Source organism: Canis lupus, chromosome 8 (genome assembly GCF_003254725.2).
Source record: "Canis lupus dingo isolate Sandy chromosome 8, ASM325472v2, whole genome shotgun sequence".
Classification (NCBI taxonomy): Eukaryota; Metazoa; Chordata; class Mammalia; order Carnivora; family Canidae; genus Canis; species Canis lupus.
The window spans coordinates 17,526,107-17,670,285 of NC_064250.1; the positions used below are offsets into that span (position 1 = coordinate 17,526,107).

The window sequence follows — 144,179 nt, forward strand, 5'->3', positions numbered from 1 at the left end:
ACGGTGTGGCCTCGGGCACTAACTACTTGCCCGTGAGATGCAGGGGTGCCATTATCCATCATAGGCAAGGAGTGTCTATGAGGCTGTGGGAGAAGAATGTCCCAGGTGTCCAAGGAGCAGGTAGGAAGCCTAGATGTGAAGTCCAGGATGTAGCTGGTTGACTGTGAGAGGCTTGGGGCCGAAGGGGCGGGAGGAGGGCTCCCTGCAGACTTCCAATTGCTTTTAAATAAATCAGGTCTTTCTGTCTGTTGGTGGCTGATCTGTGCTCCCGGGTGGCTAAACAAGCAGGACGGTTAAGTGTGGGAGACTACAAATTAGAGCTTTGTCATTATTTTTGAAATACTGTAATGAAAAAAAATTACTTGAATTTGAAATTAATTCACATTATCAGAAATCTCAACTTTACATTTACCACGTTTAGAGCTTTTTGTACTTTTTTTTTTTATTTGAGAGAGAGAGTGAGCAAGCAAGCAAGCCAGGGGAGGAGCAGAGGGAAAGAGAGAAGAGGCTTCCTTACTGAGCCAGCAAGCTGCACGCAGGGCCCTGGGATCATGACCTGAGCCAAAGTCAAGTCAGATGCTTAATCGACTGAGCCACCCAGATTCCCCTAGAGCTGTTAGATTTAAGTATAATTTCAGCAGCATACATTTTTGAATGGTTGTGAAAAAAAAAGTTTGCAAATTACCTATTTGTAGAGTGTTTCTCATTGGTGGCAATATTAAAAGTTTGGAGAGGTTATCAGTTAAAACAAGATTTTATTTGAAAGTTCTATACAAAAAAAAAAAAAAAAAGAAAGTTCTATACAAATTTAGTATTTCCCCCAATCCTCTGCAATTTTGTCTCATCAATTATATAATAAACAAAACAATGATGTTTCCCCTGCAGTTTTTTCCGGTTTACACTAGTATGCTGTACAATATTTTCTGTATGTGTCAGGACATGATAAAGGTTGGGAAGCACTGATACAATGTAGTTTGATGCTTGCATATTATTCACCCCTGCTTGTGTGTTACTCCCTTAGCACCACTTTATGTTACTGACTTCATAAAGATCCCATCTGATGCATGCCACAAGCCCCCAGCCAGTTAGTTTCTGAATCTGTGCATTTAGCCATAAGCACACTGTCCTTCCCCAAGACCCAACCCCACTAACTCCATACGTCTTTATTCCTAGGGTGGTAGGGGAAATGGGGAAATGTTTTTAGCTATGTAAAACTCATACAGTTTAGTAAGCTATGTGTTGAAGGGTTTTTATTTAATACAGTTATTCAAAGATGATCTTGTAGAGATTTCTGAGCTGTTAGGCCAACATTTAAATCTTTTAGTGAAGAATCAGTTTTAGATAACCAAGTCCAATCTCTAATGTTGCAGATGAGGAACCTGAATGTCAAGGGAGAGTTGGCTTCTGAAAGATTAGAGTCAGAGCTTAGAGTCTACTAAAACAGATGCTGAGCCTCCCCGTTTAGAGCTTTACTGTACCAACCTTCATTTATATGCTTGTCATATACGTTAATAGACTTTCTTTTTTCATACATTTTGGGTACTATTTTTGTATTTTAAGTACATAAACATGTTGATTCACTCAAAAGACTGAGATATGCTCAGGAAACAAGGAAGCAGTAGGTTTAATGACAACTGCTTGTGAACAGATTATTCCAAGATGAGGCAGTGTCTGGAAGAAGAGTCAGTGTCTGGAATGATTAAGGAAAAATAAATGAAGGAATAGAGCCATTTTCTATCTCATAAATGACAGCTGTTTGTCTCAACAACCAAGAATAGAGATTACAAAGCCAAACTAAAGCAAAATAGGGGTTCATGAACTGTTTAATACTGGTATAGTGAAGTATTTTTATATCTAGTATAGGAATTGTAAAAAGTTCTCATAGTCTATAAATTGTGTTCTACACTGTATCAATCATGTTCTAAATACATAATGCACTTGGGGTTTGTGCTAACCAGTGTACCTTTTGCTTTTAAGCTTGTATTTTGCCAAAGTTAGTTAAAATTAAAACCCTTCAAACTATTTAACCTAAGACTTAAAACAAGATTTATTTGTTTGAGAGAGAGATAGAGTGAGCGAGTGAACAGGGGGAGGGGAAGAGGGAGAGAGAAGTGTGAGTGTGGAGCCTGACTCAGGGCTCGATCTCATGACCCTGAGATCACAACGTGAGCTGAAACCAAGAGTCGGATGTTTAACTGACTGTGCCACCCAGGCGCCCCTAACCTAAGACTTTCTATGAAATATCCCAAACTGAAGATTTGCCGCACCAGACTACAATAGTAGCTAACATGATTACACATGATACAAGGATTTTTACAGTTTTTAACACTAAAAGTTTTCATGCTTTGTATACAATAAAATATATTACAATGATCACTTTTTAATGCTTTATTCATTGATTAAAAGAATATACATTTAACATAAACCATACAACATCAGTCATCAGGTCAAACATTCAGCTGGTTTCCTTACAGTTTCTGTCAGGATTTATTTTATCTGATCACATTTATAAGATAAAATCTCACCACATCTGGCATTTACACACACTGTGCCAGTGGATTCACACTACTGATGTACATATAAAATCCTCATGGTATGTGCTCACTGGAGACAAAACAGTGCACACCTGTCAAAAGGTCATTTTAATATAAGATGGTAAAACCATTTGTAAAATACATATAAACTTTTTCCATAAATAGAATCATATCTGGACATCTGTTGCATAAATTGTGTTTCCAAAGCTTACAATAGAGCAGCCAGGTCTCAGCACTGCTGGGCACCCACGTTGGCTACTTACTTTATTATTGCAGACTGTCCTTTAACATTAAATGCACAACATTCGTACCACTTAAAACTGGGGTCAGGTGGAAGTCTCACAGAGACCACGTCTGTACCGCGGTTGCCCTGAAACAGTTAAGTCGGCTTTTAAAGCCTCTCAGATATAACAAGGTTTTAAAACATACTTCATGGAATGTTCTTCATGTATCATAGCAGCTCATACCTGTGATAGAACAAGCTTTCAGTTTTTCCTTTCTTTCCTTTACATTCACTATTCACAGTGAAACAGGTGCATGGTTTTTTTTTCTTTTTTTTTGTTTTGTTTTTTCAGAGTTCTGAGGTTGCTGACTGAGCCACAGCACAGCTGTGTACCACAGGTCGAAATTCGACCTTAAATATTACAATCTAGCAGTATCTGGCTGGCCAGAGTGGGCCGGCCCCTGCCAGCATGTGGGCACTTCTTCAGTTAAGTCTATTCTTTGGCAGCTGACACGCGCGCTGACAGAGAAAAATCCAGTGACTTGTTGCTAGGAATTTCACGACTAATGTTTGTTTGCAAGCATGTGTGTTTACAACTGTTTTTTGATTTTCTTTTAAGGAGGTTTACCCTGGAATATAGTTTCTTCCTCCACTATTTGAAATCTGGGCTAAAAAGCTAACTTGAATGTATAATGTAATTGATAAATAAAATTATGTCAGATATAGTTTTAAAAAAGTCTAATAATTTGAATATTCATGTTTATGTAAATGTATTTTTTTTAAAAAGGATTAAGCAGTGTTCTAACCTAGTACTATACAAAATTCAGAATGGTAATTGGTGATATCAACTATTATATATGTAATGAAAGTAAAAGTCTTGGCTTTTCTGTTAACGAGAACTCATTTGGGATCATACTATCCTCCCTTCTTCCATTTCAATTAAAAATTAATGAAATGCTATCAGGATGCATGAATGCGGTGCATTGCATACAAATCCACCAGGCTATGGATATATATCTATATGTATAAAAATATTTTGGCTCCTGAGCTCTGAACTCTGACACACAAAGAATAAAAACATCAAAAGGCAGAGTAACTCAGTGAAAAATAAAGTTAGCCAGCAACCTCAGACAACCTTCGGTTGTATATCCTTAAGGTATGATAACAAGTCCATTAACCGTGAAAGCCCTACACATTGTCACTTTGAACTTCTAAACCAATACCCGACTACGTTCTTTGATCAAGAAGTAGAATACACATATATAATTCTATAAAGCTAATACTGATTAAACACAGCACAAAGGGATTAATTCACACTACTGGAAAAAAAAAAACATAATAGGACCCTACTTGCATATGTAACCACAGGAATTGTACATTTAAAAAAAAAGCTAAATGTCTTCGCTGAAGCTTTGCATCTCTCTGTAAAAATGACGATTTGGTTCAGTGAAGACACTGAGTGATTCGATGTCCATGACCGCGTGCCAAGGTTGACCCAGGCCCAGGGATACCTGCTCAATTAGGTTATGCACTGGATCCACATCCTGGTCGGCCAGTTCACCTTGGTCAAAATCAATGCTTTCTTCAGTGACTTCAAGTACTTTTAGATCAGAGCCACGAAGACGAGCAATGGCAATGAGGTTGTGCGCCCACACTGTGTAACCTTCAAAATAAAGAGAAGACAAGCACTGTCATTCCCTTGCTTTTTTATTTTGTCCATTTGATAAGTTAGTCTTTTCCACAAGCTTATATTTCACTTAACACTTTGGTCCTTTTCCTTTAAAATTATACTGAGATTGGAAAAGGAAGTATGATTGTTTAGCTCAGAAAACGAAAACAAAAATGAAGTTTGATATTGTTTCTTACAATATCACTGTGGGTGGTGAATTGGTAGGTGCTGTAATCCTTTTCTGGTATCAGTGCATTTAGTAAGACTGAAGCCATTTAAAGTAAAACTTTGTAGCTTTGGATATTGCTGTATCATAAAAACACATTTTTATTTCATATATATGTATCCATTAACAAAACATAGGAAACTTATTTTTAGTTAGTAAAAAATCCTCTCTACCACAATGTTACACAGTCCAAAGTTAAGAAGTGACACTTTAAACTGCTGATTGCCAACAGAAAATATGTAAGGTATAATTATTCTGGAAAGGAATAAAGGGGGGTACAGGGGCTTTAGCTGTATCCAACATCTTATTTCTTAAAAGAAAAAAAAACAAGCTTATATTGGCTGAAATTAACCTTTAAATAACCTGACATTTCTTTATCCTGTAAAAAAAATCTCTATTTTATTACCTTCAGTATTGATCTATCTTTGCTGCTACCTCTGATGACTGGCCAAATTACAATGCAAATCTTGAAAAGCAAGACACACACTTTCCTGCACTGATTCAGGCTAAAAAATTAATTTCAAAAATAAGGAAACCAGCTAATAAAGAGAGCTTAAGACACTCATATAGTCTATCTTGCATTCTGTAAATGTCTTACATATTCTAGGAATGGAAGCAAAATGTTCTTCTAACTTGTCAGAATAGTTAATATTAAGACGAAAAGGTACCAGTAAGAAAAAAAGCATACACCCAATCAATGGAAGCATTGTTTAAAAATATATTATACAAATTAATATGCTAATATCTAGAATCTAGAAGATGAGGCAGCAAGAAAAATCCTACTTTCTCTTCCTTCTGTATTGTGTGTGTGTTTTTTTTGTAAGATTTATTTATTTATTCATGAGAGACACAGACTATGGTAGAGGGAGAAGCAGGCTTCTTGCAGGGAGCCCGATGCAGGACTTGATCCCAGATTCTGGGATCATGACCCTAGCTGAAGGCAGGTGCCCAACTGTGGAGCCACCCAGGTGTCCCTTCTGTATTGTGTTTTAAGAGATCTCGTGATTAGAGGAAGAAATACATCTACTGCAAGTACATACATATATTTTCTTAGATAGATAAATTAATTTTAAATGCCATTCTCATGAAATACCATCAATCACATGGTGGAAGCCAGAAGCCAGAGCAGAACACTTAAGAGTAGAAATATGACTTTCTATTTTAAGTGGTATATCTTATTAACATCAAAAAGTATAAAAACAAAAAAAAAAAAAAAAAAAAAAAGTATAAAAACCTGCATTTCAACTTGTTATGAGATTACTCACCACTATAAATGTTAGTGCTATCTTTTTTACTGGTTTATAATGTTTTAGATGTAAAATAAATAACAAATTGAACTGAACAAAAATCACCTACCATGAATTGCCAGAAGAGAGAGCTTTGTGCACCTCCATGCTAGTAAAACCAATGGATCTTCATTTCGGTTGTCACTAAGATCTGGAAAACCAGATGTGTCAATCACATCATTCATTAATATAAAATGAGTGAGGAACTTATCATACTGCCTGGATATAAGATCAACAATAGCTCCCGAAACACAAGTGATGTAGCTGTCAAAATGAATCCTCTCTAGTGGTATACTGGGTTTAAGAATCTTTAACATATCTTCACTCTTGATATCAAAGGCCATTATGTAGACCCGAAGGCCGGTGCTCTTTCGTGCCAAGGCTTTCCAATGTTCATCGTTTGGCATGTTGTCCAGAGACTTGTGCATCACGGAAACATTGTGGACCAGGAGAGACAGTCGCTGCAAAGGCACATGGTTGCTATCGGTTAAGACTCTTGCCATTTCAGCTGTGAAGTCACAGAAATCCAGGGCAAGTGAGCGCAGATTCACAAATCGCTCCAGTTCGACTGTGGTGATAAGGGTGCTGTTACCAGGAATATTGTTGTCCAGCAAGCTCAGGTGCTCCATGGTGTTGGCAATAGAGTTTGAGAGAGATGACAGTGATGTTGGGGTTACTATTTCCAGCATAAACCCACAGGACAGCCATTTCAGTTGCCTACTATTACTCAGTATTTCTTCAAACAGTTGCTGAATTCTGTAAGGAAAACACATGCCACAATGATCCCATTAACATTTAGCACTAATCTTTTAGCACTGACTTTTGAAACTAGGCAATGAAATGGCATACAAATGCTGAGATCCATGTTCTCTCAGTTAATTTCAATCCAGCCCACAAGTAATATTATCATATATACCATTAAAATTCACATTAAAATATAATGAATAAACTGTATTAAACACAGAAAAATGTGTTCTTCACCCAAGGAAAGCAGCATTTGCACCATTATGGTAGAAAAAAATTGATGATATACAGTTTATATTACAGTGAAGGTAAGTAGAGAAATTACAGTTTTAAATAGCAATAATTACCCAGCAAATTCTTTGATTCGTCTTAAAGATTTATCATGTGGCATAGCATATTTCATAGTTAAAACATTTCCAATTTACAGGACATAGATTCTTTTTAGAAAAAAATTACTCTTCTGATTGTATCTTACAATTTCTCAGAAAAATTATTAATATAAGCCCCCTTCCACTAACTATAAAACTTACTGTTTAATTTTTTTGCCATCGGGATCCACCTTGTTGAGGTATGTATTTGACAAACTTCCTTGCTGTTGTAGAACACTTATGTCTCCAAAAAGGCTAAACTTCTGGAGGTTCCTACAAGAAAAGTAATTTAAAATGACTGTCTAACTAAATAATATATAAAAATATAAATATTAAAAATAGAAATGTAGAAGGGGGTATCTAGAAAAGTTTCTACCTTATAACTCACTTAGAATCCAATTCAGTACTTTCAGATTGCTTTTTACATACAATGAAAAGCAACATAATACAGGAGAAATAGCAAAAGCTTTACAGAATGAGGACTGAGGTATAAAGCTTAGTTCAGGAACTCAGTATTTTAATGACCATGGAAAAATGTTCATGCATTCTCTGATTTTATTTAGCTGTCTGTATTCTCTTGCATGTAACTGAACTTCTTTGAGATAGTTGTTCTGAATTGTCAGGCAATTTCCTTGAGGTTGGTTACTGGAGCTTTATTAGTTTCCTTTGGTGGTTCCATGTTTGCCTGATTTTTAATGATGTATGTAGCCTTGAATTGGTGTCTGCATTTGGAGGAACAAATACCTCTTCTGATTTTTATAGACAGGTTTCTGTAGGTAAAGATCTCCTCCTATTGGGTCTCTAGACTGATGAGATTGCCTCCAGGACCACAGTCAAGTTGGGCTGAAGCCAGGTCACAAGCTGCTGCTGGGCCCACACTGGGGTCTATGATGTGTAGACCCCATTACCAGACACCTGGACAGGTGTGGATCCTGTCCGGTCTCTTGGTGGACAGGACTGCCTCTGAGTCCTTGGTCAGTAGAGCTGATGCTGGGACAAAGGTCTGCTATTAGGCCCGCAGACAGCTGGCGTGTTACTAGGTGTGTGGGCAGGGGTAGTTCCTGCCAGGGCTCTGGGAGGGCTCCTGTTCTGCCATGGGATGGGCCTCAGGGACGGTAGGAGTGCCCAGGATTGCAGCAGAGAGGGGCTAGAACTGAGTGTTAGGATTGTTTCAGGGTCCACAGCTGGAACCAGATGCTGCAGGCCTGTCTCCGGGTGCACTGACAGGTATGCCATCTGCCGGGTTTCTAGATGTTGCATCAACCATGGCTGAGTGAGGACGGAGTTGGTTCACAGGGCTGCTTCAGGATCCAGTTAGACCAATGTTGGCAGGTCTGCCCTGGGGCACAAATAGGTGTCTCCCAACAGGTTCCTGTGCAAATAGGAATGCTCTTGAATCACACTTGTATACAAAACTGAATTTTGTATTCCCTTGATTAAAAATTCCTAAGGGATCACACCCCTAACTGGCTACAAGAAAAAGGCAAATGGCTTGATAAAATGAGGTCCTTCAAAATATGGTTCAAAAAAGCTACTCTGGGGCTACTTACTAATTTTTAAATGTAGTATCTTTCCCTCTCCTGGTCTGCCTGGTAAACCTCTATTCAGCTTTCTATATCTGAATGCCACATATTCTATTAAAGCCTTTTCTGAGGCAATCCTCTCAGCCTCTGAAGATTTAGCCATTCCATGGGACTTTGTAAAATGCTTTTATTAAACTGTAATATGCTTTACTATGATTTGTTATCTCTCTCATGAGAGAGGTAAACTGTTTCTTATAAGTACCTAGAAATACTTTTTGACACAAAATAGGTTCAATGAGTATTTGCTAAACAAATGAATATTTGGGAAGGTAAGTTCAAGAGTTACCTAAATATAGAAATAGTAATCAAGACCATAATATAAATGAGAACAATAGGAAATAGATACATAAGGGGAGGGGGCCTGGGATAGATTTTGGAAAGATAATCACATCATATGGAGAACTATTTTAAGGGTAATGTTTTTAATCAATTAAAAAAATAAGTTTCCTTCTAGATAGATCTTCTATGTAAAGGGAAATTAAAGATTAGGGGTATTGACAGCTATTCCAAATAATTATGTCCTTCATTACTTTGTTTTTCCTATCAGGAGTTCTTTTATGAAATAGAGAACTAAATCTGCCTTAAAATAAAAGGTTAGCACAACAAAGGGCTTAGAACACTTCTTCATATATTTCCATAGAATAGCAAGGCAATAATACCAGGTGAGTCAGAAAATATTTCACTGTATCTACTACCAAAATGACCCTATAAAAGTATTTAAATTTATTATTTATAAAAAGAGATACTGATAAAACATCTTTTCACAAATAAAAAGACTTTTTATTTGTGTTCCCAGGAGAGATGGGAACAAACCTGAATTATTAATATCATACTAGTAATATTCTTTCTGTCATATTCTAAATCTGCATTACTGAGGAATGTAGCTACTAAATACTTGAAATGTGGCTAGTCAGAACTGAGATGTGCTCTAAGTATAAAAATACATTTAGACAGTACAATAAATATACAATCTCGTTAAGTGTTTTATATTGATCACATATTGAAAAAATAATATTTATTTGGATATATTAGGTTAAAAATATTAAAACTAATTTCATCTTTTTAAAAACTTTTTAATATAGCTACTAGAAAAATTCAAAATACATGTATGGCCTATATTTTTATTGAATAGTGTTGTTCTAAAGAATATAATGTGCATATTTTAGTTTTCTGGCTAGCTTCATTTAAAAACATACTGTCGTCAGCAGAAATATAATTAAGGATATACAGCTAATACTACTGCTTTTATGGTTAAAATATTTAGTAGAAGGCCCACACCATTTTTCAGCTTGCTTTCTGACTAAATGTAACAATATGAACTTTAAGAATCAGTGACTAATTTTTAACTATAAAAAGTTAGGAATTGATTTCAGAAAATGTTATCCATAATTAAAAAAAAGTCCTACAACCCAAGTACATCTTAATTATAAAGCTAATGTATGTTGCACATACATTGCTGAAAACCTACATGATCTTCCTTCATTTTTCCCATTAACTCAAATACAAACCAAATTCATCAACTTTAAAAAAAGTACAAATGATCAAAAGGACAACCATTTTGAATCAATGGAGCAAATAAGCTCACCTTTTTTCACCGTGATTTCATTTCTGACTTTCCATTTACTGTAACTCACTTATCTTGAAGACATCATATTTAACCTTCACTGTCTGTATGTATCTCAGACCTGGAAAAATGCAGGCTTCCAGCTATGACTGATTCAAAAGCAAGTTCTCCCATAGAAGAGAAACAGGAATGGAGAGATACATAGGCAGGGGAAATGAAATTAACCATGGATTATACATTTCCTCTAAATGGCAAGTTTTCTCCACTTATTTACTATAATTAGGCCCATAGAATTTAAGATGACTATGCTGGTGTTTATTTTTTATTTTTCCCAAACATTTCAATCTACATCACTGGTGTCAAGGTCTGGGTGTTCCTTTTTTTCCGGCATTTGGTGGTCTCTGCGACAATGGAGAGAGAGAGAGAGATCACCCATGTTCTCCAAGACAGATAATCTATCCTCTCTTTTGTTCTCTAATCTCCTCTTTTTCTACTCCTTCAATCCAGTTAGTCCAAAAACTTCCTTAAGAATTATCAGAGACTACTACTTACCAAGGTGCCACAAGTGGAACTGGGAGTTCATTTAATGAATTGTGGTTTTAATTTTGCTGTACTATATGTGGTAAATAAAGAAGATGTCCTAGTGATGGAATATAAAAGTTCTCATAGATTAAAAAAAAAAACAAAAGCAGAAAAATTGTCTTTCACAATCATGGCTAATAAGCCAAGACTATTAACAAAAAATTTTGATATTTTGGCAATTCTTGGCATAATGGTAACTATATATCCGTCATAGTTATTAGCACTTAAAAGTAGAATTTAATAAAACATTGCCCCAATTAATGTTTCACAGCTGTTTAGATATACTCAATCTAAAACCAAAGTTTTTTCATCTGTTTTCCTTTGCAATTGTGACTAAGATATTCTTGCAATGTCATTTTCCTAAGCACTTAAATTTTATTGACAAGCAGCACTGAATTTCTTCAGCTACTCAGCAATCTAAAATTCCTAATGATAATTAGACCACAACTCAGTGCTTCTGTATGTGATCAAATAATCTAGATATTACCCAAAAATGAACTTCACAATTCCCATTACAGAATTGTATATGAAAGATTTTGTCCATTCCCATATCACACTTATCCCTCCCCAATCCAATAGCTTTCTCTAGCTGGAATCTATTTACCAGGTAATGTTCATTGCCAAGCTCACAGCATTAAGTAATGATGCTCAAAAATATTAAATATTATATTTTCTTGGCACAAATCATTTAAATATTTATAATTCTTTTTCATATACTATACACACTGGTCTGAATGAAATAGTGTCACTTAGACAATCAACATAAACCACATTATCATCAGCAAGAATAATATTATTCATGTTTTTAAAGGGTTGCTCTGGAGAAATAAAGTTGGTGTTGAAAGAGCATTGCATGAGAAAATAAGTGTCCAAAATGCAAAATCCACTGACTACAGTTTTTTTGTGTGAAATAAAATAGTTTTTATTTAAAAAGACAAAAACCTATCACATTAGCAACACCTAATTTTTTCTAAACATGATGATACTTTAGTTATCTGCAATCTTACCCACAAAAGTAGGTAAGAGGTCAAGCAAAATTAAGTACATTTATGTGAGGACTAACACCTAATTTATTTTGGGCCTAGAGTGCTGTTTGTCAATTTTGTTGGTAAGCTTTCATATTCTAAAAGAACTTTTCTATCAGAAATGCCACATTTCAATCAATCCAACTCACAGCTGTCAACCTCCACCACCACAACAAAAATGTTATAAAGAATTTCCCAGTCTAGGTGGAAGTAAAAACGCTTTACTTTAGAAATTTTATTATACTCAAAAAATCCTAGCCATATATTTTCTCTACAAAAATGTTAGATTGTCTACTGTCTCTTCTCAGTTAACCCCTCAAAGAAAATAAGGCCTCTTAAATTAGGTACTTAAGGTGGTTTTTATGTTGTTGTTTTGGTATTGTTCACATTAGCTCACAGGGTAATCTTAATTTAGGATTTTTAGGAGACAGCTTACTTTTGTATTTTCAGGCTGTATTTTTTGATAAAATCTACATAAATGCCTAGATAAAAATCTAAGCAAATGGGCAAAATAATTTACTTTTTGAATTCTTTCATAGATAACGTGGTATATATGATTTACTTAAAAATGGAAGTCTTAAGTATTTTTTCTCTTTTCAAGAGATTTTATTCATTTATTTGTGAGATTGAGAGCCAAGCATGATTGTAAGCGCACAAGCAGGGGGAGCAGCAGAGGGAGTGGGAGAAGCACACTCCCGTGCTGAGCAGGGAGCCCAATGTGGGTAGTATTTTCTTTCTTTCTTTTTTTCGGGGGGTGGTATTTTCTATTTTTGAGAAAACCATTTTATTTACTGAAGTATAATAAATGTACACTGTTATATGAGTTCCAGGTATACATTAAAATGATTCAACATTTCTATATATTACTTAGTATGCTCATCTCAGTAAGTGTATTCTTAATCTCCTTTATCTATTTCAACCCATCCCCCTTACCCACTTCCCCTCTGGCAACCACCAGTTTTCTCTATTTAAGGTCTGGGTTTTTTTGGTTTTGGTTTGTCTTTTTTACTGTGTTCTTTTGTTGTTTCTTAAATTATACATATTGGTGAAATCATGTGGTATGTGTCTTTCTCTGACTTATTTCACTTAGCATCAGACCCTCTAGCTCCTTCCATATTGTTACAAATGGCTCTCATTCTTTTTTATGGCTGAGTGTGTGTGTGTGTGTGTGTGTGTGTGTGTCACTTCTTTATCCATTCATCTATTAATGGGGCACTTGAGTTGCTTACATGTCTTGGTTATTGAAAATAATGCGGCAATAAACACAGGAGCACATGTGTCTTTTTGAATTTGTCTTTTCATTTTCTTTTTCTTTTTCATTTTCTTTGGATAAATACCCACTGTTGGAATTACTGGATCATAATATGGTAATTCTATTTTTAACTTTTTAAAGGAACTTCCATGCAACATTACACAAAGGTTCCTTTTTTTTCCACATGCTCACCAACACTTGTTATTTCTTGTCCTTTTGGATCTAGCCATTCTGACAGAGGTAAGGTGATTATCTCATTGTGGTTTTGATTTGCATTTCCCTAAGGATTAGTGATGTTCAGCATCTTTTCAGGTGTCTATTAGCCACTTACATGTCTTCTTTGGAAAAATGTCTATTCAGGTCTTCTGCCCATTTTTCAATTAAATTATTTGGGGGCTTTTTTGGTGTTGAGTTGAATAAGTTTTTATATTTTGAATATTAACCCTTTATCAGATGTAGCATTTGAGAACCTTCTTCCATTCAGTAGGTTGCCTTTTTGTTTTGTTGATGGTTTCTTTCACTGTGCAAGAGTTGTTGTTGTTTTTTTTTCTTTTGTAGTCCCAATAGTTTATCTTTTGTTTCCCTTGCCCGAGAAAATGTATCTTGAAAAATATTTCTATGGCTGATGTCAAAGAAACTACTGCCTTTGTTTTCGTCTAGAAATTTTATGGTTTCAGGTCTTATACTTAGGCCTTTAATCCATTTTGAGTTTATTTTTGTGTATGGTGTAAGTAAGTGGTCCTATTTCATTCTTTTGTATGCAGCTGTCCAGCTTTCCCAGCACCACTTGAAGAGACTATCTTTTCCCCATTGCATACATATTCTTGTCCTGCTTTGCTGAAGATTAACTGACCATAAAATCATGGGCTTATTTCTGGGTTCTTTGTCCTGTTCCATTGATCTTTGTGTCTATTTTTGTGGCAACAGCATACTGTTTGGATTATTATGGCTTTGTAGTATATCTTGAGTTCTGGGATTGTGATACTTCCAGCTTTGTTATTCTTTCTCAAGATTGCTTTGGTTATTCGGGATCTTTTGTAATTCCATACGAATTTTACTATTATTTGTTCTAGTTCTGTGAAAAATATTGTTGGTGTTTTGGTACGGGTTGCATTAAATCTGTAGATTGCTTTGAATAGCATGAATATTTTAACAGTATTGGCTATTTTCTTTTTAATAAAGAGTCTTCTTGGCGTCTGATTAGGAGCCCTTTGCATATGAAAATATTTATAAATGCAAAGAAGTACAACTGAAGTTAAGGGTCATTTGTTTCAGACTCAAGTTGGTAAATGGATGGAAAACTCGTAATTTAAACATGTAAAACATAATTTTTTTATCTATTAATAGTACAGTCATAATTAAATCCTGGCATTTTAAAATCTGATCTTTTTTCTTCAAACAAAACCAACTAATTCTCATATTATAGACTAATGCACAAAGTGTCTGCAATATAAACAATTTTAGGGCTAATAATCCTTTGGGTTATGGAGTTTACTTCTCTGAAACCTAACTGTCAGAAGATGCTTCACTGATATAGTCATCTTTTAGAGCAGAATGTTAAACATATATACATATCTTTTAAAATTTATTTTTAGAGCAATTTTAGATTCATAGCAATATTGATGAGAAAGTACACTTCCCACATACCTTTTATCCCCACACATGTATAACCTCCCCTATTATCAATATCACTCACCAGAATGTACATTTTTTAGGAAGGATGAACCTAATCTGACAAATCATAATCACCCAAAGTTCATAGTCTACCTAGGGCTCCCTCCTGGTGTACATTCTATAGGTTTGGACAAATGTGTAGTGACATATATCCATCATGATGATATTGTATATAATTTTTTCATTGTTCTAAAAATCCTCTGTGCTCTGCCTATTCATCTTTTCTTCTACCTACTCCTGGCAACCACCGATCTTTTTATTGCCTTCACAGTTTTGCCTTTTCCAGAATATCACATAGTTGGAATCATAGCTTTTTCAGATTGCCTTCTTTACTTAGTAATATGCACTTAAGGTTTCTCTACGTCTTTTCATGGCTTAGTAGCTCAATTTGTTTTAGTGCTAAATAATAATTCCACTGCCTAGATGTACTAAAGTTAATTTATACATTCACCAACTGAAGGACATCTTGGTTGTTTCCAATGTTTGGCAATTATGAATAAAATTGCTATAACCATCTGTGAGCAGGTTTTTGTGGACATATGATTTCAACTCCTTTTAGTAAATACTAAGTAGGATGATTACTGGATCGTATGGTAAGAGTATGTTTAGTTTGGTAAGAAACTGCCAACTCTTTTTTTCATAACGGTCATACCATTTTGCATTTCTTCTAGTAAAAAGAGTTCCTGTTGTTCCACATCTTTGCCAGTATTTGGTATTGCCAGTATTCTGGATTTGTACCGTTGTAGTGCATGACAGGGGTTTGATGATGTAAATAATGAACAAGATATAATATTAGAGGAAAAAGGTACAAAATCACACATAGATTATTATTCCAGTTTTGCAAAAGATACATCATGTTTGCCAGTGATCTCTGGTGAATTTTTTCTTTTCCTTGTATTTTCAAATATTGTTTTGTAGATATATGCTACTAGGGTATTCACAAGAAATTTGTTTTGAATATAGGTGACACACATTACATTAGGTTCAGGTGTACAACTTAGTGATTTGAAAAGTTTATACATTATGCTATGTTCACCACCTACCTTCTATTCCATTACATCGCTATTACAATATCCTTGACTGTATTCCTTATGCTCCACTTTTTACCCTTATGACTTACTCATTCCATAAATGGAGACCTGTATCTCCTTTTCCCATTCACCCAATTTGCCTAATCCCTTTCCCTCTGGCAGCCATCAGTTTGTTGCGTCTATTTACAGTTCTGATTTAGCCTTTTGTTTCTTTATGCACTTCTTTTAGATTCCATTTATGAGTAGAATCATATGCCATTTCTCTTTCTCAGGCTGACTTCAGTTAGTATAATACCCTTAGGTTCATCCATGTTGTCTCAAATGGCATGATCTCATTCTTTTTTATGACTGTGTAATACTACATTGTGTGTGTGTGTTATCGCATTTTCCTTATCCATTTGTCTACTGGACACTTCTGTTGTTTCCATTTCTTGGCTATTGTAAATAACACTGCAATAAACATGGGAACATATGTCTACATATATCTATAGGCCTTTAGATATATATACATCTATCTACATATCTTCTCTAGGTATATAACCAATAGTGGAATTATTTGGTTATATGGTATTTCTATTTTTAATATTTTGAGGAACTGCTACACTGTTTTCCACAGTGGCTGTACCAATTTAAATTCCCGTCAACTGTGCTAGAGGGTTCCTTTTTCTCCAAATCCTTGCCAACACTTGTTCTTGTCTTTTTGATTTTAGTCATTCTAACAGTTTGATTTGCATTCCCCTAATGATTAGTGATGTTGAACATCTTTTCATGTGTCGGCTATCTGCATTGTCTTTGGAAGAATGTCTATTCAAGTCCTCTGCCCATTTTTTAATTGGATTGTTTTTTCTGGTATTGATTGTATTAAGTTCTTTATATATATTTTGGATACTAACCCCTTATCAGATACATCATTTAGAAATACCTTCTCCCATTCTGTAGATTGTCTTTTTGTTTTCTTGATGTTTGCTGTACAGAAGCTTCTTATTTTTTTATTTTTATTTTTATTTTTATTTTTTGTACAGAAGCTTTTTAGTTTGATATAGCCCCAATAGTTTATTTTTGCCTTTATTCTCGTGCCTTAGGAGACATATCTAGAAAAATGTTGCTATGGCTGAAGCCAGGAAAATTACTGCTTGTATTCTCTTCTAGAATTTTTATAGTTTTAGGTCTCATATTTAGGTCTTTAATTCATTTTGAGTTTATTTTGTGTATGGTGTAAGAAAGTAGTGTAGTTTCATATTTTTGCATGTAGCTGACCAGTTTTCCCAACATTGTTTGTTGAAAAGACTATCTTTTTCTCATTGGGTATTCTTTCCTGCTTTGTTGAAGATTAATGGAGCATATAATTATGGGTTTACTTATAGATTTTCTATTTTGTTCTATTGATCTAAGTGTCTATTTTTGTACCAGTACCATACTGTTCTACTGCAGCTTTGTATATAACTTGAAGTCTGGAATTATGATACCTGTAACTTAGTTATTCTTTCTCAGGATTGCTTTGACTATTCAGGGTCTCCTATGGTTTGATACAAATTTTAGTATTATTCTAGTTCTGTGAAAAATACTGTTGGTGTTTTGATAGGGATTGCATTAACTCTGAAGATTGCTCTGGGTAATATGAACATGTTGACAATATTAATTCTTCCAATCCATGAGCTTGGAATATCTTTCCAGTTCTTTGAATCTTCTTTAATTTCTTTCATCAGTGTTTATATTATAGTTTTTAGGGTACAGGTGTTTCACTTCTTTGGTTAAGTTTATTCCTATGTATTTTATTTTTTTGCTGTGACTGTAAATGGTATATATACTGTAATGGTATGTGTGTGTGCGTGTATATATATATATATATGTATGTATATGTATATATATACACACACATATCTTTCTGCAACTTCATTGTTAGTGTAGAAAAATGCTACCAATTTCTGGGTATTGATTTTAAATCCTGCCACTTTACTCCATTCATTTATTACTCCTAGTAATCTTTTGGTGGAATCTTTGGGATTTTCTATGTATAGTATCATGTTGTCTGCAAGTAGTGACAGTTTAACTTGATCTTTACCAATATGGATATCTTAATGCTTTTTCTTGTCTGATTGCTTTGGCTAGGATTTTTAGTACTCTTTTGAAGAACAGTGGTGAGAGTGGACACCCTTATCTTGTTTCTGACCTAGAAAGCTCTCAGTTTTTCACCACCAAGGATGATGCCAATTGTGGGTTTTTCACATATGGCCTTTTTAAATGTTGAGGTATGTCCCCTCTAACACAATTTTGTTGAAAGATGGATGCTGAATCTTGTCAAATGCTTTTTCTGCATCTACTGAAATGATACGACTTTTATCCTTCATTTTGTGCTGTGGTGTATGATGGATGCTTGATTTGCGAATACTGAACTATCCTTGCATCCCAGGAATAAATCCCACCTGAATGTGGTGAATGATCTTTTAAATGTATTTTGTATGCACTTTGCTAATATTTTGCTGAGGATATTTGCACATAGGTTCATCAGGGATACTGGCCTGTAGTTTTCTTTTTCTGTGGTGTCTGTTTGGGTTTGGTATCAGAGTAATGTTTCATAGAATGCATTTGCAAGTTTTCTTTCCTCTTCTATTTTCTTGAAATAGTTTGAGAATAGGTATTAACTCATTTTTCAATGTCTGGTAGAATTCATCTGTGAATCCACGTGGTCCTGGACTTTTATTCTTTGGTTGTTTTGGAATACTGATTAAATTTAATTACTTGTAATTGGTCTGTTAAAATTAAATTTTTTTTTCTGGTTCAGTTTTGGAAGATTAAATGTTTCTAGGAATTTATCCATTTCTTTTAGGCTGACCAATTTGTTGGCATATAATTGTTTACAGTATTCACTTATAATCCTTTGTATTTCTGTGGTATGGGTTGTTAACTTTTCCTCTTGCATTTATTTCTTTCTCTCATTTCTGATTTTGTGTTCTCTCTCTCTCTCTTAAAAGATTTTATTTATTTGACAGAGAGAGAGAGTGAGCACAAGCAGGGGGAGTGGCAGGCAGAGGGAGAGGGAGAGGGAGCCCAATGCATAGAGAGCTCCTGCAGGGAGCATAATGCAGGGCTGGATCCCAAGGTCCTGGGATCATGACATGAGCCAAAGGCAGATGCTTAGCCAACTGAGCCACCTAGGTGGCCCTCTCTTTCTTTCTTAATGGTTAAAGGTTTGTTAATCATGTTTATCTTTGCAAAGAACTCTTGGTTTTATTAAATTTTTTTTTTTTTGGTCTCTATGTCATTTACTTCTGCCCTGATCTTTATTATTTCCTTTCTTCTACTCATCCTGGGTTTTGTTCTTCTCTTTCTAGTTCCTTTAGGCCTAATACTGATTATTTGAGTTTCTTGTTTCTTATTCCTTAGGCCTGTATTGCTATATATTTCCCTCTTAGAACTGCTTTTGATGTGTCCCAGAGATTTTGGATCATTGTGTTTTCATTTGTCATCACGTAATTTTTTATTTCTTTGATTGCTTCATTGACCTATTGGTTGTTTAGTGTCATGTTGTTTCATCTCCACGTGTTTGTAGTTTTCCCTGTTTTTTTTTTTCCTTGCGATTCATTTCTAGGTTTACATTGATGTGTGGGAAAAAAAGTATGGTATGATTTCAATTTTCTTAAATTTATTGAGGTTTGTTTTATGGCCTAATATGTGATCTGTTTTGGAGAATGTTCCATTTACACCTGAAAAGAATGTGTATTCTGTTGTTTTTGGATGGAATATTCTGTATGTATCTGTTATAACCAGCTGGTCCAATATGTCATTTAAAGACATTGCTTCCTTATAGGGGTTCCTAGGTGGTGCAGTTGGTTACGCATCCAACCCCTGATTTCAGCTCAGGTTGTGATCTCAGAGTTGTGAGATCAAACTCCATGTCAGGCTCTGCATTCAGCATGGAGTCTGCTTGAGATTCTCTCTCATGGGGTACCTGGATGGCTCAGTCAGTTAAGCATCTGCCTTTGGCTCAGGTCATGATCCTAGAGTCCTGGGATCAAGCCCCGCATCAGGCTGTCTTCTCAGTGAGGAATCTGTTTTCCTTCTGCCCTGCACCCTGCTCATTCTCTCTCTCTCTCAAAAAAAAAAAAAATCTTAAAAAAGATTTTCTCCTTCTTCCGCTCATGAATGTTCTCTCTCTAAAATACATAAACTTTTAAAACAAATCAAAACAAAAACAAAGACATTGTTTCCTTACTGATTTTCTGTCTGAATTATCCATCCATTGATATAAGTAGAGTATTAATGTCCTCTACTGTAACTGTATTACCATCAATTTCTCTATGTCCATTAATATTTGCTTTATGTATTTAGGTGCTCCAGTATCAGGTGGGCACAGATATTTACAGTTATATCTTCTTGATGGACTGACTCCATTAGTATTATGTAATGCCCTTCTTTGTTACAGTCTGTTTAAAAGTCCATTTTGTCTGATAGAAGTATTACAATCCCAGCTTTTTTTTTTTTTAAAAACTTTCTTTTACATAGTGTATGTTTCCTGTCCCTTCACTTTTAGTCTGTAGGCATCATTAAGTCTGAGATGAGTCTCTTACAGGTAGCATATATATGGGTCTTACTTTTTTAATCTACTCTTTTGATCAGAGCATTAGGCCATTTACATTTAAAGTAATTATTGATAGGTACGTACTTATTGCTATTTGAAAATTTTGTTTGTTGGTTGTTTTTGTAGTTCTTCTTTGTTCCTTTCTTCTTCTCTTGCTCTGTGATCAATTAGTATCTACAGTGTTTTATTTGGCTTTATTTCTCTTTTCTTTTGGTGTATCTATCACGGGTTTTGGGTTTGTGGTTACCATGAGGTTCATATATGTCACCCAAAGTATATAGCAGTCCATATTAATTTGATGGTCCTTAAATTCAAATACATTCTTTAGAAAAAAATTTTTTTTTCTTTTTCTCCTTCTTTTCCCTTTTTAGTCCCTTCTCCACTTTTGTGTATATGTTGTTGTATTTTACATGTTTTTATTCGTTTTTCTTATGTTTAATTATGGCCATTTCCTTTCCACTTATAGGAATCCCTTTAACATTTCTTGTAAGGCTGTGTTAGTGGTGATAAACTCCTTTATCTTTTCTTTTTTGGGAAACTATCTCTCCTTCAAATCTGCATGGTAACCTTGCCAGGTAGAGTATTCTTAGTTGTAGGTTTTTCCTTTCAGCACTTGCCACTTTCTTCTGGTTTGCAAAATTTCTGCTGAAAAATCAGCTGACAGTCTTACAGGTTTTCCATGTAGGTAACTTTTTGTTTCACTCTAGCTGGTTTTAAGATTCTCTATCTTTAACCTTTGACATTTTAATTATTACGTGCTATTATTATGACCTCTTTGGGTTCATCTTGTTTGGAACTCTCTGCTTCTTGGACTTAGATGTCTATTTCCCTCTCTATGTTAGGGGAGTTTTCAGTTATTATTTCTTCAAATAAGTTTTCTGCACTTTTCTCTGAAAACCCTATAATGTGAACATTTTTCACTTGATTTTAAGAGATCTCTTAATCTATCCTCATTTAAAAAAATGTTTTTACTGCTCAGCTTGTGTGCTTTCTATTATCCCATCATCCAGATTGCTGATATGTTCTTCTGCAACCTCTAAACTACTACTGATTCCCTCTAGTGTGTTTTTCACTTGTTCTTGTACTAACTCTTATTGAATTAAAATGATCTTTCAAGTATTTTCTTTTTATTGAAGGTCTCACTGAGTTCTTCCATTCTTTTTTCTCACCTATTGAATATCTTTATGACCATTATTTTAAGTTCTTTATTGGGCACACTGCTTCTCTGTTTCATTTAGTTCTTTTTCTGAGGTCTTGTTCTTTCTTTGGGAGCACAATCTTCTGTGTCCCTATTTTGCTTGACTTTCTGTGTTTGTTTCTATGAATTAGGTGAAACAGCTACACCTCCTAAAGCTGGAGTAGTGGCCTTCTGTAGGGTGTCCCATATGCAGAATGTGTGTGCTTGGTGATTTTTGTGGCTGGGCAGAGCTGTAGCTGAATATGCCAGTAAGTCTTTTAAACCATGTCACATCTCTCTGTCTCTCTTGTCGTTCTCTTGCCATTTATCATTGGTTGTTCAGTACCTGTTCAGTCAGCCCTTAGATCTTTTTCAGGAGAACTGTTCTGTTAATAGATGCAATTTGGTGTGTTCCATAGAGAAGGTAAGTTCAAAGTCTTCCTACATTGCCATTTCAACCAGAACTCAGAAAAGAAATTTAAACTAGCTGTACATAGCTTTCACCTTTATAAGAACTTTATTCATGGTAAAATCACTAAAAAAAAAAAAAAACCCTAACAACCTGTACACTAGTAAAATTTAACAAGTTAATATAAGGAGAATCTCTGGAATATTTGTTTTAGTTCCCACTATACCATATTAATTTTTAATACAATATTTAAAAATACCCCAGCAATGTTAGAAACATGCCACTGAGGGCAATTTAAAAAATTCTTCCTATTTGCAAAAATGAAATGGTAATAATCTTGTTACTGTAGAACTAATAATACAAATTTTCCTTACAGATGTAATCACAGACATACTTTTAAAGCTAGAATGATTTGTGGAATCATCCAATTCAATAATTTCTTTGAAATCAAGAAATTGAAGTAACTTGTTTAAGACTGCAATACTAGTTAGGGCAGAGCTAGGAAGAGGACCTGGGTTCTGACTCCCATTTCATGTTGTTTCTTATAATTAAACCATGTCCTTGAATACAGTGGTCTTGATGAAAGTTATTGGAAGAATCCTAAGTGGCATATTTTAGAGTAGAATCTGATGGACATTTGTGGAAACAAGTTTTTGGATACTTATTGTTCCATTCAAAATGAGAAATTTTTAATTGATACGGAAAACAATAATTCACTTTTAAATTTAGCAAAACAGAAAACAAACCCTGCTGACAACTCAGTGACAGCTTTCAAATATGTTGTGTTGAAATTAGACTATAGATCATATGGTGAAGCCATATTCCTGCACAATGTCTATAGCATGCACTTGCTCAAAAGCCTGTAATAAAAACATACTGGGAAAGCATTACAGTTAGTTTCAAAGTGTTCTTTCATCTTAATTCTTCAACTTAGTTTAGCTCTATTCCTAGGGTAATATTAATAGGATACAACCTACTTACTATTACTAGTCCCTCTGCAACACATCTTCCATGTGTTGTGAGAGCACAAAACCATAAAGAGTGTTTGATGATCAATCTTCTGAAACATGCAAAAGGCCATACTATTGCCAAAAGAGAATGAATTTCTTCAACCTGTCTGCATTCTTTTTTAATCCTATTACAAAAATCCATCAGTTTTAGATCTAGAGGTATCAGATCATTAAGTACTTACAACTTAGGAACTGAGCCTACAGACTTCTCTCCTACTCTTTGTTCAATTATTAAAATATGTACCGTGTGTCAACGATGTGAAAAGTTAGGGCAAGTAAGCTTCTTATGTCCATGAATTTTAGTCTTCTGGCAAAGAAATAAAGATTTTAAAAGGACTCATTTTAGAAAAGTTGGATGAGAATAAGGAATTATTAATAACTTTGTTAATGTATTAATAGCCTTGTGTTCATATAAAAAAACCCACAGTTTTCAGAGCTTTCTACTAAAGTGTGTAGTGTAAAATGACTTTGATATCTTGGACTTGTTTTAAAATACGTCAGTAAAGATAAAAGAAAAAAATGTGGCAAAATCCTTAAATTACTGAATCTGGGTGATAGGTTGGTTCATTGTGTCTATTTTTTGTGTGTGTTAGAAAATTTCATTAAAAAAAATTAGAAAACCAGGCAGTCATTTCTCTGTATGACTGGCAAGTTCACTAACTATTCTGTAGTTCAGTTTCAGCATCTGTAAAAGTAGGAATAATAATGGTATCTACCCTTATAATACTGCTGTTTCTCTGAGAAAACTAGTTTTGCATTTTAGGGGTTGTTAAGGACACATCTCATGAGCTTTCTGCAGTGCTGGCAATACAACTGGACCTTACCCAGTCCCATGACTGTTGTGGTGACTCTAATTGGAGTTTGGTATCAGGAGGGTGTTAGGTTTGAGAGGTGGGCCTAAGCTATGGAAGGTCAAAGTCTTTTGCTTCAGGTGACTACCCTTCTTCTTTGTCGAACCAAAACTGTCCTTTTGATGTTCCTAAGAGTGAGATTTTGATTCTTTTTTGAAGTAACTAGCAACATTTGAGTAAATGCTCAATTCTGCCCTTGTTTGCTCCCCTTTTCATTGTCCACTGAAGAGATGTCATAGAAGAGTACACATGATGAATGTCTGGGTAGGAAAACAGATTTATCTGGGCCTGTGGTTACAGGTGATTAGACCAGTGATTTGGGGCAAAGAATTCTTGTGAAGAGTACTAACTGCTTCTTCCTTTCCACTTAGTCCTAGCATCTTGAGCCCATAACTCACACGAGGGCCAGACTCAAGTAAATTCAAGGAAGTAATGGGTTTATATGAAGCAGGCAGTGAGGTAGGAGACAAGAGGGAAAGGAAAATCCCAAGTGACTGTAGTAAGGAAGACTAGAAGTTTCTGGGGCAATCTAACAGGCTAATCCATAAGGCCTATATGAACAGGGCACTGTTTGAAAGTACTTTGTGGAAGAAGGAGCTAAATAGCAAAGATAAGCCATATTTTCAGAAAATAAACTATTCAAACCCTAGGTATTTTCTCTCTTTTTTTTAAAAAGTATAAATCATTAACAAAAGGAAAACAAAATGAATAAAAATAGCCAATGGAAAAATATTTTGATATACTGAAGGAGTAATTAAAAGGGCATTATAATATCAAATAAACAAGTCTAATTTTTAATACTTACATTCTACTTCTGGAAGATCTCCAGATAAAAATACAGAATCAAACTACTCACTACTTCCATTGCTCCCACACTGGTCCATAGCACCATCATCTCTTGCCTGGATTACTACAAAGGCCTCCTGACCCAGCCTGTTGCTTCTACCCATCTTGTTACAAACTATTTCCAACACAGCATCTGAAATATTCCTTTTTCTTGTTTCAGTGTACAAAATAGATCCAATTTCTCTATACATCATTCTATGCTCACCACAATTGTAGCTATTATGTGTTGTCATACAGTACTATTACAGTATCATTGACTATATTCCCTCTGCTGTGCCTTTTATTCTCATGACTTTTTCATTCCATAACAGGAAGCTTGTATCTCCTATCCCTTTTTACCCACTTCGCCCATCCTCCCATCCCTCTTCTCTGTGGCAACCACCACTTTCTTCTGTTAGTGTTCTTTTTGAAATATTAGATCATGTCACTCCTCGGTTCAAAACTTTTTCACGGCTCCTCATCTCACTCGGAGTAAAAGTCAAAGTCCTTACAAGAGCCTAATAAAGGGCTACTTATTTCTACTTCATCTTCCCCTTTATGTGGTAGGCAGTGTTCTACATCCCAAGGCATTTCCTATCTTACTTAAGCACACTCCTGGTCAAAGTCCCACAGCAGAGCTCCTCCACTTACTGCTACTTACTCTAGGAATTACTTCCCAGAGAGACATAGAAGGCTGCTCCCTCCCTTCTTTTCTCAAACTGGTTATATGCACTTATTTTTTAAATAATAATTTCAGTATACATATTATTTTAATATACATATTTAAATTGTATGTTTTACAGCATGTATATTGTAGGTATGTATATTAAAATTCCATTGAAAAGAATTATCTTTTTACTTTTTAGCATAAGAATTTCCCTATGAATTAAACCATCACAATTTTTGACACACACACACACACACACACACACACAACCTCTGAGATACTGTTCAGACACTGGTTCCAGACCATTACAATAGAGCGAATATTGTAATAAGGCCAAGTCAAATGAATTTTTTGGTTTCCCAGTCAGTGCATATACAAATTCTTTTTACAGTATATTGTAGTCTATTAAGTGTACAATATGTCTAAGTGTACATGACTTAATTAAAAATATTTTATTGCTAAAAACCCATCATCTGAGCTTTCATCAATTTTTTTTTTGCTGGTGGAGGATCCTACTTTCAATGTGATGGCTACTGACTAATCAGGATGGTGGGTGCTGAAGGATAGGGTGGATGTGGCAATTTCTTAAAATAAAAAAAATAAAGTTTGGCACATTAAACTTTATGTGTCAAATTGACTCTTACAAATTATTTTTCTGTAGCATGCAAAGCTGTTTGATAGCATTTTACCCACAGTGGAGTCAATCCTCTCAAACCATCCTGCTGCTTTATCAGCTAAGTTAATGTAATATTCCAAATCCTCTATTGTCGTTACAATATTGTCATTACAGTCTTCACAACATCTTTACCAGGAATGGATTTCATTTCAAGAAACTACTCCCTTTGCCTATCCCTAAGAAGCAACTTCTTATTCATTAAAGTTTTACCATGAGATTGTAGTAATTCAGTCATATCTTCGGGCTCCACTTCTAGTTCTAGTTCTCTTGTTATTTCCACCACATCTGCAGTTACTACCTCTACTGAAATCTTGAACCCTTCAAAATCATCCATGAGGACTGAAATCAAATTCTTCCATACTCCTTTGATGTTGGTATTTTGACTTCTTCATGTGAATTGACTGTTCTTAATGATATCTAGAATGGTATTCCTTTCCAGAAGATTTTCAATTTACTTTGCCCAGATTATCACAGGAATCATGATTTATGAGTGATAGCCTTATGATATGTATTTCTTAAATAATAACACTTGAAAATCAAAATTACCTCTGATCCATGGGCTATAGAATGGATTTTGTGCTAGCAGTCATGAAAACAACATTGATTTCATAGTACAGTCCCATCAGAACTCTTGGATGAACAGGTGTATTGTCAACGAGTTGTAATATTTTAAAAGGAGTTTTTGTTGTTGTTGTTGTTTTGTTTGTTTTCCTGAGCAGTAGGTCTAAACAGTGGGCTCAAAAATACTCAGTAAACAAAAAAAAAAAAAAAAAAAAAAAAAAATTCAGTAAACCACGGTGTAAATAGACGTGCTGTCATCCAGGCTTTGTTGTTTCATTCATAGAGCTCAGGCAGAGTAGATTCAACATAATTCCTAAGGGCCCTATGATTTTGGCAATAATCAATGAGCACTGATTTCAACTTAAAGTCACCAGTTACATTAGCTCCTAATAAGAGAGTCAACCTGTTTTTTGAAGCTTTGAAATGAGGCAATGATTTCTCTCTAGCTATGGAAAGTTCTACATGGCATCTTCTTCCAATGGTAGGCTGTTTTGTCTTTGTTGAAGATCTGTTGCTTAGTGTAGCCGTCTTCATTAATTATCTTAGCTGGAGCTTCTGGATAACTTGCTACAGCTTCTGCATCAGCATTGCTGCTTCACTTTGTACCTTGATGTTATGAAGACGACTTCTTTCCTTAAACCTCATGAACCAACTTCTGCTAGCTTCAAACTTTTCTTCTGTAACTTTCTCACCTCTGTCAGCCTTTCAGTTTCTCAAGAACTGAAGAGAGTTAGGGCTTTGTTCTGGATTAGGCTTTGGCTTAAGGGAATGTTGTGGCTGGTTTGGTTTTCTGTCCAGATCACTCAAACTTTCTCCATATCAACAATAAAGCTGTTCCACTTATTTGTGTGCTCCCTGGGGTAGCATTTTCAATTTCCTTCAAGAACATTTATTTTGCATTCACAAATTGGCTGTCTGGCACAAGAGAACTTGCTTTTGGCCTATCTCAGCCTTTCACATGCCTTCCTCACAAAACTTAACCATTTTTAGCTTCTGATTTAAAGTGAGACACATGTGACTCTTCCTGTCACTTGAGGCCATTTCAGAGATTTTTATTTTAATTTTTTTGTAGATTTTATTTATTTACTCATGAGAGACACACACACAGAGAGAGAGAGAGAGAGAGAGGCAGACGTAGGCAGAAGGCGCCTGATGAGGCCTTGATCCTGGGACCCAGGGATCATGCCCCAAGCCAAAGGCAGATGCTCAACCACTGAGCCACCAGGCGTCCCATTTCAGAGTTATTATTTGGCCTAATTTAAATATTGTTGTGTCTCAGGGATTAAGGGAGAAGGAAAGAGACAAGGGAATGACTGGTCACTGGAGCAGTGAGAACACACACATTTACTGATTAAGTTTGCCATCTTATGTGGAAATGGTTTGTGGTACTCCAAAATAATTACAGTGGTAACATCAAAGATCACTGGCCACATATCACCATAACAAATCTAATAATAATGAAGAAGTTTGAAATACTGTAGGAGTTACCAAAATAAGACACAGAGACACAAAGTGAGCAAGTACTGTTGGAAAAATGGTGCCAAGATAATTGCTAGATGCAGGGTTGCCACAAAATGTCAATTTGTAAAATAAAGCATTATCTGTCAAGGGCAATAAAGCAAAGCACAATAAAACAAGGTATGCCTGTGGTATTCATTGAATTAGTTTGAGCAATTCTTTGAAAATAATATTAACCATCTATGAGCCTAAGAAATAGTCCTCAAGTTCTAACTACAGAAGGTTGAAGACCTTTCATCATTTTCTGGGATTCTGTTGTACTGTTTACTATAACTGGGACCCAAAAGTTTTTGATATCATAATCACACAAGGAGCACACAAAATGTTATCAGTTGTCTAAACTGATAAAACCTAAAATAATCTACATCATTGCAAGTAATTCTTTCAAGTTAATTCTATTCTTAGTTCACGTTTAGTACCAAGTGTGTTTACATCCACGTACCACTTTTGATAACATATTTCCTCCTCTCACAAATGCTGATGAATGACCACAGCCAAATGACACAAATAAAAACAAACACTTTTAGAGAAATGTTGTCCAGTAGAACTCTGCCATGATAGCAATACTTTGTTCCATGCTGTCTAATGACATATGGCGACTGAGCACTGGAAATGTGACTACTGTGACTAACAGTCACATATGGCTATTGAGCACTGGAGATGTGACTATTGTGACTAACTAATCTTTAATTTTATTTAATAAGTTAAAAATTGAAAAGCTCTATGTGACCAGCGGCAACTAAATTGTACAGCACAATTTTAGGAATCAGAAATAAGTCATCAGGATATAACAGCTTATTAGCTTTTTTAGGATCCATTAACTAAAAGCAATCTCCTAGCATTTGCTTTACTGTTCACTTACTTAATTACCTTCTAAGAATCACCATCATCTTTCAATCCCAGAGATTACACAAGAAAAGTTTAAATAAGATTGACACTTAAAATTGCTATTGAACATGCTATTAAAAGATCATTGTAATAATACTAAGAATAAGAAAACTAAGTGATTCTTAAAGAGAAATGATGGAAAAACATTTGATTCTCCTTTTTCTTTACACCCAAGCAGCAAGTTCTCTTGGCTCTATTTCCAAAATATATTCTAAATCTATCCACTTTTCTTCATCTCTACTGTCTCCACCATACTCTAAGCTATCACCATCTCTGTCTATATTTTTGCAACAGTTTCCCAAGTTTCCCTGTCTTTTCCCTCTTGTAATTCACTCATTACACAGCAGAGTATCTTAAAATGCGTATTAGATCACATTATTTTTGCCGTTAAATATTTTTCTGTGATTTCTTCTTAGAATGTAGCTCAAACTTCCTTCCACAAGCCCACATAATCAATCCCATTCCTTCCTCCTTCTATATTGCAGAAAGCAGGACAACGCCCCCTCTCACCTCACTTTCCTTCTCATGGTCTGGCCATACTTTCTTTCCTATTGCTTCAACAGGTCAAAAATTTGTCTGACCTAAGGCCTTGGTGTTTGTTTTTTGTTTTTTTTTTCCTCCCCCTGCTTAAAATGCTGTTTGCTCAGATCTTCAGATGGGTAACTTGTGTCATTCACATTGCAGCTCAAATGTCTTTTTCAGACATGTTTTCCCTTGCTACTCTAATGTTGCCACCTAGTCACTATTACATAGTGCTCTTTTATTTTCACAACTGAAATAATCTTCCTTTCATTTATTTACTGTTTTTTTTTTTCTTTCCCCTCTAGAATGTTGGCTCTATGAGAATAGGAAGTTTGTTTTCACTGCTTGACACATAGTGGGCTCTCAATATTTGGAGGAAAACCACCAGATTTTTTAAAACTATCATCTTAGGCCCTAAATAAGTTGATCAAGTTGGATGAGCTCTTTCAGGGCTTCCTCAGAACTAACTCATTAAAATGGAAATAATTTAATCACTTCACTCAAAAACTGCTTCACAGCTTCACTTAACACAGAAGAAATGACATTTTACTTTAACAATCTTTTGCTGGGTTTTATTTCATATCCTCAATCTATCAGTTCTCAGTCACTGTAAGAATGTACCTATATGGCCTAGAGAGAACCCTAATTCTTCTTAGCATCCCTCCGAGGAGGTTAGTTTCTTTAACGGGTTGGAATCTCCTCCTTTCTCAATGACCTATGAAACCATTTTAACTTGTCAGTTTTAAAGTAAGGAGTCTGTTGGGTATGCAGCATCTCACCTCTCTTCTCTATGGGTAGTCACCACTTGGATAGTATATACTGGTCAGAGTCCCAATATATTTTAAAATTTATTCTGCAAATAGACTACTTTACATAAATAATAAAAACTCTCAAAAGAAAGATGCTATTATTACATGTATTTACTACATTATGAGAGGGGAAAATATTTCAAGAAAAATAAGGCTGAGGGTTGTTGAACACAACACTTTCAAGGCATTTCCTACCATCTTAGATAGTAATAGGAAATGTCCAAAGAATTTTTAACATATTTTGAGATGTATTTTTTAAAGGCCTTATGTGTTTTTGGATCCTGGTAGACTGATGCTGAGAAAACAATACAAACGTAAGAGTCTTCTTCATTGCACATGCCAAGTCAACAAGACAAATCTAATAATTATTAATAGAACTTCTATTACTGAGAGGTTATGTCAGTGGGCATAGCCGTGAAATGGTCAATGTACATATATGTAGTTGGGAGACCTAGCCCAGATCTTTAAGAAGAAAATCTTCCTCATATAAAATCTCACTGGCCGGGATCCCTGGGTGGCGCAGCGGTTTAGCGCCTGCCTTTGGCCCAGGGCGCGATCCTGGAGACCCGGGATCGAATCCCACATCGGGCTCCCGGTGCATGGAGCCTGCTTCTCCCTCTGCCTGTGTCTCTGCCTCTCTCTCTCTCTCTCTCTCTCTCTGTATGACTATCATAAATAAATAAAAATTAAAAAAAAAAATCTCACTGGCCTATGCAGTATTTATCTTTAATAAAAGTACTGCACTCAATTTGGAATTTTATCCAACAAAGCTCATGTAAAATACTTATACAGTTCAGAAAAGCATAAACTGGATGATTACAACGTACCTATGCCTGCTGTTTAAAAATAAATATTTTTAGTTACTGAATCTATTAGCTATTATCATAAATCTTATTGTCCACAAACTCATTTTTCCTAAGTAGTCAAATACAACATTTCAATAGGTAGTACTCAACAACTAGATTATACCCTAAAAATGAGTATCTACATATGTTGTTTTCAACTTTTAAGAACAATTTCTTATGGAACAACTGCAGAAGAAATTCAGCCTACTTAACTTATAATACAATTGAATGAGAAATACCTACTGTATTTCTATTCTATTTTGTTTCTACAATACTGGCAGATATTGCAGCCTCCTGTAGGGAAGGGAACTATGAAACCTAGAGTACTGTGTTTTGCCCTTTGAGAGGCATTTCTGCAACTCTTTGATCTTCATCAGTTGTTCCTAACATCTAAGATATCTGCAAAGAGGCTACAGTCACCGTGAGGGTACACGCGTATATCAAACCCAGGAACCAAGCAAAAAACTAAAATGCTGATTATCCTCTTCGAAGAGTATCCTTGAAAAGTTCCCACAATCCAAGGTTATAGTTTTAGTCTTTTCCTGGGGAACATGAAAATATCTGGAACACAACAAAGTAACAGTCTGAGTTGTGTGAATTATATAAAGGAATTCACCACAAAGCCTGGAAACATAAGGCTTGTGAACCAGTAGGTTTCATATCCCCTTTAGTACTTTTAAAATGGCAGAAATCATAGAGCAAAACTACTGTAAATTTAACTTTGGAATGTTAAGAACAATATCAAATGTTCATTTTTCTCATTAGTTATTTAATGCGTTTGGAAAACCCCAAAAAACACTAAATAAAATTGTTTTCTTCTTCACTGAACCTGAGTCTGTAGTTCAAGTGCTTACAGAAGGAAGTATAGGGTTTAACAAAATTATCAAATAAACAACTTGATCTAAAACATTTCAAATTTGTTAAATTTGTTAAAATTGTTAAAATTGAAATTTGTTAAAACTAGACCCATTTATGTTTTTTAACATTCACATTAGTACTTTCATTATTACTAGAGCACCTCAAGACACTTTCAAAAATAAAGGTTAAATTAACTTATTTCCAAACACTTAAAGATAATTTATTTTAAAAAATCCTTTGAAATATCATTAGGACAGATAATATGTGTAAAAATACTATACTTTACACATACAATGAATGTGCTATCAAAGCAGCACAACTCACAGTACCATCCCTACTGTAAAAGACAAGAAAACCTTAAAATTAGAGATGACAGTGTACTGTATTTGTATAGAAGTGACAGCTGACCCAAATGGGCTGGCATACGGTGGCATTATAGACATTACAGATTGGGATGCTAATAGAAGTGATAGATATACTTTTATTTGTCAATTATACCTCAATAAAGCAGAGGGGGTAAAAAGTGGTAGGGGTAAGGAAAGGAGGGAAAGACAAATTAAACAACAATGAAAAGGGGTGATATACTTTTTTGCCTATATAACGTTATCCATCCATCCAACCAACTAGTTATTAAAACGCTTAAAGGGATTCGGCACTATGTAAAGCTTATTTGTACTTGGCAAAGGCAAGTTTTTTTGTTTTTTTTTGTTTTTGTTTTTTTTTGGATGGTTGCTCAGAAGTGCCATCTGATCTCAGAACAGAAAAATCTAATTAGTACTCACTGAATTCACCCCACTCTTGGTCTCATCAGGAGTTTAAGTGCTCACTGACTGAATCTTTTCAACTCTGGGTCATTTGGTCCTCTAGCCATACATTCAACTGAGAGCCTCCAATTTACATCTTCAAACAGCCTCTCTTGCTATACACAAAGTCAGAAAACAGAATGGCTTGGTGTGAAATGCTGCGGAAATACACAGGCCGCTGGAATGATGGAGCCATGCTCCAGGTACAACTTGGACTACATGCTTATTCCCTACTCTTTTGATTCAGATACAGAATTTATATACATAGTCTAGCATTAAATCAGTACCTTCTCTCAATTGTTCAATATAATACATGATGTTCAATACAACGTATTTATTGCAAAAGGAAGGACGCGGCTCCTGTAGAAAAGTGATGCTGTATAACCATGTGTGTATCGCTTGACTCTATTAAGCATCAGTTTCCTTTCTATAAAATAGGGATAACAGCTGCCTTGCCTAACTCATAGGGTCACTGAAAGGATCAAATAAGATAGTATACCGGTAAACTGCTAACTATTACTACCATATAAGTTGCTTCTTTTAGAACTTTTGAACTTTTCCAACTCACAGTTTAATTGTAAGTTTGGTTAGACCGTCCAGATACAAAAAAAAATGTAAACTAATAGGATGGAGGACAAATAAAAGAAAATGTTGATAAGGATAACGGGTCAGAACATAGGAAGTGAATCGCAGAATTAGAGTCCTGATGCAAAACCAGGACAGGTACGTGCTTACACGTTGCAGACATTGGGCAGTTCCCCCAGCACAAGCACTAAGCTGGACTGTGCTACTCTTAGGTGAATCACTGGGGACAAGTTGAGTCTGGTGATGCAAGGGGAGGGACTTCCAACCCTGATGATCAGGCTCTTCTTCCCTCATGCCTTTAACAAACACTCCTACTCTTTGTGCCTGGCCCAGTTAATGAAAACTATTCCTGGTAAGAAAATGGCTGTCAAAGATTTTTTTGGGGGGTGGGGGTGGCGCGGAGAATCTTGTAACTACGAGACACCAGCAGCACACCTCCTCCCTCCCCCACCACCAACTATTTTGAAATACACAGGTTCCGAGTCAGAAAGAGCAGGTTATGTTTTGTTTCTCCCAAGACTCACAGGCCTCACCCTTCAAGCTTCAGTTCTCTCATCTGTAATAGGAAGGATGACGGCGCCTGTCCGCTTCATCCCAGGGCCACAGAGAGGATGAGGGAGACAGTTCCTGAAAGGCGCCAGGAGTGGTGTCTGAAAACACCCAGTCCGCCACTGTTGGTAAAATATTACGATGCGTCCCGTTATGCCCTCCCGCCTCAAGGAAGTCGCCGGGTTGGAACGGACGCCCTCAGTCGCTGAAGAAAGCAACGCTAAATCCGGCCGGGTGTATCCGCACTGAATCTATTTCGGGGCGAGAGGCAGGAAGGACACGGGGCCCCGGGAGCGGGGGAGAGGAGAAAGGCGAATGGACTGGAGGGGTCCGCGACGAGCCTACCTGTTGTTCCGGATGCTGACCAGCACGCACAGCACCAGCTCCAAGTAGGTGCGCAGCACTTCCAGCCAACGGGTTGAGAGCTGCAAGGCCTCGACCTCTTCCCCGCCAGTCCCGGGGTCCGCGCCGCCTCCGTCGCCGGGGCCGCCGCCACCGCTCAGGTAATTCTCGGCGGCGAACTCAACACGCAGCTCTCGCACGAACCAGCCGCACTTGCGCATGAGGAATTCGAGCCGGGGCTGCTCGGCGGGGGAGACGCGGAGGCAGATGCGGAGCTGCGGCCAGAGGGCAGGGTAGAAGAGGCACTCGCGCCAGTGCGAGCAGGAAGCCGAGGCCCGCAGCCGGTCGGGCGCCGGCAGGAAGGAGAAGATGTGCACGATCAGCTCGCTGGGCAGCGACGCGGCGCCTGCCGCCTGCCCGCACAGAGCCATCCGGCCCCGCCGCCGGCCGCCCGCCCCCGGCCGCCCCCGCAGTCCCCGGAGCAGCCCCCGCAGCCGTCGCAGCTGCTGCCGCCGCAGCCGCAGCCGCCGCCACCGCGCCACCCGGGCGGCCCCGGCTCGGGTTCGAGCTCCCGGCGGTCGGGGCTGCGGCACTGACAAGAACAACAACATCAATGACAAGGAAGAAGGGGGCGGAACCGTCGTGGGTCTTGGCGGAACCAAGTGTGGCAGAAGTTGCCGAGAGGGGGGAAGGCCTCTGCGGGGGCGGCTTCTCGGGAGTCAGCTTCTGGTGCCTTGCACTGTCCTCACGCGGGGCCAAGTCCCACAGACTCCGTGACCTCAAAACCCTCGCCTGTAGTGTTTCGGGCCCAGGAAGCGGCAGAACTTGTCGCAAGGAAGCGGCGCACCTCCCCGCACCTGGAGGCGGAGGCAGGGCGGTGGTAGGAGCTGAGTTTGACGTCACCGGCGGTGGGCGGAGCCCTGCCAGGAGGAGCGCGACTTCCGGAAGAGGGGAGCGCCCGCTTGCCGGTAGGGAAGGGAGACGCGGCACGTGACTCTTGACGCACGCAGGCCGGCGGGGCGGGGCGGGAAGCGCGGTTGGTGCGGGCGCTGGGCGGCCCGGCCCATCTCCTACCTGCGGCCGAGTCCCGTCAAGTGTGTGAGTCGGTAAGCTCTTGAGGGCGCTCCGGCGGTGGCAGCGGCGGACCTCGGGTCCGTGCGGGGGGTCGCGACGCTTCTCAGTCTGAGGCTGTCCTGCGCTGGGCTGAGGACTCACAGCCCAAGTGTCCGCCGGCACGGGGTTTCCGGGCGGACCCGGCCGTGCAGAGTCCTGTTCCAAGAGTTTGAGAGAGAGAGAGCCGCTAGGGAGAGGGAGCGGGCGGGCTCGCGGGCCAACTCGGACGAGCTGGGTCGTCGGAGGGGAGACCCTCGGGGCGCGGCGGCCGAGCGCCCAGACCCGGGCCGGCCCGCGGGTGGACCTTCCCCACCGGTCGGTCGTTCGGTGCGCATGACCTCTGCGCCCTCCTGGCCTGTGGGGAAGGAGGGGGGACAGCGCCACCCTTTGGATTTTGAGGGAGAGAGAGAAGAAAAGTCCAGTGAGTGGGATCTCCTTCCTGGTCGGTCGGTCGGTCGGTCGGTGGGATGGTTGGTTGTCAGCCTCTTGTCCACGATTTGAGCGAGGCTGTGAGTTCCCGGTTCTGAGATTTAGAGGCTCTACTTGAAAAGAAGCTGATGAATATGGTAAAGACTGTCTTTAGTTTGGCGCCCGTAACTCGAGAGAAGGCTTTCTTTAAAACTGCCCCTTACCTTGATTACAACTTGGGGAGTAGTGAACCGGTTGTAAGGGGCGGTGAAGTCAGAAAGGAGTAAGTGATTTTATGTAATAATTGAGGATGGCTTTAGTGCGGCTGCCGCTTCAGAGCCGTAACTGTGATCCTGGAACAGCCTTGTTCTCTTGGTAAACACCAAGAGACTGTTCTACTAGATATATTTAGCTTTCTGAGGGCAAAACTCTTCATTCATGCTGCTTTGATGGCTTTTGGTGCCTTGCACGTACCATGTTTCCAACGGTATCGTGTTATCACTTCGGAGTTCTCTTCAGCTACGTATCTGCAAGAAGAGTAGGTCGCGTCTCTGAACCTCCGCGAGTGCTCTTTCTGCGTGATTATTATTATACCTTATGAGTACTTTAACGTGCACTTATGGAAACAATTAGGAAGTTGAGACTTGGATTTTGGTCTTTTATTTCTTAAACTCATTATTTTGAAGTGAACCATAGACCTCTGGATACTCCACTTTTAAGTCTTTCAGTATGCATCTCCATAAAAGCACATTAACTATGGAACAAAAAATAATCACACTTTAAATAATGACATCTTAATGTTATCTAATATTCTAATATCAAATATTTAAGTCTTCATATTTATCCGTTTATCTCCCGAATGACCCTTACAGATGTTTTATCCAAACTAGAATCCAGTTAAAGACCACACTTGTTTTTGTTTATGTATTTCAAGTCTGCTGATTTAGGATAGTCACCCCCCCCCCAACACTTTTTTTTTTTTTTTCCCCACCCTCTCTGATTAGCTAAAGAGGCGAGACTTACTATCCTTAAAGTATCTCTCCCCTTTGGTAATTGACTATTTTCTCTTGATGTTTAGCTTATCCCTCTAGTCCTTGAATTTCTAATAAACTTGAACGTTAATGCTGAAGGCTTGAGTAGGTTGGTGACATCTTGATCTCCCTCCTAAATTTATGTGTTGTTTTTCTTCGTAGTGTGTAAGGTGTTGTTTTGCCTCCCTAAAAATGTCTAGCTCCCCATCAACCATTTGCGTAATGCCCTTAACAATAATTGAAAATTCTTGCCTGAATCCTAATTTTATTAGGGGTTGCAAAATGATAGTTTCCAGATGAGGGTTTCATCTACATTTATTAATTTGCATTCTTCTGTGTAGTAGAAGCTTTCTTTTATAAACTGGCAACATTTAATTACTCCAAAATAGAGCTGCTGTTGGAAAGTTAGCGAAAAAGATGCTTAGTTCTTTTTCTTTTATTACCAATTTAAAAAGTAAGTTTTAGGGCTCCCAAGAGTGACAAATGAGTTTTTTCTAGCTTTTATTTTTTCTGAATATCATGTACTCATTGCTTTGGGGTATATTTTAATTAACTATTCATTTAAAAAAATATTTAGAGAGAGAGAGTATGAGCAGGGATAGAGGGAAATGAAGAGGTGAAGAGAGAGTCTCAGGAAGGGTCCATGCTAAGTGCAGAGCCTGTCCAGGGGCTGGATCTCACTGCCCTAAGATCAGGACAGGAGCTGAAATCAAGAGTCAGATGGCTTAACCGGCTGATTCACCCAGGTGCCTCTAGTTATTCTTTTTGATTCTTAAATTTGATGCTTCTAGAACACCTCTCAAAGAATTCTGTGTAAATATTATTATAATAAAAAATCCTTGAGCATTTTTAGTAGATGTAACATTGTACTGGGTTGGAGAGTGAGGCTAGATTTTGATCTTTTTTGCTTTTGCTATGATCCAGCTAGGTGACATTTGAACAGTTTTCTTAACTAACTCTTTGGGCCTCATTTTCTCCATCTGTACAAATAGAGAGTATTGGCAAGGTTCCCTGCAGCTCTGATATTCTCTGACTTAAATAAGAAGACAAAAAAAAAAAAAAAGACAAAACTTAGACATATTTTACATATCATAAAATCCACCCATTTCGAGTCAGTGATTTTTAGTAGTTATACCAAATGGTGCAGCCATCATTATAAATCAATTTTAGAACATCTTCATCCCTTTAATAAGATACCTTGTGCCCATTTACAGCTAATTCCTCAGACAGCCACTAATGTACTTTCTGTCTCTAATTTGCCTTTTCTGAACATTTAATATTAATAGAATCATATATGATCTTTTCTGTCTTCTTTCACTTAGCATAATGTTTTTGAGGTTCATTCATGATGTAGCGTGTCATTAATCCATTCCTTTTTATTGCTGAATAGTATTCCATTTTATGGATTAAAAAAATATATATAGCCTATTCACAAGTTGATGGACACTTAGATTCCCAGATTTTGGCTATCATGAATAATATTTCTGTGAACATTCATGTGCAAGTCTTGTGGACATATGTTTTCATTTCTTTTGGATAGATACCTAGGAAAGTGATAGGTTGTATGGTAGTTCCATATATAACTGTCAAACTGTTTTCCAAAGCGTCTGTATCATTTTTCGTTCCTAGAAGCAATGTATGAGGGTTTCCAGGCTCTGACTTTTTGATGATCTTGAGATAGTCTACGATTGATTTGAGATTATTTTTCCTTATTCTTAGCATTTTGCTAAAAACAAACCGCATTTTTCTTGGATACCATTAATACTTAGTTTTTAATTATTAGGAATAGTTCCTAAAGGAAATAAAAATATATCAATTTTATACCAGTCTGCTATAAAATAAAATTCAACTTAGTGTTTTTTTTTTTTTTTTTTTTTAAGATTTTATTTCTTCATGAGAGACACAGAGAGAGAGAGAGGTGGGTTCCATGCAGGGAGCCTGATGTGGGACTCGATCCTGGGACTCCAGGATCATGCCCTGGGTGGAAGGCACGCGCCCAACAGCTGAGCCACCCAGGCGTCCCAGCTTCTTAGTGCTTTTAAAAAAATTTTTACTTTCATGTTAAGGGAAGAGTGGTAGTGATACTATTAATGAAAATAAGCTAAGACATGAATTAATAAGATACGGTTCTTGCCTAGTTACTATAATAAAACAGTAAATGCCAGTGATAACATGATTTGTTTACTTTATTAAGCCATCTTTAACATTAATCAAATATTTACTGAGTGTGTATATTCTTAGCATGTTGAGTTAGATTATTTCTCTTGACATTTATGTCTACTAAAGTATAAACTATTTTTTGATAAACTAACAAAATGGACTTTTAAACAGCAGGATGAAATTGCATTTTGTGAAGTTGTAATGTCTGAGCTAAGATTCCAAGTGTGGGAGGAAGTACTGACGTTGTAAAGCTCATAAATACTCAGTAGTACTAAGCTACTGGTTCCAAAAGTAGCATATTGTCACTATAGCAACTACCCATACTTATTTGGATCTGAAACCCAGGCAACGAATGGTGGATAAGACTATAACATCAAGATAGATATGTGCTTTGGTGGATTGATGTGGTCTGGTCTGTTGATGGTCAAGTATTGGTTCCATTTTTCTTGTATGTTTATTATGATTGATTCAGGTTTTTATGAAGTCATCTTAATTTGTGTGTTTTTGGAGAGAAATTAAGCATTTAGTATCCTTATATTCTTCCTTTTCTAACATGCCAAGTTTAGTACTTCTTGCTAGGTTATTAGGATATTAAATGCATTTGTACTGTAGCCTTTTCTCCATTATTGTTTGGCAAGTTGTCAGACAGTAGTTATAAAAATATAACTTTTATTATGCTGAATCATTTGCAATATTATAACCGAAAAGAACCCATGGCAGATTTTATTTTAGCTACATCATGAAGAGATGCTCTAGACTACCAATAAACACGCGAATTGCCTAAATGCAAACTTTTTTTTTTTTTTTTTTTCAGAATAAGATTTAGGTTTCGGAATACTGTTGACAAATAGACATGCCATAACTTCCTTTCAGTTATCTCTTAGCATGCATCCATAAATTTACTTAGAGGCACAGGAGCCTCCTGGGAAAATAGAATTCGGAACCTGATTCCTTTCTCTCCACTCTGGTCTGATGGATTGGAATGGTTCCTAGTGAGGTCATATTACAGGAAAAAGCAGTGAAGGGTTGAAAGGAATTTGTCTTTAGGGTAGGGCATTGGTGAGTTGGCTGCAGGACAAAGGATCAGTTTTTTTCTTAGGTGTGCCATGTTGCTGATATCAGAACCGATTCTAACCAAACTACTTGCAAATTTGTTGTGCAAGTTTGTGAATTGAAAAATTTATATCAATAAAGCAGGAATTGATACTCTAAAAGACAGAAGCAGTGAGAGAGGAATTGGGTCCTGAGCGATGTGATAGTGAGTGGGGAGGACTGTAACTTACCAGAGGATACTTACCTCCACTGGGAAAGCTGAAAGTTTCTAGATTTTCAGAAGGCATTAAAATACTAATCTTTTAAAAGATGAAATGTCCTGAATGCTAGCTCATTCACAGAATATTAGAAGTATTCTTTGGACTAAACAAAACCAGATTACCTGTAGAATACCAGGTTACAACTTCTTTACCTAAGAGCTCTCATACATGTGGGCTGGGGCCACTTTGTGTTCTAATAGCAGGCCTACTAGCTAATTCATGTGCTTTAAGTCCACTTCTAGAGCTTTTTTATTTTTTATTTTTCCTTTCCTCATTCATACCTTTTAGAATTTAAAGAAAAAAGAAAGAAAAAAATATTTAGTGTGTTTATTTTATAGCATTATTGATTTCTTGTCTCTTGCCTATTAAAGAAGATGGGTGTTTTTATTTTTATTTTTTTTAAAGATTTTATTTATTTATTCATGATAGTCACACAGAGAGAGAGAGAGAGGCAGAGACATAGGCAGAGGGAGAAGCAGGCTCCATGCAGGGAGCCCGATGTGGGATTCGATCCCGGGTCTCCAGGATCGCGCCCTGGGCCAAAGGCAGGCGCCAAACCGCTGCGCCACCCAGGGATCCCGAAGATGGGTGTTTTTAGAAGTACCTTGTGTTGGCTAAAAATACATTAAAAACTAGTTACTGCTGTTTTTGATAGAGTTGATTCAACCTATAGAGTTCCTTGACTTCTAGTTAAAATCAGTAACTGGCTGATTTTAATTATTTTTAGTTGGAGTTGTATAGCTATGTATCCCACAATGGGGTACATAGGACTGTTACTCAAGGGACATGGTCTCTTAGTAATCATTTTAATTGGATTTCTTTGGTTGCTTAAGACACTTAAGCAACCAAAGGAACTTTTTTCTTTTTATCTTTTTTTTTTTTTAATGGATACTGTAGGGAGTTTAGAGGACACCCATAAAAACACACATCAGGGCATATCTGAGCCTCCCAAGGATTAGAATGGGGAAATCAAAACAGGAACTAAATTTACTCTTCTCATCTCTGAGTTCAGTAGTTTGTTTGTTTGTTTCCTTTCTTTCCTTTCGTGTGTCTCTCTCTCCCTCTCTCTCTCTCTCTCTCTCTCTCTCTCTCTCTCTCTCTCTCTCTCTCTCTCTCTCGTTGTTTTTTTTTTTTTTCTTCCAGTAGGCTTCCTTTGCTTTTTAATTTGCTCAGGGCCCCAAACTGCTGGCCTTACTGGTCTACCAGGTCTTCTCACTCAAGTATCCACTTTAATTTGCAAATTTGTCCTTTGTTTCCACCTGAAATTCTCGAGAGTATCTGTCTGAGTTATCTTTGGGAGATAGGGTACTAAAAAGTTGGTGCCATTCCTATTAAGGCCAAATGTTCCTGTTGTTAACCTTAAAAATAAAACCGCCAGTTATTTTACCAGCAAACAATAGGTTTATTCAGGAATAGCAGAGAATTGCCATTTAGCACAAGCAAATTGTGGCAAAATCTGAAAATAGAGGAACACTTTTTTTTTTTTTTTTAAAGATTTTATTTATTTATTCGTGAGAGACAAAAAGAGAGAGGCAGAGACAGAGGCAGAGTGAGAAGCAAGCTCCATGCAGGGAGCCCAATGTGGAACTTGATCCCAGAACCCCAGGATCATGACCTGAGCTGAAGGCAGAAGGTCAACCACTGAGCCACCCAGGTGCCCAGGGAAGCTCTTCTATAGAGGAAAGGGGGAAATTGGGAAAGCTTTTATAAACAAAAAGTCCATTGCAGAAAACTGGAAGTTCGAATTATAGAGGCTTTTCATTGGCTGAGCTGTGACTGTCTCTCGTTAGCTGGACTATTGCCAATGGAAGAGGAAAGCCTTTTTTCCTCCTGCTGAGGCAGTGGGGGCAGTATCCACCTGCAAGGTCCATTTTGCAATTGATGATGAGTGGTAGGGCATGAAAACTCCTCTGTGAACCTCTGACTCTATTTTAGTGAGATTTCCATTAATTAATTTTCACACTGCCATAGTCCAGTTAGCTGAATTTAGGAGGATGGAGTAATTTGTGCTGATGCTTTGTACAGATGGATGCTGGGGATTAAGGATGAAGAGAGGAAGCTTTCTTCAGAACAGGGTCTGGGCCAGCAACCACTCTGAAATCTATCTAGTACAGTGGGTACCCTGGCTCAGTAACTTTATCCAGAGATGCCTTGAACTCTATATTGAATAAAAATCACCTGTGTTGACAACTGATCTTTTAGGTAGTTTTGACTAGTTTTCAGATAATTTCTTTGGTATTCCTTACTCTTGGAATACTCACCAGACTTTTCAGGTCATACTAGTTGAATAGCTATAAGACTTTGTCATGGGGCAGCCCTGGTGGCTCAGTGGTTTGGTGTCACCTTCAGTCCAGGTGTGATCCTGGAGTTCCAGGATCGAGTCCCACATTGGGCTCCTTGCATGGAGCCTGCTTCTCCCTCTGCCTGTGTCTCTGCCTCTCTCTCTCTCTGTGTCTCTCATGAATAAATAAATAAAATCTTTAAAAAAAAAAAAAAGACTTTGTCATGAAGACCTATATACTTCATGGTCAATTACTGCAATGTTCTCATTACAGAATGTAATATTTAATCCTTTGGGAAAATCTCTTAAGACTCTTAGGTGCTGAATAGAAGAAATGAAGTGAATATTTTCATACAGTAACATTAATTAGAATCTTTGCTCCAGGGCAAAGGGGTTTCACTTGATAGGCCAACTGTAAACAGTTTTAGAGGCTGAGGAGTACTATGTTGAGGATTTGGAGATTGTTCTCTTGTTCTACTGGGAAGAGTGCCATGTTTGATTGTGATATCTGCCATGGCTGGAATTCTTGACCTGAATGACCTATGCTTTCTGGTCCCTAGTTTGAGTTAATTATTGTCTAAATGATACTAAATTATTGTCTATGTACATTTTTCAGTGGATTATATTTGTGCCAATACCTGATTTTGTGAGTAGTGGCATATCACTTAAGTATTACATTTTACAAGTAACTTTTTTCAAAATAACTTTTAAAAGCCACAGTGATATCAAATAAATTTCTAAGTATAAAAATTTGTCAGTTCTGGGACACTTGGGTGCCTCAGTGGTTGAGTGTCTACCTTTGGCTCAGGTCATGTCATGATCCCAGAGTCCTAAAAACCCCCATCAGGCTCGCTGCAGGGAACCTGTTTCTCTCTCTGCCTATGTCTCTGCCTCTCTCTCTGTGTCTCTCATGAATAAATAAATAAAGTCTTAAAAAAATATTGGTCAGTTCTTAACTGGATTCTCTAGGAATGTGAACTACTTCACTTATATTGAATATTAACGGGAGCACTGGGGTGAGGGGAACTCATACTTTTATACCACAAAGAAAATACAAGTTTTCATTTACTTGAAGGATACCATTTTTTTTTTTTCCTGTGGTATTTATATACAGGGAGATTTTAACATCTCTAAAATCCTACCTTGGGGCAGCCCTGGTGGCGCAGCAGTTTAGCTCTGCCTTCAGCTCAGGGTGAGATCCTGGAGACCTGGGATCGAGTTCCGCATCGGGCTCCTTGCATGGAGCCTGCTTCTCCCTCTGCCTGTGTCTCTGCCTCTCTCTTTCTCTCTCTGTGTGTTTCTCATGAATAAATAAATAAATAAATCTTAAAAAAAAAAATCCTACCTTTAGGCAAGAAGTTTCTAGCAGAAAATTCTTTATATTTTTTTTTCTTAACTGAAGTAATAATATATAAACATGTTAGCAACAACAACAAAATACTCAGTTTCTCATTCCTTGCCTGCCATTGTCCCAGAAACAAACATTTTAAACTATTTGGGTGTTTTGTTCTTTAGGTAACTTTAAGTTACAAGCTTTTACCTGCAGTCCTTGATTGATTAGCTTTATTTAATGTTTTTTTTAAATTTTTATTGATTAGACATTTGCCTACTCCCTTTTATAAAAAGATGAATACTTAGTTCAGTTACTCCCCCATCTTTCTCCCAATCTTCCTACTAATGTTTGATAGTTAATTATGAGTTTAGTTTCTCTCTCTTTTTTTTTTTTTTTTTAAGATTATATTTATTTGGGGCGCTTGGATGGCTCAGCGGTTGAGCGTCTGCCTTCAGCTCAGGGCGTGATCCCATGCTCCCGTCCCACATTGGTCTCCTGCTTGGAGCCTGCTTCTCCCTCTGCCTCTCTCTCTCTGTGGCTTTTATGAATAAATAAATAAAACCTTTAAAAAATATTTTGAGGGATCCCTGGGTGGCGCAGCGGTTTGGCGCCTGTCTTTGGCCCAGGGCGCGATCCTGGAGACCTGGGATCGAATCCCACATCGGACTCCCGGTGCATGGAGCCTGCTTCTCCCTCTGCCTATGTCTCTGCCTCTCTCTCTCTCTCTCTCTGTGACTATCATAAATAAATAAAAATTAAAAAAATAAAATAAATAAAAAATATTTTGAGAGAGGGCAAGTGTGAGCATGAGTTGGGGGAGAGGGGCAGAGGAGAGGGAGAAGCAGATTCCCCACTGAGCAGGGAGCCCTATGTGTGGCTTCATCCCAGGACTCCGGGATAATGACCTGAGCTGAAGGCAGCTGCTTAATCAACTGAGCCACCCAGGCGCCCCTAGCTTTTCTCTTGATTCTTAGATTAATCAGTTTTTGCTGCACAGCAATCACAGTCTTTTGTGTACAGGAGGGTAGATTATGGCAGTTTAGATAACTATTCAGCAATTGATTCATTTCTCTCTCATCCACTGCCATGGGAAGAGCATAATTTTCCCCATCCCTGCCATTAATAATATTAGGCTTAGTCTTATAACTTGCTTTGGCTGAAAAAATGTAGGAAGTGACAGTGCACCAATTTTAAGTGTACGCCTTAAGAGAAATTAAATGTTTCTAATTTGCCACCCAGGGAGTTTCTACCCTTTGTATAATAAAACATGTCCCAGTCATCTTTTGGCCACCATTGAGCCTCAGGTGGAGAAACAAGGAGATGTCAACTTGACCTACAGCCTGAAACAACTGCCTCAATTCACCTAAGTAATTCATTTCTAAGTGAGAAATACACACTCATTTTATGTGTGCTACTGGGATTTAGTGCTTGCTTATTTTGCATAAAACTAATTTTTATAAAAATGAGTACCTAGAAGTAGGGTGCTACTGTAACAGAAATTTAAAATATGTGTCATTGGCTTTGGGACTAGGTGGTGGTCAACAAGAAAACTATTATAGAAGGCTGGAAAAAATGGTAAACTGTATTATGTAGTAGCAAAACATTTGATTAAACTGTTTTCTGTTGTAGCACAGAAGACAGCAAATGTGAGTAATGAAGTTAGTATTGGGCAAGGAAATTTCAAGGCAGGATATTGAAAACATCAGCTGGTTGCTTTTAGCCTTACAGGATAAAGTACAAGAACAATTCAGTCGACCACATCTGACCTCTTAGTCATAATTATTCATGTCACTCCCATTCCAATTGCCTAGTTTGTCATCTTAATATGTATGTATGATAGAACATGCCAGTTGGCAGGCTTTCCTTTATGTGGGTGGGTAGAAAGCTGTCAGGCTGCTGGTCTTCCAAATGCCGCAAAGAGGAACGCCTGTCTCTGAGTCACCAAAACCATAGTATAAAGTTAATTTTTATAATGATGTTTCTTCTTCCCTCCTTTTTTTTTTTTTCCTTTTAAGCTCAGATTAACAAGGTTGGTAGTTGCTGGAACAAATAAACCTGAACATTTTGATGTTTTAACAAAATTTTTTCACTTACTTAATGGTCCAGTGAGGGCTTTCCTTTTAGCAGGCAGCTTTCCTTCTGCTTGCTGAGAATTCCTCTGTCTTGTGGTTCTGCCATCCTTAAAATGCCTTGTGATTCTGTCTCCTCCCAGTGGAAGGGGAAAGGAGAATGGAGAAGGCACTTCTTCATTGCCTTGGCAGGGAAATAAAATTATTTCTCCTTACATTCATTGGTTAAAATTAGTCACATGGTCCTGCCTACATGCATGAGAGTCTGAGAAATGCTGTTTTTGGCTAAGCAGTTATTTCTTAGGGACAACTTTATACTGTAGAAGAAGGTGTATAAATTTTGGTCCACAGATGGCCATCTTTGCTGCAAAGAATAATTAAACTCTTACAGTTTTTGTCTGGTGGTAAATAATAGGCTCCTTCCTGGATGCTTCATGGGTGGAGATGCAAGAGGAAGGTAGGTGGTATATTTGGTACAGTTTTTCTATATTGAGATCGTCAATTAATCTCTGTTCTTAGCCACTCTTCTCATCCCTTTCCTAATATTCCTTAGAGACAGTTCTTCAGGTGTCTCCGAGCTTAGAGTCTCTCTGGGATTCCAGTGAGGAGGTCTGCTATCACCTCAGTTACAACTTCCTCCTAGTATATTATGTTTTGTTTAAGTTGTCAGTATATTCCTGTATACCTTTTGTCTTTTAGAAACTTGTTGAAATCTCTTGCTGCCCAATGACTAACTCTTTCCAAGCTGAGTTCTCTTTACTGTTATGCACACTTATGTATCTATACATTTTTATTTTAATCTTCAGGAGTCAGGTGAAGTAAAGATGAGTATCTTCAATTAGTACTTCTAATAGAATTTTAATTATTTTTTTAAAACCTGATGCTTAAGAAAGATACATTTTCTATCCACCATGGGCTGAGTACTTCTCTAGTTCTATAGGTTATGTAAAAAAGTGAAATGTATGATCCCTTGCAAGTGAAGAATTTCCACCTTGCTCCTCCAACTTTGATACCACTGTTGGCTTACCTTTCTAGGACACTAATTCTATTGTGGTACTTTTTGAGAAACTTTGATGCATTTTCCTTGCTTGTTTTTCTGTCTGTAGACTCTGCCTGTCTTTCAGTTCCCTGCTATCAATACTTGTCCCTCTAGTGAGAGCTATTCAGTTCATTTTGTTATCAACATGCTATGTTGATTCTCACCTCTGTACCTTTACATGTAGTCTCCAGTCTCTGGAGTTACCATCTTTTTCATATCTGAATTCTGTTTAAATACAGATGCTGGGGCACCTGGGTGGCTCAGTGGTTGAGCCTCTGCCTTTGGCTCAGATTGTGATCTCAGCGTCCTGGGATTGAGCCTCGCATCTCGTGTCTCTGCCTCTCTCTCCGTGTCTCCCATGAATACATAAATAAAAAATCTTAAAAAAAAAATACAGATGCTGACTTCAGATTTCACTTTTTTAAAAGAGATTATCTTCACTACTCCAGACTTCAGTGATCCTTTTCCTCTGAACAACAACAAAGCTCATTTAAGCTTATTTATCTGTATTATTTATCATTGATTCACACTTGTTAGTGTTCTTTCCCACAAAATAGAGGAAAACTTATGGTTTTAGAGAAAACGCCTAGGATATGTACCTGATTACCCTAAGTATATAACATACCCTATAGTATATAATAAAGATTTATTGACTGAAGCCCTGAGTTGTTTAAGTCAGTGCTTCTCAAAGTGCAGACTGCAGACTGATGCTGGTGCACTAATTGTTATCACTGTGCTGGAATAGAAGTATAGAAATTGAGAATCAGCTTTAGGAACTTCAATGGAAATTTGACAGTGGAGCCTGGGTCACTCAGTCATGACTCTGATTTCGACTGAGGTCATGATCTCAACGTTGTAGGATTGAGCTCTGCATTTGGTTCTACACTCAGCATGGAGTCTGCTTTAGATTCTCTCTCTGTCTCCCCTTCTCCCTCTGCTCATCCCCCCACTTGTGCACATGCACACACTCTCAATAAATAAAATCTTAAAAAAAAATTTGACAGCAATTTTATGTTTGTTGAGTTACAATAAAATTTAACTTCTCTTTTGCATGTTTAAAAAATTTCTGGATATTTCAACTTCATATTATGGAAGTATCAGTCCAAAATGGGTTAGAAAATTTTTAAAAATGGCATCTGACCACAGATAGTTCAGGAAGTGTACTAATTTAGACCATAAAGAGTGAGAATTTAGCAATGAAGAGATCAGTATACTTTGGGCTGGTAGAAGATTTCATGAAGAAGATGAGATCTCTACTTGAAGGGTTAATATTTGGATAGTTGTAAACCACTGTGTCCTTTCCAGGAGGGATGATAAGGATTTGGACTACAAATGGAGAAGCGAAAAGTAAGCAAATTAAGAAAGAATAATTCATAAAAAATATTTTGAATTGAAAAAACCTATTTTTGGGGTGCCTGGTTAGCACATTTGGTGGAGCATGTGACTTTTGATCTTGAGGTCGAGCCCCACAGTATACCTAGAGCATACTTAACAAATAAAAATAAAGTAAAAATACTAAAAACAAACCAACCTGTTTTCATTTTGTTGTCTAGTTTCCTTTGTCAGTTTCATTTTGGATCAAAGCTTTTTCTCCTCATTGCTGAATTACAGAATCCAGAGACTCAGAATTAAAAGAATTGATATGACAGTTGCTCCTGGAGCATTAACATTTAGCTTATAGCACAAAATATGAGCTGAAACAGTTACTTTTTTAACTGTAGAAAAATATATGTAACATGAAATTTACCGTTTTAAGTGTGCAGTTTAGTGGAATTGAGTCTATTCATATTGTACGGCTGTTACCACTCTCCACCTCCAGAACTTTTCATTTTTTCAAACTGAAACTCTATACCCATTAAACAATGGCTTCCGCTTTCCCTTTTCTCCCCTGAACTAATTATTTAAAATTTACCTATTTCTACATTTTGTTACTTGTCCTGTTTGCTATCTGTATAAATGAATATATTTTGAATACCTCTTATATGTATGGAGCTAGGGCAGAGCAATTTGCCATGATATTAAGTGGTTTCCTAGGTGACGGCTTGTATCTTGTATCTTTTGTATCTTTTGTACTTGTACAAATGTACAGCTGTTGTTTCAGAGGTTACCAGAAAAAAGTCTCATTGCAGTCTGACAATTCTAAGATTGAACTGAAATATTGCCTTGATTTCATCTGAGATTTTGAGTACTTAATGAACATAGTTGCAAAGTTATTAAATATGAAAATGGATGGTAACTTGTTATTTTTTAAAAGGATAAATTTTTATAGCTGTGGCTACTATATATATAGTGAGGTGTCCTGGTTTTATTTCTTCCTCTCTTAAGTTTTTCTGTTATGTTCATTTGTACCTCTTCCTCCCCATCTATAAGTTTGCCTGTTTCCCATGGCTTTTGCCTTTCGTCTTTTGCTTAGAAATCTTACCTTTTTCAGTTCAGTCATCTCTCAGTGGGAAAATAACTTTTAAGTCTATATTTCTTAACCCCGAGTCACAGCTCTGAATCTAAAACCGTGTCCTAAAATTTTCTCTTGTGTGGTCTGCTGTTACCTCAAACAAAACGTGTCTAATGTTGGACTTACCATTTTTTTTCTATCCACTTTATTATACTCCTTCCTTCCTTCCTTCCTTCCTTCCTTCCTTCCTTCCTTCCTTCCTTCCTTCCTTCCTTCCTTCCTTCCTTCCTTCCTTTCTCCCTTTCTTTTTCTTTCTTTCTCTCTTTCTTAATGGCACCACCATTCTTTTTATCATCTAAGCTTGACACTTAGTGATCATGTCTTTCCCTGTTCAACTACTCACCAAATTCAACTATTTCTGTCCATTGTTATAATCATTATCACATCTGACCTTTCCATTGTTATCGCACTCTATCTAGTATAGTGCCTGATTACCTGATCCCTGTGTTGATGCAGTAGTCTCCTAGCAATAGAATTTTCTCTCTGTTTTTATACTACTTTCACATGAAAGTTATGAACAACTATTTTGGATTATAGTTAATTGTGTCTCATTCTCATTGTTGCCCTTTTCATCTCTGTATCCCCCAGAAACTTTGCATCATAAATGGTAATCAACAAATATTTTTGAGACTATGGTATTGTAACTATAATTTCTTCTCCTTCTAATGTACTTTATACAGTAATTGTCATGTTCTTTCATTCATTTAACAAATATCTATTGAATGCTTTCTTTGTGTCAAGGACTCTTTTTAGGTGCTAAGTATGTAGTAATCAGCAAACAAAACAAACAGAAATGTGTGACTCCTGGTCTAGTAAGGATAGAGAAGAATGACAAGCATAAAACATAGTATATCAAATGGTGATAGCTGCAGAGGAAGAAAAAATATATATAAATGATGGGGTATGAAGGGAGCATCAAGGGTGAAATGTTGACATTTTGGTCAAGTGGCCAGGAAGGCCCTTCTGTAAAGGTGGCATTTGAATAAAGACTTGAATTGAGTGGGGAAGGAATATCTGGGGGAGGAGTGTTCTCCAGGCAAAGGGAACAAACAGCAGGGGTCCCAAGGGGCAGGTGTGCCTGGCTTCTCTGGATACTGAGGAGGAGAGAGTGAGCTAGAAGATGAGTAGTAGGAATCAAAGGTGTGTGTGATGGGAGAGATACTGAGTGGGAAGATATAGATTGTAAGTCACAATTAGGAGTCTGGTTTTACTCTGAATGAAATGGCTAGCCTTTAAACATACAAGTGAGATGATCTGACTTACATGTTAACAGAATCATTGTTGTACCCATATTGAAGAGAGAGGGGAAGTAGGGAGAGGAGTTTTGACAACAATCTGGTCAGAGAGAATAGTAGCACAGACCTCAATGATAGCAGTGGGAGTAGTGAGAGGTATTCTAGTTTGGAAATATTTGAAGTAGAGCCAACAGAATATTCTGATGGATTGGCTGTGAGGTGTGAAAGGGAAAGAAGAGTCAGGATTATTTGAAGGTCTTTGGCCTAAGCAGCTAAAGGATGGAATTATCATTAAGGAGATGTAGGTGGCTCTGAAAGGAGTAAGTTTGGCAGGGGATTTTCAGGAGTTAAGCTTGGCACATGATAAGTTTGTGATGCCTGCTTGACATCCATGCTGAGCAAGACTGTCTAGGTTCATGTGGGTATACTAGACTGAAGTTCAGGAAGGAGGTCTGGAAATGATCAGCATAGAGATAGTATTTAGATTATGAGACCATTTGAGTCATCTAGAGAGTAAGTGTAGAAAGAAAGATTTAACTTTTTGAAATACCTTATTCCATATATCTGCTTGTAACATACTCCCAAAGGCTGCAGATTCTCCATGGCCTTTTTTTTTTTTTTTTAAGAGTTTATTTATTCACGAGACACACACACACACACACACACACACACACACAGAGGCAGAGACACAGGCAGAGGGAGAAGAAGGGTCCATGCAGGGAGCCTGACGCAGGGCTCGATTCTAGGTCCCCAGGATCACGCCATGGGCCGAAGGTGGTGCTAAACCGCTGAGCCACCTGGGCTGCCCCTCCATGGCCTTCAATAGTGTAGTTTCATATAAATCTTTTCTTTCAGTTAAACTGAAGTACTTATGTTGCCAAAGCTCTCCTTTTGCATTGTCACTTTCCTATTTTTGCTCACTGTATTCTTTTTACTTAGAATACTTTGACTTCTCTTTACTTAATTTCATTTTCCAAAATTCTGTATCTTTTATTCAATTCCCTTTATCTTGTTCGTTTGCACAGTTTCTCATGTTTTTATATGTGTCCGTTTTTCCTAGTGAACTTTTGAGATATATGGCAGGAACCATGATTTTTCATGTTTTCTACGGAGATCAGAACCCTGGTTCTACTCCTCAAGGGCAGTCTGTGGAGAAACAGTTTTCCCAAACATTAGAAACCTGGAGGAAGTAAGGAATGTTTGGGGACATCTGGATATTGATTCTATTTTCTCTTCTCAGATGAAGTTGCAGACTTATCGGCACTGGGTTTGGCTCAAGAACCAGAAGGAACCCAGATGTTTGTAATTTCTTTTCATTAAAGGCTATGGGTTGTTAGGGGTTGTTCTTCCCAAAGTGGTGGTGTAAGCCTGAGCATAAAAGAGAAATGGGACCATAACAATTCAGCTTGTCAAATATTGCTAGACCTCACCTTGTCCTCTTGCTGGTAGTGCAGGACACTAGAGGTCAGTGGAAGCAGTGTTGAGACATTCTATATCTATTCCTGCTCTGAGTGATAGTCTCACTGCTAATAAGATTTTGGATCCTTGGCTAAGTAAATCAGGAACTACATGTAAATGTGTGTATGTTTGTTCATGTGTTTGTGTTCTTTCCTCTGATTCATAGCTGATACCAAACCTTTGTTTAGGGCTTACTTACATGGGCTAGTCACAGTTCTAATGTTCTACAAGTATTAAGTCTTTTAATAATAATATCCAAATGAATTAGCCATTTTCAGATAGGAAATTGAGAAGATTGAGTAACCTTTTTCAGTAATGCTATTAATACTAAGTAGAGTAGCTGGGTTTGATCCCGGGAAGTTTTGATACAGACCTTATAGTTTTTTGTTTTTTTTTAAGATTTTATATATATAAAACATGCATACACACACACACATATATAATATATATGTGAGAGAGAGAGAGAGAGAGAAGGAGAGAGGGAGATGGAGGGAGAGAGCATCATCAGGGGCAGAGGGAGAAAGAGAAGCAGACTCCCTGCTGAGCAAGAAGCCCTATGCAGGTTGATCCCAGACCCTGGGGTCAAGACCTGAGCCAAAGGCAGACACTTAACTGACTGAACCACCCAGGTATCCCTAGAGCTTATACTTTTAAATGCTCTACTGTATACTAGCCTCTCTGAGCGCTGCCAGCAAATTTTAATTATTTTTGTCCTCTAATGGATGCCTCTATAATTTAAAATAGTATACTTATATCACTATTTCTTGATTCATCATCTAAGGCAGTAACTTAGATGCTGTTTACGTGTTTTAACTTTGAAGATGAGGATTTAATTCATTTACGCTATTCTTGTGCTACTTCAAATTTTATATAGTTATATATTATCGATGTTCTTTTCTCTATCTTTGCAATTCTAGTATACTTAAACCTCTATGTTCCATTAGCTTTTAGCATTATCTCTTATTTCTTGTTTTATGAAGTGAGGATGTTATCATTCATATCCTTTACTTCAACTCTTTTACCTCCTTTTGGCCTTTTAACTTCTATCAGATATCTATTGACTTTAAAATTATCAGTCGATAATATTTATATTCTATTTAAAGAAGGCAGTATAGTTGTGGTTCAGAATGTAGATATTGGAGCCAGGCTGCCTGGTTTCAAAAGCCAGGTTCTATGACATTATAGCTGTATGAACTGGCAAGTTATTTAATCTTTCTGTGCCTTATTTTCCCCAACTGTAAAATGGGGAGTAACTTATTTCACAAGATTATTATGATGCTTAAATAATTTAATATATGTAAAGCATTTAAAACAGGACTTGGTACATAATAAATACTATGTAAATAATTGCTATTAGTGTTAAAAACTTTCTGTAATTGTAGTTAACTCTTCCATGCTTTCAATTTATACTAAAAGGTAAAATCAGTAAACAGCATTTAACTATTTAACTTATTATGATTATACGATACAGAATAAAATAGTATATATTATGATTCCATTTCTTTTGTCTATGTCCAGAGGCCTCACCCTATGGATAATGCTTCTGGGATCAAAGTAAAATTGATTATTTTTCTTCTACTACATAAATTTCTTAAAATTATATAGCATTTAAATTTTCTTTGTAATTGTACCTTGACTTTCTTATGTATTGTTTTTCCTTCTAGAGTTAGGACTTAATTGTTTTTCCTTCTAATTGACAAAAGAGTAAGATATATTCATTCTGAAAATTATCTGCTTTCTCTGTCATATTGGGTTCTAAAATCTTCTTGGTGACAGCCCTTTTATTTATTTATTTATTATTATTATTTTTAAAGATTTTATTTATTTATTCATAGAGACGCAGAGAGAGAGAGAGAGAGAGAGAGAGAGAGAGAGAGAGGCAGAGACACAGGCAGAGGGAGAAGCAGGCACCATGCAGAAAGCCTGACGTGGGACTCATCAGGGTCTCCAGGATCACGCCCTGGGCTGCAGGCGGCGCTAAACCGCTGTGCCACCGGGGCTTCCCGGTGACAGTCCTTTTAGATCCTTTTGTCTTTCTGATCCACTTGGGATCTGTTACTCTTTAGGTTGGCTGCATAGCTGTCATTCAGGATCTTCCCTTTGCTATGTTTCTGGGGTAGATCTTCTGTTTCTTAGATCCAGTGTTTTCTTTGTTTCTCACTTCATTTTACTGAATAACATTTTCAGTATCTTCAGAACATTGCCTAATAACAAATCTTACCTGTCTGAAAATGTTTTTGTTTGATCCTTATATTTGAATGACCTATGGTATAGAGTTTTAAATTCAAAGCATCTTCCTTCAGAATTTTGAAGACATGCTACATTGCCTTCTAGAATTTTGTGCTATTCCTGAGAAGCCTGATGCCTGCTTATTTCTTGCCTTTCTGGAAGATTTTAGGATATTTAATTTATATAGCTCATGCTCAGAAATCTAAAGAATATATTTAGATATTGATCTTATTTTTTTCATATATCTGTTAGCCATTTGTATATCTTCTTTGGAGAAATGTCTGTTCATGTCTTCTGTCCATTTCTTGACTGGATTTTTGTTTTCTGGGTGTTGAGTTTGATAAGTTCTTTGTAGATTTTGGATATTAGCCCTTTATCTGATATGTCATTTGTGAATATTTTCTCCCATTCTGTAGTTTGCCTCTTAATTTTGGTGATTGTTTCCTTTGCTGTGCAAAACCCTTTAAAGTCCCGGTAGTTATTTTTGCTTTTGTTTTCCTTGCCTCTGGAGATATGTCTAGTAAAAAGTTACTGCAGCCGAGGTCAAAGAGATTGCTGCCTGTGTTCTCCTCTAGGGTTTTGAGGAGTTCCTGTCTCACATGGATTGTTTTTTCTTCTTTTTTTTTTTTTGGATTGTTTTTTCTATATTTTCTTGCTTTTCTGTCTCTGGAACTTCTCTTAGTCTTACTCTCCATTTCTTCTATCATTTGTTCTCCTATATTTTTCTTTTTCTTTTTGCTGTGTGTTCTAAGAAATGTCCTTGTCTTTATTTTTCTTCCTTTTGAAAAATATTTTTAGCAGTCATATTTATTTTCAAGGAACTCTGTTCCTTTAGTGCTCTTTGTTTCTATGGCATCCTGTTCATGTTTTATAATATTAAAGATACTAGTTAGAATTTAATTTTTTACATTTTCTTTTTCCTGAATATTCTTTGAGACTGATAATCTTTGGGAATGATCTCTGAAATTAGTTTTTTTTTTTTTCTTTTTCTTCCCTGCTCCCAGTTTCCTCATATGCTTGGAAATTCTTCAAACTTGTTTTTATTTAAGAATAAAGCATACATTGATGATTACTGGAAGCTGACATGAGTTTTCTCTGTTATTGAATAGATAGATATATTTCTGATAGGTTTCTTTTCTGAATGGAAGCCTGACTGAGACCTCTGTCTACGTGGGTGAGTTGTATCAACCGGAAAGCTTTCGTTTAGGATGTATAGGCAGAGGCCTGGCTATTATCTGGTGTTCCGTCATTGTCATTTGATTTTATTCTGGTTGTTACCACTCACTTAATCAATCAAAAAATCTAGCTAGTTGCCTAGTATAAGTCTCTAAAAAGCTTAGGTAGATTTATTGGTTGTCTTTTGTTGTATAGGAAACTTCCTAAGGTTAAGCAAAGCTTAATGGCTTAAAACAGCAACCATTTGTTTAGCTCACCATCTTCTGGATCAGCACATTAGGCTGGGATCAACTGGATGGTTATGATCTCAGCTTGGCTCCCTTATGCATTTGTGTTCATCTGTTTAACTATAGATGGCTGTGTTTATGAGGATGATGAGCTCTTGGCTGAGGCATTGGGGGCAATTAGGCCTTGTATCTCTCTCATCCTGCAGCAGGCTAACCTAGCTAGGCTTATTCAAATGACAGTTTCAGGGATCTAAGCAAGGTAGCAGAATTGCAAGGACTTCTGAAGTACATACTTAAAACTGGCTTAGAATTTACAGTGTCCCTTCTGTTGGGCTGTTGGCAAAACAAGTGAATAAGGGAATACACTATATTTTTTAATGGGAATAGCAATGAAGTCATATTGCAAAGGATATTAATTCAAAGAGAGATAGACCATTATGTTCAGCCATCCTTTCTAGGGAATTGATATACTATATATTTAAATATCTTTTTACTTTTAAGAATAAAATTTTATTATTTCTTGAAAATTTTATTTATTTATTTGAGAGGGGGAAGAGAGAGCCAAGAGCGAGTGTGAGCAAGCATGAGCAGGGGGAGGAACAAGCGGACTCCCCTCTAACCAGGGAGCCTAACCCGGGGCTCAATCCCAAGACTTGGAGATCATGATCCGAGCTGAAGTGCTTAATGGACTGAGCCGCCCAGGTGCCCCCAAAATAAAGTTTTATAGTTTCCTTTATATATATATATGTGTGTGTGTGTGTGTGTGTGTGTGTGTCTATAAAGTGTATACAGTTGACCCTTGAACAATGGGGGTTAGAGGTGCTGACCCTGAACAGCCAAAAATCCCTGTATAACTTTTGACTCCCAAACTTGACTAATAGCCTACTGTTGACTGGAATTGTTACTGGTTTAAGGCTTAATTAACATATTATTTTGTATGTTATATGTATTATATACTGTATTCTTATAATACAGGAAGCTAGAGAAAAGAAAATGTTATTAAGAAAATAAAAAGAGAAAATACATTTACATTACTGTACTGTAAAAAAAAAAAAAATCTGATGGAGGTGGACTCGTGCAGTTCAAACTGTGTTGCTTAAAACTGTCTATGTTGGAAAGCTTCCTAACCCTCATTCCTTGTATGCTGTGCCAAGCCAGGTCCTGTCGGTTTTGCTTTGTAATTACTGTACAATCCATCCTTTTTTCTCCTGCTGCTACCACTCTAGATAATAATAATCTGGATATAGATTATTATCCAAGATTCTACTCATGTACCATTGCAATTATATTTTATCCAATTTTTACAATAGCATCATTCATTTACCCCTTCTAGCCCCCCCTTTACCCCCACATCAGAAATTTATTCTCCACCACTACAGCTAGGGTGTCTTCCTTTTATAATGCAAATCTGGTCACATCTTCTGCTTAAAAAGTATCAATATCGTTCTGTGACCCTTAAGGTGAAGATCATAATTCTTACTGTAGTCTACAAGAAAATGCTATTATTGTTGAGATCTGAAAAACGTATAAATGTATGGGATAGCCAGGCACATTCTAATATGGCAAGGTTTTGAATTTTACACATGTAAGGACCTACAGTCAAGAGGATATTATTATTATTATTATTTAAGATTTTATTCATTTATTTGAGAGAGAGAGTGAGTGAGCCTAAGCAGGAGGAATGGCAGAGGGAGAGGGAGAAGCAGACTCCTTGCTGAGCAGTGAGATGTGTATAGGACTTGATCTCAGGACCTGGGATCATGCCTTGAGCTGAAGGCAGACACTTAACCAGCTGAGCCACCCAGGTGCCCCTTAAAGTCTATTCTTGTAGCAATTGTCAAATATATATAATACAGTATTATTACCTATAGTCACCATACTGTACATTAGATCATCAGAACTTATTCATTTTATAACAGGTTTGTACTTTTAACCAACATCTTCCCATTTCCTCCACCTTGCAGCCCCTTGCAGCAGCACTTCAAGCACCATTCTACTCTTTTTATTTTAGCTTGTTTTTTTCAGGTACTGTACATAGTGAGATTACACAGTATTTGTCTTTCTCTGTCTGACTTCTGTCATTTAGCATAATGCCCATTAGTAATGCCCAGGATTTCCTTCTCATGGCTGAATAATATTCTGTTGTATATATGTGTATGCATGTGTGTGATACACACACACATATATATAGTAGTTCTATTTTTAGTTTTTGAGGAACCTACACACTATTTTCCATAATGACTATACCAATTTACATTCCCACCAATAGTGTACAAGGATTCCTATTCTCTATATCCTTGCCAACACTTATTACATCTTTTTTTTAAGGGTTATGTGCTTTTTTCTTTTTTAAAATGTTTTTTTTTATTGAAGTGTAGATGACATACAATATGCAATACTGATTCAACACTTATATATGTTAGTCAATGCTCACAATAAGTGTAGTCACCATACAATGTTATTAAAATAGTATTGACTATATATGTTATACTTTTCATCTCTGTGACTTCTATATAACTGAAAGTTTATATCTCTCCATCTCCTTCACCTGTTTGCCAATTGCCTACAGTCCTCCAGTTGAGTAACCACCAGTTTGTTCTTAGTATTTATGAGTCTGTTTCTGTTTTGTTTGTACCCCATATTTTTAAAGATCCCACACATAACTGAAATCATATGGCATTTGTCTTTCCTGTCTGACTTATTTCACTTAGTTTAATACCCTCCAGGTCCATCCATGTTGTCACAAATGGCAAGATTTCATTCTTTTTTTTATGCCGAGTAATATTTAATTGCATATGTATGTTTATCACATCTTCTTTATCCATTCATCTTTTGATATACACTTAGGCTGCTTCCATATTTTTCCTGTTGTAAACAATGCTTCAGTAAACATAGATGTGTATAAATCTTTTTGAAATTAGTGTCTTTGTTTTCTTCAGAAAAACAGGAGTGGAGTTGCTAGGTTGTATGATATTTCTATTTTTAATTTTTTGAGGAACCTCCATACCAATTTCCAGAGTGGCCACACCAATTTACGTTATCAAAAACAGTGCACAAGGGTTCCCTTTTCTCCACGTCTTTGCCAAAATTGTTGTCTTTTTGTTACTAGCCATTCTCACAGGTATGAGGTGATATCTCATTGTGGTTTTGATTTGCATTTCCCTGATGCTTAATGATGTTGAACATCTCTTCATATACCTGTTGACCATTTGTTATGTTGTCTTTGGAAAAATTTCTGTTAAGGTCTTCTGCCCTTTTTTTTAACTTTTTTTTTTTTCTATTGAGTTGTATGAGTTCCTTGTGTGTAATTTGGATAGTAACCCATTACCAATATGTGGTTTGCAGATATTTTCTTGAATTCTGTCAGTTGCCTTTTTATTTTGTTGATTGTTTCTTTGGCTGTGCAGAAATTTTTAGGTTGATGTTGTCCCATTTATTTTTTGCTTTTGTTGCTTGTGCTTTTGGTGTCATATAAAATCATTTCCAAGACCAGTGTCAAGGAGCTTTTCCCTATGTTTTCTTCTAGGAGTTGTGCAGTTTCCTTTTTCTTGTTTCTCTATTGTTAGACCACTTGCCTTCAAAATGAGTGTTGTGGTTGTGTGAGGTGTCTTAGGAAGATTTTGCAGAAAATAGATTTGTTTTTGAGAATCTTTAAGCTGTGTGATGGAGAGTGTGCTTTGTAGAATGTGTCTAATGCTGTAGGTTGCAGTGTTCTTCTTTTTTCTCCCAACTTCCTCCTACCCAGATCACTAGCCAAACACAACTGCTTTTATTTTTCTACTTGTTTATCGTTTTGTCATTAGTCAAATTATATTTGTTCACTCCTGACAGTAGATTGCACAATATTCTAATCATCTAGTCCATATAGTAACTGTTGTAGCTAGAAGACCTTCAGAAGGCTTTTACCTAAACAAAGGAAAAATATCTTGGTCTGTTTTCTTTTGGATAGAATGGGGAACTTTTTGTTTTTTATTTATTTTGGAGTGGGATGTGAGTCCTTTTAGATCTATTAGGATTTTTCCAGGAACAATTTTGGAGTAAAGAAACTACTGCATACATCAAAAAAATATAAGGATTTGTGCTGCCCAACAGTATACAAGATTTTATCTAAAGATTTCAACTTTAAAAGGCTGTCAAATAGAACTACTACATAAATAATTAAAAGAAAATTTAATGTAAATTTCAGAGTAGGCTAATGTAGCAAGTTGGTAAGTGGGACTTTTACGGTTTCCTGATTTGGAGCTGAGATCCTAGAGCTAAGATTAAGAATATATTAGTGTCAGGTTATAGCCCCTGCCAAGGAAGCAGTTCTAGGCAGTTCCTGGTATATGATGGCTCTGTGCAGTTCCATATAACTCTGCCAACTCATTTATAGCTGATTGGTGATTATTGGACCCTGTGTTCCTTACTCTAGCTGCATCCAGGTCAAGAGCCTACAGATGCTGCCATGAAGGCACTGCCCTCATGGGGACCCTGACCAGTTGTTGGTCAATGAGATTCATTCTTTCTTTGATTTTTTAATCAAACTTTTATTTAAATTCTAGTTAATTAACATACAGTGTAATACTGGTTTCAGGAGTAGAATATAGTGATTCATCCCTTACATGTAACACCCACTACTCAACACAGTAAGTGCCCTCCTCAATACCCATTATCCATTTAGCACATTCTCCCACCCACGTCTCCTCCAGCAACCCTCAGTTTGTTCTCTGCAGTTAAGAGTCTCTTATGGTTTGCTTCCCTCTCTTTTTTTATTCCCTTCCCTTAGGTTCATCTGTTTTGCTTCCTAGGTTCCACATAGGAGTGAAATCATATGGTATTTGTCTTTCTCTGACCTATTTTGCTTAGCATAATACACTCTACACCCGTCTACATCGTTGCAGATGACAAGATTTCATTCTTGTTAATGGCTGAGTAATATTCCATTGTATATGTATACACACACACACACACACACACACACACACATATACGCACACACCCCACCCCATCTCTTCTTTATCATTTGATCAGTCGATGGACATTTCGGGTCTTTCCATAATTTGGTTATTGTTGATAATGCTGCTGTAAACATCGGGATGCATGTGCCTCTTCCAATACATATTTTTGTATCCTTTGGGTAAATACCTAGTAGTGCAATTTCTGAGTCATAAGGTAGTTCTATATTTAACTTTTAGAAGAACTTCCAAACTTCTCTAGAGTGGCTGCACCAGTTTGCATTACTACCAATAGTGTAAGGCGGTTCCCCTTTCTCTACATCCTTGACAACATCTGTTGTTTCCTGTGTCGTTAATTTTAGCAATTCTGACAGGTGTGAGGTGGTATCTCATTGTGGTTTTGATTTGTATTTCCCTGATGATGAGTGATGTGAAGCATTTTTTTTTATGTGTCTGTTAGCCATCTGGCTGTCGTCTTTGGAGAAATGTCTATTCAAATCTTCTGCCTATTTTTTAACTGGATTATTTGGGTTTTGAGTATTGAGTTTGATAAGTTCTTTATAGATTTTAGATATTAACACTTTATCAGATATATCATTTGCAAATATTTTCTCCCATTCCATAGGGTGCCTTTTAGTTCTAGTAAGAAGTTGCTTTGACTGAGTCAAAGAGGTTGCTGCATTCTCCTCTAGTATTTTGATGGTTTCCTGTCTCACATGTAAGTCTTTCATCCATTTTGAATTTATTTTTGTGTATACTATAAGAAAATAGTCCAGGTTCATACTTTTGCATGTTGCTGTCTACTTTTCCCAACACCACTTGTTGAAGAGAATGTCTTTTTTTCCATTGGATATTCTTTCCTGCTTTGTCAAAGATTAGTTAGTTGATCATATAGTTGTGGGCCCATTTCTAGTTTTCTATTCTGTTCCGTTGAACTGTGTTTGTGCCAGTACCGTACTGTCTAGATTACAGCTTTGTACTGTAGCTTGAAGTCTAGAATTGTGATGCCTCTAGTTTTTCTTTTTCAAGATTGGTTTGGCTATTCAGGGACTTTTGTGATTCCATACAAATTTTAGAATTGTTTGTTGTAGCTCTGTGAAAAATGTTGGTATTTTGATAGGGATTGCTTTAAAAGTTTAATTGCTTTGGGTAGTTTAGATATTTTAACAATGTTTGTTCTTCATATCCAAGAGCATGGAATTTTTTCCCATTTCTTTGTGTCCTCTTCAGTTTCGTTTCTTTTCTTTTCTTTTCTTTTCTTTTCTTTCTTTTCTTTTCTTTTCTTTTCTTTTCTTTTCTTTCCTTTCCTTTCCTTTCCTTTCCTTTCCTTTTCTTTTCTTTTCTTTCTTTTCTTTTCTTTTCTTTTCTTTTTTTTTAAGATTTTATGTATTCATTCATGAGAGACACAGAGAGAGAGGCAGAGACACTGGCAGAGGGAGAAGCAGGCTCCATGCAGGGAGCCCGATGTGGGACTCCATCCCAGGACCCCAGGATCACGCCCTGTGCAGAAGGCAGATGCTCAACCACTGAGCCACTCAGGAGTCCCTTCAATTTCTTTTATGTGTTCTATAGTTTTCAGAGTACAGATTTTTTACCTCTTTATTTAGGTTTATTTCTGGGTATCTTATTGTTTTCGATGCAGTTGTAAATGGGATCAATTCCTTGATTTCTTTTCCTGCTGCTTCATTATTGGTGTATAGAAATGCAACCACTTTCTGCACATTGATTTTTGTATCCTTCGACTGCTAATTCATGTATCAGTTCTAGCAACTTTTTTGTGGAGTCTTCCAGATTTTCTGCATAGAGTATCGTGTCATCTGTGAATAGTGAAAGTTTGACTTCTTCCTTGCTGAATTGGATGCCTTTTTAAAATTTCTTTTTATTGTCTGATTGCTGAGGTTAGGACTCCCAGTTCCAGTACTGTGTTAAATAACAATGGTGAGAGTGGACATCCCTGTCTCGTTCCTGAGCATAGAGGAAAAAGCTCACAGTTTACCCCCATTGAGGGTGATATTAGCTGTGGGTCTTTTGTATACAGCCTTTATAATGTTGAGCTATGTTTCCTCTATCCCTACTTTGTTGAGGGCTTTTTTTTTTTTTTTTTTTAAAGCATAAGTACAACAATACAGGCTGTTGGTTACAGGAGCAGAAATCAGAAAAACACAGAGTCATATCTGTGTTGAAATATAGAGATCTTCCAACTTTTGTTAGAGCTACCTGAATCTAGATCTTAAAAAATATTTTTGATATGATTAGATTCTATATAAGTTTTATATAAGCTTGTTTTTAAGTATAAGTGAGGTGTAGGTTACGGAGAATAGTGCTCTAGTTTGTCAGTTTAACATGAGACAATTTTTCCTGCTTCTGTTCTCTATGCATATCTACTTGAAATCCTTATGTGAGTGGCTACAGTTGTTGCACCAGTGATTTTATTTGAAGTTCCCACTGTAATTCTTGTCCACTTGAGCTATAAGAACTGACAGCATCTTCTGTTGCTGTCATGACTCCTTTAGGCACAGGGAGTGCGGCTCACTAAGATAGTGTTTATTTTATAGAGTAATAATCTTTTGTTAAATGTTGTTCTCACTTCTATTCCAAAAAGTGCCACTGCCAAATAAAAATTTCACTTTTAAGGAGAAAACATGTACTAGACAGTCAGGATTTAGTATAGGGTTCGTGCTTTTGGCTTCTGGTAATAAATTATTTCTTTGAAGTAAGCTATTAATGTGTGGTTATATAGAAATATAATGGGTTAAAGAGAGATTCATGTGTGCACACAGAGATACAGAAAGAGATGGAGGAAAGGAGAGAGAAATACCACATTCTCTTTTCCAGGTTTATGCTTTCCATCAGAACCTTGAGAAAATAATCCAGCTTGTATAAATAACTGCAGCCCTTACTGAATTTCTGTTGATTTTTTTTGGAGAGAAGTTGTATTGAGATTGTCATAGTCACTATGACCTCTGCTTTTTAAGTAGATATTGGGAACAACCTCTCTCTCTAAGGAAAAGGTTAGGTGTTTGAGTTAGAGATACAGAATGCACAGGGTACCCTAGCCTGACCTTCTAGCTGTTCAGTTGAGGACATTTCCTACTTCTCTTCCTAGTAGTGTTTTTTTTTTTTTTAATCAATAAAGTGGTGTCTTTGACAGCCTCTCTCTATGACAGCACTTCTTGGCATTCTTTCTTATAACTTAGGGGACTTTCTTTAGCAAATTTATTTCTTCACAATTTCCAATAGTTCCCGGTAGCAGCTCCCCATGGTGTAGCTTCTTTAGAGCTGATTTGATCCCAGGCCTCTTGTTTACTCCTATAGAAACATTGTCTGTTCCTAGCCTTCCTTTTTAGTCTCAACTTCATACTAGTTCTTTCCTTTCTGTTCTTCCTCAATGGACTTATCTATATATCAATACACTTGCAGTTTTTTGCATGTGATCCCATTTCATATTCCTGCCCTTTATGTCAGCACCCAACTCTGGATCAGAGGTTATTTTTTTCTGTGATTTCTCAGATGGAATTAACCACTAACTCCTTTGTGCCCATCATATATATATATACACGCTAACAATGGTTATAAGCATCTGTAATTCTTTGTTGTTTTTTATATCTCCTTTGAGTGGAGCAAAAAGCCCTGCCCAAATTGTAGATTCTTGAATAAATAATAATCTTTTAAGCCACTAAATTTTAGAGTATTTTATTATGCAGTTATAGAAACTGAAATAGATTTTGGTATTTGGAAGTGTGGTGACATGTAACAGAAACCTAAAAATGTAACAGTAGTTGAGGCCAAACTAGGAATAGACAATGGGCAGAAGCCGGAGGGCTTTGAAAAAATTGGTGGAAACCCGGTAGCCCTTGAGGAGGAAGTCAGTGAAGGTTTAAAGGAAAGTAAAAAAAAAAAAAAATCATTTGGAGTTAGTGAAAAGATCCTTGATATGTAATAGAAGAAAGTTTAGCAACATTGTCACCTATGATAATGTAGAAAGTAGGAAATGGTTTGCTTGATGACAGTGGATTGTATGATAAAGGTATTCCAGGGATGTTTTCTGGTTGTTTCTTGCTGCTTGTAATAAAATATGATAGGAGAGAGTGCTATGGTATGAATCATTGTGTCCTCCAAAATTCTTAGGTTAAATCTTAATGCCCATATGATGATATTAGCATTTGGGGCCTTTGGGGAGATACCTGGGTCATGAGGCTGGAGCCCTCATAAATGGGAGTAGTGCTTTTGTAAAAGAACCCCACAGAGCTGACTAGCCCCTTCCACCATGAGAGAATACAGTGACAGGTTGGCAGTTTGCAATGTAGAAGAGAGTCTTCACTAGAACCCAACCATGTTGGCACCCTGATCTTGGGCTTCTAGCCTCCAGAACTGTGAGAAATAAATTTTTGTTTATTTTAACAATGCCACACTGGCATTTTGTTAAAGTAATCTGATCAGAATAAGATAAACTAAGAAAAGAATTGTTAAATATAAAGGAACCAGAACTTACTGAGTTCAAAAATAAAACTCTCTTTTCTAGTTTCTCCAGATGGCAGACAATTCTCAAATTAAGAAAAGTCTAATGGAAAAAAAAAAACCAACTTAAAAATAAAATAAAAACTTGAAAAAAAAAAAGAAAAAGAAAAGTCAAGTGGAAAGAGATCAAATCTAGAATATTTTCAGAAAAAGATCCAACTACACTATTGTCATTTAACAGTGAAGCCAAGGGAATGATTATAAAACTCTTTTTTGAGGCCTCAGGAAATTTAATGTCATACCTCGCAAAGATAGTAGTTTCTTTAAGGAGCTGAGGACCTGCAGTGCTTCATAGATCTTCCTTATTAAACACAAAAGATTCTCTAAGAATTTTAAGAGCACTGTCTCTCAGAACCTTATGGGAAGCTCAAGGAGTTATTTTGAAGTTTATGGGTGTTAATGTAGTGGATTATGAATTGGTTCACATGAAGTCCATACACTTTTAAAAAAAAAAAAATACTTGTTTTTAAGAGCATTTTTAGGTTCAGAACAAAACTGAGCAGAAAGCACAGGGTTCCCCATATCCTCCGTCCCTCTCATACACTGGAGTGGTGCATTTGTTAAAATCAGTGAGCCTAAAAAAAAAAAAAAAAAAAAATCAGTGAGCCTGCACAGACACATCATTATAGCTCCTGGCCCATAGTTTACATTAGGATTCACTCTTGGTGTGTGTACAGTGGGTTTGGGCAAGTGTATAATGACACATATCTAACATTATAATATCATACAGAATATTCTTACTGCCCTAAAAATCTTCTATGCTTGCTTATTCATCTAGTCCTCCCCCAACCCCTGACAAACTAATCTTTACTGTTTTCATAGTTTTGCCTTTTTCAGAGTGTCATACGGTTGGAGTCATATAGTATGTAACCTTGTCAGATTGGCTTCTTTTGCTTAGTAATATGCATTTAAACTTCTTCCATCTTTTCATGGTTTGATGGCTCATTTCTTTTAAACACTGAGTAGTATTCTGTTGTCTGTATGGTTTATCCATTCACCTCCAGAAGGACATTGTGACCGTTTCTAAGGTTTGGCAGTTGGGCGTAAAGCTGCTATACACCGTGTGCAAGTTTTCGTGCAGACATAAATTTTCAACTCTTTTGGGTTAATACCAAGGAGTGTGATGTCTGTATGGTATTATAAGAGTATGTTTAGTTTTGCAGAAAACTGCCAAATTGTCTTCCAAAGTTTCTGTATCATTTTCCATTTCTACCAGCAATTAATGAGATTTCCTGTTACTCCATATCCTCACCAACATTAAGTGTTGTCAGTTTTCTGGATTTTGGCCGTTCTGGTAGGTGTGTAATAGTATCTTATTTTAATTTGTATTTTCCTAATATGATGTTGAACATCTTTTTATATGCTTATTTGCCATCTGTGTATCTTCTTTGGTAGGCTTATTCAGATCTTTTGCCCAGTTTTTAATCTGGTGGTTCTTTTTCTTACTTTTGAGTTTTAAGAATTCTTTGCATATTTTAGGTAATAGTACTTTATCAATATGTCTTTTGCAATATTTTCTCAGAGTCTGTGGCTTGTTTTCTAATTCTTGTGATCCACATAGTTTTTAAAAGGAGTATATCAATTTAGACTGAAAGGCACAGAGACAGTACAAAATGAAAAGAGGCCTTTGGATCTCAAACTTCTACAGTTAAGAAGAATGCCAAGAACAGGCTATTTACCATGGAACTTACAGCCCAGAGTAGGAAGACATGAACCACATGGATCATTCCCTAGTTGAAGAATTGGCAGCATATGCCCAGCTGGGTTTTAAACTTTTAATGGACCTGTGTCTGCTTCTTCATTTTGTATTCATGTTTGTGGAGATAGATAACTTATCTTTTTTGTTTACAGCTCTTCAGATCAAGAGGAACTATACTCAAGGGGCTATATCTAAGGAACTGTACCCAAGAAGTTCATCCATACCTGGACCTCAAGCCTGAGCCTAGTAGCTGCGGGTATTGGGGGAGGGAATGAGTATATTTTTTGCATGTTGGAAGGATGTGAACTGCTGTGGCCAGAAGGTGGACTGAAGCATATGGTATTTTGAAAACTGATTTCAACAATATTTGTGATTACACGTGTTCTTCTAGAACCATGCCACTTAGAAGCTGAGTGTATTTCTCCTCTTCTTGAACTTGTGTTGGCCTTTGAATTGAGGAGCTGATATGACTTATAAGGAAGTTAGGTCAGAAAAGGTGGTACTGTTTTTTGCCTGGCTCTCTCAGGTTGCTTACCTTTGGAACCTAGCCACTATAGTATGAGGAAGCCTAGTCTACATACAGAAGCTATGTGAAGCCAGCCAGGGTTTCATCTGACAGCGTCAGCCATCAGACACATTAGTGAATGAGGCTTTATTTAATTTCAGTCCCCAGCCTTTGAGCCACCCTGGTTGATGCTAAGTGGAGCAGAGACAAGCTGTTTAAATTGCAGATTCATGAGCAAAGTAAACGGTGTCTTGGTCAATATTAGGGTTATTTATTTATTTTTTATGTAGCCATAGTAACTGAAATAATTAGAAAGATATATAGTTTTAGAGTTTGTTTTTTAATTAAGTTTTGGTAATAAAGTTTTGCTGTTTTATGAAATGAATTGGAAAACATTTCATCTTTTATTTGGTATGGAATAATTTAAATAACATTGTGGTTGTTACTTAACTGTTAGAATTCAGATTTAAAAAAAATATTTTATTTATTTATTCATGAGAGACACTCAGAGAAGCAGAGACATTGGCAGAGGGAGAAGCAGGCTCCTTGTGGGGAGCCCGATGTGGGACTTGATCCCAGGACCTTGGATCAAGACCTGAGCCAAAGGTGAATGCTCAACCACTGAGCCACCCAGGTGCCCCTAGAATTCAGGTTTAAAGGTTTTTTGGATGTGTTATTGAAAATAATAGCTGCCTGAGTGGCTCAGTCATTTAAGCATTGGGCTTTTGATTTGTGCTTGGGTCATGATCTTAGGGGTCATGGGATTGAGCTCTTGAATCAAGCTCTGTGCTCAGCAGAGTCTACTTGTCCCTTTCCCTCTGTTCTTCCCACAGTTCATGCACACTCTCCACCTCTGTCTCTCAAATAATAAGATCTAAATAAATAAATAAATAAATAAATAAATAAATAAATAAATAAAAATGATAGTCACCTTTCTAGTCTTTCTTTGGTAATTTTGGGTTTACTACTTGGTTTAATTTGGGTTATTTATATTTTCTAGGAAATAATACATTTATTCTTTCCCAGTCTTGCTAATATTTGTTTTGTTTTATATTCTTAAGCAGTTAAAAAAACACGTTTTTGGAATTACCAACTTTCTGTATCACTAATTATATCTGTTATTTTTATTCATTCTTTTTATTTTCTTTTGGTTACTTTTATGCTTTTTTTAACCTTAAGGTAAATATAACATTCATGTGATTGTCATTTTCTTCATAATGAAAGGATTTAGGGGCATAAATTTTTACTTAAGTATGGCTTTTGCTGTGTTCTGTGCATTTTTTTTATGTATTTATCTTTCCATTAATTTATAGGGAGCCTGTGATTTTTCCTCTTTGATCAGTTAATTTTCAAATTTTAAGATGTTTCAAACCATTTAAAAATTATTTCTAGTGTCATTAAATCATGATCAGTGACTGTGGTCTGTAATATACTTACTGTTGAATATTTGTTATAGTTTGCTTTATGGAAATATCTATATGAACAAATTAAAATATAAGTTCTCTCACTGAGTGAAATAAAATTCCATATTGTCTTAGTTTAGATGTAAGAAAGAGGCATCCTACCCTTTGAAACCATTCTGTCCCCTGAATTCTTGCACTTTGGGCCTGTGATAGCAGTGGCAACTTTGATGATCTCTGATTTACCTTGGCAGTGGGTGGTGGTAGTGGTGGTAGTGTTGTTATTATTCTTTCCTTATCTTGAAGAACAGCACCTGGCTTCTGTTGAGATGGATGTTTTAGGTCTGTGGTTTAGGTATTAATCTTCTTATTAAATGGTCACTTTGCTACACCATTAGTGTCCTCTTCCAAAAACACTTTATTTTTTGCAGTGTGGATAGGCTGAAAACATTTCCAATCTTTAAGTTCTAGTTCCTTCTTTCTTTCTTCTTCTTTTTTTTTTTTTTTTTTTAGCTTAACAATTTTACCATAAATATTCAGGAGGGACCAGGTCATTCCTTCAATACTTTGCTTAGAGATCTGAGTCCTCAGCTAAATAGCTGATGTATTGCTTGCAAGTTCTACCTTCCACAAAACACTACAACATGAACACAGTTCTGCCAGGTTCTTTGTCACTTTAAATTAAGGATCATCTTTTCTTCAGTTTCCAATAATGTGTTCCTTATTTCCATCTGAAACCTAATCATAGTGCGCTTGTGGTCTGTATTGCTACCAGCATTCCGTTCAGGATTATTTAAATATTTTCTAAGAAGATTGAAGTTTTTTTTCCACCTCTCCTCTTTTCTTTCTGGGACCTCACCAGAATGGCCCTTTCATTTTGAGCATGCACCTCTAAACTTTTTCAGCCACTATTTGTTATCCAGTACCAAAGCCACTTCTACATTTTTAGATATTTGTTATAGGAGCACTCCACTCTCAGTTCCAAAATCTGTAGTAGTCCAGGTTCTCCAGAGAAACAACCTGTGGAGGCTGAGAATTCCCAGGATCTGCTGTTTGAACCTGGAGGCCCAAGAAAGTCAGTGGAGTAATCCATTCCAAATTTGAAGGCCTGAGAACCAGAGGAGCCGGTGGTATAAATCGCAGTCCAAGGTCAGGAGAAGATGAAATGAGAGATCTCAGCTCAAATGATGAAGTGGGAAGAAAGGAACAAATTCCTCCTTCCTCTATCTTTTAATTCTGTTTAGGCTCTCAACAGATTAGATGCCCTTCCACACTGAGAAAGGCAGTCCACTGAGGCCAACAATCCAAATGCTATTCTCTGGAAACAGCTCTAACAGATAAACTCAGATATAATATGGGCACCTCAAGACCACTGAAGTTTATATATAAAACTAACCATCAGGGCAGCCCTGGTGGCGCAGCGGTTTGGCGCCACCTGCAGCCCGAGGTGTGATCCTGGAGACCTAGGATCGAGTCCCATGTCGGGCTCCCTGCATGGAGCCTGCTTCTCCCTCTCCTTCTGCCTGTGTCTCTGCCTCTCTCTGTGTGTCTATGAATAAATAAATAAAATCTAAAAAAATAAAAAATAAAAAAAAATAAAACTAACCATCAGTAATTCATCAGTAGATGAATTTAAGGAAGAGGTACTCTAGAGATCTGCCTGAATAGTGGATTGGAAAAATCAAGAGTAAGATATCTAAAAACTAAGAACAAATACGTTAAAAAAAAAAAAAAAAGAATTAGGACAAAGACATTCACTTAAAACTCAATTTTCATATACTGTTTCTATGGAAATTCTGAAAGTTGTGCATTATCAAAATAATGTTATGAACCAAGGGAGAAGAAAACCAAGTTTAAGAAATAAGGTCTAACACAAAAGAGAAGCAAAGGAATTTTACAAAGTGTTGGTGAAAAAGATACCAAATGACAGTTGTGTAGCAGGCCTGAAAATAAACCAATTTAGATTGAAACAGGTCAGAAGACTTAAGGAGAGACTTCTTCAAGAAGATGAAATTAGTAAAATTACCTAATGGGTTTGAGTGTATTGAGAAAAGATTTATACAAGATTTGGAGAACATGGGGGATAAATATTAAATGTACAGAAAAGCGAAAAATGAAAAAAGATAATTTTTAGATTTTATTTATTTAAGAGAGTGAGAGAGAACACAAGCGAGGAGTGAGGGTGGGGGTGGGTGTTGCAGAGGGAGAAACAAACTTCCTGCTGAGCAGGGTGCCCGTCTTGGGGCTCAATCCTGGGACCCTGGGATCATGACCTGAGCTGAAGGCAGATGCTTAACTGACTGAACCACCCAGGTGCTCCAAGACTATTATTCTTAATAAACAGGTATGATAGAAAAAAGCTGGTTACCGGTGGGGGCAGCAAGAGTAGCGATTGGATAGGAAAAAAGATGGATTTTGATCTGTCATGATAAGGTTTTGGAAGAACAAGGAACCCGTATATGTGTTTGTGTGTTGAGAATGGTGGTTATATTTGAAAACTAAATTCTCATCTTTTCTAATAAATATTTTTAGTAGGTATTAATGCCTTTAATTAAAAGTAAGAATGTAAGATTATAAGAATATTATTTAGCAGATGGGGATAAACACCAAAGCCCAGCAGAAAGGGTTGAAAACAATTGCTTCAGGAGTAATTTGACATGTGTGGGGCCTAGTTTTTTTTTTTTTTTTTTTTTTAACGATTTTATTTATTTATTCATGAGAGACACACACACACACACAGAGGCAGAGACACAGGCAGAGCGAGAAGCAGGCTCCATGCAGGGAGCCTGATGTGGGAATCGATCCTGGGACTCCAGAATCAGGCCCTGGGCTGAAGGCAGGCGCTCAACTGCTGAGCCATCCAGGGATCCCCGCCTAGTGTTTTTTATAGCAAGTCTTGTAAAGTTTTAAATGATGTACATGTATAGCTCTTAAAAATAAAACCTCCAGAAACCTAAACTAAAAAGAAATAATGAGAGAAGACAGACTTGATAGATCCAAGAGATATAATATCAGAAGGAGTTCCACAAGGTTAAAAAAAGAGAGAAAATGTTAAGACCTTGTATCAGAAGAAAGACCTAAGCTTGCATCTTGAAGCATTCCCTCACCTCAACCCAAGTTTTAATTAGGGTTAATGAGAAAAACTAATATTAAGTATATGCCTATAAAATTTTCAAATTCCAAGGGTAATGATAAAATCTTATTGGATTCTAGATAAAAAGACAAAACAAAAACAAGTTACTCGCAAAGGAAAAAAAAATGATACTGAGATTGAGTTTCCTGTATACAGCTTTGGAGACTAGAAGCTGATAGGATAATATGAATGGATTAGTGAGGAAATTATACCCCATGAATCCTATAGTTGGCTAAACTTTCAGTTACTTGTCAGAGAGAAAAATATATACAGATGTGTGAGGATTCAGGGATTAGAGAAGTCTTGAGGAAGTACACTAACAAAAGTGAATAGTAACAGTAGAATATGAGAGGAAATAGTGCTAAGTAATAAAGTAAGTATACACATGTTCAATCTCATTGGATGGTGATAGACTGTTGGAAAATACTTATAAAGAAGTATTCTGATTTCACCAGCTTTCAACTTGAAGATTTTTAAAATAGAAATTTGAAAGGCTTTTCCTGGATTCACTAATTTCTCTTACAGTCTTTTCTTCTAATTCAGGAATAGTGCTTCTTTAGAAATGACTAATTCCAGGGCAGGAAAAGTAGGACAATAAGCCTGCATTGTTTTAACATGCCAGAAGGCAAGGAGTTGCTCAGAGATGAATGGGAACATGTCAAAAGGACAGAGATTGCATGCAGAAGATCTACTGGGGAGTACTTTTGGGAAAAATACTCATAAGGAAGTGAATAAAGCAGGATTGGAAGAGAGAGAAGTTGGACTGTGATGCAATTAACTTTCTGAATATGGAACTCTGGACCTGAGATGGCTCTTCAGAGTTTTTCTGAATTGAGACAAGGGGACTGGCCCTTATACCTCTCATGGTCCATTTATTTGATGTGGGTTTCCTCTGGAAAGGGAGCATAACATACCCTTGAGTGAGGAAGCTCCCTTCAATTGAGGTTAGTTCCTAGGGAGATGCCAGTTGGGAGCTGCTGCATACAGTATTTTCACACCTGGGGTAGAGTGCCTCTGTCCTTAGGAAAGACCTAGAGAGTACATCCTGACAGTTTCCAGTATCATCTATTTGCTTTATATGATAAGTGTACTCCATCTGGGATTAGTTCCTCTAGGGTTATGATTGGTCTCTGTGGAAATAGGATGGTAAATAGGACTTAACTCCTTAACTCTAGTCTTTCTTGCTATAGCTGGTCCTGGGGCCACAACTAATAATTCATTATATCCTTGTGCTACCAATTCTAGATTTCCCCTTACCTTTGGCTAATGCCTCTGCTGGTCTAGACAGATTATCTGAGGTCATTGAGTCTCTTATATCTCAGAAGTTCTGAGGCCTAGTCACCATGCTCTCTCTAGTCTCCAGATTGTGGCTTTTGTATTTGTCCATTTGTTGTCAAAATTAGACAAAGGAGGGATCCCTGGGTGGCGCAGCGGTTTAGCGCCTGCCTTTGGCCCAGGGCGTGATCCTGGAGACCCTGGATCGAATCCCACATCGGGCTCCCGGTGCATGGAGCCTGCTTCTCCCTCTGCCTGTGTTTCTGCCTCTCTCTCTCTCTCTGTGTGACTATCATAAATAAATAAAAATTAAAAAAAATTAGACAAAGGAGACACCTTTCATATATACTCTTCATATGACAAACATGTTTGCCATCTGGGTGATAAAAACGTATTTCCCTCTTAGATAAAAATTCAGAAGTCCTATCTCTTCATGATGACGAAAGTCAGTTACTTCTCCCAGATTAGTGATTTTTCTCCTTGCCCTCTGGTCTCTTGGCCAGAGGTGCTTGAAGTGACCAGGTGGCAGTTGTAACTTAAACTTTAATGAGCTGTATCGCTTGGTGAGAACAGAATCTGTAGCTTTGTAGAAGCTAGCATTGCTGGGAAGGGAAATATGAATTGCTAAATGGGTCACTGGGAATGATGGCAAGTGAGGCCATTCCTCCTTTACCATTTTGTTTCCTGGCTATATGTATTTTACTTATTACAGATGCAGCACCATATAATGCTGATTGATTTAGAGTATAACTGCATTTCGGTGGAGGGTAGATACTATCCATGCGGTATCATCTCCAAAGGGGTGCTTCAGTCATGTCTTTAGAATGGCTCTTCCATTGCTCTTAGGCTGGCAGCTTCTGAATATGATAGGACTGGTGAATCCCATGGTCTTTGCTTATATCCTTTGCTATAAAGAGGATCCCTTGGTCTGAAGTAATATTATGTAGGATATAGTTAAAGTGGATCTGAAATGTTGTTAGCTCTCAGGAAGTGGTGCTAAGGCCTTATGGTTGGGAAAGGCAAATCCATACTAATATGTGTTGATTTTTGTCAGGTGAATCACTTCCTTCCAGAGTGAAAAGGGTCCAGTGTAATCAATTTGTGCTGAGTCTTGATCTCTTTGAGGGAATGAATGTATCATATTGGGGGCTCAGCTTTGATCTCTGTTACTGGCAGGTTGGATCATCTGCAGTAGTGATTGGCTAGATCAGCCTTGGTGAGAAGGAGTCCATACTGTCGGGCCCTTGCATAGCCTCTGTGGCTGCCACCTGGCTACTTTGTCCCTTATGCCAGCACTAAGGTGACAGTGGCAGATGCTACATGATTTCAGTTGGTTAGTATTCTGCATACTTGGTTGTTTCCTGCCTCTTTTTTGGTTGGTATTCTCTAGTAGGTATTAATATGTGAATACAAATATTCTCATATGTTGTGGCCACTCACACAGGCCTGTCCTCTTGCCCTGTCCCCAGGAAAACCAGTTAAGAGATTTTGTAATATTTTAGATGAGAGTTAAAGGGGTCCTGAGTTAGCAGAGTGCCAGTGAATATATCAGTAAACATGTCTGAGCAGTGTTTCAGGTTAGGTTTGTGACATTTTGGAGACTCCAAAGTTTTCAACCTGATTGATTAGGAGGATCAGAAATCCATTTTAATGATAGAAGTGATTTAGGAAAAAGCTGGTCTGTAGGTAGGAGAGATACATTTTGTTTTGGACCACCAGACTGTTAGAAATCCTGGTCTGGAACTCAAGCAAGAAGTCAGAATTAGAAACAAATATGTAGCCATGTCATAAATCTACCGATTTCGAAACTCAGAACTACAGGGAAGAGTTTATGTGCTATCACTGCTCCGATACACCATTTACGGTCCTCAACCAGGTGCCTCTTGGGGGAATGGGAATATGAGGGAGGAAACTAAACAGCAACAAAAAATACGGGGAAATTGTTTTAATAAGGTTTAAAACTAAGGCTCATATAAGAATTTAAAAATTTCAACAGTGCTTAATGTCTTAATATAACTACTGCTCAGGGTCTCAGCTTCTCACTTTAAGATAGCATCTGCATTTGTGAAACAGAGGTGGCTTCTGTGATCTTACTGCTTGAAGTCAGGATTCTCAGATTCACATACTGTCTCAAGGCTCCCCTGGTTGCTGTGGTGATATCCTTTGTTGGTTGCTGCTCTCCCAAGTCCCAGCACTTGGGACTCCTCTCCTGCAGTTTGGTCAGAGCCTAGTGATACTTCTTGGCTAATCTGGCCTCTGGTGTTAGAGATCTGGCCAGAAGTTAGAGTCAACTCAGCTTAAGTGGGCTCACTTTGAGCGATGATCTTCACCTATACTCAAAACCCTCAACTGGCAAGCTTCCTAGTTAGATGTTCTCGGGTTTAATCTATGCCAACCTTGGGTACTAAGAGACTTTTTCTGACCAGGCTCGGAAATTTATTTTGATACTTTCTTGTTCATTTGCCTTTTAATTTGTTTAGTATCTGTTACTACCCACCCTTCCCTTCCAACACACATGCACACTAGAATATCAGTGGATGACAATGGGGATCTTGTTATTTCTTGTTCGTTGCTAAGTCACAAGCTCCAAGGAAAGTACTTGTTACATGGTTGACCATTAATAGATCTTTATCAAGCCAACAAAGGACAGAAATTATAGGCGAAATCCCTAAGGAAGAATATATCATGTGAGAACAAGATGAGGAATTAAACTGTTTAGTATATCTTTTACCTTCTATTTTAGAGGTAGAAGACAGAAGAGGTTCCAGGGAAGGAAACAGAAGAACTGATCTGAAGTAGGAAGAGGATGGAGGGCAGTAATGTGGGAGAAGCCTATGTCAGTAAAGAGCAGTAATCATTGTTGTCAAAAGCTCCAGAAGTAGAGTAAGAGTGACTGAATATGACAACTTGGAGTTTATTGATGATTTTGGGGAAAGTACCAACACAGGGATATGCAGAAACTCAGATCTCAAGGAATTGCACCATAAGAGGGAGAAGAGAGTTGTGGCAGCATGTAAAATCTTTTATGAAGGTTGACAGTGAGAGGAAGAAGAGATTAAATATGTCACTGGAGTCTTCAGAAATAGGACTCGAGGAGGGCTTTTTCCCTTCAAGACAGAAGAGACTTAGTGTTGCAATATGTAGGGAGACTTGGTGGAGGAAATGAAAACAAGAGATGGTTTATGAATTAAGGTCTCAGAACTTAACTGGGAAAGGGTGAGATCAACATTAGAAAGGAAGACAAAAAGGAAAGAAGAATGGTGGATGCCAAATAGAAAATCTGAAGCAAAAGGGAAGAACTTAAAGGAATTTACATCAGATTTTGCTTGTTGACATAAGGTGTTCAGGTTCTCTGTTAACAGTGCCTATATGCAGAACCCTGTGAAACATTGTGAAACAAGGCCATGTCATAAGGCTTGGCCTGCTGTCCCTGCACTAATTTTGCATATTCTTTGACCCTATCTTGACTGAAGGTGAGGCCATATTCCCTGGAAATGACTTCCCAGAGAATTTTGAAGGAGAGAGAGTTCTTTAGTTTTTATTCAGACTCAGATGGGATGCTTAATCGAGGGCCAATTATCTTTCCCCATGGGGAAATTAATTTCCAGGGAGAGACCTGAGTGCTCTGGAGTTCCTTAGAATTGATAGGAGGATCTCAATAGATGTCAAACTGAACTCTCTGATCCTGGGTTATGTAGTTAATATGGATAATTCAGGTAGAACATGTTTTAGATTCCTTTATATCTCATCAAATAAAATTTATTTACTCTGAATGTTTCTTGCTACTTGGTTCTCTTAAGAGTTGAGACAGAGTCCACTGGTGTCTTATTTTTATTATCCTATAGTAATTAAGAGTTTATAGGCTGATGAGAAAATTATCTGATAAAGTAACTTTCTCTTTGTTCTTTATTCTACTGATTCATTGTATATGGATTTTGTAAAATGTTTTTTTGGACAAGATGAAATATACCACCTACACAAAGAAGTACATAATGAGCACATTTAGAGTTAAAATATTTATTTAAAATTGTTAAAATATTTATTTAAAATTTATTTAAACTTTTAAATTAATAAAAGTTTTATAGAGTGCTACTTGTTTTGCCTATGCTTTTTGACTGTCATTAATTTATTCATATATCATATATTTATTAGCTGTAATATGCAGGTTCTGTTCCAGGTGCTGGGAGTATAAATGTGGAAAGAATACAGTGCCTGAATTTTAAGGGGCTTATGATCTGGTCTGGGAGACAGACAATTGTAATAAAATAAGTACAATAGTATATAGTATGGGTTAAGAAAGAAATGTGTACAGGATAGAATAGAGCCCAAGGGAAATAGTCACTTTCTGCCTCAGAAGGATGGGAACCTGCTCTTAAGAAAGATTATACCAATGAAATGATGCCTGAATCCTGAATGGTAAGTTTTATTAAATTTGCCATTAGATAATATAAAGTCTTTGAGGACAAAGAACCTCATATAAGTTGGTGTTCCAGCACAAAGGAAGAATTTGTCAGTAAATGAAAAACAAAGTTTCCCAATTCTCGATTTTGCAAACTTAAAACTATTATAAAATATTTTTTTATAATTACCAGTAGGTGGCAGTGTTACTCCATGGAAAAAAGACTGATCACCAAAAGTTGAAAATGAGTCTTGCATTTCCAAACCTGGTAATGACGGTGTTCTGGGTTAAAAATGGATGAGAAAAAGTGAGTTTGAATTTTTTTTTCTCTGCAGGCCAGCTTTTCCTTGAATAAGCCAATGTCTGTCCTCCCTCCTTTCCATTCATCGTGACCCCTAGAGATTTCCATAAAATTGACTTAGACACCTCTCATTCCAGGGCCTGTGAGAGTCTGAAGCCCTCTTCAAGATTTCTGCACTCCATTGACCCAGAAACAAAACTGAGCTCCCTGCCTAAAAGCCTATTTACATTAAACATTCATGAGTTTAAGAGCCTTTAGTGAAGATTTGGAAGAAAGGATAGCAGGCAGAGTTTATATATATAGCAGCAATGCAGACAACCTCAAATGAATCAGGCAGCCTCTCAGGTCTCAAAATGTCCTTTGGCCACCCACCACCATGGGATTTTACTGAATTCATGTGTTTCAGCCTTTATCTAGTTGGTTCCTCTTTTTCCCTTCTTGGCCCTGGAACTTCAAATTCTTTTCCCTCTCTCCTCCATCTTCTCACATTTCATCTCCTTCATATTACCCTGTCCCTTTTCCCTTCCCTTTTCCACCTTTTCTCTCCCTGCCTAACCCCTACCTCCAAAGCTACCAAGGTGCTCTGTAGTAGATGGCCCTTCACCCAGTGTGATCCCCCTCCTTTGAAGGCAATAGTGGTAGTTTATTACCCTGAAATAGCAAAACAATCTTTCTGTTTTCAAGTGTAATAAGAATACTTTAAAAAAACACACCCTGCAGGTATTTTTGTAAAAACTTCCATTATGGTTTTGAGCTGGTGATTGCAGATTTTTCCTTAGCAGGGTGTTATTAAATGAGTTTCTTAATGTTTTTTTCCCTTCCCTTCCACCTTCCATATGCCTAGAAAATCTTTCTCCATGATCTAATTCATATTATTTGTTGCTAATATTTTCTTTTTTTAATAAAGTTATCTGTGCAACTTAAGGTGGTCCCAGGGTAGATACTAATTTGCAAATTGTGACTGGTCTGCTGTAGGGGACCATTCCCCCCCACCCAAACTTTCTTTCTTTTTTTTTTTTTTTTCACCCAAACTTTCATAAAAAATTTCAATATAAAGAAAATTAGAATTGTTGAAAGAATGTTTACCTAGATTCCATGATTTTTTAAAGATTTATTTATTCATTCATTCATTCATTCATTCATTCATTCATGAAAGACAGAGAGAGGCAGAGACACAGGCAGATGGAGAAGCAGGCTCCATGTTTTGGAGCCCAGTGCGGGACTCGATCCCAGGACTCCAGGATCACGCCCTGGGCCGAAGACAGGTGCTAAACCGCTGAGCCACCCAGGGATCCCCCAGATTCCATGATTCTTAAGATGATATATTTGCCTTCTATCCATCTACTTTATTTTTTGATGCATTTCAAAGTATACGTCATTCCTAGACATTTTAGCATGCATGTAAATTAACTGGAGTTTAATATTTATTTTTAAATATTGTGTGTGGTGGATAAAATTTATGTCACAGTGATATCCAAATCTTACATGTACTATTACATAAATTTTGATGTAAAAGCCAGAGTTACCCAAACCACCATCAAGATACAGAAAATTTCCATAGAGGATTTATTTGGTGGTTGGTTTTTCCACACACAGGGAGTATAAAACGGTTAAATTCTAAACTTCCCAGGTCTGCATAAACTGTTGGGAGGAAATTACTTACTATAGTAAAAGGGATTTTAGGTGAGTTATTTTGTAGGTGTAGAAACACATCTCAGATTAAGGTCTTCATTTGTGCCTTTTTATTGTTTTAATTTGTTCAGTGACATACATAAGCAGAAACTGTCAAAAGCAAAGTGGTCAGTTTGGACTAGGTTTGTTTGTTTTTTTGTTTGTATGTATCTCAACTACCTGGAATGCTTTATACCTTTGCACTCAATAAATATTTGTTGTCTCCAGACTATTTGCTACAAAAATTTACTGGGTCTATTTTATAGCTATTGCTTGTTCAACTAGAAAATAATCATGGGATCATGAAGTCAAAGCCACAGAAAGTGTCACACATCTTCCTCAGCTGTTGATCAGTCACTATTTGAAGTAGAGTTAAAGGTAGAGAATGTGATACTGAGAGCCTTTCAAGGACATAGAGGTGAAGAAAGAAGAGCAGCTAAATTCAGACAGAACAGTGTTGAAGGGCCAGCAATAAGGAGACCTGGATTCTGACTTTTCTTACGCTTCCTGTTGGGAGTTCATACCCAGTGCTTGACCTTTCCAGGGTCTGCAGGTGCATGCAGATAGTCACTGCTCCTAGAAGATGTTTATATGGAAAAATTCTGGTACATGCTTATAGGAAGGCATATATAGCAGAAAACAGTAGCATGTTATTTTATTAAACTAAGTTGTAGTCAAGGAGTTCAGATATAGTTTTAAATACTACACCAAATTTCAGTACTCCCAAATGCTTGCCAAAGCCTGTTACAAACCACTGCTTGCCATTCTTTTTTTATGAGTGTGGTTCCCACTTCACTGACTTAAAGTCAAATATGTGGAGTGAAATCTTTCTCTGAATTGCCATCTTGGTCACAAATCATTTTCTTCCCAGTTGGAAAATTTCTCCAGAAGAAATAACAGTAGTTAGTATTTTGGTCAGTGTTTAGTTATGGAGAATAAAAATTCACTCTAGTTTAAGCAGAAAGAGATTCATCAGAGTATTAAATGGCTTACTGGTTGTAGGTTGAGCTTCCAGGAATGATTCCCAGACCCACACTGGCTGAAGAGGGATTGTTGCCTTTGCCACAGTTGAGATGCTATGATATCGGAAAGATAATCACCATGCCTATCAGCGCCAGAGTTTCTTCTATGAACGAAAATTGCCTACCAACTTAGGAAGTTGCTTCTTACAGCTGTTGTCCCAGACTATGCCACTGCTGTTTCAAGTCTCCAACGCAAGTGGATGCCACAGTCAAGTTTAACATCTGATTGTAGGAACTTCGATAAAATCTAGAACCCTAGGTACAAGAGATTGGGAAATAGTTTTTAAGCTTTTTAGCCCCAGTACTAGAAGAAGGGTTTAGGACATGTACTGAGTAAGCCATTCCACAGTGACTATAGAAGTATCCAGCATTTGGAGATTTGACCAAGGTGGCAATATAGAAGGCTCCTGAATATTCCTCCTTTCATGGGTGCACCAAATGTACATACAGCTACACTGAGAGAGGTACCCTCTGAAAGAAATTCAAAAACCAGCTGAGCCAACTCCACACATTGGGCAGAAGAGAAAATACTTAATGCGTAGGAAAGGCTGGGATGATTTCATCATAAACTATATCCCTGTAGAGTGTCATAAAATTTGAGAGAGAATCCCCAAATCCTAGCTTCTCTCTGGGGAACAAAGTTTTTGGACTACACATCTAGCACCCCAACTTAAGGGACTGACTGCAATCCTCCCCTTTGTGACACAGTTGGATCTTGCACACCCTCACTGACTGGGAGCCACTAAGAACAGAGATGATGGCTTGGACAGTCATACAGATTTGAGAGACAGGAAAATGGGCTGGGCTGGTTGGCAAGCTTCATCTACTTGAGACCACTCTGTCAAACTGGGAGAGAAAAGTCAATATATAATGATAATGGAGTCAATTCATCAAGAGGATAGAACATCTGTAAATAATATGCACCCAGTATAGGAGTACCTAGTTATGTAAAGCAAATATTAACATATCTGAAGGGAGAAATAGCAATACAATAATAGAAGGGGACTTCAACATCCCATTTTCAGCAATGGATAGGTTGTCTAGGCAGAAAATCAATAAGGAAACTTGAATATAGATGATATATTGGACAAGATGGACCTAACAGACATCTACAGAACATTTTATCCAAAGCAACAGGAAACACATTCTTTTCAAGTGCACTTGTAACACTCTCCATGATAGATTGCATTAGGCAACAAGTCTCAATACATTTTAGAAGATTGGCATCTTTTTTGGCCACAGCATGAAAGTAGGAATCAATTACAATAAGAGGATGGGAAAATTCACAAATATTTGGATATTACAGCATAATTCTGAGTAATTGGGTGAAAGAATCAAAGGAGAAATAAAATATCTTGAGACAAATGAAAAAGGAAACATAAAACTTATGGAATGCCACAAAAATAGTTCTAAGAAAGACATTATAGTGATAAACGCCTACATTAAGGAAAAAGATCTCAAACCTACATTTACACTTCAAGGAACTCGAAAAGAATAAACTAAGCCCAAGGTGTAGAAGGTTGGAAAGAGCAAATATTAGAGTGCAAATATATGAAATAGAGACTGAAGATAGAAAAGATCAATGTAAGTAAGAGCTGATTTTTGAAAAGATAGAGACAAATCTTTAGCCTCATCAAGAAAAAAAAAGACTCAAAATCAGAAACGAAAGAGACATAACAACTGATACAAAATAAAAAGGGTCATAAGAGACCACTACATTTTTACCCCAACAAATTGAAAGAAACAGATAAATTTCTAGAAACATAAACCTATCAATACTGAATCATGAAGAAATAGAAAATCTGAATAGAACAATTACTAGAAAGGAAGGAAATTGAGACAGTAATCCAAAACCTCTCAACAAACAAAAGTTCAGGACGAGATGGCTTTATTGGTGAATTCTATCTAACATTTAAAGAATTCATACCCATCCTTCTCAAAATGCTTCAAAAGAATAGGAGAGGGAGGAACACTTCCAATTTAAATAGGTCAGTATTATCCTGATATCAAAGCTGAATGATGGCACTACAGTAAAAGAATATTACAGGCTATTATCTCTGATCATTATAGGTGAAAAAATCCTCAATGAAATGTTAGCAAACCAAATTCAACAATATATTAAAAGGATTATACATTGTGATCAAATGGGACTTATTCTATGGATGCAATGATGGTTCCACATCCACAAATTAATGTCATACACCACTTTAAAAATGAAGGATAAAACTCATATGATCATCTCAATACATGCAGAAAAATCATTTGATAAAATCCAACATCCTTTCATCATAAAAACTCGACACACTGGGCACTGGGTATAACTGGGAGGTACCTCAACATAACAAAGACCATACATGACAAGCTCGAAAGCTACCATTATACTCAATAGTAAAAAGCTGAAAACTTTTCCTCTAAGATTGGGAGCAAGATAAGGGTACCCACTCTTGGTGCTCTTATTCAACATAGTACTGGAATTTGTAGCCAAAACAGACCACAAAAAGAAATAAAATAAACCAAATTGAAAAGGAACAAGTAAAATAGTCTTTTTTTTTTTTTTTTGTTATTGCAGATGACATATAAGAAAACCTAAAGATTCCAGTCTGAAACTGTTAGAATAAATGATTTCCATAAAGTTACATGATACAAAATTTAAAAAAAAAACAACTTATTTCTATACACCAATAACAAACTATCAGAGATAGTTCCGCTTTCCTGTAAGGCTTTTGTCTACTCACCCTTCCAAGATGCTTCCTGTTTATATTACTGTTTATATTTTTCTATTCATACACTGAGTAATTTGTTATTGTTATGATTACTAGATTATAATTTTTTTCATTTCAGTGTTATACATATATCTCTGTCCTCAGTGCTTAGTATTGCCTGATACACAGTAAGCACTTAATAAATGAAGTACATGTGTCAAAAGGGGTGATTGGAAAGGAGTTAAGATGGCAGAGGAGTAGGGGGACCCTGCACTTGGCTCATCCATTGAACACAGCTCGATAAATATCAAATCATTTTGAATACCCAAGAACTCAGTTTGAGAACTGAGAAAACAAAACTGCACATCCACAAATAGAAAAACAACCACTTCATGGAAGATAGGGGCTGCGGAGAGTTGATTTGGGGTAGAAAAGAACTGCAGGTGCTGCGGAGGGGAGGGAACCTTGATTGCAGAGAGAGGAAAGAGAGAGAGAAAGAGTGAAGCAGCAGCAGGCAGGGATTGCACAAGAAAAACCTCTTCCCCTAAACCATTGACTGGGAAAAGGAGAGGGGCTGACTACCGCAAGTTATTATAAGCAGTGGAGTGTAGAGTCTGAGTTTTAGAAGTCTGAGCCATCTCAGGGATTGTTCCTGGTAGGCTTTTGCAGAGAAGGAGGGCAGAGATCTGGGAGCAGGAAGTGTGGTCTCAGGATACCCTGGGTTGCACAGGGAGAAACAGTTCCCCCTTCTTGGAGAGCATTTGGGAGTGGTGGCATGGCTTCTCCAGGGACAGAAGAACTGGCAGTGCCAACATTCTGCCCATTCCCTACCATAGGAACAAAGACACCAGCTGAAGGCAGTAAGCCTTGGCGCCATCTTCTTGGCTGGTAAAGTACCCTAGACTGTGGTTCTGTGACTGCTTTTCTGGGACAAACTGGCAAGTGACAAAGTGCAGCAAGACACCCCTAGAAGATCAGGCCAGTTCCGTGTCATACAGGTCCATAAAATTTGGAGTTTTGAAACCCAGCTGCACACTTGAGAGATGAAACACAGAGTACTGTGCCACTTGGCAGGCAGACAGCTCAGACATAGGGTGAAGGCAGGGATCTGATGGAAGTCTGGAACACAAGAGGGGTGATTGATTGCTCTTCTGTCAGGGCTTCCTGAAGAATGGAGAGCACAACTCCCTGCTCCAGGGAGGAGAGAGTGGGGTAATGCCATTTTCCCCACTGTCCATTAGCAATGACCAGGGAACCTCAGGGAACAACACAGCACCTCCAGTGGTGATTGGAGCCACCTACACCAAGCCTCCTCCCACTGTACCCTGAAGGTGCATCTCCACTAGGGCAAGTCTGCCTGAGAATCAGCTCAGCAGGCCCTTCCCACTAGAAGACCAGCACAAATCCCTTGCATGCACTATGTCTACTGATCATAGAGTGCTGCAAAACTCCAGAAGCTCTAGAAGAAATAGGATCTAGCTTTTTTGTTTGTTTTGTTTCTTAGATCTAGCTTCTTTTAACAAGCAGACCAAAACATACCTAGGATCTAGCTTCCTTTTTTTTTTTTAACCTCTTTTTAATATAGACATTACTCTATATTAAACACAGGAACACAATAGACTTTCTTAACAATCACACAAAAACTGTAACCCAGACAGAATGACAAGATGGAGGAATTCATAGCAAAAGAAAGAACAGGAAGAAGACATGGCACGGATTTAATCAATACAGATACAAGTAAGATGTCTGAATCATAATTTAAACAATAATCATAAAGATACTAGCTGAGCTTGAGAAAGGCATGGAAGACACTAGAGAATAAAGATAGAACTAAAAACTAGTCAGGTGGAAAGAAAAAAATGCTGCAACTGAAATGCAAAACTGAAGGGATGCCATGACAATGAGGATGGAATGAAGCAGATGAATGAATCAGTGATATGGAAGGTAAATTATGGAATATAATGCTGAAAAAAATAGGGAAAGAAAAGTATTCAATCCTGAATATAGACTTAGGGAACTCAGCAACTCCTTAAAGTGTAATAATACTTTTATTGTAGGAGTCCCAGAAGAAGAAGAGAAAGAAAAAGGAGCAGAAGGTTTATTTGAACAAATTATAGCTTCCCTAATCTGGGGAAGGAAACAGATACCGGAATTGAAGAACAAAGAATTCCAATTAAATTCAACGAAAGCTAGCCATTACCAAGGCATACCATAGTCAAATTCTTAAGTACACAGACCGGAAAGAATCTTGAAAGCAGCAAGGGAAAACAAAATTCCTTAACCTACAAGGGAAGATGGATTAGGTTTACAGCAGATCTGTCCACAGAAATTTGGCAGGCCAGATGACAGTGGCATGATGTATTCAATGTGCTGAATGGGAAAAATATGCAGCCAAGAAATGTGTATCCAGCAAGGCTGTCATTCAGAATGGAAAGAGAGATAAAGAGTTTCCAGGACAAACAAAAACCAAAGGAATTTGTGACTACTAGACCAGTCCTGCAAAAATATTAAAGGGGACTCTGGGGAGAAAAAGACCCAAACCAACAAAGACTTGAAAGGAACACAAAACATTACCAGAAACACCAACTTTATAGGTAACACAATGCACTAAGTTCATATCTATCAATAATCACTGTGAATATAATTGGACTAAATGCTCTAATCAGAAGACATAGGATATCAGAATGGATAAACAACAACAAAACGACCTGTCTATAGACTGCCTACAAGAGACTCATTTTAGACCTAAATATGTCTGCATATTGAAAGTGAGGGTATGGAGAACTATTATGCTAATGGATGCCAAAAGAGAGTTGGAGTAGCTATAGTTATATTAGACAAACTAAATATTAAATCAAAGACTATAGCAAGAGATGAAGAAGGGAATTATATCATAATTAAGGGGTCCATCCAACAAGAAGATCTAATAATTGTAAATATGCCCCCAAATTGGGAGCATCCAAATATATAATTCAGTCAATAAAAAATATAAAGAAACTCACTGATAATATTACAAGAGTAGCAGGGCACTTTTAACACCCAACTTACAGCAATGGAGAGATCATTTAAGCAGAAAATCAACAGGAAAACAGTGGCTTTGAATGACACACTCAACCAGATGGACTTAACAAATATATTCAGAATATTTCATCCCAAAGCAGGTAAAATATATAAATTTTTGAGTGCACATGGAAAATTTTTCAGATTAGAACATATACTAGTTCACAATTCAGCCCTCAACAAATACAAAAATATCATGCATATTTTTAGAGGACAGTGCTATGAAATTTGAAGTCTGCCACAGGAAAACATTTAGAAAGACCACACATACATGGATATTAAAGAACATCCTACTAAAGAATGATGGGTTAACCAGGAAATTAAAGAAGAAAAGCAAATGAAAGCAAATGAAAATGATGACATGACAGTACAAAACCTTTGGGATGCAGCAAAGATGGTCCTCAGAGGGAAGTATATTACAATACAGGCCTACTCAAGAAGCAAGAAAAGTCCCAAATACACAACCTAACCTTATGCTGAAAGAAGCTAGAACAGGGACAGCAAATAAGGCCTAGAACTAGCAGAAGAAGAGAAATAATAAAGATCAGAAAAGAAATAAATGATGTAGAAACAAACAAAAGTAGACCAGATCAACAAAACTTAGCCGATTCTTTGAAAGAATCAATAAAATGGATAAGCCCCTAGCTAGACTTAACAAAAAAAAGAGAAAAGACCCAAACAGATAAAATCATGAACGAGAGAGGAGAAATAACAACCAACACCACAGAAGTACAATTATAAGAGAATATTACAAAAATTTATATGCCAACAAATCTGGAAGAAATGGCCAAGTTCCTAGAAACAAACTACCCAAACCAAAACAAGAAGAGATAGAAAATTTGAACAGACCCATAACCGGCAAAGAAATTGAATTCAATAATAAAAAAAAAAATCTCCCAACAAACAAAAGTCCTGGGACAGATGGCCTCCCAGAGGAATTCTACCAGACATTTAAAGAAAACTTCATGCCTAGTGTCTTCAAATTGCTCCAAAAAATAGAAGTGGAAGGAAAACTGCCAACTTCCCTCTACAAGGCCCCCATTACCTTGATTCCAAAACCAAAGACCCCAGTAAAAAGGAGAATTACAGGCCCATATCTCTGACAAGCATGGATGCAAAAATTCTCAGTAAAATACTAGCAAATCAAATCCAACAGTACATTGAAAGCATCATTCACCACAATCAAGTGGGATTTATTCCTGGGCTGCGGGGTGGTTCAGTATTTGCAAACCAATCGACGTGATACGCCGCATTAATAAAAGAAAGGAGATCAACCACACAATCCTGTCAACAGATGCAGAAAAAGCCTATGACAAAATACAGCATCCATTCTTGATAAAATCCCTCAACGAAGTAGGGATAGATGGAACATACCTCAACATCATAAAGGCCATATGCAAATGACCCACAGCTGATATCATCATCAATGGGGAAAAAAACTGAGAACTTTTCCTCCAAGGTCAGGAACAAGACAGGGATGACCACTCTCACCACTGTCATTTAGCATAGTACTGGAAGTCCTAGCCTCAGCAATCAGACAACAAAAAGAAATAAAGGGCGTCCAAATCAACAAGGAAGAAGTCAAACTTTCACTGTTTGCAAACAACATAATACGCTATGTAGAAAACCCAAAAGATGCCACCAGAACATTTTTTGCTAGAACTGATACACGAATTCAGCAAAGCTGCAGGATATAAAATCAACGTGCAGAAATCTGTTGCATTTCTATACACCAATAATGGAGCAGCAGAAAAATAAATCAAGGCATCAATCCCCTTTGCAACTGCACCAAAGACCTTAAGATACCTAGGAATAAACCTAACCAAAGACAGAAAAAGATCTGTACTCTGAAAACTATAGAACACTTATGAAAGCAATTAAAAGAGGACACAAAGAAGTGGGAAAAAATTCCATGATCATGTCTTGGAAGAAGAAACATTGTTAAAATGTGTACACTACTCAAAGCAATCTACACATTTAATGCAATCCCTATCAAAATACCAACAGCATTTGTCACAGAGCTACAACAATCCTAAAATTTGTGCAGAGCCAAAACAGACCCCAAATAGCCAAAGCAGTCTTCAAAAAGACAAGAAGCAAAGCTAGAGGTATCACAATTGTGGACTTCAAGCTATAGTACAAAGCTGTAGTGATCAAGACAGTATGGTACTGGCACAAATACAGACACATAGATCAATGGAACAGAATAGAGAACCCAGAAATGGACCCACGACCATATGGTCAACTAATCTTTGACAGAGCAGGGAAGAATATCCAATGGGAAAAAGGACAGTGTCTTCAACAAGTGGTGTTGGGGAAAGTGGACAGCAACATGCAGAAGAGTGAACCTGGACCAGTTTCTCACACCATACACAAAAATAAATTCAAAATGGATGAAAGACCTACATGTGAGACAGGAAGCCATCAAAATTCTGGAGGAGAACACAGCCAGCAACGTCTTTGACCTCAGCCACAGCAGCTTCTTACCAGACACATCTCTGGAGGCAAGGGAAATAAAAGCAAAAATGAACTACTGGGACTTCATCAAGATAAAAAAAAAGCTTCTGCACAGTGAAGGAAACAATCAACAAAACTAAAAGGCAGCCTACAAGATGGGAGAAGATGCCTGCAAATGACCTATCTGAAAAATGGTTAGTATCCAAATTCTCTAAAGAACTTCTCAAATTCAGCACCCCAAACCCAAGCAATCCAGTTAAGAAATGGGCAGGATATTTGAATAGACATTTTTCCAGAGAAGACGCCCAAATTGGCTTACAGACATATGAAAAGATGCTCCACATCACCCATCATCAGGGAAATACAAATCAAAACCACAATGAGATACCACCTCAGACCTGTCAGAATGGCTAAAATTAACAACACCGGAAACAACAGGTGTTGTCGAGGTTGCTGAGAAAGGGGAACCTTCTTTACACTGTTGGTAGGAATGCAGACTGGTTGCAGCCACTCTGGAGAACAGTTTGGAGGTTCCTTAAAAGTTAAACGTAGACTTACTTTACGATCTAGCGATTGCACTGCTAGGTATTTACCCAAAGGACACACAAATACAGATTGGAAGGGGTACATGCATGTTTATAGCAGCATTATCGACAATAACCAAACTATGAAGAGAGCCCAAATGTCCATCTTCTGATGGATAGAAGAGGCGATATGTATATATGTGTGTGTGTCTATATATGTATATATATAGACACATATATAATGAAATATGTATATAAATGTATACATACACATAATGGAATATGCATATATGTATATAAAATACATAATTGAATATATGCATAATATATATCATATATACATATAATGGAATATTACTCAGCCATCAAAAAAATCGAAGCCTTGCCATTTGCAATGATGTGGATGAAACTAGAGTGCGTTATGCTAAGTGAAATAAGTCAGTCAGAGAAGGACAAACACCAAATCATCTCATTCGTATGTGGAATTTAGGAGACAGAACATATGGACATATGGGAAGGGGGAAAAGATAAAAAAGGAGAGAGAGAAGCCATAGGAAACTGTTAATAATAGAGAACAAACTGAGGGTTGATGGAGGGAGATAGGTGGTGAATGGGCTAGATGGGTGATGGGTACTAAACAGGGCACTTGTGTTTAGCACTGGGTGTTTTATGTAAGTGATGAATCACTGAATTCTACTCCAGAAACCAATATTGCACTATGCGTTAACGAAGTAAAACTTATTTATTTATTTATTTATTTATTTATTTATTTAAGATTTAATTTATTTATTCATGAGAGACACAGAGAGAGAGAGGCATGGACACAAGCAGAGGAGAAGCAGGCTCCATGCAGGGAGTCCAATGTGGGACTCGATCCCAGGTCAAATCAAGCTCTGAGCTGAAGGCGGTGCTAAACCCCTGAGCCACTCTGGCTGCCCAACTAAGTAAAATTGAAATTAAAAGAAAACTGATGCTCTAAATCTTTTTTTTGTTTGTAGGAGAAGCTTAATTTGTTATTTATCAACAAGGAAATGCAGTTTTCAGAAGAATGAACATTTACCTTGCCAGTTCTTAAGAGTTTTCACAAAGAGCCCAGGCCCAATGACTAAAACAAGTGCTGCAGTTTCCAGCCTGACACAGTTGAAGTCCACAGACTGAACCAGCAACCGCACAGCATGGATACTCTCATAAACAGAAGTAATGTTTGTGAAATGAAAATGGCCATCAGCAACTAGTTAACTGTGACAACAATCTTAGTTTTAAAAATCAATTTAACTATTTCTTTATGACTGCTGAATTCATTAGGGTAAATTACATATCAGTACTGTAATTAACTTATATAAGTGAGAAACTGTGCTTTTGTTCATTTTGTGTTAAAATATCCCTCTATGTGCTAAAATTCCCAAGGATACTTAAATAAGCCCTTGAGCTGGATCTGACAAAATAGCTAATGAAGAACATTCATACAATATAATAGTGCATGTGTGTGTGTGTATGTGTGTGTGTGCATGGCAAGTGGATATTTATTTGGTATCTATAAATATGCAGATATATTCATGAATTTCCTAGTTTCTAATCTGCCATATTAATCTTTTTTTAACCAAAATGAAGACATAAACATTGTTCTAGGACTCAATGAATTCTAACACAAAATAATAGCCATCTTAAATAATTTTTGATGTCTGTGTAGTAGATGCTTGTCCATTACCATCAGTCCCACCCCCACAAATTAACAGTACCCTAAATAATGCTGAATGATACAATCTGAATGAGCTTCAAAATGGTTTCAAGGCAACAGAAATTTAACTGAGTTAACAACAAAAAATAAATCCATTCTAAAACTAGAATGTAAGCATCTCAAGAGCAGAAATCTTTGTCTACTTTTTAATTGATGATCTCAGACACTAGTACAGAGCCAAACACATAAGAGGCATGCAATAAATAATTATAGAATAAATGAATGAAGATAAGGAATTATCTTAGCAACATACACAACCAAAATTTACCAATGTGAGTTATTTTTCCACATTTCCTGATTGAGACAACACAAGAGTGTTCAGGTTTAACAGTTTGGAAAGCTAGGTGTTATGTGGGTCAAATATAGCAAACTATTTCCTATAATTAAAAACCATCTCCCCAAATCTAGATTGATATTACTCTGAAACACTCTGAAAGTAACTAAAGTAATTCCTCTCCCCTCTGAGAGACTGCAAGGTTTGTTTATAATACAGTTGCCAAATAAAATGTTTCTCCTATTTTCAACAGTTCTAAAAATCATAAATTAGACTAAAAGATACTTTTTAGGTTAATGATAATGCTGTCATTATAGGAATAAGCTGTTTAAATCAAAGCAGAATAGCATTTACTATTTATAAAGGAATTTGTTAAAGGCAACATTTAAAGAATAAATTCCCTGAAGCCTTAACAACCTAAGATTTTATTTCCAACCTGGTTTTAATATTACATGTCTGTTTTCTAATTTCCAGTAATTTAAGAATATCCCCTTTCATTCAATGTTCTTTTTATTCCACTGGGGTATTTTTGTTACAAAAAACTATAGTCGATCCTGATAAGTCTAAACCAAAAGATAACCTTATTAGTAGGATACTAGGAAAACTCACAGAATTCAAGAATAATTTGAAAACAAATACCAAGAAAGGGCAAGAGCAAAGGCAACTGGCGATCTTAAACACAGGAGTTCACAGACTGTGTTTGAAGTTGCTATTGATCTGATCCAGTTCCTAAAACTTCTACTCTTCATTCTCAATTCCAAATTTTAAACTCTTGCGAGAAAGAATGTGATTAAGCAAGGTCAAATCAGATAAATCATCCTGGAAAGTCAGTTACAGACAGGAAGTCAAGGTCAGCATATAGTTGTCACTGGGTACACACTGCATGTATTGGAGATCATTCCAAGTAATGAGCAACTCTTCTGAGTTGAACGTTAGACAGTAATCACAGAAGTGTCCACCACAGTGGTCATCATAGACTTAACTACCTTTGCTCATTTACTTGTTGTAAATTGGTGGAACTTTCTAACTTTTGTTGACTTTTTTTCATCATTAAGGATCATTTGTGATTTTTTCCTGGCAAACATTCAGAAGGTTTTATAAATGAGTAAAAGGAAATATCTAAAATAAAAATAATTGTAGCCACCTGAAACAAACAATTATGGCATGTTTCTAGAATTAAACTAAAGGTAAGATCAAACAAAGTTCAGAGAAAATTAATTATCTTTGGTTGAAATAAATGTAATTCAAAATGACAAGTTCCAACAAAGAATATGGTAATAAAATTTTTTTTTTGGTAATAAAAATTTTTAAGTATTATTTATATCATTTCCAAATAAAGGAGAGTCAATATAATTATGGTTTAATAAAATAACACAACCCAAAAACTGGAAGGATGAACTGGACAATTTGAAATAGTTTGGTTTAAATATGTTTTAGGATCATACTTCTCCCTATACCTAAAATCTATGTTCACCAAAATAATTTTATGATCACTGAAATATTTCTATCTAGCCAGGAAAGAGGTACTCTATGGAAAGAGAAAAAATAAATTCATTATTAGCTCTCTGCCCATTAACACATACATAAAAAATTTAAATATAGATGTTAATCAAAACATAATCCCTGTCCAATAAATTAGGTTATTGGGAGACCACACCCAGATTAGATCAACCCTAAAACCATATAATTTAGGGATGCCTGGATGGCTCAGTGGTTGAGCATCTGCCTTTGGCTCAGGGCATGATCCTGGGATCCTGGGATCAAATCCTGCATCAGGCTCCCCGTAGGGAGCCTACTTCTCCCTCTGCCTATATCTCTGCCTCTCTCTGTGTCTCTCATGAATAAATAAATAAAATCTTTTTTAAAAAAAGACCATATAGAGAAAATGAGTGGGAAATATCAGTGAGGGTGACATAACATGAGAGACACCCAACTCTGGGAAACGAACAAGGGGTGGTGGAAAGGGAGGTGGGCAGGGGGATGGGGTGACTGGGTGATGGGCACTGAGGGGGGCACTTGATGAGATGAGCACTGGGTGTTATGCTATATGTTGGAAAATTGAACTCCAATAAAAAAATAAAAAGACCATACAGTATAGCCTCTTTAGAGGTAAATATTGTTATTTTGGAAGTTTAGAGGCAAAAGCAAAATTATGAATGTAGAATACAGAAGATGCTCTAGAACACTAAGATACGCGCTGAGAAAAAAGAGGTAAAGAATATGTGAGCATGAATAATGGAAATAAACTGGGTGGTGCTCTGAGATGAGTTAGCAAGTAGAATGGAAAGATTGTGTTTTTTAATTCATTATTTTACTCGTTCCTACATTTTTTCAATTGATCTATCTACTGATAGAAGCAAAGTAATGTCCTTGGCTACCAAGAACTAATCTATTTTGATTTCATAGTTAAAACCAGAATCATTAGCACAGGTTCTGTCCCATGAAAGAATGACAGTTCAGAGTGTCCTCCCCAGAATTCTTTTAAACTTACTCATCTTTAACTTTTCGGGCTTGTAAATGATAAAGGAAGAAAGCACATTATTGAGGGCACACTGAAGATTTCTACCTTACGTTTAAGAGTGCTGTAGGGAGGAAAGATACCAAAGGAGCAATGCTGATCCTGGAGATTTTCAAATTAACCACCTTAAACTGAATTTTTATGATAGGCATTTATATCCTGTCTTTCCAAAGTAAATTTAGAACTTAATCTGGTTTTATTTGGAGCTCAGAAATGTCAATTGTATCACCTAAGTATGTGAGTCTGGGCCAAAGTGAAACATTTTAATTTAAAACTTAGTCCTTTGTACTAAGTAGGTAGTTCCCAAATGGCTGACCACAGGCCAGTGAGGATCTGATGAAATAATCATTAGTCTGCAGTAAAATGAAAAAGAAGTAAGGGCAATGCAGCAAGTTTCTCATAAAATTAAACTTATTTGGTTTTCATTTCTATCCATAATATTTTTACAATTAATTTTTGGAAGAATATTGTACACTAAACAGCATTATATAATAAGTGCATGTTACATACAATTAAGATATAACCCTAAACTGTTCACAAATTTAAAAATAAGTAAGAAAAAAAATAAAAATCAGTAAGACAATTATATCAGTCTGGGTACAATCGGGAGGCAGAAACCATACCAGTTCTTTGAGCAGAGGGATTTTACAACAAAGAACTGGCAACTAGAAAAGTAAGAAAAGATATTACAGAAATAGCAACTGCAGGAAGCAGCTAGCACCACCCTTAAGGTTAAGCGAACAAGGAAGTAGTTGTTAAAATCTAGAAATGTAGAGGGGTGACCTTGTGGGGACTCCAACTTTTGAAGAGGGAATGTTGCTTGCCTGGTGCTTACGTTGCGGGCTGGAGATGTTGCCAGTGTTGGAAAGCCATCTCAGTCAACATTGTAGAAGGGAGCTGCAGCTGCCTGGTGAAGTGTCACTGGACTAATACAGGAACAGAAAAAGAAAGGAAGAAAACTAGAAGCCAACAGGAATGGAGCAAGTCCCTTCTTTCTCCTTCAATCTCCCATTCTTCCTCCAATTCCTCCAACTGGCAGAGCCTAACAGGGGGCCAGATAACAGAAATGGAGTTTATAGAGTCCAAGTCCCAGCATTACAAAGCAGAATACAGAAGGGCTTAAAAACTGGGGGCACCTGGGTGGTTCAGTAGTTAAGCATCTTGCCTTTGGCTCAGGTTGTGATCGCATGGTCCTGGGATCGAGTCCTGCATCAGGCTCCTCGCAGGGAGCCTCTTCTCCCTCTGCCTATGTCTCTGCCTCTCTCATGAATAAATAAAACCTTTTAAAAAAACTTAAAAACTTAATAATTGGCACAACAATATTGGTCTTTGTTTATTAAAATTTTACTTACCAGGGCACTTGGGGTGGCTCAGTTGGTTGTGTCTATCTTCTATTCAGGTGGTGACCCCAGGGTCTTAGGATCAAGTCCTATATCCGGCTCCCTGCTAGGCAGGGAGCCTGTTTCTCCCTCTCCCTCTCCCCCCTCATGTATGGTCTCTCTCTCTCAAATAAATAAATAAATAAATAAATAAATAAATAAATAAAATCTTAAAAAATAAATTTAAAAAATAAAATTTTACTTCTCTCTAAAATATAACTTAGTAAAATCACATGTAGATACTATAATGTGATTTATAAGGATAAAGATATTTGGAAGACTTCACCCTCTTCAAAACATTTGTAAGTAGTCTCATTTGATTCTCACATAGCCGGTAACTTGAAATATCCCCAAATTTCTCTGCTATATTGATAATTCCACTTCTCAGGAAACAGAGTAGCCAATAAAGAAATTGCTATTCTGAACCTAATTTAACAAAAATAGACTGATTAGAGAGGGTGAAGTGACTAAGACCTTGGGAGAAAGCCAACGTGCCATCTCTATCCTTTGTATCCATGTGATCAGAAAAGAGAATGCTGGGGCAATCTCAGAGTCCAGCTACTCTCCAGGCTGCATGCTAACACTTCAGAGCTAGAACTTTTTTTTCTTAATATCCTTCAATAGTGCCCTCTCATTTGAAGCCTCCACCATTATATATATAACCACTATTCTCTTCCCGTTCTTTTCACTGTCATTATTAACCTCCACAGCACTCCCCCAATGTTCATTAAGATCTCCAGTATCTGGCTCAGGATACCCCTTCAAAGACAAAGTCCTGTCACATTCTGATTTAATTACTCACATGGAAGATCCACTAAATAGTAACCACACAATTGTCTGACTTGGACTGCTATCACAAACTTGGCCTCTACTGCAGCAATCATCTCTCAGGAAATACTCAAAACTTTGTCATCATTCAGAAGCACTGCATTTCTGGAATCCTGAACTGTAAAACTAGACAATACCTAATTTCTCTGATCATCTCAATGCTTACCTATCAGTGAGCCTACCATCCTAACCACTTTCCCAATCAGTCCCTTTCCTTTAATTACATCTTTCCAACTGAACCAGGAGTCATAATTAACATTGATTGAGTGTTCATTCTACCAGGCACTATTCTAAGTGTTATATGAGCATTACCTCATGTAACTCTCACAACACCCTGACAAATTTCATAGTTTGCTTCCATCTCATTGTTATTTCTACCATTTTATAGCCATACCTTCAATTTCCTTTGACATTCCACAACACTTACTTAGACAGTCATGGGCATATTTTATCTTCACTGGTTTTCAGACTACTAAAAAATAAATTACATAATGATAGAAAAGAATTGCCTCATCAAATTGCTTGGCTCACATTCCTAAGCTAGAATTCCAAAACTATTCAGTAGACCCTGTAGGCATCCCAAGTAAGATTCCTTTCCCACTTTTAGGGAGGAGTTTCAAAGATTTAACCCTCTGTTTAACTGAATTTTCTATTTTGCAACCATTCTATTCTATTTTCATCCTCAGTCTCAACCTGGGGCCTGACCTTCTACTTCAATGACAATATAGATATCATTGGGCATAATTTCGCTCTCCCTTACCTCTAAATCTATCTGCATGTGCTATTCCTTTTTTTGTCTCCAGCATGAAAGGAAGATGATCACCTTAATTCTATCCTCCATCTTCTATTTCAGGATATATTTCATCAGTCTCTCTTCTGTCTTCAATCTTTCACTGAATATTGACAGAGCATAAGCTTTGTGCCAGGTCAGGTTTTAAAGATATGAGATGCATAAGTGGGCAAAAAAAAGATCCTTGGCCTTGACTAACTTACATTTTACCTTCACTACTAGTTCACTTCTCTTAGATTTTTTTGAAATGGGGAGATCCCTGGGTGGCTCAGCGGTTTAGCACCTGCTCTTGGCCCAGCTCGTGATCTTGGAGTCCTGGGATCGAGTCCTGAGTTGGGCTCCCTGCATGGAACCTGCTTCTCCCTCTGCCTGTGTCCTCTCTCTTTCTCTCTCTCTGTCTCTTTCTCTCTCTCTGTCTCTCATGAATAAATTAAATCTTAAATAAATAAATAAGTTTTACTTCGTTAACGCATAGTGCAATATTGGTTTCTGGAGTAGAATTCAGTGATTCATCACTTACATAAAACACCCAGTGCTAAACACAAGTGCCCTGTTTAGTACCCATCACCCATCTAGCCCATTCACCACCTATCTCCCTCCATCAACCCTCAGTTTGTTCTCTATTATTAACAGTTTCCTATGGCTTCTCTCTCTCCTTTTTTATCTTTTCCCCCTTCCCATATGTCCATATGTTCTGTCTCCTAAATTCCACATACGAATGAGATGATTTGGTGTTTGTCCTTCTCTGACTGACTTATTTCACTTAGCATAATGCACTCTAGTTTCATCCACATCATTGCAAATGGCAAGGCTTCGATTTTTTGATGGCTGAGTAATATTCCATTATATGTATATATGATATATATTATGCATATATTCAATTATGTATTTTATATACATATATGCATATTCCATTATGTGTATGTATACATTTATATACATATTTCATTATATATGTGTCTATATATATACATATATAGACACACACACATATATACATATCGCCTCTTCTATCCATCAGAAGATGGACATTTGGGCTCTCTTCATAGTTTGGTTATTGTCGATAATGCTGCTATAAACATGCATGTACCCCTTCCAATCTGTATTTGTGTGTCCTTTGGGTAAATACCTAGTAGTGCAATCGCTAGATCGTAAAGTAAGTCTACGTTTAACTTTTAAGGAACCTCCAAACTGTTCTCCAGAGTGGCTGCAACCAGTCTGCATTCCTACCAACAGTGTAAAGAAGGTTCCCCTTTCTCAGCAACCTCGACAACACCTGTTGTTTCCGGTGTTGTTAATTTTAGCCATTCTGACAGGTCTGAGGTGGTATCTCATTGTGGTTTTGATTTGTATTTCCCTGATGATGGGTGATGTGGAGCATCTTTTCATATGTCTGTAAGCCAATTTGGGCGTCTTCTCTGGAAAAATGTCTATTCAAATATCCTGCCCATTTCTTAACTGGATTGCTTGGGTTTGGGGTACTGAATTTGAGAAGTTCTTTAGAGAATTTGGATACTAACCATTTTTCAGATAGGTCATTTGCAGGCATCTTCTCCCATCTTGTAGGCTGCCTTTTAGTTTTGTTGATTGTTTCCTTCACTGTGCAGAAGCTTTTTTTTATCTTGATGAAGTCCCAGTAGTTCATTTTTGCTTTTATTTCCCTTGCCTCCAGAGATGTGCCTGGTAAGAAGCTGCTGTGGCTGAGGTCAAAGACGTTGCTGGCTGTGTTCTCCTCCAGAATTTTGATGGCTTCCTGTCTCACATGTAGGTCTTTCATCCATTTTGAATTTATTTTTGTGTATGGTGTGAGAAAGTGGTCCAGGTTCACTCTTCTGCATGTTGCTGTCCACTTTCCCCAACACCACTTGTTGAAGACACTGTCCTTTTTCCCATTGGATATTCTTCCCTGCTCTGTCAAAGATTAGTTGACCATATGGTCGTGGGTCCATTTCTGGGTTCTCTATTCTGTTCCATTGATCTATGTGTCTGTATTTGTGCCAGTACCATACTGTCTTGATCACTACAGCTTTGTACTATAGCTTGAAGTCCACAATTGTGATACCTCTAGCTTTGCTTCTTGTCTTTTTGAAGACTGCTTTGGCTATTTGGGGTCTGTTTTGGCTCTGCACAAATTTTAGGATTGTTGTAGCTCTGTGACAAATGCTGTTGGTATTTTGATAGGGATTGCATTAAATGTGTAGATTGCTTTGAGTAGTGTACACATTTTAACAATGTTTCTTCTTCCAAGACATGATCATGGAATTTTTTCCCACTTCTTTGTGTCCTCTTTTAATTGCTTTCATAAGTGTTCTATAGTTTTCAGAGTACAGATCTTTTTCTGTCTTTGGTTAGGTTTATTCCTAGGTATCTTAAGGTCTTTGGTGCAGTTGCAAAGGGGATTGATGCCTTGATTTATTTTTCTGCTGCTCCATTATTGGTGTATAGAAATGCAACAGATTTCTGCACGTTGATTTTATATCCTGCAGCTTTGCTGAATTCGTGTATCAGTTCTAGCAAAAAATGTTCTGGTGGCATCTTTTGGGTTTTCTACATAGCGTATTATGTTGTTTGCAAACAGTGAAAGTTTGACTTCTTCCTTGTTGATTTGGACGCCCTTTATTTCTTTTTGTTGTCTGATTGCTGAGGCTAGGACTTCCAGTACTATGCTAAATGACAGTGGTGAGAGTGGTCATCCCTGTCTTGTTCCTGACCTTGGAGGAAAAGTTCTCAGTTTTTTTCCCCATTGATGATGATATCAGCTGTGGGTCATTTGCATATGGCCTTTATGATGTTGAGGTATGTTCCATCTATCCCTACTTCGTTGAGGGATTTTATCAAGAATGGATGCTGTATTTTGTCATAGGCTTTTTCTGCATCTGTTGACAGGATTGTGTGGTTGATCTCCTTTCTTTTATTAACGCGGCGTATCACGTTGATTGGTTTGCAAATACTGAACCACCCTGCAGCCCAGGAATAAATCCCACTTGATTGTGGTGAATGATGCTTTCAATGTACTGTTGGATTTGATTTGCTAGTATTTTACTGAGAATTTTTGCATCCATGCTTGTCAGAGATATGGGCCTGTAATTCTCCTTTTTACTGGGGTCTTTGGTTTTGGAATCAAGGTAATGGGGGCCTTGTAGAGGGAATTTGGCAGTTTTCCTTCCACTTCTATTTTTTGGAGCAATTTGAAGACACTAGGCATGAAGTTTTCTTTAAATGTCTGGTAGAATTCCTCTGGGAGGCCATCTGTCCCAGGACTTCTGTTTGTTGGGAGATTTTTTTTTTTATTATTGAATTCAATTTCTTTGCCGGTTATGGGTCTGTTCAAATTTTCTATCTCTTCTTGTTTCGGTTTGGGTAGTTTGTTTCTAGGAACTTGGCCATTTCTTCCAGATTTGTTGGCATATAAATTTTCGTAATATTCTCTTATAATTGTACTTCTGTGGTGTTGGTTGTTATTTCTCCTCTCTCCTTCATGATTTTATCTGTTTGGGTCCTTTCTCTTTTCCTTTGGTAAGTCGGCTAGGGAGTGGAACGCAGTTTCTTTCCTTTTTTATTTTATTTTATTTTTATGATTTTATTTATTTATTCTTAGACACAGAGAGAGAGGCAGAGACACAGGCAGAGGGAGAAGCAGGCTCCATGCAGGGAGCCCGATGTGGGACTCCATCCCAGGTCTCCAGAATCACACCCCAGGCTGCTGGTGGTGCCAAACCGCTGCGCCACCGGGGCTGCCTGGAGCAGCAGTCTCAAAGTAGTTCTTGGCTTCAGGAGTCTGGAAGGTGAAAACTTTTTCCATTTTAACTTTTCCATATAATACAAAGGACTCTTCTTTTCCCCCTTTCCAGAAGCTACATTATGTGATGACATAGTTGCTCTAATGTTAAGATATAAATTTATTATGATTTTTAAATAAGTAAATTGAAACATACTTCAATATTTCCTTAGTTTAATTTCTGTAAGGGTATAATTGATTGATATGGACAAAAAAGCTCTTTTGTGTATGTGGTCTTCCATAATCTTTAAGAAGGTAAAGAGATCCTGAGACCAAAATGTTCAAATACTGCTCGTTTAGAGTAATATAAGCAGTCATTTGAAGAAGTTAGGGGTTATAGAATTATATTGTAAATGCACTTATTGATATTTAGGCATTATTTTCTGGGTCCTATATAGTTGTCACAAATAAGTGCTGCATTACTATGTTAATACCTACTGTTCAGTGTTTTTCTTTTCCAAACATCTCTATTAAAATTGTACATGATCCTTGTGACACATATTTACAGTTGATGTCACTTGCCATTCATTATGAGATAATTGATTTGCTAACTGGAGGTTTTAAATAGTTGTACAGTCTTCATTGCAGATTGAAATTCACCTTATAACAAATAGCTGTGAATCATTTTAAACAATTTATAACAAATGAGCTTTCAAATTTTAATATTATCACAAATCTTTTCTGAAGTTTAGACATTTATCTTGATTTATTTGGATTATAATACTTTGTATCTGTAGATTGCCAGTATTTCCAAATTAATAGTTATATTTACCTTACTTAGGGAATCAGCAAAAATGAGTAAGATTCTTCAAAACATGCTGGTGAAAGTAATTTACGTTTAAGGTAATGAAGATAGCAACATGTAACAACACTTTTAATGAATATAGTCTCAAGGTTTAAAACTTCTCCAGAGTTTAATATTTTCAATATTTATATCAACACTTAGGATTTGAATACTGGTGCTGTTTATTTCAAGTGGCAATTGAAATAATTGTATAAGTGCGGAAATTCATCTGTAAATTTGTTTTGATTATGGAATATCAATAACTTACTAATAATATTGAACTAGATCATATTGTTGAAAAGCTTGAAATATTTAAATGAATCCTCTTTTTAGATAAGCGATATAGACAAGGGAAAAGAATATACTTTGAGGAAGAAGATTATTGCAAATTATGAAGCATTCAGTTATATACATTTTCAATTATTATTAAAATGACTTAGTGAAAGTTTTATCACAGGTATTTCCAAGTATAAAGCTCTTTTTGTATATTGGAGACATACCAAAAGCTATTTAGCTTTAGTACTTTAAAAATTAATCTGAATATATTAGGTAAAATCTCAGTTATCTGCTGTGATAGGGTGTTCTTTTGGTTAATAGAACTTTTCACATGTCTATGAAAGCTTATGCCTTAATCGTCACAACTTTTATGCTTTGAAGTTCTGAAGCTGAAGAAATGGAAAAACAGTGTAATGGAATACATATGGAATTTATACAAAGCTTAGTTAACTTTTTTTGTATAGGCACAATATTCACATGGTTTACCTTAAAAAAAAATCGAGACTCCTAACTCTGGGAAATGAACCAGGGGTGGTAGAAGGGGAGGTGGGTGGGGGGTGGGGGTGACTGGGTGACGGGCACTGAGGGGGGCACTTGATGGGATGAGCACTGGGTGTTATTCTATATGTTGGCAAATTGAACACCAATAAAAAATAAATTTATATTAAAAAAATCGAGAGTGAAAATCCTCCCTTCACTCCTTTGCTCCAACTACCAGTTCCCTTACCTAGAGTCAGCTTGCATTCTTTGGTACAAGTCACCACTACCTTTTTTTCTGGATTACTGCAAAAGCATCCTGATGTATACTCTGCTTTCTCTTTTGCCCATATATTCTCCACACAGCAGCCAGAGTGGTGCTTTTAAACACGATCACATCATGTCATTCTTCTCTGAAGGCCCTTAGTTATTTCCTCTCTTGTTCAGAGTAAAAGACAAAATCCTTACTAATGTTGATCAGAGTCTTCAGGAGCTGCTTCCTCTCTTACCTGTTTGATATTGTTTCTTCTTTCCTTATAGCATTCCACCATTCTGACTCCCGTATTTTTTCCCTGCTCCTTTGCACTTGTTCTTCTACCTGTAATGGGCTCGCCCCCTATCCTTATGCCTGCTCAGGCTTCTGAGTAGATTATCTCCTTATCAGAAAGGCCTTCCCTGACCATCCTGACTACCCAGCATTTCCTAACACCCTTCCCTGATTATTTGTTCTCCATAAAACTTCTGTGACCATTTACAAATATACCTAGGATTTTAAAATTCAGATGTGGTGAGTCCAAAAGATGAGAGAAGATTTTTTTTTAAAGATTTTATTTATTTATTCATGAGAGACACACACACACACACACAGAGAAAGAGAGAGAGAGAGAGAGAGAGAGAGAGAGAGGCAGAGACACAGGTAGAGGGAGAAGCAGGCTCCATGCAGGGAGCCTGATGTGGGACTTGATCCTGGATCTCCAGGATCAGGCCCTGGGCTGAAGGCGGCACTAAACCACTGAGCCACCCTGGCTGCTCCTCAAAATGAGAGAAGATTGCTGAAAAATATTTTTTTACAGTTTGCAAGAGGAAGAGGCATTCAGTGCTATGGGGCACTGGGGAAGGCTGGGGGGCTGTCAGGATGCAAAGAGTGAGGAGAAAGCATGGGCTAGAGCCATTATTGCAACTTTTGTGGGAAGAAATGGGAAAGATGGAGCAAGCAACTGAGCAAGTTTAGGATTGTATAGTTTGAATAATTTTGGCAGGCTCTGTCATATGCATCTGGTCCTTAGGTTTCCAATTGATACTTCAGGCCCTTATTAACTCTGCCTGAATTATTAATGTAAGTCTGAACTTTATATTTTATACCTTTTACTTATCCTGTTTTAAAGTTTATACAATACTGTCACATTCCTTATTTATTTTGACCTTCATAGCAATTCTAGGAGGTCATTATTTTAGTTATCTCCATTTATAGAAATAGCTCCAGAGCTATTTCCACAAGTAATTTTGCCTGAGATTAGTGTAAGTGGCAGAGATATAACCTGAATCACTTCCCCCCTGTGTTCTCTTCCTGATCTTATTCCTTTGCTTTAGAACTTCTTGTGGATTTTCATGGCTAATAGACAAAATCCAGCCACCTTAGCATGGCATTTAAGGCTTTTACTGTTTGTTTCCAATCTATCTTTTTTTTTTTCTGCAAAATTATGTCCCAGGCAAAAATGATCTCTACAGAAATTTGGACACATGGCACTTTGTCACCTCTGTACTTGTGTATGCTGTTCTCACCACTGGGACTGTTCATCTTGGCACGATAGATCATTCAAGGACCACCTTTTCTGTGAACCATTTTCATTGCCTTCTCCCTCTTCCCATGTAAACTGTATAGAAATTTCTCCTTTTTCTGAACTCTAACCTTTTTACCTAAATCTCTTATAGCACTTAGAAAAACAGTATTTTGATAAATATAGATACTTATGTTTCTTTTCTTCCTGTAGGTCTATCTTAGTGCTTGTAGTTTCTTCTATACAGCAGAAATCAGCACTTAAAAATTTTTTTTGGTATTGCCCACTCCTCTACCTCCCAACATCAGCAAGTAACAACACATTGCTTTGTATATATTAGTACTTGATAAGTATGCATTGGATAAAACTTTAATCTTTTGGGTGAATTGGGATATATTCATTGAGAATACAATATGCTGTAATTAGTTGAAGCATTCATATGAAGATAAGTGGATTAATGAATTACTGTAAAGCACTTAAGTTTTATTTGAGAACCTTTTGAAATCTCAGTGTGTCAGTATATACTTGCATTTTAAATAATCCTTAATCAATTAAATAAGTACCTTTTATACACTGAGTTTTTGAGCTAGAAGGCTGTATTTAACACCATTTGGAGTTTTAAGTAGTGTTAAAGCTCAGCCCTTAGCAGACAAAAGGTACTTTGGTACTAGAAACATTGCAACAAACATATTTTTAAAGATCTTTGTGATGTACTGAGTAACATTATATTCCATGTTTGTCATATCTTGTCCCTTGCTGTGAATATCTCTATGTTATATAAGATGCTCCAGTCTATAATATCAATTGGGAAATTCAAAAAATGCACTTATTAGAAAAATTTGAAAAAAATATTATTTCTAGAGCTATCACATAATTTTCAGTGTTTAACAGTGTTATTAAATGGAGATGGGGTTGATATGTAGTACCTGTATTATTTCCTTATAGCTCTTGTAATAAATTACCACAGCCTTGGTGGCTTGAAACATCAAAAGTTTATTCTATTACAGTTCTGAAGGCCTGAAGTCCAAAATCTTTATCACTGGGCTGAAATAAAGGTGTTGTCAGGGTGACACTCCCTCTGGAAGTTCTAGGAGAGAATACATTTTTTGCCTCTTCCAGCTTCTAGTGGCTGTCAGAATTCTCTGGCTTGCAGCCACATCACTCCAATCTTCAAGGATAGCATCTTCAAATCTCTCTCTACTCTGTCTTTATATCACCTTCTTTTCTGTGTAGTCAAGTCTCCCTCTTTTAAAGATACATGTAATGGCATTAGGGTCCACTTGAATAATCCAGGATGATCTTTCCATCTTAAGTTCCTTAACTTCATCCCATTCACAGTGACCTTTTTACCTTATAAGGTAACATTTACAGGTTGATACCTCATTTGTGAGTTTGATTTACATTTCTCTGATGACTAATGAAATACTTTCTCATATTTATATCAGTTATTATATTCTGTGAATAATTTCTTCTTTTTTTTTTCCTATTGGTTGCCTGGTTTCTTTTTTATAAAAAATAAATTTGTAGGTGGTATAAATTCTGTTAGGTGGCTGTATTGCCATCTGTTAGGTGGCTGTATTGCCAATATCTTTTCCACTCTGTGACTTTTCCTTTTCTTAGTTATGTCTTTTTATGACCAGAGGTTTTTAAATTTTTATGTAGTTTTATTTAATAACAATCATTTATTTTATGATTAACATACTCTGTATCCTGTTTAAGAAGTCTTTGCTTGCTCCAAGGTCATAAAGATGTATTCCAGGAGTACCTGGCTTGCTCATGTGGTAGAACATGCAACTCTTGGTCTTGAGATTGTCAGTTCAAGTCCCACATTGGGTGTATGGATTACCTAAAAATAAAATCTTGGGGATCCCTGAGTGGCTCAGTGGTTTGGCTCCTGCCCTTCGGCTTAGGGCATGATCCTGGAGACCCGGGATTGAGTCCCACATTGGGTTCCCTGCGTGGAGCCTGCTTCTCCCTCTGCCTATGTTTCTGCCTCTTTCTCTCTCTGTGTCTCTCATGAATAAATAAATAAAATCTTTAAAAAATCTTAAAAAAAAGATATATTCCAAATTTATCTTCTGGAAACTTTATTTTTAAATCATCTGGAATTTATATGAATTTATAATTAATCTGGAATCAATTTTTGCATATGGTGTGAGGGAAGAACAAGATTCACTTTTTCAGAAGGATATGCACCATATTGTCCCCATTTTCATAAATCAACTGACTGTATATGTGCAAATTAATTTTGTTTTGTAAAATTAGTACACTAGGTACACTAGGAAAATTAGTACACTAGTACACTAGGAATTGTGTTTGGTACTAATGATATAGATACAAATAATAGAGGTTGTCTGTCCTGAAGATGGTCTTGGTTGAGTGAAGAAGATAATAAATGAGATAATAATGAAAAATACAGTAATCATATTAAGAATTGTATGTTGTGAGTTAAGGGAATGAGTTTTTTGTGAGGAGATGAGGAAATCTCTGCTAGAGGAGTCAGAATTTGAGCTGGATCTTGGAAAATGAGTAGGAGTTTGATAAATGCGCCCCATGTAGAGAGAAAAATATATGAAAGACACAGGATTGTCAAAGAACAAGTGTGTTCATAAAATGGTGAGAAGTTTGCTATAGGAGGCAGTGTGCAAGAAGGTGAGAGGGAGAAGGACAAGGAAGGAACAAGAATTGATGGACATGAGGCTAGAACATTTTAGGCAGAGATGATTACATGTGTAGAATTAGGTAATTATAAAGGAACATGGCATATTTATCAAATGGTGAGAAATTCAGTATGGCTAGAAGGTAGATTGTGCTTGCATGGGAGAGTGTGAGAAAGAGCATGAAGGGAGGGATGAGGAGCCAATAGAGATGAGGATGAGAATTGAGTTGGGCTTTATTGTAAAGGAAATTAGGGAGAAAGTTTCCAACCAGCGAGTGGAAACATCAAAGTTGGCTTTTAGGAAGATGGGCCCTGGGGGCATAGAGAATAGAGGATAGATTAGAAAGTGGGAGATTAGTAGGTGGAAATAAAAGACATGAGGATTGGTCAAGAGGTAGCAGTGGTGATGGTGAGACAGTGTCAGATATGGAGCAAGTCTGATGTATAGTCAGAAGAACTTGGTGACCATGAATGATGAGGAATAGGCAGATGTGACAGATGCCAAAATTATAGTTTGAAACACTGAGTGAATGGTTATACTATCAACTGGTAGAGGAAATATGAAGAGAAGACTTGGCGGTATCAAATAATAAATTTTAGACTTAATAGATTTGAGATGCTGGTGCATTAAGTAGTTGGAGATATCTGGGACAATTAAAAAATATGTATGTGGAACTCAAGAGGGAGGTCAAGGCTATTAAGTACATATTTGATTACCATCAGCACAGAGAAGGTTCTTGAAGCCACAGGAATGGATGAAGTATCCAGGGAGAGTAATTGGAGGGTTAAGGAAATAAGTCCAGAGTTAATCTAGACTAACTTGAACATCTAAGAAGAGTATAGGAGAATATGCCTGTGAAGGTGGGATTTTTCCACTGCCCATCTGTGGTTTCTAACTTTCAACAATAGCATTTTTTCTTGTGTAATATAAAATAAAATGAAAAGAAAGAACTAGTATGAAAGATAGGAGGAAAAACAGGAGAAAGTCACGTCAAAAAGTTAGAGATGTTCACAGCTTAAGATGACACACAAAGTAAAAATAAACCATATAATTTGTTAATGAACTTTCCTTTTCCTTTGATTTTATTGAGATAACGTATGTATAGGGTTAAATAAATCAAATAGTGCATAAAGGCATTTGATAAGAAGCAGCAATTTTACTTTTTGCCCAGATCCATTTTTCAAAAGCAACCTATGTTTAACTGTTTTTTTTGTTTTGTTTTTTTTTTAGTTGTAAAATGTCTAAATATAAGCTTGGATAGTATGCTCGTTCCTCTATATTTTGATTTACCTACTTTAGATCATGACTGTTGTGCTAGGAAGAATTCTAAGATGTCTCCAAATATTCTCTGCCTGTGGTTTGCATGCCTTATATAGTCCTTTTCCCTTGAGAGTTGGTGGTGCCTGTGGATATTATGGGCTGTCACTCTAATGATTAAGTTATTAATCAGTTGACTTTTAGTTAATGCAAAGATTATTCAGATGAGCCCTTAAAAAAGGCATCAGGCCTTTTATAAAAAAAAGATTCTCCTACCAGGCTTGAAAAAGAAAGCTGTCTTAAAATTTTATTTAGGATTTTGAATCCTATTAATGTGAAAGAATGATATTAACAATTGTACTCTTTTTTTTTCCTCCTGATTTCTGCCTTTCACCTAGAATGAGACATAGTGAAGCCTGCTGGTAGCTCCAGTGTGGGGCATCTAAGGATACACAGCTGTGCAATGATGGAAATATTGTGTAATAAAAACACAGCACACCTGCTCAGAGTGAATTATTATTAATCTATAAGAAATGTGAGCTAATTGAAAAAGGGTATATGCTCTTGCCAGTTGATAAAACTTGGCTGGGTTTCTCAGAGGTGCTGCTCTGCATTGCCTATTGAAACCATCCCCTGAGATGGTCCGGGAAGACAAAAGCTGCCAAGACAAGGCTAAGGGAAATTAAATTAAGTATAGGAACTCTGCCTTGGAGGCTAAAGGATAATTTAAGTTTATCTGATGTCGAGAGACTTAGGTATAATTTAATGCTGGGAAGATAAACAACAGTTTCCTCTAATTGGGAGCCCCAGCATCATTGAGTTTCCTGATCCTTTCAATCTGCTTGAATCTTTTGCTGTTAAGCAAGACTTTTTTACAGAAATCTTTGAAGTGTGGTAATGTCTTGCAATGCTACCTTCTATGCATTCTGGGTTATTACCATTAAGAGTCTCTTCTATAAATAAAATTGTGTTCTGGGTTTAATTTAGATTGAATAGAGAAGTTTAAAAATGGTCACCAGCATTTCCAGTGTTATGAACCTGTCACTGTGCTTGAATTGCAAATAGAAGAAACCAACTTCAGTCACATTAAGCAAAAAAGATTTTTTTTTGGTTGGGAAGGCTCTCAATACCTGGGATTGATGGAAAGAATGGAGAACCAGACTCAGAAATATGGTGCTATAACTAAAATAAATACATGGGAGATTGAAGAACTAGGATAGGGAATCTGAAAGGTCCCAACCCCAGACCATGGGAGGGTAGGTAGAGGAAGAATCTCATCCCTCAGAGGGACTCTTGAGGGGCCTCTGAATTTCATCAGAGGTTGAGGGCAGGGCATCTTGATTATAGTTTCACTAAGACTGTACCCTGTGAAAGAGGTTTCCCAAAAGAGATGGAGGAACTGTTGGCAAGGATGCCTGGATGCTGGGCGGTGGGAAAAAAATTCTGAGGATCACATAGTGTCTAGAATTTGCAAGCCTGGGTAGTTCAGTTGGTTGAGCATGGACCTTCAGCTCAGGTCATGATTCCAGGGTCCTGGGATTGAGTCCCAGCATTGAGCTACCTGCTCAGGGGAGAGTCTGCTTCTCCCTCTCCCTCTGCTCCTCCCCCTGCTCATAGTCTCTCTCTCTCTCTCTCTCAATAAAGAAAGAAAGAAAGAAAGAAAGAAAGAAAGAAAGAAAGAAAGGAAAGTTTAAAAAAATTTGGACTTTGCAAGCCTGAAGGGAATCTAGGTCCTTTTCAGGGCTCCAAAAAGGCTAAACTGAAAAAGGATGTGGGGGGGAAAGTAGGAATGTCATCAAACATTAAGCTAGACTAAGAAAAGCAATGTTCTCATTCACTAAGCTAGATCAAAAAAGCACCTCTAAATCTGGGAATTTAGACCTTTCTGCTTTAAAATGGTCATATTCCAAGTCATGAAGGGAGATGGGAGAGGATTTCACAGTTTCCACTTGCCTGCCAAGTTTCTCCATTTGGTCCAATTAGTTTCAGATACAATGTTCAGAATGTTATTATGATATTATTCCTCTTTATTTGTGCTTATGTAATAAATCTTGTCTATGTTCTTTTCTATATCCACTTAAATGAAATACTAGACAATGTTCTGTTTATTCCTGATTGCTTTCTGACCAGAAACCATGCCTTTCTTGTTTGTTGTATTTTTCCTCCTAATGTTCTTCTGCTCTGTTTCAGGGGTTTCAGAAAGTGCTATATGGATTGCAAAGTCCTCCTCTTCAAGTTACAAAGTGTACAGGAAAATGATTTCTGAATTTCTTAGAGCTTTTTTTCTTTTTTCTTTTTTTTTTTTAAAGGATTTTATTTATTTATTCATGAAAGATACAGAAAAAGAGAGGCAGAGACACAGGCAGAGGGAGAAGCAGGCTCCATGCAGGGAGCCCGATGTGGGATTCGATCCCGGGACTCTAGGGTCCCACCCTGGGCCAAAGGCAGACGCTCAACCACTGAGCCACCCAGGGATCCCCCAAGCCTTTTCTTTTCACACCAGTTCTTCACTGTGACAGTTAAAGCTGAGATTTGATAATTATTGTGATACTTCAATAGGAAAATCTTCTTGCCTCACATAAAAGTGGATTACTTGGCTATAATTTGGGCAGCTGTATTTGTCTTTCCCATCACCTAGCCACTCAGATCCTTTCATAAGGAATTTTTTTTTTTTTTAGATGCTGAAGAGGGCAGCATCCTTTTAAGGATTGTGAACATCCAGTTGGGATGTGGTTGTGTTGTAAGCCTGAGAAATGCTTACCATGAAGATAATATGATTGACTACTAGTTGAGGAAAGAAAATATTCTCAAATTAGATTTTTCTTCACATTGAAAAGTGAAAACCTTTCCTAATTGCTCAAGAAAAATGAAGCCTGTGTGATTCCTTTAGGTTAATATAACCCTAGATGTGGAAGACAGTAGTTTTAACTAACTGCTTATTTAAAAGTCAATAAAAACTTAGGAAAGGTATATCTGATTAGATTTTAATGTTCTAGGTTCTTCAGCTTTATAATTAAATTTAAAGTGTCTATGTAGAAATTTGTTTCAATGATTTTAGGCAAAAGAAGAAGATCTTTGGTGATGGGACAAGAGAATCTATTCCTTCTCTAGCAGATTTCTCTCACTTTTGTGCCATTTTTCCTTTTGAGCCAAATTTTTTCTTTTTCCTTTAGAGAAACTTCCCTTATTTTTCCTTTCTGTCTCATATTACACAGCTATCAACTACTGTTTCATAAATATCTCTAGAAGCCATCCTATTCACTCCTTTCCCACTGCTCAAGTTCAGACTTGCATCATCTATTTTGGAGACATCACAACAGTTTCCATTCTCAGCTTTCCCCATCTCAATTCACATTTCCGGTTGCTACCAGAGTTATTGTCCTAAAATACAAAACTCTCTTGCTTAAAACCCTTCTGCAGTTGTTTCAATTGTGATTAAAACTGAAATTTATCATCATAAGGTCCTTAGTGATGTATCTCCTGAACAGTTTTCTTTCTCACCCATTGCTCATATCCACACATGTTCCAGCAACACTGAACTGCTTCTAGGTTCCTGAATGCTTCATACTTTTTAAAATCATTGTGCCTTTTCCTGTTCTTTCTGCAGTAATATTCCCCATTGTTCTCCTTACATGCTCCTATTGAGACAGATCTTCTCTGTGATGCCTTCTCTGACACTCCCAGCAGAACGAGTCACCTTCTATTGTATTACCTTTACAAATACTATTCTACTACCTCTGTTGTACCTTTGCCTATGCTTTTTATTGAGAACTGACTCTACCATTTTCTCATTATTTGTTTATCCCTCTCTTTTCTTATTTATTTCTAAGTTTCTTTTTCTTTTTTTTTTTAAGATTTTATTTATTGGCAGCCCCCGTGGTGCAGCGGTTTAGTGCCGCCTGCAGCCTGGGGTGTGATCCTGGGGACCCGGGATTGAGTCCCACATCGGGCTCCCTGCATGGAGCGTGCTTCTCCCTCTGCCTGTGTCTCTTTCTCTCTGTCTCTCTCTCTGTCTCTCATGAATAAATAAATAAAATCTTAAAAAGAGATTTTATTTATTTATTTATTCATGAGAGACACAGGCAGAGGGAGAAGCAGGCTCCATGCAGAGAACCTGACACGGGACTTGATCCCAGGTTTCCAGGATTATGCCCTAGGCCAAAGGCAGGCTCTAAACCACTGAGCCACCCAGGGATCCCCATGTTTCTAAGTTTCTTAAAGTAGAGGCTTCATCCCAAAAGCTAGCTTAGGACTGTCATGAATTAGGTGGGGATAACTGTAGAATTTTCTGTAATTGGGATTTAATTGACATACAGCATTATATTAGTTTCAAGTGTATTACATAAATGATTCAATATATGTATATATTGCAAAATTATCACCACAATCTTTCTAGTTAACATCCTTAAAACAGAATTATATTTTTTTTCTTATGATGAGAACTTTTAAGATTTACCTTCTTAGCAACTCTCAAATATACAATACACTATTATTAACTATAGTTACCATACTGTACATCACATTGGCAGTACTTATTTGTTTTGTAACTGGAAGTTTGTACCATTGGATCTCTTCACACATTCCTTTCCCTCCCTCTACCTCTAGCAACCACCAATCTGTTCTCTGTGTCTGTGAGTTCACTTTTTTTTTTGTTTTTAGATTCTATATATAAGTGACATCATATGGTATTTGTCCTTTTCTATCTGACTTATTTCATTAACACAATGCCCTTAAGCTCTATTCATGTTGCCACAAATGTAAGATTTCCTTCTTTTTATGGCTCAGTAATATTCCTCTGTGTGTGTGTGTGTGTGTGTGTAATGTTTTCTTTATTCTTTCATCCATCACTGGACACTTAGGTTGCTTCTGTGTCTTGGCTATTGTAAATAATGCTGCAATGAACAAGAAGGGGTAGACATCTTTTGAATTAGTGTTTTCATTCTCTTCAGATAAGTATCCAGAAGTGCAATTGCTGGATCATCTGATAGTTCTATTCTAAATTTTTTGAGGAAACTCTATACTGTTTTCCTTAATGACCGTACCAGTTCCCTCCAACAAATTCCCACCAACAGTGCACAAGGGTCCCCTTTTTTTCTACATCTTCACCAATACTTGTTATCTCTTGTCTTTTTGATATTAGGCATTCTAATAGGTGTAAGGTAATATTTCATCATAGTTTTGATTTGCATTTCCCTGATAATTAGTGATGTTAAACATCTTTTCATGTACCTGTTGGCCATCTGTATATCTTTTATGGAAAAATGTCTATTCAGATCCTCTGTCCATCTTTAAATTAGGTTCTTTTGTTTGTTGGTATTGAGTTGTATGAGCTCTTTTATACATTCTGGATATTAACTCCATATCAAACATATGACTTGCAAATATTTTCAGCCATTTGGTTGGTTGCCTTTAGATTTAATTGATGGTTTCCTTTGCCGTGCAGAAGCTTTTTAGTTGGATATAGTCTCATTTGTTTATTTTTGCTTTTCTTGCTTTTGCTTTGGATGTCAAATCCAAAAGAATCATTGCCAAGACCAAGGTCAAGGAGCTACTAGCTGCATTTATTTTCTTCTAGGAGCTTTTTGATTTCATATCTTAAGACAGTGATCCAGTTTTATTCCTTGGCGTGTGGCTGTCCAGTTTTCCTAACACCATTTATTACAGAGATTTTTCTTTCCTATTATGTATACTTGGCTTTTGTCATATATTAGTTGACCATATATGCATGGGTTTATTTCTGGGCTCTCTTTTTTATTCTAGTGTCTATGTGTCTGTTTTTATGCCAATACCGTAATGTTTTTGTTATTATAGCTTTGTAATGTAGTTTGAAATCAGTGAGTCTAATGCCTCCAATATTGTTCTTTCTTAAGATGATTTCATTTATTTATTTGACAAGCCCCAAGCAGGGGAAGCAGCGGGAGAGGGATAAACAGGCTCCCCACCAAGCAGGGAGCCCAATGAGGGACTCAATCCCAGGACCCGGGATCATGATGTGAGTCAAAGGCAGATGCTTATTTGAATGAGCCACTCAAGCACACCAGAAAGAGAATATTAAGCAGGCTTGATCTCAGGATCCTGAGTGGAAATCAAGAGTTGGATGCTTAACCAACTACGTCAACTAAGTAATGAATTAAGCACCCCTGTTTTCTATATATCTTGTACCTTCCCCCTCTTTTTTCCTATCTTCCTGTATTTTGTTGACTTATAATAATGATGTGTTTTGATTCCTTTGATGTAAATTGTATAGATATTTTCTTTGTGGTTACCATTCCAATTATAGAAAACATCTTAAAGTTATAGTTTTTATTTTAAACTGCTAACAACTTCAGTTGCATACAAAAGGCCTTTACTGTTCCAACCCCCTTTTTTTTGTTATTGTCACAAATTACATCTTTATATATTATATATTCATTAACATAGACTTATGGTTTAAAAATGTTTTTGTCCTTTAAATTCTATGCTCCAAAATGACAATAGGTCAAGCTACTGTATTAGTCCATATATTTATCTTTACTGGAGAATCTTATATTTTCCTACGGTTTTGTGTTACTCTCTATTGTCCTTATGTTTCAACTTGAATAACTTCTGTTAGTATTTCTTATCAAGCAGGTTTACTGGTAGTGAATTCCCTCAGGGTTTGTTTATCTAGGAATGTCTTAATATCTTCTTTCTTTAAAATTGAGATGTATTTGAGGGGCACCTGCATGGCTCAGTTAGTTTAGTGTCTTCAGTTTGACCCAAGTCATGATCCCAGGGTCCTGGAATTGAGCCCCACATTGGGCTCCCTGCTCAGTGGGAAATCTACTTCTCCCTCTCCCCCTTCCCCAGCTCATGCTCTCTTTATTTCTTTCTTTCTCACAAATAAATCAATAAAATCTTTAAAAAATAAAATTGAAATGTATTTGATGTATAATATTTATTCGTTTCAGGTGAACAGCATTGTGATCCAATATTTGTATATATTGTAAAATGATCACCACAAAAAGTTTAGTTAACATCTCTTCATTTTTAAAAAAGATTTTATTTAATTTGGCAGAGGGAGAGGGGGGAGAGAGAGAAAGAGAGAGAGAGAGGGAGAACACAAGCAGCAGGGCATGCAGCAGAGGGAGAGGGAGAAGATGGATCCCTGGTGAGCAGGGAGCCCGACTCGAGGCTCATCCCAGGACCCTGGGATTATGAGGTGAGCCAAAGGCAGATGTTTAACCACTGAGTCATCCAGGCACCCCTCTGCTTCATTTTTTTGAAGGACAGTTTTGCAGGATATAATATTTTGGTTGACAGTTTTTTTCCCCCCAGCACTTTGGATATCATTCTGTTGCCTTCTGTCCTGGTGATGTTCTATTGAGAAACCTGTTTCCAAGATTGTCTTTTGCTTTAGACGGTTTGGTTATAATATATCTTTGTGTGGTTCTTTTTGGATTTATTCTAGTTAGAATTTTATGAGATTTTATTTTATTTATTTATTTTTTCTTTCAAGATTTTATTTATTTATTTTATTTTTTATTTTTTTTAAATTTATTTTTTATTGGTGTTCAATTTACTAACATACAGAATAACCCCCAGTGATTTTATGAGATTTTAAAGTTTGTCCAATTTCTTTCCTCAGATTTGGGAAGTTTCACCTGTTATTTTATCAAATAATCTATTTGCCTCTCTCTTTTTTTCTGCTAAAAAGATTTTCCTAATGTATATATTTATCTGCTTATTAGTGTTCTAACAGTTTGTTAGGCTCTCTTCACTGTATTTCATTCTTTTTTCTTTTTATTTCCTGGAATTGATGATTTGAAATGGCTTGTCTAAGTTCTCTGATTCTTTCACCCTATCAAGTATGCAGTTGAAATCCCCTAATGAAATTTTCAGTTCAGTTATTGCATTTTATAGCTCTAGAATTTGTATTTGGCTCTTTTTTTTATAGTTTCTGTTTCTTGGTTTATACTCTTATTTTGTTCATGCATTATTTTCTTAATTTAATTTAATTGTCTATGTTCTTTTTTAGTCAAATGAACATCTATTTTGATATTTTAAGTTCTTTGTCAGGCAGCTCTTGATCTGCATTTCTTTAGGATTGGTTTCTGGTATATTATTTTGTACCATCCATTGGGCTATAATTCTGTTTCTTTGCATGCCTTGTAATTTCTCATTGGATTCAGATATTTGAAAAAACAACCACCTCCCTCAGTCTTTGTGTACTGGTTTTGTAGAGGGGAATACCTTTGTCAGTCAGCCTCATTAGAGGTTCTTGTACCTTTGGAAATTTTTCTGATCTTTTGGTCTTCCTGGCCTTTGCCTATGTAACTGTAGCTCAAATGTTTTCAGCAGCTTTTGAACTCTGATCTGGTCCTGTCAGCACTCAGAGTCAGCTAAGACCGATACCAAGACAGAAGCCTTTATACAAGGCGAATTTTTTATGTATAGTCACTTCTATTTCCATGCTGAGAAAGGAGTTCTGCTATGGAGTTTCTTTCTAGATGTTCTGTACTATGCCGCATAGAGTAAGGGACACATACAGGTGTACTAAATGGGACAAATTTTCCTACTCCTTTCACTGGAATCTCTTCTTGGTTTTCCAGTGGCCCGCATGTTATAGCTTTTCACCTCTAGAGTTCTCACAGAGGTATTCTGGTACATATATTGTTAAGTCAGTGTTTCTTTGAAAGAAAGAGAGCCAGGAGCTTTATAGTTCACCATATTTTTAGAAATAACATTTTATTTTATTTTTTAAGATTTTATTTATTAATGAGAGACACACAGAGAGAGGCAGAGACATAGGCAGAGGGAGAAGCAGGCTCCCTTTGGGGATCCTGATGCCAGACTCAGTCCCAGGACCCCAGGATCACAACCTGAGCTGAAGGCAGATGCTCAACCACTGAGCCACCCAGGCATCCCAGAAATAACATTTTAAAGCAAAATAATTATTTAGGATATAGGATATATTGTATATTAATATTGATCTCTTATTCTGTTGTACTATGAAGTAACATGTTTTGAAATTCATTTATTTTCATGTTTAGTTTATCCTGACCTGCATTTTTGCTGTGTCAGTTTATTTTAGGGGAAGACAGGCTTATCTTTGGGTTACTTAAATTCTAGTTAACTGTTTGCCTATACAGTACAAACATCATATTTTTTGATACTTAATTTTTTTAAAAAAGAGATTATTTGTGTTCAGACAATAGGTTTCCAAGTAGGCTTGCTGTACATATGTGTGTGTGCATGCATACATGTGTATATGTAATGAGGAGGCCAAAGGAAGAGTAGGGCCTTTCTTCCAGACTTACTACAAGTAGGACACCTGCATTTGAGACTAGTGGAAAATAGGATGTTTGTGTTGGAATTCATTTGTAGATACATTGAAAGTAGGGAAGAATTCAGATTATAGAGCATGGTCTTTTGGAATTAGTAAACTATGAATAGTTCTTGATTGCTGCTGTTTCTCACTGCCAAGGTCATTGTGTGGTTATGCTAATAAAAGTATATTTACTACTTACCTTAAGGTAACTACTCTGGGTTGAATTGTGTTATTCCCCAAAAAGATACATTGCAGTCCTAACCCCAAGTACCTCTGACTATGACTTTATTTGGAGATAAGGCCTTACAGAGGTAATTGAGTTAAAGTGATGTCATTAGGGTAAGCTTTAATCCAGTGTGAATGGTGACCTTATAAAAAGGGGAAATTTGAGATAGACCAAATGCAGGGACATCATGTGAACATAAAGGCAAACATTGAGGTGATATGTTACTAGCCAAAGGACAGCAAAGATTGCCAGGAAATCACCAAAAGCTAGGAGACAGGCATGGAGCAGATTGTTCCTCACAGCCTTCAGATGGAAACAACTCTGCTGACACCTTGACCTGGACTTCTAGCCTCCAGACTTTGAGACCACAGATTTCAGTTTAAGCCACTCAATTTGTAATATAGGAATCCCAGGAAACTAATACAGTAACCTCTTATGTTGCATAGGTAAAACAAATCTCTATAAATAGTTATCAAAGATTTGCTATATCCCTTACTATAAACACATCTTAGGGTATTATGTTGGTTTATGTTATCACTCATCAGTGGTTGAAAGTCTTCCTTTCAATCTAAAATCTTTATATTCTTAACCTCACTCAAATGTTTTTTTTTTAACATTTATAGTATTGGCATGTAGATACACAAGGTTCTTTTATGATCTTGGGAACGATATTTGGTAGAATGAATAGATAACTTTGTGTGAAATCTTTTAGAGTCATCATCATCTCTGTTTTTCTCATAAGAAGTGTTTGGGTAGGACCCAGACACTCTCATAATTGTGTAAGGAACAATTTTGAAAGGTGAATTGCTGTGACTAAAGAAGAAAGACTAGCAATTTTGACATGTATAGTTCTAGTTTTAGTTTTTTTTTTCTCTCATAAGGATTTTATTGGTCAAATCAGACTTTTTCCTTTAGAAATTATCTTGCAACATGGATTACTATCACTTTAACTCACTCAACTTTGGGGTAAATCAAATTTGCTGAGCAAGATAATACAGTTATTTTATGTGCAATAGTAAGGGAAAGAAGAATGAATGGCTTCTAACAGATGCTGTGCTTACAAATGTCAGAATTTTCAATGAGCCCATGACTTTAAAAGGTCAGACCATTTAATAGTTATACATTTAAAACTCAGTAATAAATACAGGGTATGTGCTATACTTCCTACTTTAAATGGATTGGTTTCCTGATATTCTGTGTCAAAAGATGGCTTTACCATCTGCTGCTGTTTTGTAGCATTCCTTCAAACCCAAACCTTTCTTTTTTTTCCTTATGTGCTTGTTAACTTTCAGGAGATGCTATCACCAACACCTCACACTGTAGACCTTTATAATATTTGTACAACAATGATATGAGTGATTGATTTGGAACAGCCTTCAATGCCGGAAATACATTGGAAGAATTATATGAATTCTAGGATCATTGTTAAAAATCTGGTCAGCATGACTTAGTAAGCAGATCATGGTATAGTCCTTTTTTGCATATCAATTTGATCAAACCTTGTTTGTCCAAATCAAAGTTGTTTTATTCAAAATTTCTATCTCTACTTATTTTTGTGTACTTAATTTGTTGTGAATTGAGAGAAGAATGTTTTAATCTCCTACTGTGATTATAGATCTATTTTTCATTTCTATTAAAGTTTAAATATTTTAAGACTGTGCCTAATTCCTTTTTTAAAAGATTTTACTTATTTATTTGACAGAGAGAGAGAGCGTGCAAGAGTGCACATGCACATGCAAGATTGAGCACAAGCAAGGGGAGCTGCAGGCAGAGAGAGAGGTAGAAGCAGGCTCAGCCAGGATCCTGATGTAAGGCTCAGTACTAGGACCCTAGATCATGACCTGAGCTGAAGGCAGATGCTTAACCAACTTAGCCACACAGGCACCCCATAACTGTGCCTAATTTCATGATATATCTTGACTATATACTTTATTGTATGAAACATCTTAATTACATATATATATATACATACATATATATATATACACACACATATATATATATACTCACTTGATATTTTGAACTTTATTTATAATGTGATTACTCTTTTTATTTTGAATTGTTTTAAAAATTTCTCATTAATTTTTAAATTGAGATATAATTGACATATTAGTTTTGGGTGTACATTACCTTTTTTTCTTCAACTTTTTATTTAAATTCTAGTTAACATACAGTGCAATATTGGTTTCAGGAGTAGAATTCAGTGTTTCATCACTTACATACAACACCCAGTGTTTATCATAACAGGTGCCCTCCTTAATCCCTATCACCCATCTAGACCATCCCCTACCCACCTCCCTCCATCAACCCTGTTTGTTCTCTATTGTTAAGAGTCTCAAAAAGTTAAAAATAGAGCTATCCTATGACCCAGCAATTGCCCTACTATGTATTTATCCAAAGTATACAAATATAGTGATTCAGTGAGGCACATGTACCCCAATGCTTATAGTAGCAATGTCCACCATAGCCAAAATATGGAAAGAGTCCAGATGTATCAACAGAATGGATAAAGAAGATGTGGTGTATATATACAATGGAATATTATTCAGCCATCAAAAAATGAAATCTTGCTATTTGCAATGATGTGGATGGAACTAGAGGATATTATGCTAAGTGAAATAAGTCAAGAAAGACAAATATATGATTTCATCCATATGTGGAATTTAAGAAACAAAATGGATGAATATAGGGGAAGGGAAGGAAAAATAAAATAGGATGAAAATAGAGAGGAAGGCAAACCATAGGAGATGCTGAACTCTAGGAAACAAACTGAAGGGTGCTCGAGGGGAGGTGGGTGTAATGAAGAGGTAACTGGGTGATGGGCATTAAGGAGGGCACTTGATATAATGAGCTCTGGGTGTTATATGCAACTGATGAATCACTAAATTTTACCCTGGTAACTAGTAACACAGTATATGTTAACTAAATTGAATTTAAATAAATAATTAAACAAAAAGTCTCTTATGGTTTGTTTTCCTCTGTCCATTTTTATTTCCCCTCCCATATGTTCATTTGTTTTGCTTAAATTCCATATATGAGTGAAATCATATGTTTTTTAAAAAATTTAATTATCTACTTATTTTTTTTCTGGGTCTTTTGGTTTGGGATGTGTCTGGGATAGACAGCTTATAGCTGCATTTAATAATGTAATATTACTTTCTACTTTTAATATAGTAATGGAGTATATAATTTGCCATTTATTGTCATTGTTAATATGTTTGGGATTATTCTTGCCATGTTACTTTGTAATATATGTTTTATATTCTTCCAAATTATTATTTTTTCAACTTCCCAATTTTCTGCTCTTGTTTTTTTTATTTTTTATTTTTTTAAAAGATTTTATTTATTTATTCATGAGAAAGAGAGAGAGAGAGGCAGAGACACAGGCAGAGGGAGAAGCAGGCTCCATGCAGGGAGCCCGACATGGGACTCGATCTCGGGTCTCCAGGATCAGGCCCTGGGCTGAAGGCGGTGCTAAACCGCTGAGCCACCCTGGCTGCTCCTCTGCTCTTGTTTTGATGGAAATATTTGTGTTCTGTTTTTCCCTTCTTATGGTTAGGTTAATTATACATTCTATTCCTCTGGACTCTACAGGCTAAACTTTAGTTTTTAAGGTATACGTTTAAGCATATATATATATATATATTTTTTTTATCAGTATCTAAAATAAACCAGTAAATAAATCCTTTCTGGACAAGACAGGGACCTCAAAACTCTGCTTCATTCTACCCCCTCCTCCTGGTATTTCCTTCCCATGCTGAGATCATCTGAGATAATTGAGTTCCAGATCATTATTATTTAATATTAAAATATATTTAGCTAATGTTTTATTGGTTTCATTGCTCATCATTATGGTTGCTTTTTTTTTAACCATTTCTTAGATTGTTTTTGTTCATTTATCTGACCCTCATCCCAACTTTACTGACGTATAATTAACAAATAAAAGTGATGTATATTTAAACTGTACAATATGTTTTGATATACCACATATTGTTTGTAGAGGGCTTATAGGAGATAACATTTCTTTACCCTTGACAATCTGAAAATAAATTTATTTTGCTTTCATATTTGAATAATACTTTGACTGAAAAAATTTTCAAGTTCAAAGTAATTTTCACTAGAACTTTGAAGACATTTCTCCAGTATCTTCTTGAATCTAGGAATGGTGTGGCATGTGATACTAATCTGATTCTTTTTTTCAGTAAATACCAACTTCTCCCCACCCTCCCTGGTAACTCTTCGCCATCTTTCCATCAAGTCTTTTACCTTTTTGACTTTATCCTTGGTAGTTTAAAATTATATAACAATGTGTCCAGGTGTGAGACTTTTTTCATTTATCCTCTTTGGTCCATCAGTTTTAAGGTCAGGGTCTTTCTTCAGCTACAAGAGTGTGTCTTCCATTATTTTCTTGATTCTCTTCTCTGTCCCTTTATTTCTGGTCATTTCTTATGGAACTTTGATAGATGAGGTTGCATCTTCTGAATTTATTCTCCACGTACTGTATAGTTTGTGTATCATTTATTTGGAAATAATTTTGAATAGATAGGAACATTGCAAGGACAGTACAAGGAACTTGTGCATTAAATTTAGAAACTGTTAACCTCATGCCACATTTGCTTTATCATTTTTTCTCTCTTTATATGTATATAATTTTTTTTGGGAAAACATTTGAGATTAAGTTACAGAATTGGTTCTCTATTACCCCTAAACACTTTAGTGTGAATTTCCTAAGACCAAGGATATTCTCTTTTATAATCATATTACAATGAATTAAAATCAGGAAGTTTAACATTAGATACTAGTATTATCTGGTTAAAATTTTTTCTACATTTCATCTTTTTATTCCTTTTGGGGTACAGTTTGGGAATCATTAATTTTTAGCTGTATTCATTCATTTTTTTCCCCCAGACCATCTATTATTATTTTTTGTTGTTGTCAATGTTGTCATTGAAGTATAGTTGATACACAATGTTACCTTAGTTTCAGGTGAACAACATAGTGATTTAGTAACCCTATTCATTATGCTATGCTCACCACAAATATAGCTACTATCTTCAGCCCATCTATTGAGTTTTTATTTTGACAATCATATTTTCATTTGCCATATCTTAACTGGTTCTTTTTCATGGCCTGATTTTGTTTCTTATTTCACTAAAATTATTAATTAGATTGCTTTTAAATTTACTTTGTTTCCTCTAATATTTTTTCTCACTGAGCTCATGTGTTATTTCTTCTGTTATTTAGTGCTTCTCTTTTATTGTGTTGCTTTTCCTTAAACATATTTTAAAAATATTTTATTTATTGAGAGAGAGAGAGAGAGAGAGTGAGACAGAGAGAACAGGAGTGGTTGGGAGGTACAGAGAGTGAGGGAGAAGCCAACTCCCCACTGAGTAGGGAAGTGATGTGGGGCGTGATCCCAGGATCTTGAGATCATGACCTGAGCTAAAGGTAGACACTTAACCAACTGAGCCACCCAGGTGCCCTTTTCCATAAATATTTTGATGATTCTTGGTTGTGTGTTCATCTTTGTATTTAAGAGTCTTTGAGGACAACTAGTGAATGCTTCTTCTGTTTACCATAGCTTACTTCAGTTATTGTGGGGAAGGTGAGCCAGTAGTTAGTATTCTGGTTTTAATAGTCCCTGTTTTCTTATAGATGTTGCCAGCCACCAGGTACCTTAACTTTCCTTGGCAAGGTATGCATTCACATTAACTATCCTTGCCAGAGACAGAAGATTCTGCTGTGTGTTACATGGTGCAGTAGTAGAAGGGGAGTTTCTATCAGTCATCTATGGCTGTAACAACACCAAAAACCTCTCTAAAACTTAGTGACTTAATAGCAGAGTTACTGAGCTGACAATTTTGTGGATCTGCTAGGTAGCTCAGCTGGTCTTGGCTGGTTCTGCTTTTCTCTGCTGTTCTTGTTTATGCATCTGTGACCAGCAAGTGGTTCTGTGATTCTGCTTTTCTGCTGTCAGTTGGTGGGTTGGTTTGAGGCAACTGGTCTCAGATGGTCTCAGTAATAAGTCTGACAGTTGGTTGAACTTCTTGGTTCTCCCCCATGAATCCACTCTTTCTTTAGCAAGCCAGCTGGGGCTTGTTGACATGGTTGTCTCAGTTCTAAGTAAAACAAGAGAAAAAGACTTTAAGACTTACCTGCATCATATTTGGTAATGTTCCATTGGCCAAAACAAGTCAGATGGCCAATCCATATTTAAGGAATGAGATAGAATCCACTTGTTGAAGGAAGGAGCTGCAATGTCACATTGTAAGGATGTGAATGCAGGGAAGAGAAAGATTTGTGACCATCATAGAGCAATCCCCCCCAGAATTGCTGACCCAACTGGCTGCACTAAATGTGGTTCTCCTAACAATAACTTGAGTAGTTTCCCAGATCTTCTTCTCCTATCACTGCTTGCCACTTCAGAGTTTGGAGCACCCATGGTATCTCTTCATCTTATTTCAGCTTCTGTTTTTTCTATGTTGGGACCATGCTTTCCTTCATCCTTCCAATTCCACCTGCCTTTTGTATTTTAAGGCTTTTTTTGTTATTTACAATATATTGAGTGTATTTGTTCTTATTCTCTAGACCTCACATGGATTTTTAATATTTTAAAATAAAATATTAAAAAATCTAGGTATATTTTAGGCAGAAATAGGAATCAGGGGCATATTATTGTTTTGTCTTCTTATTTGTATTACTTTCATTTAATAGAATCATAAATTTAAAGTATGGAACTTAGTGATTTTACTGGTATATCACCTATGTCTTTTCTGAGATGACCACTTAAAGAGCTCACTTAAGATGATTGTGTTATACTATGAAAATTTTATCTTATTTAAGAAATTTTATCTGAATCAGTAGAGTGTCCTTTGGAAGAACAAAAAGGCAAAATTTGACCACTTTAAGAATTACCATATTGTGTGGAATTGATGAAATATTTGAAAATAATCCACATTGGAAGGCTTTATGTTTAGTTGCTTTTACTCCTGCTACCTAAAGTATTTTTATGAGGAAACAATTATGTTTATTTTTCATCACATTAGCAATTGTGAGTCTCCTCAGTTCTCAGGCTTAATATAAAAGTCTCTCTCTTGAATATAGAGCCCTTGCAACATAAAATTGCTCTTTGAGAGTCGGAAAAGATTGAATTTGTCTAGAAAACTGCTATCCTATTGAAAGCTAATGACAAAAAGTTCAGCTTGTTTATTCACCTCACTGAGCTCAAAAAATGGCATTGTCACACAAATGTGTTGGTTATTGAAACTATTTCCCACAGCATGTGCTTTTCCTGAAGAGTGCATGCTGATCATTTTATTAGTTTCACTTGGTTTCCTAAGCCCAGGAGAATGAGTGAATGAATGGATAAGAACAACAGTAGAGGAGTGTCTGAATCTTGAGTTCTTTCCCTTGCACCAGCATTTAAATATCCTCATCTACTCATCTTTAAAAAGACTCTCTATATGCACAACCCTTTCAGCAATTCTCTATCCATAGTTATATTTCTCTATAGAACTACACTCTGCCCATTTTCTCACTTCCTATCCTTTTCAATTAGGTTTCTTCATCAAAACTCTATTAAAATTGCCAAAATAGCTCATCACCTCTTTGTGATTAAACCTGGTGGGAAAATTTCAATCTTTATTTATTCACCAAACATTTGTGGAGCTCCTCTTGTGTTGTGAGCACTGTTCTAGGTACTGGGATACAGTATTGAACAAGACGTAAAATTCCTAGTGTCATGTCATGAACAAGAGTGTCAAGTACTGATATGTGTTATGATGAAAATAAGAGAGAAAATGAGAGAGAGAACAGGAGAGAGAGAAGAGAGAGAGAAAGAATGCTTTGACACTTTAATGACAAAAAGGAGCCAGCCTAGCTTCATATGAACCTAAAAGCAGTGAAAGGAGCCACTGTGTCTGCTGTGGTAGCTCAGATGAAGGCCATGTGGAAGCTTGCCTGGAGACAGGCTCTCCTAGGCAGTAGTGGTAGGAGATGAGGATATGGGACTGAGGATATGGGGCTGGATTATCTTTGATCAATATATCCAAAGCCTAGGAGATGATGAGATACTACAAATCTGGAAAGGTACATAAACAGCCCACTTGGGTAGCCATCATTATAGTGACCTATTATGGGTCTAATGCAGCAAAACGACTGTTCATTCTTTACAGATCAAAGCAAAACAGACCCCCCCAAAAACAAACAAATATGTATATATATAGACTTGAATAGCCTTATCAACAATGTATGAGCTATATTTGATCTGTGGTTTCTACCAATACTGCGCTTTGCTGGAGGTTTTGAAAGTCTTTGCCATAGATTTTCTAAGGGATTGTGACTGTTTATGAGGCATTTAGTTTGTCATGGTGTTAGATTGACCAGGCAATTGCTCATGTTGGAATTTGTAGGTTATGATTTGATAAATTAGTTGACTGCTGCTGCATAGGGAGCCATTTGTGTTTGCTTTTTCTTTGATAGTTCACTGGAAAACTGTGAATAATAATATTGCATATAAAAGAGACAAGGATGGATAAAGGTGGAAGGGAATAAATTTTCTCTGTAAGTAGCAAACAGCCATGAATCTCTTATTAAATTTTCCAGGCAGGGAGCCTGTCACTCTAAGCATGAGTTCTTATTGTAAGGAAAATTTAGACCAGTTATGGACTTATTGTTCCAAAGTCGTCAAACAGAGTTGAAATGTTTTATATCCTGATCATATTTTTGGGGGGAGGGATTCAAGGGTAAAATAGAAAAACATTATTGAAATTTTTAAGCATAATAGTTCTTAGCTATAAGCAAGAAACCAAATTTTGTTGATCTGAGAAGGAAATTATTTATTCAGAGAACACTGGGCTAGAGAACCAGCCTTGGGACTATGCAGATAGGAACAATGTTCCAAATCATGCTGCAGAACTAGCTCAGTGGAGACATTGCTGTCATTGCTGCTAAGAACTACAGCCCGCCCTGTTGACATCCCTAGCAATGGACTCAAAGCTGCCATCAGCTCTGCTATCCCTGCTACCTGAAGAACTAGATTTTTGTGACAGCCACCTCCATTACCATAGATAATTTATTCCTTCTGTGTCTCATCCGACAAAGGGAAACACTGCTTTGGTCAGCAAGGGCCTGTCATGGGATTTGGTGGGTTTGGGGTACTTATGACATCCAAATTCATCCATTTTCTTGTATTCCAAATCTCAGTTTTGTTCTACCATGATCAATGCTTTTACTTTCACATAAGTGATCTCAGTGGGCTGTGAATTCATCTGACATTATAATTTTTAGAAAGCTCCAGGATCAAAGTTTGAGTTTGATTTCCAGTTATCTCAGCCCTGCGGCAGAAAGTGATAAGACATTCTTTTAGCAGTCAGAGAAACTCGGGATTTCACTTCGTGCCTCTAGCCAAGAATTTGTGATTTCAGCTTGTCATTCCTTCCCATTTAAGCATTGTAGCACTGTTAGAAGCAACTTCTGTGCCTCAAAGTTCTTGAATTCCTCACGCCGATCATATACTTGTGGCAAGGGTTATGTGTTCCTCAAAGACTACTTCTTTAAGGTGATAATCTGATAATTTGTGCCATGGGCTACCATTCTAATCTCTTAACATTGAATTTTCATTGTTTTTATTTCCAATGTGGTCAGATATCCAGTTCCATTTTTCTGAGGGATCATTGCCTATAACTGCAACTGGTAGCAATTTATATGTTACTTAGTGTTCTTAGTTAAAGCAACTCTATGCAATGTAAGCAGAAAAATGAATAAATTATTTCGATACTACCTGCGCAGAATCTTCAGGGCTGCAGAGCTAGGAACAATACTCCAGATCATGTCCATTGCTGCTGCTGCTGCTGACACTGGGTGCTGTACTTTGCAAGGCTGACAGTAGTGATAATGGATCTTGGATTGGGTCCATTAGAACTGCGGCCATTGCCACCCCAGGGATATTATCATGTTCCATCTCGTGTCATTGCCAGACTAAATTGCTCACATTTTCCTCTTCTTTGCATTCCTGGTTCATAATTGAGTGGATACATCTGACTGGTAAAATTTAGGTCATGGGCTCATGTTTCGGTTGTGAGGACCATACAAGGCGAATATCTGGCGTTTTGTTTCCTACAGGTGGTAGCAGGCTCTGCCATCTACCAGTACTCGTAAGTTGCAAGACCCCAAAATATAGGGAGTAGGTTTTGGTAAGCACTAAAATAGGTTAGCTCATTCAACACTCATTCCAACCCTTTTCTGGATAGTCCTTGTCTGGAGAGTGATGGATTTCCAAGCTCTGTTGCCCCTAGAATACATATACAAAATTGGGATATAAAGTCAACTCATATGGCTGCATACAGGGAGATTGAACCTTTTGCAAACATGGTTGTGAAGGTGATTTTTTTTTTTTAAGAGTGGCTGTGGGGGACTTCTGGCTTTCAGAACCAAGTGTACTAACCTGTGAGTGGGGTTGTTAATGGAATTTATTAGGAGAGACCTACACTGTAGCTGTTCCTTTTCTCTCACTGTGTTGTTCTTGGCTCAGTAATTGCCTGTGAGCTCCCAAGCCTTGTTCTTTGTCTCTTTCAGGGATTCTGTGAGTTGGCTAAATATTTTTCTATAAATCGCTTTCTGCTAAATTAGCTTGATTCAGTGCTGTTGTTTGCAAGTAAAAGCCCAGACTAATAGAAAGTTTAAGGTAATGGGTGGCCCAAAAGAATGATAAATACTTGTCTATGTTAAAATATACATGTAAAGATTGGAGGTATTGATCTTCACTCAGTATTTATTTATTTATTTATTTATTTTTAAATAATTTTATTTATTTTAGAGAGAGAGAGAGAGCAGGAGCAGGGGAGGGGCAGAGGGAGAAGCCGACTCCCCACCAAGCAGGGAGCCAGATGTGGGACTTGTTCTCGGGACTCAATCCCAGGACTCCAGGACCATGACCTGAGCAGAAGGCAGACACTTAACTGACTGAGCCACCCAGGCACCCCTTCATCAGTATTTATAAGAAAAAAATGATTAATATACTTAGCAGATGTGTATAGTTGTTGGTTGTGAGAGCAAAGTATTCTACTAAATCAGCTTGTAAGTTTCCGATCTAAAATGCTATCATTAATAGAGATGGGAGTATACATTAGAAGCACTGTAGCTGCTGTGGCATTGTGATGATACTAATAACTAGCATTTGTTGAGTGCTCACCATGTAATGCTACATGGATTACATCATGTAATCCTTAGAATGAACTTTTGAAGTATTTGTTGTTGTCATCTGTATTCTACAGATGAAGGAATTGAAGTTTGGCTGGTTTAAATACTTTCCTATGGTCATTCATCTAGGATGGACAATAGTGGGATTTGGACCTATAGCTGTCTGATGTAGATTCCTTATTTATGCCATTAAATAAACACTACCTGTTATAATTGAGTGTAGATTTACCTGCTCTGCTCAGAATTGCATAGCATTTTATGAGGAAGTTAAGATGGAAGATGCATGTTTAACAAAGAAAGCCAGAGAAACAACATGAATGCTCCATAGGAGAGTCATGGGTTAGAAGCTAATGAGTCTCCTGGGTGGGTCTCTTCTGTGTAGGAATTAAGAAAATTTTCCTAAGGCAAGCGAGTTATGCTCATTATGCTTGAAAGCCTTGATACTCCAAGTATGGTCCCTGGACCAGCAGCACTGACATCACCTGGGAGCTTGTTAGAAATGACTTTGTTTATGGAAGAATGAAATAGGAATAGCAAATGAAGTTGAGAAGCTTCCTGGATGAAGTCTTGTGCATTATTGTGTAGGAGAGAGTTTGTGTCCTAATGGAAATATTTGTATGTCTAGGCAAGAGTGCAATGAGGGCCTCATGTACACTTAAGTTTTTTTCCTGATATATTTTCCTTTTGTTCTCTCCTTTTGATTATTTTATGTATAATATATGTATACTTGTTTAAGTGAAAGATACTAAGAGATACCAAAGGACCTAGCTATGAGTCCAGGTTTCCTCACTGCCATCTCTTTAATATTTACTATGCTCTTCCTTTATTCTTCAAAGTTTTGATATTCCAGGTAGTATTATAGAGCTTGTAGGACACATGGTACTTAAGAGATAGTTCAATCATAGCCACCACTGTCTTGAAACAATATCTTACTTTCTTTGTTACTCTTTGTCAAGACTCTGGGTATGAGCTTTTCTTGTAAAGATCCCTTAAATTCTTGATTTAGGAGGCACTTGCTATCGCAGATGCAGTTGTGAGAAAATAAAACCTATAAGGTTTTCCTCTTGGAACCAAAAAGCTTTCTGCACAGTTCAGGTGGCTTTCATAGCCCTAAGCAGATGTCTGTCCAGATCCATTAAATCTTGGCACACATGCTCTTGGGAAAGGACTAAGACTATTTCACCAATGAGCAAGTGCTGAATGAAAGGACGTTTCCAGCTGTGTGTCTAGAAAGAATGTTTACTGAAGACAACTGAATGGTTTATTTTCCTAATTGTTCTTGAGGCTATAGCTTGCTGATGTATACTTCTGACACAGTAAATAAATATACAAAGAAGGTATTTAAACTGATAAATCCTTTACTATTTATGAGGATACTATCCTCATTTTCATGTTCTCATGTATTTTACTGTTAAATTATTTGGAATGATTTATCAAGATTCGTTTTTTAAATTGCTTATTCTTGTCCTCTTTTTCCCAAATCATGTGGGGGAAATCTACTACTTTACTTGTGAGAAGCATGGTTGAGAAGGTTTCTCCTGTCTCTATCTGAAAAACAAAACAAAACAAAAGGAAACAGGTATAAAGTTGATGTTGACCTTAATTGAACCATGTCATACTCACTCTTCCAGTATCTGACTCCTACTTCTCCATCAGCTCCATCTCTCATCCCTTTCTTCTTCACGGCCATTCTCAGCCATATTGAACTGGATTTCTCTAACATGCCATCTTGTTTTAGGGCTCTTCCTCTCACCTCTTTTTCTTCATAAGATGCCAGTCTCCCTATTGTCCACATTTTGAATGCCTTCTCATTTTCAAAGATGCAGCCCATTTTCTTACAGAATAGAGCCTTCCTAATATCTCCAAAGAAAACTGACTTTGATGTTTACCTGGTACCCAAAATTCCCATAAAACAATCTTTTTACATTTGTAATGAGTAATTGTGACAAAGAATGAAACAATGAAAGGCAAAGAACCAAGAAGTTTTTTTAGCTCTTATTTTTTAAAAAGATGTTATTTATTTATTTATGAAAGACACACACACACACACACACACACACACACACAGGGGCAGAGACAGAGGCAGAGACAGAAATAGGCTGCATGCAGGGAGCCTGATGTGGGACTCGATCCCGGGACCATGGGATCATACCCTGAGCCAAAGGCAGATGCTTAACCACTGAGCAACCCAGACACCCCAGAGTTTTTTTTTTTTTTTTTTTTTAACTCTTAAACTAATGATGCAGGCCTGGAAAATCTCAGGCAAGAATAATTTTTTCTTTCGCTTATGTTTATGTGCTATTTGTGTATTGAAACTTCTGTGGTGCGGAGTCCATGACTTACCTATCTTTGTATATCCAGTGTACACTCCAGTGACCATTTTGATCATTGCTTGATGCTGTTTCTAGAGGTTAAATGATCAAATTATGATTTCATTAAAAAATTACTTCAATGGCTTGGGATATTCATCATGACCTTTGATCCCTAAAATACACTGCCTTTATTGCGTGTCTGAAAATATTTATTTTTATATAAAATTTCTTTATAAATTTTCTTCAAATGTCAGGACTAAAAGCGTAGGCACATTTGCTCCTGAATGTTTATCCTATTCTTCACTGATGGCCAATTTAGAATGTGTCTGTTCAGGCAAGAATAAACAGAGCAAATGATCTCTTTTTCCCATATGAGCTCTTGAATTTCACTTTTCCTTAGAATGAAAACGGCTTCTTGCCATTAGAGGATTTTTTATACTGTCATCTTAAAAATGGATTTTCTTTTATCTAACCAATAACCTTTGTTTTCACTTATGCAAAACTTTGAGATCAGCTTCCACAGATTCTGTTTTGTGGTGAGTGCTGTCAATAGAAGGATGTCATTTGTCACACCTTAGACTGAGGAGTACCTTTTCCTTCTTATAACAAATAGGAAAATTCAGCTGTCCTCTACCCAAATAAGACAAATATACTTGGGACACTTATTTTTTGCCTGTGATTTTCTGGTCTTGCATCACTCGTTTAAGAGCTAAGGAATCTTCTTAGTTCTTTCCTTCTTATTTATTTCATAATAATACTTTCACTACTTCATATCCATGTAAAGATTGTCTTATGGGCATTCTGTGAACTGAACAAAATTGTAAAGGTCTGTCTATAGTGTTATCTTCTTTCTGTGTGTTCTTTCCCCCTGACCTTGATCAAGCACTAAATATTCTTAAACTCTTACTACTCAGTTTTCTCCACAGTCTGCCTGCTTCTTGGGCCAGCATTCCATAGACAAAGCCATTTTCCCCTCTTCTTCAACTAAAACGCTCACCAGTTGGCTGTCAAAAAGAACATCTATCTGATTAACTTCCTCCCTCCAGGGAGCTACTTGTCATTAATGGCTCAATATCTTAATCTTCTAGAGTGAAAATGAATATTGTAGAACAGGTAAGAACTTATGAAAAATTCATTAATCAAGCAAGTGAGTGTGATTGTGGTATTTCAGCAGTCCTGAGGTGGGGCCTGAGAAATTGCATATCCAGGAGGGATGCATACCCTGCTGCCTACCTCTCCCATTTGTAGGACTGCTACTAGTGGTGGTGGAAGCAACCTAAGGATTGCTAGGTCTAAATTTTCCATTTCTGTTCTCCCATGAAGGAATCTAAATGCTGTAATTTCATGCATTGTGCATTGTGCTTTGTATCACAGAAATTAAAGGTAAAACCATTTTATTTTATTATTTTTAAAAATATTACTAGTGGAACATAAAGAACAGTAGCAATATGACTATTAACCTGTCAATAACTCATGAATACCATTATTATACACTCTAAATTTTTGTGATATCTCTCATCAGATTATGTGTATTAAAAGATCTGTGACACAGATCATATATTCAAAGTAGTTTGCTTCAGATTCTCTGGAAGCAAATCACTAGAGTAGACAATGTGCTCAGTCATCAAAGCATTTCTTTCGTTACAGATGTGACTGACAAATATAGAAGAAAATAGATTTGAAGTGTAAAGGCAACTATAAAAATAGACAGCAGATGTCACTGTTGCTATTCCATTACCTTAACCTCATTTTTTGGGGGGGTTTGTTCATAGTTAATGACATTTTTCATTTTATTTGAGAGCTCTAATAGGTTAAACAAGTTCACATATGCTAAACTTCTGTTTTGAATTTTATATTTATTAAGGTTATGACTGTACATCTTGCATGTATAGCTTATAAAGAATATACTTAATTACATTTTATATGCCTAGGTTCATTAATTAAATATTATAAGTTGATAAAATAATAGCTTCTATAATAATCTCTGATTCAGGTTGAGGTATTATTCACCTTGAAGATAAATTTGTCTTGATTTTACTTCAAATGACCAATCATGTCATGTACTCAAGCAGAAATGCAGCAAGAAATAGTGATAGTACAATTAAAATCTCTGAAGATTTTTTTTCCCCACAAAATCTAATATTGCTGTCTTCTGTTACTCAGAAAGCTGAATCTTTACCATTATATTCTTGAGCATTTTTTCTTGGTCTATGAAATAAAGAACTTGGATAAACTATTCCTAATGTGCTTTCCATTGATAAAATTCTATGATTTAATAGGAAGCGCTGAAATAAGATACTCAGAGAATATTGCTTTTTATTTCTCTTATAAAAATCTTATCAGGAAGTAATTTTGGTAGCATTTATGGTTTGTATATATATTGCATGTTTTTTTTTTTTTTAAGATTTTATCTATTTATTTATGAGAGAGACAGAGAGAGAGAGGCAGAGGGAGAAGTAGGCTCCACGCAGGGAGCCCGATGTGGGACTTGATCCCAGGTCCTCAGGATCATGCCCTGGGCCGAAGGCGGTGCTAAACTGTTGAGCCCCCCGGGCTGCCCCTATGTTGCATGTTTTTATAAAAATGCATCATATTTTATTTTCTAGAACTAAAATGAAAGTATATATTGAACATGTTTTGGGAAATTAAGATTTTTATAATCCCAGAACAGTAATGAAAATGTAATTCACATATAGAATCTGTGATAACTGATTAACAATTCAAGGAATTTAATGACAATCTAAAAATTTGAGGATAAGCCTGTGAACATGTATATGATTAGATAAGAGCTGTTAGAATAAGTGAAAAAGGACAATTTATATTTTGGAATTTATCTTGTTTATTTATTGAAAATATGATTAATGATAGTGGTGACGTAAGCCTTGAAAGGAAGGAGATGTGCCCTTGGGACACTGTTCTTTGTTCTAATGTGTCAGCACTTCAAACTGGTACAATAGTCAAATTAATCATAAGGCATATATTCAGAATATTTTTTAAGATTGCATTTATTTATTAGAGAGAGTGAGCATAAGCAGAGGAGGGGCAGGGGCAGAGGCAGAGGAAGAGGCAGATTCCCTGCCAAGCAGGGAGCCTCAATGGGGTTTGATTCTAGGACCCTGAGATCAAGACCCGAGTAGAAGGCAGGCAGATGCTTAACCGACTGAGCCACCAGGCACCGCTATTCAGAATTTATGGAATAAATTTCATCATGGATGAATTGGAATATGGTTTTTGGTGCCTGTTTCATGTATTACTTAACTCAGCAAGTGTCCTGAAGAACTATTTAGAGATAGGGCACTTTATTCACGGGTAGGAACTCAGGTATTTAGGGATGCATTATTTCTGTGGCCTGTCCCAGGATAGTATGTTTTGAATACATTGCACCTTTAGTATCAACTTTGGTTTGAAATTTGGACTTGCCACTTTTAATCTGTGTTACCTTGGTCCAGAAATTAGCCTCTCATAAATACAGTTTCTTTATAAAGAGAGAATAATGCTACTTACATTTCTTAGGGTTGTTGTGAAGATTAGAGTTGATGCATTTGAAGTACTCAACACCAATATAATGTGTGTAAGGTGTACATAAATTATTCATATATATATATATATATATATATATATATATATATATATTTCACCAAAATCACTAATAGCCAAATGTTTCTCAATAGCCTGTTGAGTACAGGCTTTGAATTGCTTTTGGAAACATAAAAGGGTAGGATTTGTAGTATCTACACTTAGAAATAATACTGAAGTATTGTATTTACCGATTGGCACAGTAATACTTTACCTGACATTTTTAACAGTTGTTTTAAAATTTGTATTAAATTTGAATTTCAAAGCCTTATTCTTTACCTTTGTCTTTGTGTGTCTTTCTCTTTCCTCCCCTTCCCTCCCCCTCCTCTTCTCTTCTTCTTTCCAAAGCCTTATCAACTCTCCCTTAGTGGTAACTCCCTGACTGTCCCTACTCCTTTACCAACAGGCTAGTGGAGTTGAATTACCAGTTTTCTGCTCCACTCACTTTTCATCTTTAGAACTAGACATTCAAACGATGGAGAATATGATGCGATTTCAGAGTTAACCTGGTTGGGGTGTGAAGTAAGTGGATTATGGAGGTTCCTCTCGTGAAAACCATGGTAGAACGTGAACTTTACACTTGGTACCTCTTGGCATGACATCTTTACAGTTTTTATTTGTATAAAAAGGTATATTTATGACATGGAAATCAATAGTCTTAAGTTGAGAATATGACTCTCAACTATCAGACTTTACAGTCAGAGTGGGTAGGTTCCTTATCAGTCCTGTGACATCCCACTTTCTCTGTTCTCTGGGCCCCAATACTTCATAGAATTACATATGATTTATTTTTGTTACTTTCTCTGCCTCCTAACTGCTTCACTATTTTAGCTAAAATACTCTCTGCTAAACTCTTAGATAGAATTCAGAAATGAAATGAGCATGTATTCAGCTATGTGTACTTTGTTATCTATAATACATTTTTACTAGTACAAATAGCTTCCTGAACAATAATCCATGCTCTTAATATTTTTGTAGCAGTCTTAAATTGGAGGTGAAGTCATTATCAAGTAATGTGTGTTTGTGAGATAGAGGCAGCTGACATATGCAACTATTTCTCCAAATCACTCCCTACCACAACATTCATGTTTCCAACACATTTTCTGAGCATTTACAATGTGCTAAACACTGATTTAAGTGATTTATATATAATAATGTATATGTTTTATGACAATCTAGGTGTATGCTATTATTCTTATTTGGGGGAATGAGAAAACTAAGGCACAGAGAGTCCTCTAGCTCGTTCCATCTGTTGTTGTCCCAGGTCTCACAGCTAGGAAGTTGTAGAGTTGGGGTGCCCACCTCCCCATCTTCTGGGTTCAGAGTCCACACTCTTGGCACTTACACTGCCAATCTTCTAGATAGGTTTGGCTTTGTTATTTAAAATTGCTAGAAGAAAGTAGGATGGAAAAGATGACTTCCATGGGAGGCTTTCAGAGCCAGAGATTTTTTGCCCAGGGCATAGTTGTGAGTGGGGCTTGTAGATCAGCAAGCACCTTTGACCAGCTTGTAATGAAAATGTAATAACCCCAGTACAATTCTATATTTTGGATTAATGCTTTTCTTGTAATCTAACTTCAAGTTGGAAGATGAATTGACACTGGCAAGGATTATAAGTTCTACATTTGAAGTCTAGGAAACTAGAAGTCAGACCTAGAATTCTCTCCGTGGTTTAAGTTTCTTACTTAATTCAATGTATCATGTAATAAGCACTGAGTATAATCTGCACTATAATCTGCCTTTTACTAAAGTCCTCAAGCAATGGCTCTCTCCTGTTTTGCTGCAAAACTTTGGAGTGATGCTGATCATCTCGTTGAGTATTGTGAAATTATAAGATTAAAACATTCCTACTATGAAAGTGTTTTAAAGATGGTGTGTGGGGATCCCTGGGTGGCTCAGCAGTTTAGTGCCTGCCTTTGGCCCAGGCACGATCCTGGAGTCCTGGGATTGAGTCCCACATCAGGCTCCAGGCATGTAGCCTGTTTCTCCCTCCTCCTGTGTCTCTGCCTCTCTCTCTCTCTTTATGTCTATCATAAATAAATAAATAAATCTTAAAAAAAAGATGGTGTGCAAGTCTCATCTAAAAGTATGTAGATTCTCTTAGAGACTAGAAATATTTTTAAATTATTTAAAATCATATTATGTTTGAACCATATGACCATTTGGAATACACTGATTTATCAAACAACTTGTTTTGGTACAGTGGTGACTACAAGTACATTGTTATCTTTGGAAGAAAAATGATTTCTATACATCATGAGTTAGGTCAGTTAGTCATAATATATTTACTACATGTCTGATGCTGTTTCCTTTGATTTGGCTTCTCTCTTGTACATTTGAAGCTTATTTAGGAATTGTCAGAACAAGCTATCTCTTGAGTCTGAATTGTTAGCCTCGAGGGCAGGGACCACATTGTTGTATTATGTTTGGAACAGGGCATAGAAGTGCACTGCCTAGATAATAAAAGATGGTGATGAGCTCAAGTGGGTGACCTGGCTCATTGGTCTGGACAACATGGGCAGAGAGCACATGCTTTTTTTTCTCAGGGGTTTTTCCTTGATGACCTCTCTGAAGCTACTCTTCATCTCGATATACAGTCTTATTTTATTTTACTTTAAGAAGAAAATCTGTAACATAACTTGTCTACTTCTGTTTTACAAACATTCGGTTTTAAAACAACTTAAAATCATACCTGATCGTATTTGTTTTTTTATACTTAATACTTAGCAGAGTCCTGGGATATATAGGAGTTTGATAAATGAGTGTTGAATCAAATTGAGTTGGTACTTTGATGGTGGGTAATCAGGCAGTTGAGAGCAAATTAAGATATAGAATCCAGGTTTCCTTGTTTTTTTTTTTTTTTTTTCCTCCGCTGGAGGAACAGTGGATTTCAAATGACTCTTTGATGCTCACTCAGAATCCAGCCTGGGTTAGGTTTGCTGTAGACCTTAAGGCCAGGATATTGATAAAAGCAACAGACTTGAAAAGGTAGTTATATTTGTAATTGAGTTTGATATCAACTTGGGTTTATAAGGTTAGCAGTTTAGGGAATGCCTGGTTCTCCTCCACTTGGAAAAGTTTGTATCAGTAAAGGGGTCCAGAGGAGCTGGGAAGCTGGGAGCAGGAAGACTTATACTTCTTATTAAAAATGGACCTTCGTGGGGCACCTGAGTGACTCAGTGGTTGAGTGTCTGTCTGGCTCAGGTCGTGATCCCGGGATCCTGTGATCAAGTCTCACATCGGGCTCCCCACAGGGAGCCTGCTTCTCCCTCTGCCCATGTCTCTGCCTCTCTGTGTCTCTCATGAATAAATAAATAAAATCTTTAAAAAATAAAAATGGACTTTTGAAATGATGGCATGCTAAAGCCTTATAAAACAACTATCTTGGTGCTTTTACCAGTAAAAGCTTAAGCCTGTCTTGCTCAATGCCAATATAACAGGATAAGAAACTATGTTCTGACAGTAAAACATCCATTTGAGAAAGATGGTAAATTTATTGGGAACATTTCAGGGTTGAAGCATATTTGTAACTGTGAGATATGGCCTCAATTATTAATCATCATGAGAAACTGAATAGAACTGACTCTGATATGCTAGATTAATGGCACTTGATTTTACTACCCCAAGTTGAAATCATCATCTACAAAAAGAGATTTGCAGTCTTTTCAGTAATTCAACCCTTGCTATACTATAGCCTCAGAACTCTGGCTTTAATTACTGCTGATTTCATTTTACCTTCTCCTAGCGATGTCATTTTGAACAGTGGGGAGAGGATGTAGAACATTTCAAATTTGATTCTTTGCACTAGTCAACCCAGACCTGTGAGGTTAAGAAGGTCATGAGCTCTTTTTAGACCTGTAGGAATGGAGGAGGGAAGATGTCATTTTTTGAGCACTTACTCTGTTTTAGGAATGTTAGCTAAATGTAGGTATTATTCCCATTTTACAGATGAGAAATATGAGACCTAAAGCAGTTAAATATTTTGCCAACAGCTGCCCCACATATAAGATCCAAACCATAGGATACAAACCATACTGAATGACTTCTAACTCCATATGCTTCTGACTCTGCTGTAGAAATTCCTCCCTTAGTTGTGCATGTAGTTAAATCTTCACAGCAGTTTTTTCCTCATATAGCACTTATACTAGTGTTATAGTTATGTAAAATTTTGTGTTATTTCATTAGTCTGTTATTATTAATGAATAGGGTTGTATCTTTGTATTTTCAAAGCTACTGGCATAATGCCTCTTGCACATAGTAGATGTTTTATGAATTTTTATTGAATAAAATTGCTTAATAGTCTGACATTGTTTCCTACTTGATGTAGATCTAGTGTTGAAAACAGTTCTTTCCCCCAAAAGTGCTAGTGGTTGGTAATTAAAAGGTGAAATCTCATTTGCAATGTTGTAATTTACCTTCTATCAACACTTTTTTTTTTAAAACAGAAAGCAGCATATAGATAGTGATTTCTTCTTCTTAAAGGTCAGAAAAAGTATTTATAGGGGATACAAATAAATAAACTGAAGTCCCTACCCTTCATAGTCAAATGACAGTGATGGGAGACATTCATGATATTTATAATAAAGGACAGAATGTTCTAGTGCCTTAAGAAAATATTCAAATAGAGTTGTAAAAGTTTAGAGGAGAGGAGATTTTTTAAAATTTCAGTATAGTTAACATACAGTGTTATATTAGTTTCAGGCGTATAATGTAGTGATTCAACAGTTCACTCATATGTGGAATATAAGAAATAGTGCAAGGGACCATAAAGGAAGGAGGGGAAACTGAATGGGAAAAAATCAGAAGGGGAGACAAACCAAGAGGACTCCTAACTCTGGGAAGCAAACGGAGGATTGCTGGAGGGGAGGCAGGTGGGGGGATGGGGTAACTGGATGAAGAGCATTAAGGAGGGAACGTGATATGATGAGCACTGGATGTTATATGCAACTAATAAATTAATAAAAACTTACATCTGAAACTAATGATGTACTATATGCTGGCAAATTGAATTCAAATAAAAATTAAAACCCTAGAAAACACTTAAAAAACCCCCAAAACACTAGGTGTTACACTATATGTTGGCAAATCGAACTCCAATAAAAAAAATACAAAAAAAAATAAAAATAAAAATAAAAGACCAAAAAAAAAAAAACCCCAAACAAAAACAATTCTATACATTACTTAGTGTTCATTATGATATGTGTACTCTTAATCCCCTTCACTTTTTTCACCCATCCCCACCTTCCCTCTGCTTTCTATAATTAAGTCTTTTTCAGTTTGTCTCTTTTTTCCTTTGTTCATTTGTTTTGTTTCTTATATTCCACATATGAGTGAAATCATATGGTATTTGTCTTTCTGTAACTCACTTATTTCACTTAGCATTAGACCTTCTAGGTCCATCCATAGTGTTGCAAATAGCAAGATTTCATTCTTGCCAATCTTATTTTTTTAAAGATTTTATTTATTTATTCATGAGAGACACACAGAGAGAGGCAGAGACATAGGCAGAGGGAGAAGCAGGTTTTCTTCAGGGAGTGTGATGCGGGACTCGATCCCAGGACCCTGAAACCATGACCTGAGTCAAAGGCAGATGCTCAACCACTGAGTCCCAAGATTTCATTCTTTTATATGGTTGAATAATATGCCATTGTGTGTGTGCATGCATGCGTGTGTGTGTGTGTGTGTGTGTATACCACATCTTCTTTATCCATTCATCTATTAGTGGACACTTGGGCTACTTCCATAATTTGTCTATTGTAAATAATGCTGCAATAAACAGCGGTGCATGTATCTTTTCGAATTAGTGCTTTTGTTTTCTTTGGGATGATACCCAACAGTGGAATTACTGGATCATATGGTAATTCTATTGTTAATATTACTGTTTTCCACAGTAGCAACACCAGTTTGCATTCCATCCAACAGTGCACAAGGGTTCCTTTTGGTTGCTTCTTGTGTTTTTGATTTTAGCCATTCTGACAGGTGTGAGGTGATATCTCATTGTAGTTTAGATTTGCATTGTCCTGATTATTAGTGATGTTGAGCATCTTTTCACGTGTCTGTTGACCATCTGTAAAGGAGAGATGATTTTTAATTTGCGAGGATCAGGGAACCATTTATGAAAGATGGGACGTTTGACGTGGAACTTAGAAAGATGAGTACATTCTGACACAGATTTCAGAGGAAGGGACTCCAGGAAAAGGAAACAACTCGAGAATAGTCATGGAGGCATAAATGTCAAATGAACAATAATAATTTTAATCTTACTGGAGTGTAAGGCATGTTAAACATGATAAAAATGTGAGACAGGAAAGGGGAGAGGGTTTAGAGAGCTTTCTTTAAGGTGCTATTTAAGTTCCTTTTTAATAATTTCAGGTCCTGTAATACTTGAATGCCATGACAAGGCACTTGGGTTTTACAAAGTAAGCAGTTGTGAGTCTCAAAAATTTTTTGAATTGTGACATTTTATCTTTTTTTGATATTCTTACAGTTGTCATGGAGTAACACATTTAGAACTGCACTTTGTAAGCACAGGTTTGAGAAGAGTGTTTTGGCAATGTGTAACTTCGAATGAAGTGGAAAAGGACAAAAGGTTAGAAGTTAGGAGGCTATTGCAGTAGTGTAGATTAGAAAGTGGCATAGATTATACTATTAGACAATAGTACAGATGAGAAAACATTGTATAGATTAGAAACAGGCTTGAACTCTGATGACGTCAATAGAAACAAAGAATGTGACAAATTTAAGATGAATTTTAGAATTATATTTGATAGTACTGGGTATTTGGTTGAATATATATATATATTCACATATATTCACATATATATATACACACACACACAAAACCATATATATGTATATATACTAGTACTGTTGCAAAGGGAGAGTTTAAAGATAATTTTGGTATTTGGAGGCTGGAGTATTGTAAAAAGGTTAAGAACATAATAGAAGCAGAGGAATCAGTTGGTGAAATCTATTTAAGGAAGAGGAGAAAGATAAGTGCCTTTCTGGTTGTGTTGAGTTACTGGCAAGGAATTCAGGGCAATCTATTCGGTTAGAAAATGGGAATGAAATGAAAAGGCTGATATTATCTATATATGCAAAGCTTTGGCAAGGAAGTTTTAGGACAAACTACAAAAGGGGACATTGTTTAATTTTCAATATCTATTAATCATAGATCCTTAATGACTCTATAATTAACAGAACTACTCTAATAATAAACAGACATACAGACACAAAAATGTATATACTCATACAAATATTCCTGCAAAGATAATTGACAATACTTACCACAATAAATTTAGAATATCCATCTGTAGTGTTAGTAAATAATGAGACAGATTTAACTTTAGAATTAATTTGGATAAAATGACCCCATGAATTTCCCTTACAGTGCTTCTTTTATTTGAATTCCAGAACCCCTCCTTAGGCCCTTTTGGTTGCTTATTTTCTTATTGTTAATAATCTCTTATAAGGTAATGTGGCTAGAACAGGATTTGTGCTATCTTGGGACCATTTTTATCAAGTGCTTGAAGGGTGCTGGAGGCTATTTTTATCAGATGGTGCTAGACTGATTTTCTAGAGGTTAGGTTTCATTTTATTAGTTGATGTCTAGCAGCACCAAAATTTGCTTAAGTTAGGTGGGGCACAGTTAGGCCACTAACTATCCAGCTATATTTGTCTTCCATTAATCAGTGGAAACTATCCAGTTTCTAAAATAGGTTTTCAAACTTACCTAGGCTCCCTTCTCCCCTCTTTCTCTTTCTTTTTGAAAATATGTTTATTGAATGCCTGTTCCATCCCAGACGTTATGTTGAATGCTAGGAACAGATCGATGAATAAGTTCTGGTTTTTAGGAACTTCATAGTCTAGTACATTGGAACCATAAATGCTCGGATAGAGTACACAAAAGGGAACTAAATCTGACCTGGAAATGGAGGGATAAATGAGAAATGATTTCCTGAAAATGGTGATATTTGAGCAGTGTTTTGAAGATGAGTTGGAAGTAGCTATAAAAAAAGAGTGTTGTGGGATGAGAGAGTCCATTCTTGGTAGAGATTTAAAGACACTTACAAATAGTCTGTAGACCTGAAAAGACGATCCTATTTGGGGCATTCTAGGAGATGGAGTGAAAAAAGTGGGCAGGAGTAAATAATTATGAGTCTTGGGTTCAAAGGACTTTCAACCACTTTCTGAAAGCTAGAGGGAACCATTTTAGGATTTTATGCAAGGAATTAACTTGATAAAATTTGTATTTTAGAAAGATTATTTTGGCACAAGAATGGAAAATGGATTTGAAGAAGGTAAGATTGGAGGCAAGGCAGTCTATGAGAAGCTACTGCTGAAATCTCGGAAAGAAGATGAAAGTGAGGCAGACCATATGGGACTTGGACCTTGATTGACAAAGTAAGTGACAGAAAAGAACAAATGCTCATGCTTGGCTTGGATATTTGAGTCCTTAATGTGACCATTCAGTGAGGATACAGAAGTGAGATCTGATTTTGGGAAATAGATATTTCACATTTTGGCATGTGGAAGTTGAGATTCTCATTGGTTATCCAAGAAGAAATGTCTATTAGGCAACTCATTTCAATGTTTTGAGCAAGACATATAGACCAGAATTATTCTGTAAAGCTGATGTCATAGGCATAGGTGCCAGACCCCAAGGGTCATGGGGTGAGGACTGAGTTTGGAGCTCTTGGGGAGACATTTAATTGATAATCAGAGGAACACATGGGGGAGAAAAATAAGCAGGAGAAGTAGGAGTAGAAAAAAAAAACAGAGAGGAGCAATGGTATAATGGAAATAGAGAGTTTAAAGAAGGAGGAAATGTCATTTGTGTCAGCCTGCAAACAGGCATATTAAGAAAACTTTTTATTATATTTTATATTATAAAGATATAATCAGTGACCTTTGAAGTGAGAAGTTTCACTAAAGCAGTATGGGCAGGGCTGAGTTTGGAACAGATTACAAAGGGGAACCCCAGTTACAAGGGGAACAGCTGAGTTAGAAACGAAAAATGAAATAGTGGGATGAGAACACATCAAAAGTCCTGGTAGCAAAACCAGGTTGGAGGCCAAAATGAGCAGTAATTGATCCTAGACAGGAGCAAGGAAAGAACAAAGCTCATATAGATTCTGTTAGAATATGATATAGTTTTAGCTGGCATGGCTGTAGTTAGGGTACCTTAGTGGCATTATGCAACCTCTGATACCACATTTCTGAGACAAGTTTTCTCCTGACCAACCATTTCACATCCAGAGGGTAAATCCGAAGTCCTGACCAGTTACATGCAGCTACTCCTCTAGCATTAAATAGCTTAGAACTGTTCCAACACAATGAGGCAAACTGTCTGTGGAAAGAGGAGTCTTTTATCATATACTACATAGGCCCAGAAATCAATAAATGCTTGACAGTCTGGAAAGAATCCTTTTGATGATGGATCCCATGCCACTGGAACTACTTAAATGCCTCAGCAATGTTTGTTTTTTGTCCAAGAGAAATGTGGACATATAAATGTGGAAATATAAACAGGATGTACCAAGAAGGCTTGAAGCTCTTACTTTGTTTTCAGGGTAGGCATTCCGTGGATATCATGTACCACATTTTAAGGGATAAATATCCAGCTATATTGGTGAGATAGCTAAGAACGGTATTCTTAGAAATTCTAATTTGTTGAGG

At 36.8% G+C, this 144,179-nt stretch overlaps 2 protein-coding genes across 2 annotated transcripts; one reads left to right on the forward strand and one right to left on the reverse strand.

The window, feature by feature from the left end:
- Positions 1-2,373: 2,373 nt before the first annotated feature.
- Positions 2,374-34,846, reverse strand: FBXO33 (F-box protein 33). Its single transcript, XM_025444051.3, has 4 exons — positions 34,239-34,846; positions 7,213-7,323; positions 6,009-6,694; positions 2,374-4,420 (listed from the first exon to the last, which is right to left on the reverse strand). Exons 1-4 carry the CDS (start codon positions 34,844-34,846, stop codon positions 4,149-4,151), a joined length of 1,677 nt encoding a protein of 558 aa, XP_025299836.1. The 3' UTR covers positions 2,374-4,148.
- On the forward strand, positions 34,209-67,803 carry LOC118355542 (translation initiation factor IF-2-like). Its single transcript, XM_035720078.1, has 4 exons — positions 34,209-34,282; positions 34,348-34,568; positions 34,631-35,203; positions 67,066-67,803. Exons 1-4 carry the CDS (start codon positions 34,209-34,211, stop codon positions 67,152-67,154), a joined length of 957 nt encoding a protein of 318 aa, XP_035575971.1. The 3' UTR covers positions 67,155-67,803.
- Positions 67,804-144,179: the final 76,376 nt, after the last annotated feature.

Bases quoted from the DNA above. Each gene is read 5' to 3' on its own strand.
- LOC118355542 (XM_035720078.1), top strand. From the start codon at position 34,209: ATGGACTGGAGGGGTCCGCGACGAGCCTACCTGTTGTTCCGGATGCTG. The intron at 34,283-34,347 runs GTAGGTGCGCAG...CTTCCCCGCCAG, and splicing joins ACGCACAGCACCAGCTCCAA to TCCCGGGGTCCGCGCCGCCT. The intron at 35,204-67,065 runs GTAGGGAAGGGA...TTTTGTTTACAG, and splicing joins AGGGGAGCGCCCGCTTGCCG to CTCTTCAGATCAAGAGGAAC.
- FBXO33 (XM_025444051.3), bottom strand. From the start codon at position 34,846: ATGTTGTTGTTCTTGTCAGTGCCGCAGCCCCGACCGCCGGGAGCTCGA. The intron at 6,695-7,212 runs GTAAGTTTTATA...TTTTCCTTACAG, and splicing joins GATGGCAAAAAAATTAAACA to AATTCAGCAACTGTTTGAAG. The intron at 4,421-6,008 runs GTAGGTGATTTT...TTTATTTTGAAG, and splicing joins CTCTCTTCTGGCAATTCATG to GTTACACAGTGTGGGCGCAC.